The sequence below is a fragment of the Buteo buteo genome, chromosome 6 (genome assembly GCF_964188355.1).
Source record: "Buteo buteo chromosome 6, bButBut1.hap1.1, whole genome shotgun sequence".
In the NCBI taxonomy this organism is placed as follows: Eukaryota; Metazoa; Chordata; class Aves; order Accipitriformes; family Accipitridae; genus Buteo; species Buteo buteo.
Window position 1 is genome coordinate 17408156 of NC_134176.1, and position 116757 is coordinate 17524912.

The 116757-nt window shown below is 38.0% G+C and overlaps 3 protein-coding genes across 10 annotated transcripts in view; 2 read left to right on the forward strand and 1 right to left on the reverse strand.

Annotated features, from left to right (window-relative positions):
* The window catches only part of LOC142031968 (alpha-1-antiproteinase 2-like), a 9692-nt gene extending 5458 nt beyond the window's left edge, over positions 1-4234 (forward strand). For both annotated transcript variants that reach the window (XM_075029914.1, XM_075029915.1), the window contains 4 exons: positions 1-137; positions 1136-1406; positions 3222-3369; positions 4008-4234. The exon at positions 1-137 is cut by the window's left edge and continues 526 nt beyond it. In XM_075029914.1, the coding sequence (XP_074886015.1) occupies positions 1-137; positions 1136-1406; positions 3222-3369; positions 4008-4202 (751 nt within the window). In that variant the 3' untranslated portion in view covers positions 4203-4234. The remainder of the gene's footprint in view (positions 138-1135; positions 1407-3221; positions 3370-4007) is intronic.
* Positions 4235-8093: 3859 nt separating this feature from the next.
* PPP4R4 (protein phosphatase 4 regulatory subunit 4) lies at positions 8094-106578 on the reverse strand. Of its 6 annotated transcripts, none has more exons than XM_075029908.1 (27): positions 105991-106577; positions 105424-105497; positions 80398-80500; positions 71590-71737; positions 70848-70921; positions 68543-68649; positions 65907-66014; positions 61293-61414; positions 58587-58709; positions 56035-56204; positions 54851-54970; positions 52896-52973; positions 51326-51409; positions 49565-49747; positions 48704-48809; positions 47765-47912; positions 46503-46647; positions 45556-45597; positions 45390-45464; positions 42984-43059; positions 42492-42572; positions 42057-42150; positions 41535-41605; positions 40635-40773; positions 26122-26341; positions 24964-25011; positions 8094-8178 (listed from the first exon to the last, which is right to left on the reverse strand). In XM_075029908.1, exons 1-26 carry the CDS (start codon positions 106105-106107, stop codon positions 25006-25008), a joined length of 2814 nt encoding a protein of 937 aa, XP_074886009.1. In that variant the 5' UTR covers positions 106108-106577; the 3' UTR covers positions 8094-8178; positions 24964-25005. The 6 variants fall into 6 exon arrangements, 4 of the variants coding, with proteins under 4 accessions (XP_074886009.1, XP_074886010.1, XP_074886008.1 ...); XM_075029907.1 differs by lacking the exon at positions 8094-8178 and adding an exon at positions 13405-13870; XM_075029909.1 differs by lacking the exons at positions 8094-8178; positions 45390-45464 and adding an exon at positions 13402-13870 and having other exon boundaries at positions 105991-106578.
* On the forward strand, positions 21674-31848 carry SERPINA10 (serpin family A member 10). 2 transcript variants are annotated; one of them, XM_075029912.1, is made up of 5 exons: positions 21674-21948; positions 24911-25650; positions 27131-27404; positions 28126-28276; positions 31628-31848. In XM_075029912.1, the coding sequence occupies exons 2-5, from the start codon at positions 24942-24944 to the stop codon at positions 31817-31819; spliced, it is 1326 nt and encodes a 441-aa protein (XP_074886013.1). In that variant the 5' UTR covers positions 21674-21948; positions 24911-24941; the 3' UTR covers positions 31820-31848. The 2 variants fall into 2 exon arrangements, with proteins under 2 accessions (XP_074886013.1, XP_074886014.1); XM_075029913.1 differs by having other exon boundaries at positions 28129-28276.
* Positions 106579-116757: the final 10179 nt, after the last annotated feature.

Below are 116757 nucleotides of genomic sequence, written 5' to 3' on the forward strand. Positions count from 1 at the left end.
CTTTTACAATCCTACGGAGGCTGAGAAGCAGATCAATGATTATATAGAGAGGAAAACACATGGGAAAATTACTGATTTGGTCAAGGACATGGATCCACAGACTGTAATGCTTCTGGCTAGCTTTGTTTTCTTTAAAGGTAAGTCCTTTAGGATTCGCATTCACGTTATTCATTCTTATCAATGGATCTAATGTCAGCTACTACATTTGGAAGTTGCTCTGGAGGAAAATTCAAATGCTCTTTACTGGGCCAGAAGAGCCCCTAATGGCACACTGGAGGTGGTGGAGAGGTGGTAGGACCCCGCTCAGCATGGGGAGGCAGTCGGGCACCACACAGGCTTCGTTCTCTTCGTGGCAGCCGTGGGAGCTCTGCTCCAAGCCACAGCCTCTCATGCAGCCTGAGCTTGCTTTTGTGGGTTTAGCCATAAATCTGATTGCTCTGTGTTCTTCTAATTTTCAGTGAAGGCGCTGAGACGCATGCATGACCTAATCCTTTTAATGCCTGTCTTTAAAAGTATGCATGATTCAATGGCCTAATTTACTAAATTTTCCTTTTTTTTTTCCTATCAGGGTCCTTTATGTATCCACACTAACATATTTATATACGGAAGAAGCTAGTGATGAACAGGGGAGGACATTTTAAGGAACAAAGTGGAAACACAGTGCATTTCTGATGTGGGTTAGATGATGTGCTCTTAAGCCTGACATAACAGCACTCAGATATGAGATCCTACATTAATTTTATCTACAAATTGAGGCTTATGATTAAAGTCAATAGACATGAAATGCAGACAGTATAGGAGTACACAGATGATGTCAGGAAAGCCCTTAAATGACAACTTACAGAAAGGCCACGTATATGACCTGAACAGAAAAGTAGTGGCAGGCACAAAGAAAATGCCTAATTAGTTCATTACCGGCATCTGAAAAATTAAGGGAAATTGGAATCAGATGCACTCTATTGACCAGGTAAAAGATTCTTGCCTTACCGTGATACACATTTTAAAATGTTATGTTTGAAAATTCTGAATTTAACAAATGGAGGAATAGGTGAATATTATTACTAGTTATATAAAATTCAGTTTATGATGGGATGGGACATGGGATATTCAGTTGCATTCTCCTTCTCTGTATCAGGCAACTGGGAAAAGCCTTTTAAACCAGAGCATACCGAAGAAAGGGAGTTCTTTGTGGATGCTGAAACTACTGTGAAAGTCCCTATGATGCATCAGACGGGCAGATTTGACTTCTATTTTGATGAAGAGCTGTCATGCACTGTGGTACGGCTTCATTATAATGGGAGTGCTACTGCATTTCTGGTTCTGCCACCAAAAGGGAAAATGAAGCAGTTAGAGCAAACTCTGGTCAAGGAAACCGTCCGGAAATGGTCAGACCATCTGTTCCAGAGGTAATCTTCTGCCAGTCAGCTGCAGCAGCACTTGGATTTATAGTCTTTTTTCTTTTTTTGGGGAATGCAAACACTATGAACTTGCTGATTCTGGGAACTGAGTGGGTTATTTTTGGCTTATGCGCCCTAGCTGTAAAAATCTTGCAGCTGATTGGTATTTTACTGTTCTCTTGTTGATGCCTGAGTGACTTGCTGCTCCCCCCACGAGAGTGGAGACCATCCTGATGGGCTCCCAGGAGCCCTGAATGGCAAGCCTAGGCTGGCATTTCTAAAACAGTCCATTGACTGAGTGGGAAGGTGGCAATTCTAAGGCAAATCTCCTATACTGAGGTTTCAGCTAATGTGTTTTACCTCTCATATGTCACCGACACACCATGACTCAGACATATGTCTAAACCTTAAATAAACCATAACTTAAACAGTTTGTAGTAATGCATACATACGTAATATGTTCTACACAAATATCTTCCTTACAAGAACCAGTCCAGCACTCGGTGATTGTTAGAACAGGCTAGTGATTAATTGTGGGTGTCCTGATTTTCTGGCATTTTGGTTTTGAAACTATAAAAATCTAATGAGGTTCTGTTAGCTCCTACCATTGACACTAACATCAGCTAACACGTTTTACAACCTTGTTTGTCTGGGAGGGAAGAGATCTTAGCAGCCGTAGATGAGTAATACCAAGTTAATATGTGCCTAATTTACCAAGCTCTGCTCTGATTCAGAACTAATAAGGCTGTGCAGTTCACACCCATGATTCTTGGTGCATCATTATAGAAATGCCAGCACAGTTAATAAAAACATAATGAGTGGCAAATTGGATATGAGCTAATAATGTGATACCTCAAATACGAAAAATAAAAATGTATAATTCTCAGCTGCAAAATCAGGAAAAGCCTTGTCTAAATGACTTCTTGGTGCAAGTTCCTTCAGGATCAACATCGAAATAAGTTCTTCATGGGAGAGGCTATGAGAACCAAATGGCAATTTCAGTTCTACTATTATGTTGATGCCAGTGCTAATACACTTGGTCCCACCATCTTCTAGTGCACTGGGCAGTATCACATAAAGGCTACAGCAGTGGGGTTTGGATCCCATCTGTTTTGCTATTCAACCCAAGCTCTCCTTGGGGGAGACAGCAAAAGACTTGAGGTACCTAAAGGGTAATCACTGCAGTAGGTGACTTGGAGGCTCTGAGGATCCCTAGACAGTGCATGAAGAGAAATCCAACAGAAAGCATACTAAGCAGGAACTGCCTACAGATAGCTCACAAAGGTGAACTTGATCATGGCCAGCCCAGGGGAGGAAGACGGTTAAAGGATAGGTTGTCCAAAGGTGCAGGCAACAGGGCACAGACCTTCCCTAGAGCCATGCCAAATGCCACAGTTATGCCAAGAACACTGCTTTGCTTTAAAGTGCTGGGGTTTGCCACAATTATCCCCATGCAGACTCTGTCTGTGCCCCACTTCAGGTCTCCACCTGCTTGAGCAACGTGGGCTGTCACCTCTGCACCTCATCTTCTCTGGCTGTAAAGAGGGGCTGTCATTACCGTCCTCCTTTGCAGAGTGCTCTCATATTTGCTGAAGCAAAACACCAGATAGATATTGATGATGATGACGACGACCATGATGAAGAAGAATGACAGTGCCTGTATTACAATGAGAAGCACCAGCAATTGAATTAGTGCTCATTGTACACTCAGGGTCCAACCCCCTGGGGTTTGACACTCATGGGAATTACACAGCTTTCTCACCATCAGTTACCTCAGTGAAAAATCCTTCTCACCACCTTCTGTGTTCCTCTTCCACCTAACAGCCTGCTGAGCCTCTACTTCCCCAAATTTTCTATTTCTGGGAGCTATGAAATAATGAACACCCTTAGCAAGATGGGAATGGTGGATGTGTTCACTGACCAGGCAGATCTCTCTGGCATCACCGGCACCCCAGATCTGAAGGTTTCTAAAGTAAGTCCACGGCTATTGGCCCTCTCCTTTCTTTCACGAACATGCAGGAAAACCCCTCTGTAGTACCAACCAGAAACACCAGCTAAACATAGCTCCCAGCTTCCCAGCTTGCCTGCAGCTGGGCTCACTCTGGCCTCAGCCTGCAAGCTTATAACAGGAGTTTGGCCCTTGGTGACAATGGAAATCAGATTAGTTTGCTGCACATCTGTTTTTTCCAAGACTGGTATCAGCCAAGATTTCTTGGGCAGTATCTGGAGCATGAGAGGAACATCAACCCCCGGCTCCTCGAAGGGAGATGCTAATGCTCCTGGGCACACCACAGCCTATCCTCCCACCCTGGAGACTGAGTTTCAGAGGTGCAGACAAACTGTTACAAGTGGAGCCTCCATCCTTCATCCAATCTTTGGGACAGAGGAAAAATAGTATGGGACTTCTTTTTTTTTTTAGGACATTTCTGTAGCTCTGTCCTGGTCCTCATTTAAAGCAGCCATGACTACAACACCACAACTCACATCTCTGCTGGCTCTACTCACTTCTCAGTGGATCCTCCAAAGCAGGGCTGCTTTAAAATGGGTCTGATTCATCTCTCAGGTGGCTGTTGTCTGCCCAGAATGACTGTCTGTTTTCTTTCTTCGTAGGTTGTACATAAAGCTGCTCTGGATGTTGATGAGAGAGGTACTGAGGCGGCAGCAGCAACTGCTGCTGAAATAATGACAGTGTCTCTTCCTCCAACCATTGAATTCAACCATCCCTTCCTCATGCTGATTTTTGATAGAGATACAAACAGTACACTCTTCATAGGAAAAATAGTTAACCCGACTATCACTAGCTGAATTGACATATGAATTCTGCTTGCTATTACTGATTAAAGAAGATGTGAAACTGCATGACGTGATTTATTTCCATTTGTACCAGCTTAGTATATGGTTCTTTTTTAGCAAAAGTTTTCATTCCATGCCATTATCAAAAACTGTTGGTATTGACCATGACACTTGCTTAAGAGGAAGCAAAGAAAATGTTTTAAATTCAGCTAGCAAAGAATGCCTTTTTTTACTTGACTGAAAGCCAAGGAAAGACCTAAGATTTGCCAGCATTCAGAGAGACATTTGTATTACAATGGAAGACTCCTGCTTAATATGTAGTTGTCAGCCAGAATAGCAGATAAAATGATTAATGCTCTTGCAAACAAAGCAGAAGTAGTTGTAATTTACCATAAGTAAGTAAACAAGAGATGGGAAGAGTTGGATCAACAATGCAGGGTCACGGAAAACTGAAGCTTCTAATGGAGGTAGCACTGGGAATGTGAAAAGCTGTCTTCAACATAGAACCTTTTATCTACCAGAAACCTTTTACCATTTTCAGTATTAATCTAGCAGCAAATCTTCCTGAGTTTCTTGCAGCTCAAAACAGGGCAGGAGGATCAAATCTGCTCTTGAACCTGAAGACTTTCAACCACGTATTGCCAATTCGATGGACTTAGATAGCACATGCAAGTAGCTGAGTCCTCACACATACATCCATCAGTGGTCAGAAGGAGGATGTAGCTGGATGGGCAGGTGAGGTATTTGGATGGCAATTGCACAAGCATACTGTCAGCTGAGATTTGTGGAAAACTTATAATGAAGGTCTAGAAAATTGTAGCTATTTCAAGTGCTGTCCTTTTATGGCCAAAAAAAGTAGGTAGGGAGCACCCAATAAGCAGATCGCCTGACTTAGGGAGCGGTGGCAGGCACCCAGGTAGGACAGCTTGAGGACTGGCCAGTAACTGCTTTCAAGAGACCTGCCTTGGCAACAGGTACCAGAAAGAGCACAGTTGCCCCTTTCTTCTCTACAGTTGTGTGTTTTGAAAGGAGATGAAATGGTGTCACGGCATCAGGAATCATGTTGGGAGCAGTCAAACGGCTTGGGAAGCTAACACAGCCTCAGCAAGGTCTTTTGTGCCCTCTGTGAAATTAAAAGCAAATGTAATTTTGTCAGTCTGGTGCAAAGCACGGTCTCCCCTTTCACAGTCAAAAGGAAAGCCCCCTTTCTGCTCTGTGTTCCTGGTAAAAAGCTCCTGTTAGCCGTCATACATGGTGCTTGACAGCGTTTTTTGAGTAGACATTCTCTGTATAGACAAGTGTATGATCAACTTGCATTGATGGCAGGACTCCCAGTGAAAGAGATACATGTGCACTACATCATCTTCCTGGCTCCTTCCTGCACTCACCTCCATCTGTTTGTGTGGCTTTGTGGCCTGACATCCACACAGCAATAATTTATAAGGCACCCTATCTGACTGTGCAGGTTTCTTGTCTTCCTGAAATACGACTGCACAGTGCAGCATTCATAGGGTCAGTCTTAGCCATTATCACCCCTATTGTTAACTGCTGTTAAAGAACAGGCATTCAGCAAAGCAACAGTAAAACCTTCAGGGATGAGAAAGCTCAAGGAGAGATCCTTAGCTTTGCATTGAATTCCCTAGAGTCGCACCAATTTGCACCTGTTGAAAAACTGACATAATTGATTTTAGTAGAGTGATCCTCAGTTTACAGCAAGAAATGCAGAAGAAACAGAGGTCCCAGATGCACAGTTACCTGTGGCAGCTGCAAGACTAAATATTGCTCGCTCCCTTGTAAACCATTTTGGAGTGGATGGAGACATATACATAGAAATACAGCACAGTAGGAGGAAAGTTGTCCCCATGTGGTTCTGGGAGAGATTTGAAGATCAAGAGAATCCCTCACATCAGCTATATCAGCTTTTGCAGGCTGTTAATCCGTGTTTTGGGAAGGGGACTCCTTTCTTTCCTACCCTCGGTATCTTGGTGCTCTCACAGACACATGCTCCCTTCAGAAGCAGGATGCAGGAATTCTGTTTTCCTCCCATATTCCAGTAAAATGAGCCCACAGGGCTGCAGGAGGGAGGTGCAGGGGCAGGCATGCTCCACGCAGAACTGGCACTCCACAGCCTGGGCTTCTCCTCTCACTGCATCTCCTACATGATCTCTCTGCGTTTGTAAAATGCGTTGGAGAGGTTGCAGGGACGGTGAGTGACGTGGTACGTCCGTGCTGGCCATGGGAAGACAGAGCGGTGGTGATGAGGGGTGTCTGCTCTTCTCACAGGGGATTTCCTGCCAATGTCAAGATCGGCGGCCAGCAGCCGTCTGCCAGACTTGCTTCATCAGGCAACAGCTCCTGGTGTATTGACATCGTGCTGTGATTTTCCACTGCAGGATTTGCCAGAGACAGTGTTGAAGAAGACGCAGGCACCACAGTTAGCACAAAAGAGCAGCAGACAGCTTGCTCCCTGCCTACGTCCGTGCTGCGCTGCACCATTTGTTATGTGGCCCGTTCTCATCTCTCCCCCCCATCCACCAAGTCCCACTCTCCTAATCCTGCTCTCGTCGCCGCAGGCAACACCAAACAGATTTTCCCTATTATGCTCGCTCTTCGCGTTTCCTCTCCGCACCAGATCTTTTTCACAGCCTCCCACTCTTCCCTCCTGCAGACTAACATTTTATCCCTCCCACCCGCCGGTGCCGTTTGTTCATGCGGGAGGTGGACGCTGCCAGCTCAGCTGTAGCACCTGCCCCACCAGCGGGTCCTGCCCTCCTCCTTCCCAAGAAATGGAGGGCGGGAGGGCAACGGGACTCCCTGCCTCCTGCAGACCACCTCAAGGGCACTCGCAGCAGAGCGGAAGGCTGGGCAGAAAGGCAGGGCTTCGGGCCGCTGAGCTACTCCCATTCGGTGGAACGAGCAATGCGTGGATACAAACGAGCCAGAGGCACGTCTCCGGAACAATTAATGACCAGGTTCATTAGCCGTTGACGCAGCTAATGAGCGTGGGGATGGGACTCACAGCTGCGCTTGTGGTGATCCCAGGTTTGGGTGACCCGGTTGTCCCCTGGCCAGGTGGGAAGCCCCGTTTCATTGACTGCACCAGGGCCGTGCCATCAGCTGTAGCCCAACAGCCTTCAAGTGCTCCAGGTACCACGTCCCAAGACTGCAACAGCCTCCCCAGCTCACACACCGTTTCTGGAAGGAGACGTTTGGGGTATGTTTTGCTCTTTTCTCACCATCGTCCAAGGCTGTACCTGGAGGAAGGGAACAAAAACTCCCCTCGCATCCCACCCCACATCCTTCAGCCCCCCTATGAAAAGGAGTCAAGGGAGAAACTCCCCATTTACACTTCAGACAGATATAATCTGATAGCTCTTGTTCAGCATGAAGAAAGACATGGGTCAGCATAACATTTAGCCTTGCAAATACACCAGTTCTGTTGCTTTTAACACAGCTACCTGCTTTGTGTTAAATTAACAGCACAGGCCTCGGGTCTCTGCACTTGTCAGGCTTTGCTTGGACTTGTCCTGGCCTGCCTGGTGCTTTGTTTTAGCTTCTTTGTTCGTGACAGTAATTATCCAGCAATCAGGTGCTATTACATGATTTGTTTAAATTTTTCCTTAGCTTTATATGATTGTACGGGAGAACATTTGCATATTGTTACAAATGTAGCTATTTATGTGACTAGGAGATATTAAGAACAAGTAGTTATTCTGCATAGAGTGAAGTGTCTATGGCCCTAAAATGAAAAATGAGGGAGTACAGGCATGGCAGGACGATAGCAGGGGACTTGAGAGTACAGGCACAGGATGATACTGGAGGCCTCAGGGCTATAAACAGCTCAGCAGTGTTCAGTTACTGGTCATCAAAGGATTGCAGCCTTGGGAGCCGGGTAAATCCAGTTTGGGGGATAACCAGGAGAACAGAGATTGAGTACCCAGTGTATGTAAAACACAGCACAGGTAGTAAACTCCGGTGTAACGTGGACCTGTGAACCAATGAAGGAAGAGCAAGGGGTAGAGCATGCGAGCAAATGTATAAAAATGACCCCAAGCAGACCCCAAAGCACAGACGTTGCACCCACCACCCTCGTATTCCTCCTAGCAAGGATGCAGGATGCGGCCGTCCTGCAGTCCCCTTCCCTTAGGGCTGAAGCCATTGACCGAAGGAACCAGTGGGGCAGAGAAAAGGTGAGCATAACACCAGAGAATGGGGAAAGATCATAAAAGTTTGTGTGTATTTATTTTAACTATATATAATCTGAACTGGAAGTCTTAGTATTGTAAACAGACTAATAGTTCTTGGGTAAGACTGTTCAGATTTTAAATATACTACTGATAAATTCTCATCTTTGCATACAAGGCATGGGGTTTTTTTCACCGTAACAGGATTTTGAGTGTAAGAAATTGGTGGGAATTCAAGCCACCTACTCTGTTACTTGTGTGCCAAAAAAATTGGTAATATCAGCAAGTGAATCCCCTGCCAAAGGACAGAAGAGCCCTATTGCTTTCTTGCTTCCTATATGCAACATGAAAATACCCCATATAGTGCAAGGCAATCTCTGAAATGAGTGGATTTGGAGGAGGAGCATGACCAGAGCCCTGGCCTTTCGAGAAGAGACAGTGCTGCCAGAAAACATAGTGCTCCCCTGACTGAGACTCAAGGTGGGGGCTGTTGCAGACCACAGATGTGAACAAGCATGACTAATACCTCACCTGCTCTCTATCTTCATAATTACTGCAGGATGTCAGAGATGCCGAGCAAGACCCCAGGGCTGTGGAAATGGGAGCTTTCAACATGGAGGCACCAGCACCTGATACCCCACAACTGTCTACAGCTTCTCTTCCCTCTGCCAAGGGACACCTCAAGAGCTGACATACCACTTGCAATGAAGTGTCAGTGACACCAGACCTGTCCAACTCCTGTCTTCGGCAAAAGAGGAAGGCAGCGGGTGAGCAGCCCCAGGGTGCACGGAGGCTGCAGCACCAAAATCCCCCTTCCAGCAGTGAGTCAGAGGATGCCAGCACCCACGGGGAAGCAGAGAACGTGGTGCACACAGTGCCCCAGCCATGGGAGGATGATCCTGGAGGTTACTGAGAAGGGAGGGGCAGCAGAAGCCCATGAAATATGCAAGAGGCTCACATGTGGCCACATTGGGTCCAGCAAGGGAGTGGTAAAGCTGCCCTGGATGCCAGCTTTTGTGGTATTTGGAGCAGGAGTACATCATGGGTTTAGCCAAAAGGCAGTGTTTTAGCACAAGATCAGCTTCACAGAGTGATACAAGTGTCCCAGAGGTCCCTTCTCCCAGTGCCTAGGTGATGGCACATAAAGAACAGATGGTTTGGAAGGAAAACATCCCCCCCTTAAACACCCTTTTGCAGTCAGTCAGTGAGCTCTACCAGCTGCTGAGCGCTTAAAACCTTGTGGACCAACATGAGAAAAAAGGCAAAAGTTGATGCAGGAGGAGGAAGAGGGATTCAAGGCAAAGAGACAGCCCTGGGTGCCAGGCAGGTCCCCATCCTCCCCCAAGGACCTTTGCCTGGCCTGCCCTCCCATCCAGCCCCCTGCCACGTGGCGGACCACAGGACTTCCAGCTCTTCCCCACAGCTGGGCAGCAAGACCAGTGGAAGGCTGGCATAGGGCCGGCCACATCATGGAGGGACGAGATGTGGGCGGCCGCAGAGAGGAGACCCTGACAGCCCCCACTCCCTCTGGGTGCAAGGGGACACCCCCAGGCAGGAGGCTGTGACCCACAGCCCAGGGACCTTCTGGGTGACCACTCTGGGGGTAAGAGGCTCCCCTCCACTCTGTTGAGGTGGTCAGACGAGACCTGCCCCATGGACAGCATTTCAAAGTGCTTCCTTAGTCTGGAAACCAAGGAAGGCAATACAACAGGCATCAGTATGACTCCTTTTCCTTTGCCTCCTTATCTTATCTGATATACTGATACTCTGTTATTCAGTCACTAGATATTTAGCAACTTGACCAAAACCACCTTTTTCTTTTTTACCTGGATAGCCATAAGAAGTAAGATTTCATCATTATTTATTCTGTCTTATCTTCAGTAACTGAGCCAGTCAGCTACAGATTAGTTGAAGGCATCAGCGTGCCTCTACTCACTGACAAGGTGAAATCACAGCTAAAAATTCTAGTAGGTTGCTTTCTTCACCGTTACATGGAAAAACTATTTAAAAACAAATCTTCCCAGCTGTGAATGACTGTGGCTGTTCTTCTGTGACAGCTACACAGAAGTTACTGTGGCAAAATCCCTGTGTGCTCATTCACGTGTGTCAAAATCACCGCTCCCAGAGTGCCCAGCCTCTAACCAGAACTGATGTTGAAACATACAGTTTTGTTGGTGTTGGGGCACTGATGACAGCCAGCATTTTTAAGGACAGCTTGTTGCAGGCCAGATGGAAACGTGGTTGTGCGGGTTATTGGTTGTAGGAGACCAGTGTGAGAATCTGGTTGTGTTTGTGATCGCTCTCTGAGCATATGAATTTGAAGCACTCGTGTTACAGCTTGATCTAGTTCAATCCACTATTTTATAACCCTGGGTTTGCTATGGTTTTTTACACAGAGAAGCTATTTGCCTGCTAAACGATGCAGCTGATGGATTATCAGACTACCTAGTGTGTTGCAATAGCTGGCTTCAAAGTGAGGGAGATAACTGTTTAACTAACGTAACATGTTTGGCCACAGGTAAAAGTCTAGTGTGACTTAATATTTGTATAATATCCAACACTTTAACAAAAGCTTTAGCAATATATACTAGAGGGATTTATTTGTCATATATTCTCAAAATACATCCTGAGTTCCTCATACAGTAGTGGAGAAAGGATACACTTCTGGAGTGGCTTTGCAGTGGAAATGAGCTCAGCCTGTCACGCTGGGTGGTGAGGGCGATGCTGTCCCATGTAGCCCACCAGCACTGGTCAGGGAAGCCTGGCTGACTCAGCAGTCTTCCCAAACAGGCAGATCTTGGATGCATTTTTCTTTGTGAAGTTGGCTTCCTCCGGTCACAGAAGGAAACCTTGCTAATGATTCCCGATTTTAGTGAAATACAAATGCAAAGGTCAAGAAACAAAGGGTGTGTTTAATCTGGTGGCTGCAGAAAAGCCACCCTGGTTAGCACGGGAGGTTAGCTCGGTCTGCTTCTGACCATGGCCACCAGGACCGGTGGTGCTGGGGCCGAGCCTGGCTATGTACGAGGCCACTTGTGTTGGGAAACTGGGGGTATCCCTACGGTGAGGGCTGAGCTCAGGTGGAAGGAGCCACAGGGTTGCAGCTCCAAGCCTCACCGCCAAGCGGAGAGCCACTGATGGTGGTGCAAGAGCCCTGGTGTTATCCACCCCGTGCCCCTGCCTGTGCTGTCCTTCCCTGGCTAGCACGGACAGGGACGGCAGGGGAAAGGACAGACTTCCATGAAGCTGGAAGTCTGAAGTCAGGAGTGTGTGCTTGCTGCCACATTTGGAAGCGCAATCTCCCCTGCAGAAGAAATACCAACTTCCAAATGTCCCCTTTAACCTGATGCGAGCAAACCGCACACTTTTAGGATCTGACAAATGGGATCACCATATCATTGCAGAATCAAAAATAGACACTTCAAGACAGCCAGTACATTTTGTTTCAGCTTAGTTCTGCCTACCACACATCATACTGTAACCAATGCTGGTTACGTTTACCAACACACGCCATATCTCAATGGCTCGTTAAGCATTTCAAGAAGAGGCGAGTCTCACACACTATGCAGATGGGGAAGTGACCAAGACCGTACGACAAGGTAGCACAAAATCTGGACATTTTTGAGATTACTGGGAGACTGTGATGACAGCACTTCTAACAGAGGGTTCTCCCCAGCTCAAATGCATTACTGTTGAGATTACAGAAGGAATGGTGGGGCTTAAGACTCTGCTCCCTCCTGCCTGCTTCCCCCCACCGCTGAGCAGTGCTGGTGCTGCTTGATAAAGCCAGCAGGGCCCCCATGGGTGGGCTGTGCTCCACCAAGGCATGCTTTCTTCTCACCTTCCTTCCCTGGATTGGCTCTTGGGCTGACAGCAATTTGCAACCATTGCTGAGCAAACCCTGGCGAATGGGCAAAGGGACACAGCCCAGGTCCTGCCAGCTCTGCGCCTGTTTACTCAACGTCCTGGCATTTAGCTATGTTCAGTGTCATTGTATTCCTTTCCTACAGATACATTCACACACAAATGCACATGCACATACACTCATCTTTGTTGTATGTTTGGGGTCACAGAAGTGTCAGCCGCTGTTATAGTTAAACCAAATGACTATAGGATACTGTGGCTAAGACACTCTCAATGCACAGTGGAGATTCTATGAGAAGCTAGCTTATATCTCTGTTTTCCAGTCTCTCAGGGTATATTTAAGATAACCTTCATGTTTGCATTGCAGCGAGCATGCTGACTTTGCATACTTCTTCCACCCCCATGCCCTATTAGCTTGATTTTAAACTAGGAGATAAAACTCTGGGCAAAGACTCCATTGCATGGCTTATTTTTGATTTTCAGCAGAACTAAAAAAGAGAAAAGGCATTTACTTTTCATGAGTGCTTAGGGCCAAATTTCCAGCCTGGCTTCAACTTTTGCTTTTGCAACCTCATCTGTTAGAGCTTGTTTACTTGCAGCCTTTCAGTATCATGCTGCAAACTGGCCTCAACACCTGCATCTATCACATCTACTTGAACTACATGTGCTGTTACCAACATAAACTGCAGCATGTGCATAATTAATTACTAGATTGGTCCTTGCCTGCGCAAGGACAGTTAAACCCACAGCCTGCTCAGTGAAGTAATACTGTTATGCCATTATACAACTGCTTCATATGGAGACTGTTGATGCCACTTCGCCTGAGCAACACGAGCTGTACTGCTATAGGCACAGCCGTACCAGTATAATTGCTCCTACAGGGTGTCTCTCACTGGCTCAGCTCACAGTGAGAACTCAAACTCCATCACACCATGGCCAGTTTGGGCACGCCTAGGGTAAGAGCTGCTGTGTAAGTCAAGTAAGCATGGGAGTCCCACAGACACAGGGTGGGCAATGTATCTGCTCCTGTGGTGCTAGCTAGCAGTGGAAGCTGTGAGTTTTGCAAGTCTTCCCGTGTTGAATTTTGGTCAAGAAGGCAGAAACAGTTGCACTGATTTCCAAAATTGTATTTGATGAATAATTCCACCTTCACATGAAGATTGTATGCACACAAGAAAAAGGTTCTGCTATGATCTAAAGGATTAGGCTAAAGCAATATAGTTCTAGAGTGAAAACGTTCTATACAGAAACTTTTTTTCTGGCCTAAGACATCCTTTTAAATTTGTCACCTGGCAAAGAGTTTAAACTTAACCAAGAAGTCACTCTTATGCTGGAATGAAAGTCCACACAAAGATTTAAGTTAGTAACATTTTCCCATCACAGTTCCACTGCATTATTTCCTCATGTAGACAGCCCTACTTCTGTTAAATTTTACTGATACAATGGTAAAACATACCCACACTGAAAAGACTGTTAATTTTCCTCTTTTTAATACTGTAATGGTCTGTATCTTACAGTTTTCTTTCTTCAGATGAAAAACATCAGGTCTCTATTTTTCATGTTCTCTTTAGTGCTTCCAATGTGTCTGCTAGCAGATGTCCCTCTTCTGTAGCCCATTATGTTACACATTACCTGGGAAGAACAATTCGATCTGGTACACAATAGCAGGAGTCTGAGCATCTGAGCACATTGTCATATACAGTCCACATTACTCATATACAAGTCTAAGAAGGAATTGAGACCTGATGTCTGGAGCATGTTAGAAGCAAAGACATTTGCCTACACAGTACAACCTGTATGGAGTACAGGCAAGGTGGATTATCACTGAGTCTGACCTACCACAAGTATCAAGGTAGGTCCAATGACTATATTCTTACTATAGAAAGGGACTGCAGAAGATATTTGTGTCCAAGCTTAGATCTTCCAATGTGTATTATGGATATGATGTGCCTAAGCTATAAGATAACTAAGGTCAAGCTGAAGATACGAGTTTGGATGTCAAGTGTATGAACCACGATGCTAAAGCGCCCTCTTGATACAGAGTCCCCAGTTTCATGCTATTACTGCACTGGTGTTCACAAGAGCACTTGTTTTCCTGTTGGTCAGAGCGAGCAAAGTCTTGTTAAATATAGCCACTTGCTCAATAAAATGTAGTTGAAATACCATATTCACCCTACTTTTACCTTCTGCTAAATAGAAATGTTGGCTGACAAGAAGTCTGACCACAGGACTGGCTGTCCTTTAGAAGGACAATGACTGGAACTTGAAGACACCACTGATCACTGAAGAAGAATGGGTGGTGAATTGTAATTTAAACCTCCTGTCAATGCAAATGCTTCCATGCTTATTACAATGCCAAAAAGAAAAATGAATACCTCCATCAAAGGCAAATTATATGATGCAGAAATCTCACATTCATTCTATAATCAGCTGCTGACCAAGGTTACTATCATTCAGTATGGAGTGACTTCAGTGGGATCCAAAAATTGTTTCATTATGCAGGGAGCAAAATAGGTGCTTTCGATCAAAAATGACTAAGAAGCAACAACTGAAGATGCTAGATGAGGCCTTCTGGGAGGTAAGATGGATGTCTTCAGTGTGTTCAGGGACTTATTCTGATCTGGCCACAGACCCAGGAAGTATCTGAAGTAAGACTGCTCCCACGTTGGAGACACCACTCTCTTTAAAGGAATATATAATACAGTGTATTACAGGCTTTTAAATTCTTCAGTTTGGCACAAAATCCTCACTGTAGGAGACCGGGAATCGTTCCAAGAAAAGGCATATAGAGCAGTGCTGATACTGTGCTTATGGCTGTAGCACAGAAAAGCAAGACTAACCTACAGCTGAATCTTCACAGAGGCCCTGACGGTAAAGGTGCTTTAAGCTGGCCCACGGTCCAAGTCCTGTGGGAACACAACTTTCTACTCCACGTGAGTCAGAGTCCAAAGAGACTGCATTGCCAGTGCCAACCACATGGCAAAATGCTGTCACTAGCCAAGTAACAGACCTTGAATGGCCAGTTATGCTTCATGGATTGATGAATCTTGGGCCAGGTTTTGAGCGTCTCCAAGGATGGTTACTATTTCTGAGCACTGTTCAATAAAGTCTCAGTTTCCTGCTACCTTGATTGTCCTCCTTTTCTTCTCCCCTCCTTTCAGCTGTCCTATCACCCTCTCTCTAGGTGTGGATACTTATATAAAAACTGCTCAGCGTGAACATACCTCTAACAACTACGCTTTGCTATCCAGCAAGTGAGCATTAAGGTTTCATTTACCTCCAACACACTGATGGGCCTAACTTACCAGCATAAAAACAAATATCCAAAAGCAAACCTATGCACTTTTTTTTTTTTAATATATAAATAGTTATCTGGCCTATGGAGTCAGTGGAACCTGGTTTCCATAATTCCTCTGGTGTGGATTCTCTGATGTCTAGCAAAGACAAGCTTATCAGCTCCTCCCACAGTGCAGGCTGTAAAAGTGTCTCTGTCCTAGATCAGGTCATTCAACTTCCTGAAATTTGTACGAATTCGGTATGTTTCAGACCTTTATCAGTTTGTCAGATTGGATGCAAAAAGAGCATACTTTCAAAATACATAAAATAGAATGGAGAGAAGGCAAGAGACAGAGACAATATAACCTGGATTTCCTTAAGAAAACCAAGCTGAAAATTCACTGAGTTGCAGGTGCAAAGTTGGATGGCACTTCAGCCAGAAAATATCAGGAACTGTGAAGAGCAAACAAATGCTGCCGTGGTCTAAAGGAAACCTCTCAAAAGAACTATAAACTTTTCACCTGGTTCCTATCAGGAGTGAGATTCATGCATTTTCTCCGTTTCCCAAATAATTTTTCTAATATAAATGTTATTCTCACTAGCAATGTATGTGCATCCTTAAAAAGTTCCATTTCAAAGATGAGTAAGGTTGCTAAGTGACATTAGTGCTTAAATCAAGGAAATGAATAATTAACACCTCACATCTGGCACTGCCCACATATTAAATGCGATGTTCTTATGAAACATAAAGAAAACCATATCTGAGTTCCCACACATCTCATAGACAGGGGTTGCTGTCCATTTAACTATTTCACTAAATGTTTTTCCTTATGGGAAAGAAACAATGGAAATATTAGTTACAAATTTTCAACTAATAGTGGATTTTTAGTATAATATGTCTGTTTCTTAAAAATTAATATTATATATATAATTGAGTGATAGACACAAGTATCCAATGTCTCTAGCCTTACATTTGAGACTGACCATTATGGATGTCTCTTGTATGTAGCGGCATGTAATTTATTAGCCTTTTAACTCAAACTCACAACAAATATGCTGTTGCCATGTGACCGCTTCATATGGTATTTGAAGAAAATGTTCATGTCTTCTTAAAGATTTGTTTATCTGCCTTGGGTTCTCCACTTTAGTTTTATTATTTTCAGGTAAACTCAGATATCGTCTTCAAAAATCTCAAAAATCCCAAGACCAGCATGCAGAAATGAATAGAAGCATACAGATACTGACTTGTCTCATTGAAAACCAGGTAAAGTGCTGAAGCAGTTTAAATAAAGACAGCAAGTCCTGTATTAAAACTAACCCCTGTTTAAATACTTTGTGAAAGCACAGCTCGGTAGATACATACTTTCTCTAGGAAGAAGAATTGCTTTTGAATACCCACCACATGCAGCCTACAGGAAGCCCACACTCAACCCATGAGAACTAGTACCAGACCTGTAGCAGGTTACTGTATTGATATCCATGTTTAAAGTGAAAAAATGAATCAAACAAAAACCTCCAACCCCACAATGCAGAGCTCTTTGACAGCCACTCTGGGCAATGTGGGTAACACTAACTTGCACTCATTTGGTACTCAGTAAGCCTCAGCACATTTCACAAGTGCAGGAGGGCATGTTTTGGTTGTCTTTTACAGAGGCCAAAGTGCAGAGATTTCTTCATTACATCAGGTAATTGCTTCAGGCCAGACAGTCAAAGATAGTCTGGAACCCAACTTGATTATCACAGCAATAACGAGATGCATGTGCAGTGCATGGAAACATGGAATTTAGATAAGGAATAGTGGGAAAATACATCATATTCCAAGTTCAGGTGATCAGAAGTCATTGATGTCAATATTTTCTGCCACTTTGAAGATGCAGTAGTAAGTTTTTTTCCCCTTAGACATACCAATCTCTTAGACACTTTGCAATTCCTACCTTTGGAGTTGATTTTTTTCAGGAATTTAAAACAGAAATGCACTTGCATTTCACATCTACTAGAGAAAATTTGAGATGCCCTCCCAGGAGAACAGAAATATCTTCCTGTGCCAGTTTTTTAAGTTTGAGTCTCCTGCCTGCTTAAGTCCTGCCTCATGATGCAAACTTAGTAAGGCACAGAGAAGGGCACATGTCCAAATACACAAAATTATCCTTCTTCCCACCAGAGAAATAAAGGTTCGGATGACACCTGCTGGTTCCAGAGGGACTAGGCAACACCAACCACCACTGCTGCAGCTCTTGAATTCTTGTACGTAAAAGCACAGGCCAACTAAATTATTGAGAATGAAAATGTTCCTGCTGTGAGTCAGAGAATCATAGGAAACAAGGCTGGGAGACTTTAAAACGTCATTTACTCCATCCCTTGGAATAAAGCAGGATTCATGCTACTATCATCATGCCTCATGGATGATTGTTTTACCTGTTACTGACAATTGATAGTACTTCTCTGGACACACAGTGTTTCATCATTTTTGCATTCCCTATAAAAGCCTCCATAGTGAGATGTGCTATTAACAGATGATTATAATTTTATTTGTTTGTTCAAGGACAACTAGACAGCACTTGACTGTGAAGTCGAAAATATGAGATACTTCAGCCCTATGTTATGAAATACTACAGCTTTACAGCTTTGTCCATCTTGTACAGTAACCCCAGGTGAGATGCAGGAATACATACCTTCCAAAGAGGCTTTCACTACAGAAATCCTCCTGTATAAATAATTGCATAGGCCTAGTTCACTATGAAAAGGGTCGCGCTTATAAACAGTGTAGGTGTGGAGCCACCAGGGCATTTGCATCCCGCTCATTTCAATTATAATGTGCACTCTTTGAGTGAGAGAAGCAGCAGCCTTGATGAATCATCTCGCTGACAAACTAAGTATGTTCAAGAGACTCTGTAAAGAGCCTTTTTATAACTGTTAGAGCATGTTAGTTTATATGTTATGAGTAATTTCATAGTGAGACTTCAGAAAAAATACAGATCCTTGTGCATCTCTATCTCCTGCACTACTCCTGGTACACTGGTATTTTGTTTAGTCTAAGAAACGAGTAAGAGTTTAGACCATAGTCAGCCCAAATATTTTCCTAAATTAACACTTTTTACTTTGATTCTTCTCATCAGACTCCAGCCTGCACAGTATTTCTGACCGATCTTAGCTAGCTCCATCAAGACAGGGGTGTCTGCCCTTGAGAAACCAAATAGGCAGCCACTAGCTGGGGACAGAAACTCGCAGGGCCTTGAGTGAAACTTACCTATTTGGTTACTACCTTGTTTGAGCAAGGCAAGAAACTCAGTTCCACAAAATGTCTTACTGGGAACCTGGTACTGATACACTTAATTAAATCACCAGTTTCCTTCCTGGGACCTGATCTCTTGGTACTGCAATCATGCCCATCATATCTCATAGCCCACTCTGAAGGTGAGCTGTGGTCAAGTTACAAACATTGCTAAAATGGGGCACGGCGTGTGAAACAGAGGCACTACCTAAGAAGCACTATCGGTGTACCACGGAGCTTGTAATTGGAAGGAACCACAGTTAGCACAGGGAACCTATGTCCGAAACAAACCAAATATTAAGATGACTGGTTGCTCCAATCACAGAAGGCTTCCTAAACCAGAGGGGGAAAGTAAGTAAGAGGAAAAGCAGCCAGTGAAGCAGAGGTGTTGCCAGCCCCACAAAAAAGAACTGTAAAAGGATGAAAGGGGCTTATAAGAGAAATCCTCTGAATATTTGGAACAAGCAGCCAAGCCTGCCTCTGCAGTATCTACCCCCAGGTACTCAAGAGTCACAGGGCCTTTGACAAACAGATTGGTGAGAACTTGGACTACATAACCACTGCCAAGTTTTTCAGAGTTGTATATGCATCCAATAACACTTGCCTATTAGGGAACAGAAGGTCTTCAGCTCAACCGCTGACAGATCAGTTGCCTATTGCCCAGCCTCAGCACTGTGCTGGCACAAGCTCCCAGGAGAGACGCAACTGGGCAGCAATACACGTGTACTGCCCTTGCTTGTCCTGGTCTCAGGGGTGGTTTTGTCTTAAACTGCGGAAAAGTGCCATTTTGCCGGTGTGTCACACCGGCAATCCTCTTGCAGTAAATCACTCTGTGAATATGTATAGTTTGGCAGAGTGTTGCCCATATGCTGTGTGGTGTTTTACTGATCAGAAAACTCTGTTGAATCCAAGGGGCGACTGACAATATAAATAGTAGCTGGTGGGAGGAATACGTTACTCCCAATAGTGTGTGGAGGATACTCTCAGCAAGGTGTTACCCAGCAGGAAAAAGTAGCAAGGGCTTTTGAGTAACTAGAGAGGAAGACAATACCCTCAGATCTCTGTACAGAGCCAATACATCTCACAGCAGCCTCCCTTTTCTTCCAGATAAAATAGGATTGATGTGGGTTTTGTGGCCCAGAAAAGATTTAACTGAGAGATTCAAAGACTTCAAGATTTCTTCAAAACCTTCTTTCCACTACCATCTATAAACAAGACTTCAGCTTTTGAATATTAAATATCAATATCATTATCTTAACTCTGGCAGGGCTTCCAGTGGTGACCGTGCGTGTCAGGGTCCTGGTGCGACGGCTAGGAAGAGGCTTGGTTGCTATTGTCATTGCAAATAACATTGCCAATTTTGTTAAGCACAAAAGCTGGGTATGGTTTTGTGTGCATCAGGTTTTCCTTGTATTGTCTTCTTGGGCCACAACCACAGTACCACAGTCTCCAGAAGATGCACAGATTCAGAAGCACATGGCAGTAATCCAGCTTTGCTCGGCCACATCAGATGCAACATTTCTTCCACGTAATGAGAAGACATTTGAATTTCAAATCCAGCTGAATTAGCCACAAATAAATATAGACTAGGAAGCAGAAAAAAAATGTCCAGTCATCTGGACAGAGAATTGAATTTCTGGAGTCACTGAGGCATTCACAGTGGAGCTTTTTATGTTTAGGGAATAGACGTCATGATGTTAGGGCAGGGCCTTCACTCAGTAACCCCGTCCTATGTTCCTGTGTTCTTTAATACAATGCCTAAACTCAGGGCCTATTATAACCTGGATTGTTTCTAAAAAGAAGAACATTTTATAAGAATTTAAACCCAGGAAGAATTTAGGTACCCAGAGACTGCGACCCTTCACGACCCCTCTGTTGAATTTCTTAAGAGCATAAAACCCACAAATGCCCCCCATGGTGGGGCTACGTTCAGGTCTTAAGTACTTCCTAATCAAATCTTGCACTTTGTAAGCAAACACTGTTGTCACTTTTATAGAAGTAATACTCATCAGCAACAAACAAAAGCCTTTTTGCATTGAGTCCTGGATGCCCAAGTCCTTTACAGGCTTTCCAAAATTTCATCCTTTCCTCTGACAATGCTTCCACTTAAACTGCATGTAATAATTTTATTTTCAGTTCAGTTGAAAAATAGAGACTTGTCCCCTTATCTCAAATTGTAAGACCAAATTCTGTTTCTTCTACAATCCAAATCAGAATGAAATGTTGTGTTTCATTTGGCAGTATTTTAAAAAGTAATTTAGGAGCATGAGGGGAAGATAGGGAGTTCCATGTTTATATTTTATTTGGAATTAGGCCACTGATCAAAATAGCAAAGAGTTTACATCATACCCACACTACAGAAATTGATGAGTAAACTGTCTTAAAGAATGTGCCTTGCCCAACTAATAATATTCAAGACTCAAAACTGGCCTGTCAAATCTGTCCAAGCAAGACCAATTGGAAATTCAAAAAGTTTATTCTTACTTCCCATAGCTCTGTACAACTTTTGCAGGAATATCAGCTTCCCCCATTTTGTCTTTTATAGGAGAAACATCACTCGGTGCTTATCAGTTGGTTAATTTTGGCATACTGATATGTTATTGAATAGCTGGCATGCTCCTGAAACAGGGAGTGGAGCCCTGGTCTCTCCTCTAAAAGGAATGGCCAAATTTCAGGGCGAGGGAGCTGACAACACCCCTACAAATGTTCTGTACCTTCTCCCTCCCTCCCTTGTGTTCCCCTCTGCTTTAGTGAATAGTGACCTATTCTTCCACGAAAGGGGCTTTGTTAAGCAGGACTGGATACTGCTTCCACCACCAAGTAGCTCAGAGCCTGCCTATAAAATAATTCTCATGAGTGATTGGATGTGCGGGGCCAAATCCTGCAGGGATACTAAAGGGCTGGATGCAAAGAGTTTACTGTTCTCTTGTTTCTCATGAAAGATAAAATATATTTACTGGAATATAACCCTCCTTCATTATGCCATTTATAGGAAACAAAATACTCAGTGTTTATAAAGCAGTTAATTTGTAACAGACAAAACCAGATTATCACTCTTTGGAAGAGCAAATATTTGTTGAAAAACTTCTATATGGGACAGACATTTTCATCTCATTTTTAAACGTAGTTGATCGAGAAAAGTAACAGAGGAGCTACCTAATAGGTAAGAGAAGATTTATATGAAGCATTTAAATTGTAAAGGGAAGGATTATTATATTTTTTACATATATACATAATTTTATATATTTATCAGCTATTCTTTAGATGTGATGTTTTAAATGGTTCTAGATCTTAATCAGCATTCTAATATGTTTTCCTTTTGCTCTAATGCCTTCAGAAGAAAAATGCATTTTGAGCAAGAAACTTCTTTGATATCTGAGACTACTAGAAACATTTCTTAAAATGGAAAGAATGTTAACTTTGCTCTAACACTTACATGTTTATTAATGAACTGTCTATGCATAAAGTGAGTTCTCTAAAATTAGCAATAAGTTTCACTCAGGTCTAAAAATACAAGTCTATAATGTGCAAAAATATCACTTTATTGTTTCCAGAACTGTTTTTCCTAGTCCTAGAGGAGATGCTTTATTTCTGTTACTAAAGGTGAATGATAAAGCTGCTGTAATGTTAATTTTAAATTTTTGCAATCTCAAATTTGCAGTGAATGCTTAGTGCAACTGTGAGGTTCTTATTCCTGTGACGTTCACAATGCCCGGATCGGTAGCATTTGCGTATGCCTGAGGATGCAGGACTCTTTTCTTGAGTGTTGAATGGTCTGGGATGTGCTTGTAAACAAGGGCTTCTGCATTCACCCCATCTTTTCAGTCTGAAACCTATTTGTGTTAGGAAGGCAGAGCCCTCTGGAAGGCAGCTCACTGCCTTCCCCGTTCAGTCCCTTCACATCTCCTGGGGGGGGATCTGGTGGCCCGCCTGAGCCAAGTACTGTCCCAGACCTCTCAGAGAGAGACGCAACAGTGACATCTGCCAAACTCAACACTGTCAGAGGTTGCACAGGAATTGCACTATCCCCAGAAAAGATGGGGAAGAAGAGCTGGTGCTCTGCAACACCCAGTGACCAGTTGGGCCTAACGCTCTTTTAGAGGGACTGTTGTTGTTGCAGAAAGCCCTTCCTCTGTGACCGAACATGATCAAAAGCAAAATTTTCCAATCCCTGCCTCTTTGCTAGAGCTGATTCTGCAGTGTCCAAGGATACCTCTTTGAAGTAGGGATGACTCCCAGGGGAAAGGACCTCCTTCTTTGCTGCCAGGGCAAGCATAGCATTGTGGCAGGAACAGTACCTTGGTGTGGTGTTACTTTCCATAGAAATGGGTCACTACATAAGGAGCAGAAATGCCTTGCAGTTACTGTAATAGCTCTTAAGAGCATTGCTTGCAGTCCATCAGGGGAGAGCAAGTACTCCAACCCTGCAGAAGACACATGCACCATTGGGCCAGCAAGGCAGCAGCTGAAGTCAAGTCATCCCCTTCCCTATTCCAGTCCTGCAGAACCCAGACACTGGGAATCTCCTTGAAAATAAAGCAAGTGTAAATGGGAAAGAAAAATAAAGAAAAAATACTCACAACCACAGTACGCTGCATGTTTTACTCTGTTCCCGGGCTGCCATACACTCAAGAGGAGGCATAACATTCAGGGATTTCACTGCATCCCGATTAAGTCATTACAGCCCATCTGTGTTGCACCAAGTACAGAACGTGACCTATTATCTCAAAAGAAAATAGCACACCACCTGACTGCCAAAAGCACCCTGTGACTTGGCACCCAAATGTCTCAGTACTCACATCAACATACCTTTTCAGACTAACTCCCACAGCCTGAATCAAGCAACTGTGAAATTCAGCTGAACTCTGAATAAATGACAATCAAATAAAACCAGCTTTCCCATATGCCAAAATCACAAATTATACAATGACCGTAATTTGCTGTTACAGATCCTTAACTTAAAAGGAGTAGTTAATAGTTGCCATGTGTTTTCTAGGTTGTTGAATCACTTACTACTTTAATGATGGGCCATATAATTCATCTTTTCATCTCATTTATCCATTTGCATGCCACTGCTATACAAAAGGATTCTGTACAGGCTTGGTGGTTTTGAACATCCTGTTTAATTTACAATGGGAAAAAAAAATGAATCTCCAAAGAATATGGCCATTCAAAATTTTTCCATAAGGCGCAATTCAACACTGCTGTATGGGAGAGAAATTCATATATCGCTTTGAGGGAAAGATGAATGATAAGCATATTTGCATTTTATACCCAAAAAGTGCGTTTGCATGTGCGAATTTACACAAGTAATGCCCGATACTAAAGTTTGCCTGAGGCCTTCTGTAAGATGTGTCCAGTTCTCTCCAAACATTTTGTTGGACAGATGAGAGACCCTGTATTAACTTTGCTCAGAAGTCACAACTTGAGTAAAATACTGTATTTTTAAGCACAGAATAACCATTTCATCCTTGCGCTGTTTGACATCGAAACATGGTATTTTCAGGGAGGAGACAGCACTGACAAACCTGCTTCAGCATTTGCTGAAGTATAGTGAAGTATACAGTGAAGTATAAAAGAACAGGGAATCTTATGGCATTCGATCAGGAGAATGTGATCTGAATGGAGTAATAAACAACCTATAGGAGAAGGATGAAAAATGAAATGATGAAAGGCAAGCATGTCATTTCCACCACATGCTGCCTAGAATTCTTGTGCTTATAGATGACATCAATTTCACAGGAGTGAAAGCTGTGACACAGGTCCAACAAGCCGATTTTTCATCTTTGAGCTGCATATTGTACTTGAAACCTGGGTTTCATTTTGTAAAGGAATTACAAGTTAGCAAGGGAAAATCAGTGAAATACTTCTGACGTGAACCACCAATACCAGAAGATCATGGTATTTCTTCTGGATTCACTTAATGATGTTTGAAACTTCTCTCTTCCACTGATCTAAATTTGACCTTTCAGATAGGAACCAGATCTTAGGTTTAGAGTATATACACTGAAGACGCAGAGACCACTTTGCTACATCTCTGACCTCTTGCATTGTGAATAGAAGAACAAACTAAAAAGTCATTGTGTTGCCTTTTTTTTTTTTTCTTTCTCCATTTTCTTTACTAGAAAAAAAAAGAGCTCATTACTGGATGTCAACATGAAAACAGGAATTTACCTACTTCTCTTAAGTGAAATGTGTGTTGAAATCGTCAAGGCTGGCATCAAACCTAAAATTCCAAAGAAGGAAAAAGAGAGTAATTTCTTGGAAAGAAATGAAAATGTCAATATTTCTGAAGAGTGGCATTATCATAAAAATATCTCTAAGTCTACTGAAGACCAAGGTCTCGAAGAGTTCACACTTTACAACTTTACTGAAAAGACTGCAAATTTCGGATTTAACCTCTACAGAAAAATTGCAATGACACATGATAATAATGTAATCATTGCTCCCCTTTCTGTATCAGCTCTCATGACTGCATATATGCTGGCAGCCAAAGGGGAAACACACAGACAAATAGTAAAAGGTCTAGACCTCCATGCTTTGAAGGACAGAGTGGATCGCCATCATTTACCAGCTTTGTTTAAACAACTGAGAGATAACATCACAATGAATGAAGAACTTCTCCTTGTGCAAGGTACTCTTTCTTTTATCCAGAAGGACTTCAGAGTCAAGGAGTCTTTCCTCAATTTATCTAAGCAGTACTTTGATATGGAATTCCTGAGAGTGGACTTTCAAAACTTCACACAGGCAAAACGTGTCATAAATCAAAACATTAACAAAAGGACCAAAGGAAAAATTCCAGACCTTTTTGAAGAGCTTGACCGCCATAATAAACTGCTACTTGTGGACTACATTGTCTTTAAAGGTAACTGTTGTTTTTATTTTGCAAAATGATTATTTATTAGAAGAATCAGGACTCTAACTTCAGCTACATTAGCGGAAGTTTAAATGAATTCAGATGTCCTGTCTTCTCTATGTAGATTTACTTTCTTCTATTAGGTTTATTTAATAGGAAATTATTTTTCATGATAGGAACCACAATTCTTCTATGCTGTCTTCCACACAACAGTCTCAAAGAGAACAGAAAGCCTTGCATCAAACTATCTCAATCTGTCTCCGAATGATCCCTCTTTATGACTAAAGGGGATGTTTAATTTTCATTCACCAATTAAAACGAAAAAGCCTTAATCATTATAGTCTTCTGAATGCTGGATATTGGGCATAAAATCATTGACTGGTCTTACATAGTGCACAAAATCTTGAAAACAAAAATAATTTCTCTATTTCAGTCAAGAACCTTTTTCCCCAGAGGAACCAGAGTACCCCATTATATTACCTTATAGGGTGAGGGAAAGAAATAGCTGTGATGGGCAGAGACTGTTCTGTGGAGAGGTCCTCTATTGCCAAATATCTTATGCTCCTTTTCCTGTTGTTGGGGTCTTTCTGACCGCTGGCTTAGAAGATAGATAAAGTGACTCCAAAAGGAGGTCCTGGCAATGACAGGGAGCCATAGCCCACCCTTTACTCTGAAACAGCCATACAGAAGCCAGAGACACCTGGTTAGGTAAAAAGCAAAGACAAAGAGCTAGGGTGACAAAGGGGACAAGAGGAATGCTGTGCGGAGAACACTCAGTCACAGCCACTACTCCAGTCCAAAGCACTCAGCACATGCCATCCATGGAAACCCCACTAAAATAAATGCACACATGAGAACAAAGAAAATTACCCCTTGGCCATACAGACTCCCTACGGACTAAGCTTATTCTTTCGTACTTACAAAAGTGCAGTTTGTGCAATGCCAAGGTTACCTTCCCTGGCAGAAAATCAGAGAAAAGAGATAAATGGCTATGGCTATGTTTGAAAGCAACGGTAGAGATCAAAATCATTAGTATAGAAGAGGTCACATACCAGTGGCACCTTACAAGTCAGTGCACTGCTGAATCCCCATCCAAAAGATTGTATAATTAATTTAAAAACAGGACATAGAACAGCTGGTAGAGAATTTCTGAGAAGGCAACATGTTAATAAAAGATGGATGCTCATATGGCATTCAATAAAAAAAATGGGTATCAGCTCTGAACTTGACTGGGAACTAAATCAACCTTAGAAAAAGATTTCCCTTCTTTCCCTGCAAATGAAGGAGTTTTGTTTTGTGGATTGCTTCCTTTTCCTGCTGGAAAAAATATAAAGCACATACACTAAATATACTGCAGTTGTCATCCACTTATCCTAGATGCAACTGACATCCATTTCAACTAAGTACAGAAAATATCCTATACTTTTTTTACGTTAACTTCTGAACAAGTCTGAATGCACATAATTATTTAATTTCTTTCTTTCATCAGGCAAGTGGGTCTATCCATTTAATTCCGAATTCACAGAAATTGAGACTTTCCACATAAACAAATACAGAAGCGTACAGGTACCCATGATGTTCAAGTCAGATAAAGTTAATTCAACTTTTGATGAGAATTTAAGATGCACTGTGATAAAGCTACCCTACAAAGGGAAAGCCCACATGCTGATTGTCATCCCAGAAAAAGAGGGAGATTACATTTCAATTGAAGACCATTTGACTACAGAGCTTGTGGAATCCTGGCTTGGAAACATGAAATCCAGGTATTGCTTTGACACCCATTGGCCTTAATGTCTTTTATGTCTATTGCAGCAAAGCAACAAAGCACAACAAAGATTAGCTGGTCTTCCTAAGCCTTTTCACATGCTGGTGTCTCTGTGGCATTAGGTATCTACAGAGTAGAGGTCCTTTAATGGCCCACCCACAGTCCAAGTGGCATGTGAAAGCTTCTGCTCTGAGGTAACAAGTCTGTGGCTCATCTCAGAAACGTCTGTCTGAGGGCATAGTCAATCTAGTCTTTCCAAATTCTTCCTTAGCCCTTCTCTCTCCTTAAATAGAGCACTACCAGGCAAAGTGCACAATAAATCTAGACATGCAGTATATTGATTAAACCTTTCCTACCAGTGGAAATGCAAAGTAATGGATAAATTTGAATATGGAAATGTAAACCCAAATTATTCCTGTGAAATGTAATTCCTGAAGCGACAATTCTTTTCACTGGTCAATAAATTAGTGTGTCACCCTGGTATCAGAGCACTGTAAGTGCTAGTGGAAGTATTTTATACAGCGAAGGAAATTATTTCTAGCATCTTTGGCGGTCAACAGGTCTGAGATGATATTCTGCTAACCTAAATTCCAGCAGACTCTTTAGTTTTTGCCCCTTCTTTTTCTGTGTAAACCTTAATTTCTGAGTAGAGTGCATTTCAGCAGTCAAGTGGTCTACTATATAGTCTAAGTTTGCATTGAACTTTTTTTTTTTTCAAGCAGAAAAGTGGATATTTCATTTCCAAAGTTCAAACTAGAGCAAAAATACAAAATGAAGAAGTTGCTTCATGCTCTTGGAATTAAAAATCTCTTTACACGTAAAGCAGATCTTAGTCATCTCACAGATCAAGGATATGTAGCAGTTTCACAGGTAAGCCTTCTAAAATTATTTCCTATTTGGATTATAATAGCATATAAATGGCCCGGCCAAGAGACTATGTCATATACACTTACAGGGACACTAATAGGAAAGGACCTCATTTGCCATGTATATGCAATCTGCACAACTTAATCAGTATGGATCCCACTTCAAGTATGAGGTGTGTAGAAGTAAGGGGCGATTACATTTCATATGTGCTCAACACCTTCCAAAGCTAACCCACCACAGGAGGAAAGCTCTGCCTCAAGAATATGATTGGCAGGGAAGGAGCACAATGAAACAAAAACTGTGAACAAGAAAGACATTGTAAATGACAGTCAAATGGCAAAAGCCAGAGCAAGGAAGGAAACCCAAAGAGGGAACCCCTCATATGCAGTCCAGAGACAGCTATTTTTCTTAACAAATAAGGAACTTTAGAAAGCTCAAATAATAAAATCTCAAAAATGTAACAGTGAGAAAGAGAAGCTGAAGCAGTCCTGCCTCTCCTGCTGCATACCTTGGCAGAGAAAAAACAGAATCTCACAGCAAACCATCGGCACAACACAGTTGTATTCCAACCCATATGGATGTTCCACTTCATATGCTGTAACTTTGAAAGATCACTTAAACAGGCAAAAGCAAGGGTGGTGAATGGCCAAGAAGAGAGGAACACAGCCCCATGGAAAAAGAGGAGGAGAAGATAACTCAGTACCACTATTTAAGAGAGAGCAAAAATTAATTTCAGAAGACTGACAGAAAACAGAGGCAGAATGAGAAGCAGAAAACAATGGAAGAGAAAGGACTTGACAGTCACACCAATATCAGGAAGGAACAGGTCTATGTGACCAGAGATGTCCCATTAAGAAGAAACAGCTAGTCTATACAAAAGACAATTTGCTGATGATAGAAAATTAAGAGGTATGGTCAAAGAAAGAAGATAAAAGACATACTACAAAGAGAAACTGGTGACCTCAAGGACTGGACTGTGTGGAACAAGATGAAATGCAATTAATGATAAATGCAAATTCATACATTAAAGTAACAAAATTTCTGCAACAAGCTGGATTTATAAACAGTTGAGGAAAACAAGGCTCAAATGAGATCAATCTGACATAGGATTTAAAAACATAGCTTTATAAACCTATGTATAGAATTTATATAATGCAACTGCTTGTGACTGTACAGGGTTCTATAGCATTGATAAACTAGGACCATAACTCCAGGAGAGACTCCACAGAATCACAGAATGGTTGAGGTTGGAAGAGACCTCTGGAGGTCATCTGGTCCAACCCCCTCTGCTCAAGCAGGGTCACCTAGAGCTGGATGCTGAGGACCATGTCCAGACAGCTTTTGAGTATCCCCAAGGAGGAAGAATCCACAACTTCTCTGGGCAACCTGTGCCAGTGCTCAGTCACCCTCAAAGTGTTTTCTGATGTTCAGAGGGAACCTCCTGTGTTTCAGTTTGTGCCCACTGCCTCTGGTCCTGTCACTGGGCACCACTGAAAAGAGCCTGGCTCCATCTTCTTTGCACCCTCCCTTCTGGTATTTGTACCCTATCAGAAAGAATCCTTCTAAGCTACTGGTGCTGCTGTTACAAGTCTCCCTACACCAAATCCTTACAGAACAGAAGCCTTTGTGATTTGCCAAAACTGTTAATAGGTGGTATGATAAAAACTTCTATACAAGTTCCAAAAACTCTAAGCCTTGAACTACAGTTTTCCAAAATTGTCCTGGCTTAACAAAATAACCTTTCTGGGAAAACATAACATACTAAGAATAAATATTTAACACATAAAATTGCAGTGATTTTCAGTTTGGTATAAACTATTTCACTTTTGGGAAGTACAATGGCAACCTGCAGCACTTTTCTCCCTTCCTCTTGATCATATAACTATTCCATGCTGATTCTCAGCAGTTAACTCTGTTGTGTTATCATGCAAAAATCACCCTTGAATAATGGCTGCTAACTGATATTAGAAGCAATATGTGCATCAGCTATAAAGTGCCAGAGAAGCATCCTGTTCCTGTGAATCATGATAGCTAGCTTCATTATTTAAGAATATTTAGCAGAGAGATCAATACTGCTGAAGTCCTTCAACTGTCTTCACATAAATCATTCCTAGAATTAGGAGTCTGGGAATTCACTAGCTAACTAAGCAGTTCACCAATACAGACCCAAATACAGGGGAAGTACTGAGAGATAAGTGCAGGCTGAAAGAACAAAACCAGAAAAGAACCAGATCCTGCCAGGCTGCAATTTCAGTGGGAAGGGAAGGTCCTCAGCCCAACCCAGGACTGCACCTCATTGCTGTGCATATTTACTCTGTGCTACCAAACGTACAGATTAGAAATATACAAGAAAAAAGCCAAGACCGGTACATTTGCCTAAGCTCTCACAAAATCAGCTGTGAATGTCATATCCAGTCAGTGAGTGTTCGTGACTGATGAAAACACACCTCCCACTTTTGAGAAACTCTCCCTTGTACAGTCAGGTGTCAAAGAGGAGCACTACACAAATGCAATGGTTGCTTCATGCTACCAGCTGCAAGAACAAAATCTCCCAGTGAAACCTGTGGAAAAACACAGCACCACCTGAACTAGCATCCACACAGTAAGTATCATGGTGTTGTGGTTTAACACCAGCCAGCAACTAAGCACCACACAGCCGCCCACTCACTCCCCCCCCATCCAGTGGGATGGGGGAGAAAATTGGGAAAAGAAGTAAAACTCCTGGGTTAAGAATGGTTTAATAGAACAGAAAAGAAGAAACTAATAATGATAATGATAACACTAATAAAATGACAACAGTAGTAATAAAAGGATTGAAATGTACAAATGATGCGCAGGGCAATTGCTCACCACCCGCCGACCAACACCCAGCCAGTCCCCGAGCAGCGATTCCCTGTCCCCCCCTTCCCAGTTCCTAAACTAGATGGGACGTCACATGGTATGGAATACACCGTTGGCCAGTTTGGGTCAGGTGCCCTGGCTGGGCATGAGAAGCTGAAAAATCCTTGACTATAGTCTAAACACTACTGAGCAACAACTGAAAACATCAGTGTTATCAACATTCTTCACATACTGAACTCAAAACATAGCACTGTACCAGCTACTAGGAAGACAGTTAACTCTATCCCAGCTGAAACCAGGACACATGGTCACAGTGGCTGTACTAACTCTTCTGCTGCTGAAGCAGACAGCATACGGGTCTACAAGTCTAACACACAGAGCTAGATTGCACAGACCTACTCATTTTAACCCTTAATAGAAGCCTACTTCAACTGAATGCCTTGCACCTTGAAAAACATTCTTCACATGAAAATTTATTTCTGTCACATATTTTATTTCTACATTGCATTTCAGGTTGTCCAAAAGGCAGTAATTGAAGTGGATGAAGAAGGAACTGAGGCCACAGCAGCTACTGGGTCAGAAATAACTGCATTCACAGTGCCTCCTGTCATCAAAGTGGACCGACCGTTCCTTTTTATGATTTTTGAAGAAACTTTTAAAACATTACTCTTCATTGGCAGGGTGGTTGATCCAACAGAAATGTGAATAAAGGTATCAGTTTCTATTCTGGGGTATGTGAGAGTCTATTTCTATTTTATTAATTTACAATAGAATAAAAGGACAGGGAAATATGAAAGTATGAAAACCTGTTTTATCTCTCCAGCTAGCAGTAGGTCATTCTAGTAATACTTCATTAATGCCTAAGTAACAAGCTAAATTCACTAAAGCACAAAGTGACAAAAATGTGTCTTGTAAAACATAGTATGCAAATTTAAAAAAAAAAAACAACACAGAACTGAACTTTCAAAATTCAGCATTTTAGTGATAAGTCTGAGTGAAAACCAGAGATCCACATGCCAAAATATTAAGGAATTTAATTCCTAAACACTGCAGTTTGATATTCCTCAATGTTATCTTCTGTTGCAATGAGACTTAAGAGCCTACTGACCTCAATGTTAGCAGAATTTTGCCACTTGTAAAAACAGAAGCAGGATCAAGCCCTCAAAGAGAATTTACAGCCTTTGTCTAGAGATCTTTATTTTATTACTGTAGAAATGCACTGAGTCTATCATGAAGTCTGCATCACCTGGAGTGTGACCTCTTTCAAAGTATTTATTCAGATTATCAAATCACCTCCTCTTCTCAGCGTACATGATATGCCTGCTTTTAAAATATTCTATTAAAGACAAAATAATTCTGCAAAGTAACTCAGGTATTCTGAACCTGAAAAATCTGAATCTGTACTACTTCATAACATCAAGCTGGGCCTTTCTTAAAACCAGAATTTCTGCATGTATTATCATCTAGATATCAGGGTGAACTACGTAACAGGACTCTATGCCTGAAGTAAGAAAGACTTTGGCAGGAAAAAACCATACCTCCATAAAAGTGGAATAAATCTTTTCACAGAGTTGATCTAAAATCCAGAAGGTATTGCCAAAATGTTTCAGAAAAATATTTCCATGTTCTAAATACAATTCATTTTATTCAAGTAGTGCAGCGATTCCAACAGAACAGCAAGATCTTGAACATTTAGTAAATTTCAGTCAGCAGCAGTCCTATACATAAAGTATGAAACAATGCAAAAAAGCTACTTCTACCTATCTATAACTAACAGATCTAAGCATTACTCTACTTGCTCATACAGCCTTCATAAAATAGCTGCCCAAAAGGGGGCAGAAGAGTTTTCAAAATGATTTGGCATGGAAGCTTTAAAGGTATCTATCAGTAAATGCACACAGACAGATGCATCCACAAGAAAAGATACAAAAGGTACTTTACAGGGTACAGGCTGGTAAACATCTCTAAAAAAACACTTCAGTTACCATTAGATGTCTACCCACAGCAATGCAGACACTAGTGTAAGGCACTAACAAAAGGATTTAGCAGGCAGACTCTGGTATCTGACTAGACTACAAAGGTGCATCTAACCTAACTCCACATTGCAGTATGAATGTACCCAGAAAGAAAGAGAATCACTCCTTCCTGCCTCCGAATGATTACTAGGAGGAATGTCCCTATAGAGAATAACCCAATTATCATTGTACAGTTGACCTCCAGCTGTTATTCTGAATTGCAGGTAGAAACAATGCTACAAAGGGTTCAAAAGTATTGGTGCTGTCCAACAGAAGTAACCCAGGAGTAAGCACCCCCACAAAAGACTGCTGGGATGAAGGTCTGTAGTGTGAAGGACTGATGAAAGTATACACGAGACACCAGGAATACTGAACAAGGAAGATGTGCAGACCAAAAAATGTCTAAATAGAGCATTTAAAGATTACATAGCAGGAATTTAATACAGAGTAGAGTTATTGAGCGGAGCACGTGTTATCAGCATTAAATAAATTAATCAGTTAAAAAAGACAGACAAATGACAGCCAATAAGAAACAAATGACAGACTGTATACAGAACTCCTTACATGCTTATTAAGGGGAGAAATAGCTTGGATTCAAATTTCTGAACTTACTGGTTTTTCTGGATTGCTCTAGTAAAGTTATCTGAGGGTCAAACACAGTTTTGAGTTCTGTTCTGCAGCTGGGTACTGCTGATCTGAGTTTGGTCCCTGGCAGAAGTCAGACTGAGAACAGTGAGAAGTCTCCTGCGGCCCATGGGCGAGCAGCTGTAGCTGGCACGTAGAGTTAGGTGTCCCTGGGGAACTGGGAGTACCTGCTTTGACTAATGAGACAAAAGCAGAACCTGGGAGGAACCAGCATAGGTCATCTGTATATCTGCATCAATATTGCATGTTAAACATCATATTACTTGAAGAAGCTTTTAAAGAAATCTGTGATTTACAAGGTCTTACGCCAGGCTGCAGAACAAACTGAAAACCTGAGTGTTTCCACAGAATCCAAACAATGTCTGTGACTAAAGACAGAGAACACACCTGAATCCAGCTGCAGCGTAAGCAGCTTGGGAATTCAGACAGTAGAACACTGCTGAATCCAAGACACATTTTGTACTTCACACATGACAGCACACATCTAGCATTATAACTATTTAAAATAAATACCTTCTATAGGTAAATGCTTTGTTTATTTTAATTATAAAAGATGCCCTGAGAATTATTCTTTTTCAAGAACATGCATGTACAGCACTGTCCTAGGTTTTATTTTGAGTAAATCATCATTCATATTTTTACATTATAAAAAGTAACCACACACGCATATGCATTCACAGATCAGATCATCTTTATCATACACCAATAAATTTTAAAAACCACATATTTCTGATACCAACATACTTATGCTGCTTCCATTTTGAAATAGAGAAGCTGACAATAGCTTCATAGGCTCTCTCTCAAGTATTGGCATAAATAGAACTTTTTAAAATAAATTGCATGTTTTTCCACAGACAAATTTTGATAGAAACATTAGCATTAATACAAACAAATGCAGATGACATCACTGAAGCATGATAGTTTGCAATAGCAGCTGATTAAAAACTAGATTCATCATTATAAATTATTCAAGTGAAAATACAATCTGAAATACTAAAAATTAAAACAAGTATTTATACAACGAAACTTATGAAATAAAACTTTTTTTTTACAGCATCTGGAGACATCTGCTTTTAGATTGCTTTGAAACTTACACAGGATTTTTATGAACTTTACTTAGTACTTGTAAAAACATTACCTCCAAATTCACAGCACAATGCTACTGAAGTTTACGGTTTTTTATAGACTGATCAATGATTCTGGACTTTGGTCTTAAATTAGGTTTGAAGGTTCTTTATAATGTGGGATTACTTTTTCATATTCAGAACAATTCCTTCTATTTCTTGCATAAAACATGGGTGTTAAGAATTGCTAAAATTGTAAATAAGTCAATTAAGTAATGGATATGTGCATTCTAAACCCAAGAATTTGAACTACAAAGGCATAATTGAAGAAAACAAAATCCTCTCTTTCGCTGCAGCGGTTAAGAGCACATAGCTGAAGTTGTATTTAATAACATTTCACTACAATGTTAGAATTCTGCAACCATTATGTCACTTATTGGAACATATTTTACAGATTGGGATTTTATTTAAAAGATAAAAAGTTTTAACATTGCAAGATGCATTTTATTCACTCCAGGCATTAGAGAGTCCCATCTGCTGCTCCCACCTTATCACACCAGAATGTTGCTTCCACCAGTCTCTGATTCCCTTCTTTTTCTGTCAGAAGCTCTAAGAGTTTGATTTTCTGTTTTTTCTTCATACAAAAGAAGAAACACACATAATATGTTGTTGCTATATTATTAAATAACATAACATAATACATTGCTATTGCGTGCAACATTTTAATATAATTCTTAGCTGACATATTTTAGAACTTACTAGCGGCTCTACTGCACCCACTGAAAAAGCCAAATGGACACATTCTGAGGGCATTCTTCACAGGGAGGGTGTATTTCTCCATTAAGTTTTCTACAGAAGGTCACGTAAAGATCCCTCTAAGTGAGATGGTTAAGGTAGTACAAGCAGTCTACTCATGGCTACAAATAATGCCAGAGGTCTTCAGCTTAACCCATGATAAAATCTGGGGAAAGTGGAGATGGGGAAGGGGAGAAGCTAAGAGCTCTTTACAGTGTTATTTCTAGGTCTTCTGTTGATCATGTCACTTGGGCAATTTCTGCACTTTTAATAGCCTTAATTTTTTAATCTTTAATTATACTGTTCTTTAACTTCGCAGAGTTGTAGCTATGTCAGTTAACAACTGTTTGTAATGGTTGGAGATCTTTGGAAGAACAGGGCTTAACTTTTAGAACTCTGTGGAAATATCTGCATCAATATTTTACAATATCATTTACAAACAAAGCAAGATATTGTTCTGTTTTACCCTTTTAAAATTGCTGATGAAACCTTTCATGATCCTACACCAGTGTTACGATACCTACTAGCTTCCTCTTAGAAATAGCACCTAAATCACATGCCAGTCCCACTGGACCTCAGAACTCTCACCAGAGTAAACGGTAGAAGGAAAACGTGATTAAGTAACCAACTCAAAGTGTAGTAGATCAGTGGCAGAACCACTTCATCTTGTGCTCAACTTCCTAAGCAACTTTATGACTGGATGAAAGATGCTACTTTAAGATACTTATGTATGTAATTGTTACAACATGGTCACATACCAATGTGGATGTCTTAAAGGTCAGTTGTGGACATCTTAATAATGAATTGATATCAGTATTTTATAAGAAATTGATTTCTATGCAACAATAAATCTACTCCCACTTTTTACAGGATGGAAAACCTGTACCCCTCATTCTTGAAGTAGGTTTTAATTGAAAGTGAAATAAAATCAGGCACTATCTCTCTGTCTATAGGTAAGATGCAAAATTCTTAAATGCTGTCCATAAAGCGGGATATTTTTATTGATGAATCTATAAAATTCTGGAAAATAGTTTTAACCAATTGTGTATTGAAATCAGTCACATTACAGTAATGTAAACTCAAGCAAAACAGCAATTCTCATCCTAAAAGAAAATATCTTAATCTTATAAAAATGAAAATATTTAAAAGAAGATAATAAAACTACATAGCATAATAATACAAGATGGGACTACTTGATGGAACGCAGTGTTTATGAATCATGTCAATTTCTGCACTAGGATGATTCATGATCTAACTGGCAACTCTTCAACAGTAAGTCAGAAAAGCACATTTGCTCTGCAAATTGACTTAAGTAAGGTCTCTTGTGGGATGAAGTACTCAACCAGTGCTCTTTGTGATTCCTTCCTATTCCATAAGGTGCTTAAAGCAGGTATTAATCTCTTTTGTGATTCCATTGAGTTATATGGGTGCATCTTTAGCATAATTCTTGCAATTTCTATTGCCTGAGTATTACCTAAGTTCTAGCAAATGACACCAAAGCTAAAGGTAATTTTCTTGTCACCTGCTTGTGAGCACTGGATCAGGATTTACTAAGATATTTTTTTCTTGAACCTACATTATTTTCAAAAAGAAAGAATATTTTAATTGGCACACACATCTCTGAAATGGGACAAACAAAATGTTTGAACTCATGAGTATGGTAAATGAAGACCTCAGTTCTCCACCAAGGTAACTTTGGGTTTTTGAAAAATTCCTGTAACAACATGAATATATGAAATCAGAAATTCTTCATCCCTGCAAACTGCGCTATATTGTCAAAAGTGAACATGTCAATATTCAATAGAGCAGTTTTATGGAAAAGACTACACTTAAGCAATTAAATAATATTTTGTCCAAACATACATCACTTTGAACTAAGAATCATTAATTACATCTGTTGATATTTTAATAATTAAACAACATATTACTGTCCAATCTTTCATTCTTCAAACACACACATAATTACTTAGGAAAAGAAACATACTAGAAGTTACCTTATTCATGTTGCAGAGTCAATAAACTAAAAGTTAGGACTTGCCAGAATTAAGATTGTCAGTGCAATATTTAACCAGCACATCTGTAAATTTACATGATGATGTAGTCTAAATATATACTCAATTATTATTTTCTCACAAGTTTTCTGCCTTAGTGTGTCCACAGATGGTGACACTCATTCAGGAGTATCTATTCAGTTGCACCTCTCATTGTACAATTTTCAAATTCTTCTCTCAGTAAGAGATATTTCCATCAACTTCTTATATATTTGGATACCAATTTATTCTGTCATTCAACTTAGAAAATAATGTTTCCTTGAAACTAACTTTTTTTTGTATTTTAGTATGTGTATATTCAGCACCAGGATTGACTTTCTGAACAAAAGAAAGATAAAAGAGGTATACCTAAACATATCTGTGGCCAACAAGGTTATGCGGATGAACGCGTTTACCGTCAACCATTCCTGTACCTGTATCTCTTAATATCTCCTTATAGAGCTGCTCTATTTTCTTGTGAAAACAATTAAGTATTGGGCCAGATTACAAAAGAGAAATTGAATCTACAGTGCAGCAGACATTATACCAACGTAGAACATTAAAACTCTTATTCAGAACTAAAGGTAGGTCATCCTAAGCCTGCTCTTCTTTCTCCAATCTCTTCCCCTAATATATCCTCTTGGCTTCTGACACTATGCAGTTTAGGGACTTTCTGAATCACGGAGAGCATCCAGATCATTGTGTTTGATCAGATACCTACTTTCAAATAGTGTGTTGTTAAGGTATTCACTTGGGAATGGTACACTGAGACTTGAAGCTGAGTCTTTTACATTCCACTTTCCTGCCTGAAGACAAAAGGTACAAACTGCTCTGTGTGAGTCTTTTTCTGTCCCTTTGTATTCAAACAAAAGATATGAGTTTTATTTTAAGTGACAGATAGAAAAATGTTTGAAATTTGGGAAAGTTTTAAGTGATGTAAAAAATATGTCTAACTAATCTTTGCATCTAACTGCTTTGTGAATATTAATCCATTTATTTTTCCCAAATCCTTGTGAGCCAGATGAGTAATTGGAATTTCTACAATGGCTGCTAAAAAAAATTTACAACATTTGAACTAGGCTTCTGGTTTTAAAGAGAGGGAACAGAGGTACACAGTGATCAGGGCAAAAGCACATGGCTTTTGAGTACACCTAATTTCTGAAAGTATTTAGCAGTGTATGTTGTTTTATATACTCAATATGTCCCATTTACTTTATAGATAGCTGAAAATGTCAGCATGTCTACTAATCTAACCATTGAGTTTGAAATCATGCACTTTGAAATAAGTGACCACCTAAGGATCACCTATAAAAAGTCTGAAGTAAGTACTGTGGGTAATATTTAAGAAAAGGCACTAGACTCTGGCAAAGACAGGGACAGAGTGCAATTTGACTTGGCACCTTAAGGTACTTCTGCTGTGAGACCACTGACTGAACACAAAGAGTCCACCTTCATTCACTAAGTATCTTCCAACCTTTTCTACAAAGAAAATGCATTCTTAAAAACAATAAGTCACTACGCAAGCTTGATTTCATTCCAGAACAAATTTACCTCATACAGTGAAGGTGGTAAAATTCCACCAGAAGAAATCCCGTGTGATCACACAGCAAGAGACTATATCATAATATAATATATATGAGTGGCTGAATGCAAGCTGCTCAGAGAACTTCTTTTTATATTTGTTAAACTTTTGAGTGTTTTCTTTAGGAATGTTATTAACTTAACCTGTGAGTAAAGTTGGGGGGGGGTGTTTTGGTTTTTGGGTTTTTTTTTTAAAGGAACCTGAAAATACTGAAGTGGAAAAATATGAGTTTATATAGATACTTAATTCACCAGAAAGGACCACTCAAGAGATATCACTATCACTATTGTTTCCTCTTTATACCTGGCAAACCAGTGTAAGGTGTTTCGTCTTTCCTGTCTGGTGCAAGCTCCGTATCTCAGCTCCATTATCTTTGACTAGCAAGTCATAGCCTCACATTCTGGACTCTCCTTGCATTCTTGGTCTCTCATAATCTCTTCAGACTTCCAAGGCCCAGCTTGCAATTCCCCACACTTTTCAGCTTCTAGTTCTAGTTTCTATTACACTTAAGTCTACTTTCCCAAACAACCTCCCTTTCCTGCTATAGCTGGCTCCTTTCCTTTCTGCGTTCTGCCTTGGCTAAGAAAGCAAATCTCTGATAGCAAAGAAAAATCTGTTTGATTATCTAAAATTACAGCTAGTCCAACGATAGTAATTTAGAACTACAACTTACAGTGTAAGAGGAATCTGCAGGGAATTAGCTGCTAGAGTGTATAAGGATTTGACTAAGTACACATCACAGTGATTTTCTAAAACTATTACACTTTTATCACAGGAGCAAACAAATTCATCTTGGATTTTGTTCTTGCAAAATGTTGAATGGTTTAGGCTGATATTTAAAGAAAACCAGCCTGAGGGAGATACCTAGCATTGAGGTTTTTTTATCTAAATGGTTAAGGTAAGGCAAAGAAGGCAGCCTTAATAACAAGTAGCAGTTCCAGTTCATCATGACTGTCAGAATTCATCATGAAATTGTTACGTAATAATACATAAACATATATAAGCACATAAAAAGAAGGAAAAGGAAAAATTAAACCATCTAATAATACATACATTCTACTTCTCCAACCACAGGCAGCTAAATCACTGTGACTGTAGTTACTACATATGAAATGCACTAACCTTCACTTTGTCCCATTCCACCCTCCCCATAATGTACCAGCTGAATGCAAACGTGCAGGAGAAACAATGTGAAAGACTAATTAAAAGGGGATGCAATCTTAAAAACACTTATAATTGCAGACATCACATTTCTACTGTGCTATTTTAGTATTTAAAAATCTGGGTGCAGAAGTATCATAAATATAGGCTTAATTTGACATAGCTCTTTTGAGTTCCCTTTGAAAATGTTACCCAGAAGCTTGATTTAACCTCTTGTCAACCACTTACATGCTCATCTTTCGGGACTGACTCTCCTTATTTCCATTGTTCTTTTGGTCAGCTGAGTTAAATAAGTTGCGAGAAGAACAACTGGAAGGGAAGGCAACATTCCCACTATTACCAGTAGAATGAGTCCGGAATGAATCATCTGAAACAAAGAGCTGCAGTTTAGACAAAGAACTTTGAAAAAAAAGACACAGAGAGTAAACAGAATGAGCTGTTTTTCCTGTGGCAATAGTTGCATATTTCCTATGGCAATAATCCAAAAGTTTAACTTTCTGTAAGGGAATGGTTTCAATTTAACATTTCTTCAAATATTTTTATGAAAAAATGCTAAATAAAGATAATTAGAAGACACATTTTGGAAGAGAAGATTAATACATTTAATATATGAAAATAGTGGGATTTAACTGGCCAATCTTTAGCTGCTTAAAATTTAGCTATTTCATCTAAGCTAAGTGTCTAGTATGTATTGGTAGTGAATGGAAAAAGACAGGTTCCTCTAGGAAGCAGTTCATCTCATTCTAATCTTTAATCATCCAAACTCTTCCAACAGCAGTTTCTCTCCCTTACTTCAGTAGAATTTACACATATTATCCCTTTCCTCACATACAATGGGTGGAGGCACATTGCAAAACCAACCTTTTTATGACATCCAAAATGCCAATCAAGAAATGCCAAACTCATTTTACTTTTACTATTTTTAAATGTAACTTTAAATGAACATATAACAAAAAAAAAATCTGAAAAATACACTAACTAGACTAGCAGTTATGTTCTCAAACGTATTGGATCTCTATTATTCTGTGTTCTTTAGAAGAATTATATCTTACAGTAAGCCTGTTTAATGGGGCTCACATATTCAGCACACCCACAAAAAACTAACATAAAATATAACAACCTACTTACCACTAAAGGATAACATACAACTCTTTCCCATTCCTGATACTGAAGATGTATATCCTGTAGCAGAGCTTTTACTTAAAAAACAAACAAAACAAAACCAAATTGCTTATTACAGAAAAGTGTTCTTCTCAGTTGTGTCATCCTGCTGTTTAATAATATTGGAGGCTATTTCTGAGTTTATATGAAAAAATCAAATGAGAAAGTTATGCTGAAATTTCTTCAAGAAATGTACAAATTTAGGTTTAGCAGTTCATATTGAAAAATATTTTTAATATATGATAAAAGGTGACATACATTAACTTAAATGAATTAATAACAATTTGTAGGCCTCAGCATGCCTTAAACTGGTGTTTCTTCCCTCAGTTCAAAACTGCATACCTTAATCAAACAGAAAGCTGAAAATGTAAGCCACAATTCAGTGAGCACATCACTACTTTCAAAGATTCATGTGCATATAATTTCATAACAGTTGTCTATTAGGTAAACAGTTGCCTATGAAGTAAGCAATGAAGATAATAAAGATACTTAGGACACTTGTCTATGTTGCTGTATTTTGGATGTAGTGCTTGAGTACTGAAAGACTGGCTTCGAACCAACTTGGATTTTTTGTCTTCTTTGCCTAAAATTATAAGTAGCAAAAATTTTTAACATGGATATCATTGCATTTCCTCAATAATTACGAACACTTTTTAATATAATTTTCTGTCAACATATGCTAGCTGAAGGAACTGATTTAAATACTTCAATAACAATAAGTAAACCTTATGTCACCTATTTATATACTAAAGAATCAAATAAAACTAAAACCCATAGAAAACACATTCCGTTCTAGGAGCAGAATCTTTTCCTATGTGCAGTAGGTGAAACTTTGGCCCACAAATGCCAACAGCACTTTTGCTGGGTTTTAACCTTCTGATGTGAGATCAAAGCATTCTAGAAGAGTTTTTAAAGAGTTCTTACCTGCTGATGTACTAGAAGAGCTTCCAGGAACAGAGAGAGTGATACTTTTTCCCAACACTGATGATGTTTTACTGTCTCTACCTAAAAAAAAGTCCAGTATAAATACCTCTCTCTTAAAGCTTAACTTTAAATAAAGAAAGAGGACATAACATATCACAGTCCTGAGGTAAACAGTAATAATATCTAATCCAGTGCTACTAACACTTCAGAAATACCACAGACAAGTACTTACATTACATCCTGAAATGAAAAATACCGGAGAACTAAAACTGTCATGTATTTTATTAATAAAGCCAAAAGTCTTCCTTCTAATATAATGAGGCCAGTTTTAATAAATATCTTTAGAAATATACAGAAAAAAAAGTTTTATTCCCACTTTCTAAAACTCTGCCATTTACTGTATAAAGTGTCTCTCTTCTGGTCCTTTCTATTCTACCTTTGTAGAAGAGTAATGCATGCACAAACAACATGTAAACAAATAAACAAACTTACGCTTCTTTTCAAACATTTTATCATTAATATTTGTAGATCTTCCTTCATTTTGCTGCTTCTCTTTTTCTAATTGTTCCTAAAAAAATGAATAATTTTCTTAGGTATTACTCAGAAAAAAAAAAAATTGTGTTTCAACTATGGATTGCTTCCAAATCACCAAAATGAGTTAATTTCTACTCTCTCCTACTATTACTACAACCCCTAATGAATATCCAGAGAACCAATTAAGTAGTACAGAATGAAATCAGAGTACATATCCTATATAAAAATCACACCAAAAAATATTGACTTTAATTATGAAGGAATCTCAGAATTGATGTTTACATTTATAACTTCTTATTAAAATTATGCCTGGCTTTTTTTTTATTAAAAAGATACAGAAATTGGCAGCCTGCAATGTGAAACTTTTGTGCTATACAGATACTCTGATAATAAAACTGGCAATATTTTTAATTCAAATATAGAATTCAATGAAAATGTTCTTCTCAAATGGTAAGGTGTGTCACATATGCTCAAACTTTTTAAAGGTCTAAAATTAACATCTACCATTGATAAGTTTTTATGCAAAACAAAACCAAGTATTACAGTTCTTCAAGTCTAAGCAATTTATTTGCCTTTCTGTAATATTAGCTAGCCTTAGAATACCTTTTGAGAGCAGATCCATAGACAGAAGACAGTGTTAACACAGCTACATCAACAATTTCAAAAGCCAATACTTGCTTCAGGATTCTTGGTGAATAGATATCACTCCAGTTTGAAAAAGCTATACAATATTAGCTTATTTTCTGTACTATGTTCATAATAAGAAGTGCCAAGTGAATCATAACTGTTCTACTCTGTTTTTTCATTTCACTCTAATTACTACCCAAGTTAAAAAAAAAAAAGAGGTAATTAATTCAGGTCAAGGTTGCTGGAATATAGTTTCTACTAAGTCAATTACTAAAATTAAGGAAACTTATTAACATATGCAGTATTAAAATCCGTAGCAGTCAGAAACATTTAACTGGGGTCGATGACTCTTCATCTATTTGGGACTGCAACATGTCACAATTTATTGTGTACATCTCCACTTCTTCAAAAGCATGCCTCTCAAAGACAATTCTTAATGAGACTTTTGTGCTACAGAAGGTATGCCCATATCAATGGGATATATCATAAAAATACAGGTGGTCTTCTGATGTCTAGCTGTAGAAACAGGGTAAAAATTAATGTTATCATGCAACACACGATAACAGAGCACAATGGAGGCTATTTTACCACAGCCCCAAATGCTTTCACTATAAAATCATGAATTGTATCTACCTAAAAACTGCTAAAGCTAAGTTCAAGTCTTCGAATGCGTGCATGCAGATCCTGAGAACAAAGCTTGAACCTTCGGCTCAAGCTAATGGGAGGTAGCAGGAAGTACATGGGATGAGTATCATGAATTGAGAAAATCAGCTGCCCAAGAGAAGGCCTGCAGTACCTATCGACATCAAAGTGGGCCATGAGTGTAGGCTCTGTAGCAATCCAAGAAGAAAAAGTGACATTTTTTTTGGATAGTCTTGAATCTGTTCTGGTTCACTACAGAGGAGCTCAATTACTACAAGTCAGAGGAACCATGCTAATGAAATTCAGCCTCTTCTAAATCCTATCAGCTTCTGAGCTTCTTCCACCTCAGGCTGGAGAGGAGGCAGCAGAACGGAGGACTGCAGTAATCTAATCTAGGCTTTGTGAAGATGTGGTGGGCTACGTGGTGAAGCGCCTGCTGCAGCTTTTGCTTATAGCCATGAGTGAAGATAAACAGTTTTGTAAGTTAAAAAGCATTCTGCAGACTTCTTTTCCAAATCCTAAGTAACTCGTAGCTCCTTTTGCTCTATACAGCCTGCACTATGTCTCTCTCCTGCCAGGCTGCAGATGTCAATGGCTTTTCTTTCTTGCTTTTTTTCTGGCTAAACAGGAAAGCTTGTAACACACAGAGCCTCCTTCACGTTACTTGGAATAAAGAAGTTATGACATTTTCTTTGCCTATGGAAGCTGTATGCGAATTCTGAGATGTTTCATTGTTCAATTGATTACATTATAGAAGCCTGACAAATTGCTAAGCTCCCTCAAAAAGATTTCATAAAAATGTGCTGAAGGGCTTGGATTTTAGAACTATAGGGGCATCAAGCATGAGTATTCTTCAAGAAATACTATTTTGCCTTTCTAATTGATACAGCAAAATTCAGATAGTAAAGAAAAGGAAGTTTTATGTTACTATGAAGGACTTAACCCTATTGTAAAGTGTAAAATGAAGCCACACACAGATTATGAACCTACCAGGTCTCTCCTTAATATGCACTACCCCTACTTTAAAACTGTTGCCTCATTAATATTTAGCTACAAACTACTAAAAAAAGGACAGATTGTACTGATAAAATATACCATTTCCAAAAGAAGATGTTCTTGTCTCTCTTTTTCTTGATCCAATAAATCATTTTCGTAAAATCTTTTCTGAAACTTCAAAATAAAATCAATAAAAATAAGAAATCACTACATGAAAACGGGAATTAAAAGCACTTGATAAGTATTAAAGTTAGTAAGTACTTACAGCATCTACAGAGATCTCCATTCTGTCCAATTCTAACACTGTCTATAAAGAAAACCAAACATTATTTATCATTACTCAACAGCATGCCACACTTCTAACTAAAAAACTGTCCAGATAAGAAGCTTAGAATAGTGGTATTCAACACATGCCTTTTCTTCCTAAACATTTGAAGCCTATGCTGGTATTTTTGTGCTACAAATGCAGTCAAAAACTGTCAGAGAGTATTCTCAGAGCCCTGCTGAGACTCATAACGAAGGACTTATAGACTATCTATATGGAACTCAAAATACACCCAAGGGAAGCACAGAAGCATGAATGGCTGGAGCACAGACCTAGAAACCAGGACTGAAAAAACAACTCTGGAATCTGTGAATAAGCCAGGATGCTCCACACAGGTGTTCTCCCAATCTCTCCTGCTGACTGGCCCTATAAGGAAGCCACATACTTTAGCTATTTCACTTGATGGCTTCTTTGAGACTAAGCATGGGCATCCCTTAAAGATATAGCTTTTGTGAATATTCACATTACAAAGACATTTGTAACATGTCAAAATCCTGCAAATCCTTTATCTGTATATGGTAAAATATATAGATTAACAAGATATCTCTACCTCAAAGACTTGACCATTTTTACTAGGGTCAATGTTTAATCTTATCTTCAGTCATCTGCTATTTTTTCACAAATGGTCATCAAGCCAAAATCCTGAATCCCAGTCACTAGGAAATAACTGCAATCTAAGTAACCAAGGAAACACCAACTCTCTTAAATTTGACAGAATGCACTATACTACATCTTCTCTTAATTGTTCAAGATTACATAATAGACAAGAGAATTCTTTAGTCTTGTGTTCTTACATTAAGAGAATCAACAGAAAGCATAACTTTGATCATCTTAACTTTTAATGATAACCCCAAGACAAAACGCTGCTGGAAAAGAAAAATTCTTACTCTTTTTACAATAGTCAGGACATCTTTGTCTTTCTCTTGACACAGGAGTTTCCTTATACATAATTCCAACTGCTGAAGTAAATGTTTATCCGTGGGAATCTTCAGAGTAGATTTAACTTTTGGCAACAAATAGCATAGCTTCATTCTACAAAAAAAAGAAGTAAATATTAACCTTTTGATACAGATGTTTAATAAACATTATTAATTTTTGTATTGCATGCTAGCATTTGACATAAAATAAGTTATTAGGTCTTATTTTTCAGAAATGATTGTTGCTTATGTGTTGTTTCCAGATATACTGTAACATTTTCAAAAACTGCTCCATAGATCAGAACTACAGTGTTTAACCTAGTAAGATAAGAAAAGGTCTAGGTTTTCAAAATTATCTACACATCTAGCTATCAGGTACATAAATACCCTGGAACAGGGTATTCTTTTGTAAACATGTTAAGGAGGAATTGAGAAAAGAACAATGACAAAATTAATTTTAATGTCAGTTAAGGGATTGTAAGTTATTTCAAGTTTCCATTAAATTTTAATATTGTATCAATAGAGCTTTTAATTAAAATGTTTGTTAAAAGCAATAAGCTACTTCAGATTATATATAAATTTAGTTTATTATTTTAATATAATCCTCTTAACTTAAGGAATGAGACTTGAATGTTAACCTATATGCACCAAATGGCTCAGGTTTTAGGTTTGGGATCCTGCTGAATTGACTACAAAAATAATGGAAAAAACACTATAAAAATTAGTAACATACCAAATCCCCTTACATTTTTCTGTTCTTTTTCAATTTACTTTAACAGTGAAGTAGAAAACTTTTACATAAGCTGAAACCTACGCTAACTGGTTAAGCTCAGACCACTGAAAGAATTGTTTTTGTGTTTTACTTTACATATAGTGAAGTTGAAATGGATGGAAATTAATGGAGACTGTGAAGTTACGTTTCTCTACACCTATGAAACAGCATGTTACTTTCTTCTCAACTACTGCTGGCTCCTCTGCCTCAGTGTTCCTTTCACTCCCAAAACTGGACACTTAGGATCAGTCTCCCAAAAACCCAGACTGACCTGCTTCTCTGGTTTTCTAACATCATTCCCATAGTCCCCTACACCTTTAATAGTGGTCACCCTGAAGGCTCTGTACCTTTTTACTCAAGTCCCATTATTTAAACAAGACATAAAACCTGTAACAATATTTCTTAATATATTTTTTAAAGCTTTTTTCCTATACAGTGCTACATACTCTTTGTACAGTACCTCACATTTGCCACTGGATCATGTGTAAGTTCAAGCACAGGTAGAAAGAAGTATTTACAGAAGAATGATTTTGAAAACAGTTCCATAATGAATTCACAAGTATCTAAAAAACGAAGTCTGTTCCAATAACTTTTTCCTTGGCCCAGTTCTGAAAAATAACAATCCACAGGATTAAGTTTTCAATGTCAGATAGAAAACATTTCAAAGGTTAACCTTTGACTCAAAGATAATCACACTCATCACAAGGCACACTTTCTCAGCCTACCTTCTTCCTTTCAGTGAAAACCTAACCTGAATTCAACGACCATTTCTGTCAGTGAGCATTTTTTTCAGAACTACAACCTGTCCCTTTAACCATTTGAAAAAGCAAAAATAGGAAGTGAACTAGCTACTATGTCGAACAAAGAAAGCCCTACATGCCTTTCAAACCATGTCACTGATGTATCAAAATTTCTGTGTAAACATTAAGTATTGCTAATGGGAACTATTCAGACTTCTAACCTATCTTTAAAACACATAGCACAGACCTGGAAGTCAACTTAGGTGACTAACTCATTCATAAATTAATTTCTGAGATCTATTCAGCACTTCTTATGCTGAAGCCTCTAGAGAATTTTACTTCTGTAGAGGAACTCCGCTTTGTATATTGCAGCACCTACAGCTAAGCAATTTTGGATTCAAGAAGAAGGGTTGGAGGGGTCTTGGCATATTATCAATTTCCCATATTGCCTCTTTCCCAATTCCTTTGCATAAGCTTCAGCTATATTCCTCGCATACGCACAATATGTTTTGCCTGGTGATAATATGAGCAACTGAATGTCTTCTAAGTGTAATCCCTCCAATGATGGCAGGAAGTTACACTGAATAAATATAACCATAAATAGATCTTCAGTCAAAACTAACTTGCATCTCTAAGTGATCAAGGAAAAATTATCTTACGTTCAATCAGTTTCTGAATAACCTCATGCCTCTGTTCTTGTTTGCGATTATAACGCAAATAAACGCAGAGAGTTCGAGCAGCTGCTTTTTGGACTGGCAGGACATTCTTGAAAGAAATAAAGGGGAACACCATTAAACATAGCTGAAGGAGTATGACTAAAAATGTATACAACTTCTACAAGTAGAAAAAATAGCTAAACTTTAACCTAATTTTATAAATTTTTAAATAATTGGCATAATGTACGGGAGAATAAGGAAGTTCAGCCAATACATAAGACACCTACTTCTTTATTGCTTCTATCTAACTTGTTTATTCAACTATTTCATAAACACCTTAAAGTAGTCCGTGTCTGGAAGGCACCTTCTATATTGCATGTGTTAGAAAATAAAATTTACAACATCTTCTCTTACCACAGACAGTTTTACTCTTGAATTAATTCCATAAAATTTCAGACTAGTAGCTCTAAATGGTAATTTATTTTCAGAATAAAGTGTTCTTTCATAAAGAATGGAGCACAATGCAAAGTAATGTATGGAATCAGGAAAAAGAAGGCATATCTCAGAAGAAAAAGTTTTGATTTACCTAGAAACAAACTGATAATGAGCACAAGGAAAGGAAAGAATTCTTGGGTGGGAGGAAAAACATGATAATCTGTCAATCCAGATTTTGCTCCTCAAATAGGGGGATGTTCTCAGAGCAATTTCTCAGTCTTACATAAAGAACCACAGCCTGATATACTATATGCAATGAGAAATCACACATTAAGATTAATATAAAGTACTACGCATTGCAAGTATCTGGTGGTCATTGTTCTAAATAGCATAAACAAATAAAAAACAACGGGAAAGAGGCAGGCTCACATTTGTCAAAATGATTGTCAACATTCTGTGAAGAAAACGGTAATAAATCTGATCACTTGGTATGATATGAGGGAGACATGCATATTTTTGTAGTAACTTCTCATGAGTCCTCCATTTTAAAGAAGTTGCTGCTCTCTGTTCTGCTGTTGTTAATGCAGGAATCAAGTCAGGAATAGACAATAACTAGAAATAAAAATATAAACATCAAAATAATTTTACATCTTCTAGTGTATCATGTTACTATGCTTAAAAAGCACATCACAACAATGTAAGAAGGGAAGAGATTTTAAGGGGTCAATTAATTCCTCTCCTCAGACAGGATCAGCTACACTGTGACCATTTCCAGTAGATATTAGTCTAGCTTTTTCTTAAAAAAATTTAATAATCGAGATTAAATCTCCCCTAAGCAGTAAATGCCACTTAACTAATCAAAGAGCTATTCCAGTACCTAACTAAATACACTTCCATTTCCAACCCCCCATCCTGACAAAGAAAAACTAATCACTGTTCTCTTCGTAATACCCTTTTACAGATATGAAGACCATTACTTTAAACTGAAAGAGGGTAGATTTATATTAGATGTCAGGAGGAAGTTCTTCCCTGTGAGGGTGGTGAGGCACTGGAACAAGTTGCCCAGAGAAGCTGTGGATGCCCCATCCCTGGAAGTGTTCAAGGCCAGGCTGGATGGGGCTTTGAGCAACCTGGTCTAGTGAAAGGTGTCCCTGCCAATGGCAGGGGGGTTGGAACTAGATGGTCTTGAAGGTCCCTTCTGACCCAAACCATTCTTATGATTCTATGATTATGACAACCCTCCTCAGTCTTGTCTTTCTCAAACCAAATAAATCCCATTTTCTTTCTAGCCTCTTAAACTTTGCAGTTATTCTTCTCAGCTCCCTAATTAATTTTAGTGGGAATTATACTTCTTTTCTCAGTAGGAGGGAAAGACTATAGTAGCCAAGCTAAATTCTCTTTAGCACTAAGCAAAATGAAACAGACTGCCACACCTGACATTGCACTTTTTATACCTTATATACATTTACGCTGTAAACATCTGCAAATTCACATTTTAAATTACACTCTCAACTTTTGTCCATACAATAAAATAAATTTATTCAGTTCTTATATTTTTGGAATATCTCAATTTCTCTATATATTTAGGAAATATGCTCAAAACAGCATCTTGAAGCAGGAGATGATCTTTTATGTTCCATTTTACAGGTGAGGAGTCACTGAATAAACTATCATCCAGAGCCACATACAATTAAATTAGCAAAGTTGGGAGCTGAGTACAGATCTCCTAAATCCTATTTCAGTGCCTTGACTTGAGAAAATAGGCTTCCTTCTAGCAGAAGCTGTGTCTGAAAATGGCAACCATAGGCAGCTGCCACATCAATATCACAAAAAAAAAAAAAAATTAAAAAAAAATTAAGTATTAGCTATCACTTCTTTAGCATGAAACCAAGATTTGTTTTAACTTAATGAGTGTATTTCAAATTTTGATCTATTTCAGCAAACCTGTAATTAATTAGAAAAAGAACATGGATAAACTGTTCATTTTTTATATTAAGTCTGATCTTTCAAAACCTTTTTTTTTTATTTTAAAGTTTATAAAGTCAACAAACAATCAAAAAAGCATAGAAACTTTGTATCTCTCCAAAGCGGAAACTAATCACAAAAGCCTTTTCATACAATGTATGTCTGAACAACTTTGCCACTACCTTCATTTAGAAAGCAAATTTAAAAAAACATGAGAATACCCACCTTGCTTTCTGATCCACTGTTTTCTCCTCCATTAGTCATCAGTTCAAGGATTTCAGGAAGGTGACCAACCAGGGCATCTAACACCTATTTAAAGAAAGGCTGCATGAATGAGGTCTGTAAATTAACTTTCTGACATCTCTTATGTTACTGTTCTGTCACATCCATATAAAAACAAACAAACAAACAAAAAACCAAAAAGAAGAGATGCAACATATTTGCATTTATTTGCATTGATGAGGAGGACTGGGATTTTAAATTGATGTTTTAATGCAGTAAGTAATATAAGTATTCTATGTTTCAGTTTAGGAAAACAAACTTACAGTTTTGATTTATGTGAATACCACAGTCAATGCTTTCTAAACTACTCAGAGCATACAATATTTTAAAATGAACATTCATTCTTAGAAAGATCTGTATTTTATAGACAGTTAAAAGCCTCAACAAACATAAAAAGATGGTTTTTTTATATTTGTCAGCTGAATCCCAAAAACAATTTTTCCTGCTTTAAGAAAAACTGCAGTTGATAATTAAAAATAGAATATATAGCCCGTGTTAATAGAGTAACCCTACTTCAAATGTTGTAATACTTGAAACTAGATTAGAAAAGTACATAATTAAATATTTTTGGCACCAAATCTGACTGAGGTTGTATATAAGAGAAAGCACAAAATATTTTTTATTACTTAGATAACTGTATAGAGATCAAACCACAGAAGTTTTCAAAATCACCAGCTGCTTCTGAGTCTCAGCTTTCAGGTGTTCAACCCAAGAAATCTTTTAAGATGGGTCAGAATTTCATAAACTATATGTAGATGTTCTATGAACACTTCTAATTTCCTTGAAAATGTCTAACAAAGGGCACCAAAACAAAAAGGAGCACCTGAAAGCTAAACTCATTTTTCCATGCCATATCCAAAGATCCTACACAGAAAACAAAAAAAGATCAACTATCGGAATAACTGGTATCAGAGGAAATAGTGATTTTGTCTCAAACATAAGTATTTGTCTTTTTTTTCAAATCCAGAAGAGTCTCACTGTATTGTCTGTAATATAACTGATTTATGTTTTACACAGGTTGAAACTGAAGTACACTAAACTAAGCTGCCTCATAAACACTCACAGATTCTGTACCGGATCTTGGACTGAAACTCTTTCTATAAATCTTGATCTTTGAACAATACACAACTTCTTCATCTCCTCTTCAATTGAGGAAATGAAAATAAAATGAAGCAAAAACCTTGAACGCTATCAATGATTATTTTAATATAGTACCAAAACTAAATCTTTTCACAGAATTTGTAAGGTAATAAATAATATAGCAATTAAAACAATTTAGAATGAATATTTTAAAAACTAATAAATTCAGTGTGGGTTTACTAAATTCAAACACCTTCCTATTTTCCTCCTTTTTATTCACAGAAGGCTGGCATCTTTATGAAGTGTCTGTTAAACAGAAGTAAAAGCTGTTGATCATTTCAGCTACTCTACTGTTTTACTGCAGAGTTATTAAACATCAAGATAATCTGCTCAATGTAACAAGCAAAAGAAAGTTCCAGTAAAAGTACATTACCTCCAGTGACTCATCTTGTAATAGTGTAACCAGTTCTTTATGTATTGTATACACACCAGAATTTAAAAGCTTAGCAACCTAAAAAATGACAGTAAGATAGCAAGGTGAAACATTCTTTAGTTCCATGGCACTACAACAGCTATACTCCATGTGCTTACTTTACAGCAAGCATGAAGAAGGGATGCAGAATTGTTTAATATCAGCCTTCTAAAGTTGTGTACTTTCCAATTGATCACATTACAAATATGCTCATATAAAGAACATAAGTCAAGAAACAGGCCTATTATCTAACCATGAAACATGCTTTTAGTATTAACTCTGTTTCACATTTACCAAAAATTTTTAAGACTGCACTGCAAGGCTAGGAAAATTCCTTCTGGAATATTAAAATGTTGTACTTCATGCTCCTTAGGAGAGTTAACAGTCAGTCTGCTATGTAATTTACAAAAGATAAAATATTTAAATTGCCTTAGCCTGTGCTGGATCTTAAGTTTCCCTAACCTTTCCATCTGAAGTTTTCACTCCTTAAGTCTTTAGGTTTTTTGACTGTGATTCATAAGTCACATACAAATTTCTAAAAAACACCAGCATTCCATCTCCACACTGTTAAAAAGGTTTTATAGCAAATATGGGAAAACTTGAGGAATGAGATTTTTGCCATATGGAATATTTAGATGATGCTTTTTAATGGTTTTCTTTATATAAGCCAAGTGAAAATAAGAGCTTACTTCCAATCAAGATGAAGCTTTAAGGAAATTGCTACAGGGAGTTTATTTTACAAAATTAAAAAAAAAAAAAAAAAAATCCACCTAGCAGTGAATGCCATAAATTACTCATTTTTAGTTGTCACATGGTTGCCTAGTTATGGTGTTAAAATTAAATCAACCAGCACTAAATGTACATTCAGACCAAGGTATAATTTTACAGGTTTTTTAAAATGAGCTAAAATACTTTGCTTATATTCAGGCAGTACCTTAAAAGTGTTATACATCTAACACAAAATGTGATGTAGAATTAGATGCTAATTTCACAATTTCAACAATTACCTTGGATTATCATTCAGTAAGACAAGGCATCAATAGGTAACGAGAACTGGAAATCCACCCACCTTTCTTATAATGGTGGAAATAAAGCCATTTATGCCCCTACTAGTGATTTAAATGCTTCCAGCAAGCTGCTAACTTACCAATTTCCCCAGCAACAAAATGGGATAAAAGGCTAGCTCAAGGACTGAAACACAAGGATTCTCAGTAAAACACTATGAAAACCTTGAAGATCTCCCTATATGGGTTCCTACAATCAGGAGAGAGTATATTTTCACTTCTGGAATTCACTCCATATAGCTAATAATAGCTATGCAGTTCTACGTTTTTTAACTTTTATGAAAATAATACAGTGGAACTTATGTAAACTGAATGGAATAATAAGAATACATATGCTTTTACATCTGCATGAATTTCCAAGTAGTTTCATGTTAAATTGAGCATTTAACTTAGATTTGATCCATTTAAATATTCTCCACAGAACACCAGCATACACCAGCAAACTGTACAGTTCTAAAGTAGGTTTTCAGGACCATTAAGTGGCAAGTTCCTTTCTCACATTTGTCTTATTGTTTTCTAACACCATTGAAAAACTTCAGATATTGCAATTACTACAATTGTTTATGTTTGTGGTACTAGACCATAAGTTTCTTCTAGCTTTTGCTCCTTAAAAGCTTACCTAGCAGCAGGCTCTTGTAGCCAAATGTCCCACAACTTAAATAGACTAATGTGTGTATATGGGCTATATACAGAGGTGAGAAGGGACTGAACACCGTTGACAAACTAAATAATTTCAACAAGTTTTCTCAAGTCTTTTTATTTTGGTTCAACAGTCACAAATATAAGATTAAAGAAGAAAACAACATAAAATAAAAACATGTAAGTACTAACAAAGAACCATTGCAGACTTACTTCATAGAAGCTTATGGCCATAGTATATCTGACAGGAACTTCAGGGTCATGACAAAGGCAGAAGAATATAGAATACAGTTCTAAATGGAAGTTCTTTGGATCCACAAAAACAATCATGGCCTGTGGAAAGATAAAGTCTTTTATTAACTGTATAGTTAAAGGACTACACTATCAGAGCTTATTAGATGGAAACACTGAAGTACAACCAGCAAGACACTTGGGAGATAACAGGTTGTGATTTTAAAGAGAAAGTGCGGCATTCTTGATGGCCATGTCGAAACACAGGCACTAGACAAATTCTGGAGTTGAGAACTAAACTGGATTTATGTATCTTCTAGACATGCTGCAGGCTATTCTTCTGAAGACATAGATTAAAACCACAAGATATAAAACCTTAGTTTTAGAAATATGGTTAATGTTTCTGTACACTAGCGGAAGCTGCAACTGGAGACTTCAAAACCAAAGAACATTTTAGCAAGCAGCAAAGAAAGAATCTGAATTTCAACATAATTGTGTGTGTACATACTTTGTTGTTGCTCAAATAAACCAAGAGATGTCTACCTACATACAGGGTGCTTGTGTTTAAAAGGTAGAATAAAAACAACTGTCTACTGGCTCTTGGTGCAAATATATTTTCTTTAAATATAAATGCAGAATGTCAAAATACAAAGTAGATTTACAGAAACCTAAGTGGTAAGTTTAAAGACCTCACATAAACTTGAAAAGACTTTCTGTATTCAGGCAGGAACATGACTAACACATGAATCTAACCATTCGGATTCAATCTTCAACTCCCTAAAATGCCATGACACAGCGAATGCGAAAACCTAGCTTGGAGTGATTTGAAACTGGGGACTCTGTTTCACAGCCATTTTCTCAAAGCCTTTGTGCTAAGGGTTTGGAGAAAATGTGCAGGAAAGAATGAGACCAGTAACCCCTTAGAACAGCATTCACTCAGCCAAAACTTGCCAATAATTTTCTGAGGCTCTGCAAAGAGGAATCCTTCCTGGTAACTCTTTTGGACGACCTCTACTTTAAGCCACTAACTTGAACTTCCCAGGAGAGAGCTAGAATCTAGCTAACAATGTACAATTTGAGAATAACTTCTCTATCACTCATGCAGTCCTATTTAATGAACTATATGCACGACACAAATTAGTTAACCTTAAATTAATGTTACTTACTGGAAAATTGTAAGCACAGTTCTTCCTCACTGAAATATACTTCTTTTCCTGTTCCAAAGTTTGAAGTTGTAGTTGATTATCATTGTGTCCGTTTTCCTGCTGTAAACCCAGTGTGGAAAGCTTCTTATAAAATTCCAAAAAACGTAAGTGCTGTTCAGGAGTAAAAATGCCTAAAAAAAGAGTTTACTTTCCTCATTACATATGCTATTAATAACGTCCCAAAACAAATCTCATTTACAAAAGTGTCAAATATGTCGATTTTTATCCCTCTTCCCCACCACCTTCTGTCTAGCAGAGTGTCATCAGTACACGATACAGAAAAAGTGATTACAGAAACATGACAGCTAACTATAACAGAGTGAGTCTTAATTTCTGTTTATATAACTCTTGAAATACTCAGGACTTTAACTGCAGGATTGTGAATATATTTGTTTGTTCCACTAATACTGGTTTCTTCTTGATTAAATTTTTAGATCTTTATGGAACTCAGTCACATGAAGAATGCATGGTTGCAGAAAGGTGAAAAATTAGGCCATGTTGCTACAGATAATAAAGAGGTATAAGAATAAAATTAGAAAACTCAGAACAAACTGGAATGCAACTAGCAAGATGACTTCAAAAACTACAAGTCATTTTATAAGTGCATTAGTAGTAAGAGAACAATCAAGGACAGGCTCAGTTTTCTACTCAAGAGAGAGGAAAGCTATCAGTGATTGGTACCAAGGTTGAAATGCTTAATGCTTTTATTTTCTTTCTCAAATTCCACTAGTATCAACAGGCTCAGTACAATTAATAACTGTGACAAAGATTCAAATTTTAAGTAGAGAAGGAACAGGCCAGTGAATACTTAAATAGAAGAGGTTTTCAAACCATGCAGGGTCAGATGTGCTTCACTCCAGTATTCAGAAGTATTTAAAGTACTAGCTGCTGAAATCTTAAATAAGTGAGATATCAGAATGGAAAAGGGCTAAGTTGTACTGATATTTAATAGTTAGAGGGGTGAAGGACAAGCCATATAATTACAGATCAGTCAGATTACTTTCATGTTTTTGAAAAAATTTGAACAACAACAAAAAAAATCTACTTGTAAATACCAAAAAGAAAACAAGAAAACAAGTAGCAGCTAACATGGCAAAAGCAAAACTTGTCAAACTGATTCCATTTCCTTCTAGTACTGAATAACAGGACCTGTGAACAGAAAAGAGGCAGTAAAGGTGATGTTTTTCATAAGCAAAATAAGGGATCAGGAAAGAGAGATTAAAAACTATGAAGGTGCTGCAAAACTGCTTGGAAAAAGAGTTAAGAGAAAGTTACCCATGGTTCACTGACAAGATAGGCAACTGTATAAAGAAAGGTCTATCCTAGTTCTGGTACTATTCAGTATTTTCACTGGTTTTTTGGATGTTGGATTAGAGACTTCCTTATTCAATATTCTGATAACATCAACCTAGGAGGGAGAGTGCTTATTCTTCAGAAAACAGTTTAAAATTATCTTCAGAAACTGGACATATAGTCTTAAAACTTTAGACTATTATTTCATTAGGACAGAGGTAAGGTAGCTACTATGCTTAGCTATATCTGTATCACCTGCACAAGGCCAGGAAAAAGAAAGACTAACCAGCTGTCAGACTTAAAAAAAAAAAAAAAAAAAAAAAAAAAGGCTTCATAGGCTGCACTTGAACAAATAATGTCAAACTTTCACAAACCGTTGAAAAAAAAAACCCCCCGCAGTTTTTCATACTGAAAAATGTAAACAGCAATATAGCTTGCAAGACAGATGAAGTAACCCCTTCACTTTGTTCAGCTCTCCTAAGGTGCAACACTTCAAGAAAAATATGCACCTGCCAGACAGAGTTCAGAGACGAAGAGATCAGCAATTCAGAAGATGACTGGGAAGACTTGATAAGAACAGGATGGACCGTCCTAGCTCTACGTTTCTGTAAGTAACAGCTTGAAACTGTGGAACAGCCCTTTTGAGTTCTTTGTAGTGAAGCAATGGTCACTTTAATAGTCTCTAACATGATCATAGAGGATCATTTTAAAGATCTGTAAGAAAGATCAAAGGGTTTAAGAGCCTAGGGGGAAATTCTCTATAATGTAAACCCATGATTCTGTGCTGTCCCTCTCCAGGTAAGCTCTGTGTAGAAGGTCTATGGTGGGCAGAATGATCAAGGAAAGATTTGCTGTGCTCAAGTGAAAACCACAAAAACTACAGGAGTCATCCAACTCACAAGCTCCAGAACATCCAAGAAGGAATCAAAATAAATCAGTCAAACCAATAAACACCATGTTTCCATCTCTGACCATGTCTGAACAAAAAACTCTGTCCCTGTCTAAACATAAAAACCCCAATAAACAGATGGACACCCAAAAAGGAAATTCACAAAATCCAATATTTATGTAATAGATGATTTCGGACTTTTACTTCTATATTTCCTTTCCTAACTACCATTTCATTTGATACATTCAAATCTGGATATTTTCCTAGGGCTTCAAATTCTCCAATCTTCCCTCACTTTTAAGATTTTTTTTAAAAGAACATTAAATCATACCATATAATCCATTACACAGTTTCCCTAAATGGAAAGATAAAGAAACTAGGATAGATTCATCTGCTTTGAAGGATTTTTCACAGAATGATTTCACTAAGGGGAGCACGGTTTGACTCCTATCATCTGAAAAACAAAAGAAATTTTAAAAGTTAGCCATTTGTCAACATTTTAAAAAGAGCACAGAGAGTGGACTTCCATAATAAGTTATGAAAAATCTCATGTAACATGCTCAGGAGTATTTTTGGCAGGTACTCACTGGAGGTAGAAAACAAGCGGTATAGAAAATGACAAACATACTACCATAATACAGGTCCTAATTTGAATACCTTACCTGGTTTGGTTTTTTTTAGGGACAAGGCATCCCCCAGTAGAGGATGAGACAGAGAATAAATGAACAGTCACTAACTTCTCCATTCACCAAGAATACAGGGAGAGAAAGAATATTGCAGTACTCCTACAATAAGATTTCCTACAGTAGTAGGAATACAGGGAGATCAGGACCGAACATGACCATGACAGTAAAAAGAAAAAATCTGGATATGCTGTAAGTGAATTTTTTCAACCTACTGAGAAGAAGAGGTTGAAAATCTTTTGGTAAACAATAAATTCACAGAGAAACAAAATAATTAAGGGCAAAGGAAAGAAATGAAATAATTTAGAAATTAAAGTCAAATCCAAGCACTCTGCCTCCTTATAAAGTAAAGGAGTAAATGTTCAAAGAAATTTGTGTGTTTTGACTTGTTTTAAATAAAACCATTGTATTTTAAAATGTTCAAGTTTTAAAGGGATTAGGATTTTTTTATGGTAGATCAACACCAAAATTCAGCAAATAATTATGGCTGAAAAAAATATTTAGGTTGACATGAAGAAATATTCTGATATTGTGCGAAAGGAACCCTAGGATATAATTTTGGGTCATCTACTTTCAAAATATTCATTTTCTAGTTCAGCCATGAAACAAAAAACTACACAAACCAAATTTCTAGAAACATACCCCTTACAAACCTGTAAATAATCCCTGATTGCTTTCTCTAAGCAATAGCTAAAAGCAGTATTTACAGCAATTGGGGGGTGGGGGAGGAGGAGTGAAGACTGAGAGGCGCAAAGAAAAACACAAACTTGATAGCATCAATGCAAAGGCTCAATAGTTTGAAACTTAACTTACTATCATACTTACTGATATAAGCACTAACTGCTAAAAAGTCCATTTATGGTATTCTACCCAAAACTATCTTATTTATTTATGTACTCCTCCATATGGCTTATATGCAATCATGTATTTTAGTAATTCATCACCAAGTTCCTGAACAGTAAATATTTGCTCCTCACTTATGTATCAGGAAAGAGTAGTAGAGTCAGTAAGATGGGAGTGGGAGTAGGAAATGTGGTGCAAAATACAGAGTTGCTAATGAAGATAAACAACTGAAGAGCTTGGAAAAAGACAGTACAAAGAGCAAAGTGGCAAATAATGAGCAGCGATCAACAATATAAAATATTTTTTTCATATACACTATAGCCATGATCTATCACATACCTTGCTGCTTTGTACTTTTCCAGTTGTAAAAAAAAAAACCAAAAACCAAAAAAATCCCAGCAGAGAGCACAATTGAAACAGAGCCAGAAAAGCTGGCTGTTACTGTCTTCTCCATCCCCCTGAAAAAATTGAGATGGAGCAGTTGACTGGAGGACAAGGCACAGCAGTTACCCAGAATGTTGCCCTATACTGGAGCAGTCACAGCAGCTCTCGTTCAAGTTTGCTCCAATTAGTGTTGAACTGAACTTGTGATGAGAACCTGAGAGCCATGCGTGTAGGTAACCCACCACCACTATGTCAAAAGAACCACATACAACAGAGAATTTCTCCTTCCTCACATGAAGACACAGACACTCACCCATACACCTGGAGAGGCATGAAATATGCATGTTGATCAAAGGAAAGATATAGACCGCTAAGAATACAAGAATCTGCATTTTCTGTTTTAAATACAGAAAAGCTTTATAAAATACACGCACTTTCTCATTGCAAAGAAGAAAGCTTTCAGGGCCATAGAGCCACAAGTTTAAACAGATTTAAATAGTAATTGCTGATGCTTAGTACGTCTAAAACCCATCAATTGTGCATGTTGCAGTTTATGGGACATGAAGAAATATTTTCTGTTCCAAAATTTACAAATATGTTTGACATATAACACTGGATGTTAAAACCTGCCAGGTTTACTGATACCCACACAAATATTGTATCATTGCCCCAGTCTGGGTTCTTCAGTTCAGAAGGCAGGCTGCAGTCTGGAGTTAGGACTAGCTTTACTTCAGTTAAGAGGCAAAAACTAGTTAACAGCAAAAAAAGCATAAGCAATGGCACCTATTGAGCTAACATTTTGTATTCTGTGTATTAATAGCGTTAAGTAAATACTAACAACCCAATATTCCTGTTATTTATACAGTAATTTTACTCATTCCATTTAGCCAGATTACATTAGAAACTTCGAATAAGAAAACTGATTTTGTGGACAACTGGTTCACCTTCCCTAAAACTTACTATGTATAAAGCACTGCAAGACATGAAATACATAAAGGGTAAAACAATAAACACATAAAATCAGAAATGTCTGAAGAATGCAGACAAAACAAAAAGCATTTAAAAACATTTATAAGATACATTAAAGCATTAAGAACTGGGCCAGTAAGCCTAAATTAAATTCTTACCTGCATCAAACATATCGAGCAGATTCACTAACGTCTCAAAAGCTGCAAGGCGTACACTGCTGCCCTCATCTCTTGCCAGTTCTACTAACTCTGGAAGCACCACAGTTTTTGTTAGTTCTGTCCTGCAAAGCGAGGCAAGCAGTCAAGAGAAAACTTAGAATGAAACAATATTGCCACAGCAAAACAGAATGCTTCCTTGAAATACTAATTTAGATTTTTTTGGGGGTAGTGAAGAAGGAGAAACTGACAAAGTTGTAAGGAAATGAAAATTAAATTAAAACCTCCAGTCTATCTCAGGACTTTTTTCTTTGTCAGCCAAAGAACCATGCACATTTAAAATGTGGAACTTCATCACTAAAAAAGCATTCAAATTAGCTCAAAATAAATCAGAGAAAATGCAGTCTGGAAAAACTCAAAGGAGCCCAGCTACTTCACTGTGTCAGTAAGAAAACTGTTCTGATCAATACGCAGAAAATGCTCAATGCGATGGTCCAAAGCCAAAAATTATTAAATATCAGTCATGTTGGATTGAAGTGTCTGGAAATCTTATGCTTCAAAGATGAGACTTCTTTACAAAGGGTAAGCAACTACTGCTCAGAGAAAACACGGCTTCACAACTAGTCCAAACACTAGCTTTTAGGCTTGTTTTAAACTAGTAAGGAAAGGGTTCTGCTTGTCTCTTTTTGCCTTGGTAATTACTAGCACTGTCTGTATGTGTGACAGTCCTGACAACTTGAATCTATACATTGGCAGCAGATTGCTGTATTAGAGACATACTTAGAAATCAGAGTTTAATCAGAGAGATGACTAAGGAGGGATGAAATACTCTTAACACAGAAACATTTGCGCAGTAAGGTGACTGGCATAAGACAAAACGAGATTCACTTCCTGGAGCAAAAGTATAGCTTCTGTAGAAGGTACCAACCAGCATAATTTCACATGTCCCAGTGTATAACTGATTCTTGATTGCTTTAAGAGATTAGAAAGATCTTTCCTGCAGCCCTACTATCAACAAGAACTGGGAAGACATACCCAGTATTTCCACAATATTTCTTCTGTCACGCTCATTTTTTTTATTTATAGTAGTCAAGGTTTCTAGTATTTTAATTTATCTGCATTTGAGTGAAGAAGCCCACTTTGTCCTGTTCTCATGTACAGCCTCTTGGTCTGCTTGTCAATTAGTGAAAGCTGTTGTAAGCACCATATCTCAAGAACAGGACCCCAGCAATTTATAATAGCCAGGGATCTGGCCCTCAACAATTATACTGCCCAAAACATAAAGCTGCAGGGAAACACTCTGATAAAATTACACTACATGAGCATTAACCAAGACGACAAAATCAAAACTATGTTCGACACTGTGAGCGCCTGTGTATGAAGAGTTTAGACTCTGTCATTTCAATCACAGGTTTTAATACAGAACTGATCACAACCTCCAGGATGCCAGATTTTAACTGAAATAAAAATGCCCAAAATACCCCTTCCAATCAGACTAAACAAGTAACAGCTGTCCCTTTTTTTAAATCAATATGAAAAATAATCCTTTCAAAGGTTTATAATCAGCATCAGTGATTTGCACCTTACAGAGTTTATTATTGTTACCAGCAAATCAAGATGTAGCTTAACAGTATTCTTCCAAGGAGATGATTAATCATTCATATAAAATTATGAGAAAATCACTAAATAGTAAAAATAAGCATTGGGACTGTTGTCACATTATGCCTTCAACATTTACCTAAAAATGAGCTTATTTCTGTTTATTTAATTTCCTTCATTTTCCTACTACCTATTCATCCTCAACATGAAACACTGCAATAGTTTACATACTGAAAATACTGACAGTTCACCGTTTCTTAAGAGATTAAAGCATCTAAATCATTGGGAAGGGACTAGGCAAACACCTCAGAGAGACAACAGTGTATATGGATACATTAATGCTAAAAATAAAAGTTGAGGAGGAATTAAATAAAGAAAAATATACAGAATGGACCACTAACTGATAACTATGTATTTAGCCCTATTAAATCACAATTCTAAGGCTGGGTAAATTGCCAGTAATACCGTCATTTGCCACTGCGTAATATCTAGGTTGTTTTAAGACTTTCAGCTCCCAGGTATAATAAATGCAACCAAGTTCATTTTAAAGACACTAAATAGAATGAAGAAAATTTTATTTCCTTTCCAAAATGGTCACTTGTTAGTATAAGATATTGCTACCTTGTTACAAATGAAAACAACTTTTTCGCTTCTTATTTCACACTGCTTAGTATATGTTGAACTTAAAAAGCATTTGGAGGAGGAGTGAGGAAAACAACACAAATGCACACATTTTGTTCTTATTTTAACACCTGGCTGTACATATACCTATCTTAAATGTAAAATAAAACTGCTGAAAGCAAATTCACACAGATTAACACAAACTGTGAGTGTTTCCAAGTGGCTACCAACAACAACATTTTCTGCTTCTCACTGAGCCACAAGGCAAGGAAATCTGTGCAGCTGTACATTTTTAAAACAAAAAAAAAAATGTTTCAGTAATATCTGAAAGGAATATTCTCTAGCTATATGCATATCCTAGATAAGTTATTTTACTCAGAATAACACACTATTTAAAAAAAATAAAAATTTTGCTGTATTATGTGTCACAAATAATTTTCAAAGCCAAATTCATATGATTACTTCTCAGCTCTTGACTATAGCAGAGGTTAACTGAGAAGGTTAGAGGAATCCATGGAAATGCAGATGGTATCTCAAATAAGACACAAAAAAAATCTCATGGGATTGAGCAATAACAAATAAGAAAAGAGGAAGGAGAGCGACTGAGATAAAAACATATGGCCTAGGAATGGTCAGGGGAGAGAAGGGTAGGACTACATCCTAAATCAAGACCCAGAAATTGGGGGCGGGCAGGGGTGGGGGAGAAATGCTTTGCAAATATATTTCTGTGGCTTTCAATGTTGGTGGCATCAAAAATTTTCAAACTAATATGACAGTTAGAACCATCCCTCCCTTCAAAACTCAGTAGTTATGGAAAAAAAAAACCCTGGTCACTCCCTGAAGATAAACAGAACCCTCTCTTTCACTCATCTTTAATCTCCCACTAAACAGAATTCGATTTTTAAGATACATAAAAATACATGAGATACATGCATACAATAAAAATAAATGCATGCTCAAAAAATCCAGTAATTTAGTTTAGTAAAATGAGTGTTAAATTTCCAGTTTTACAAATATCAACAATATCAACAAAAACTACATTTCTTTTCTGTAATCACAAATTCTTTTAAATTCAAAGCCATTCAATATGGAAAATGTTAAAATGATTTACTGTGCTAGCTTACATTTTGTTATAAAAGAAAATAAGTACAAAACCAAATGAGTAACTTCACTGAGATGAAGTTGATGAAGATGAATATTGTGTTTTCACATTATTCATATCCTCTCAACTTTTGCAGGACAAGGACCTTGCAGAAGAGATGCCTGAAGCACATATATAAAATTATTTTGTATGCAATAAAGACAAGTTTATCTAGGAATCTAGAAATTACTATCCTGCGTGACCTTACCAAAACAAAGTTATATTAAGTACATGGCAGTAATGCTTGGTTCTTGCTGTGAATATTCATTCCCTATATCCAAGTAAGCTAAAACACTGCCTGAACATAGACTTTTCCAGTATTCCATGGCTGAGAGGTAAATAGCATTGCTTCAGGAATTTCTGGTGTTTTGTTTTTGTTTGTGGTTGTTTTTTTTTAAATAACTCAGAATCTAAACCACAATATAATTCTCCATTAAAAAAAATAAATCGTTCCACAGCCACAGGAAGGCATCTTTTCCACAAACACCAATACTAACAAACTGAAGTGCTTATTTACCATATCTTTCAAATTACATTTCAGTTTCAGCCTCATCCTTGAATTTACTCATAAATTCACAATTTTAAAAAGCCAGAGGGACTCTTAAGATCTGTAACACAGGGCAGGGAACCTTACTTGATAATTTCTTCACGTCTGTTAGAGAAGCTACTGCTTTTTTGTCTTCCTGACACAATAACAGGTAGACAGACCTGGAATTTTAAAATATTTGTTCACTCAGAGACTAATCCTGTGTGGGTAGTTAACATGTTCTATTTATTAAAATAAAAGTTCCAGACTTTTTCTATTCCTATATGTGCAACACTGAAGCTTAGAGTAAAAGTTGATACTTAACTGAAATTTGCTTACGAAACACATTTAGCATCCTTTCGCAAAAAAACTGCACAGTAATTATTAGAAACTGCTAATACTTGCATAATCCTCTTCCATTTTTAAATAAGCCCAATGACATCAATGGATAATTGAGATGATTTCAAGAAGCTATAGATGAACTCCTTATTTACAAAACCCTGTTGTTTGTGTGGTTCAGCAATTTTACTATCAGAGAGAAACAAAACTCTGAAAATGGAAAACAGCCAACTGCCATCAGTCGATTCCTAAGAACACATCTGTACACTCCAAATTCATTATTGAGTATGAATGAATTAAGTTAGAAATCTTAAAAGCAGTTTTTAGGCTACCATTAAATAATTTAGAGACAGATCTTGCATTTAGAAGCAGTTAGGCAAATTGTACTCACCCTATTCCTTTAGCTATATGTTCCAGTTGCCGACACATGCAAGTTCTAACTTCATATTCCACATCCTGGCACAGTGATTTTACCAAGGGAAGAATCTCTCTTTTAATGCTAAAAATGTGAATATTTTTTATTAATATACAGAACAAGAATATATAAAATCCACTCTGTAGTACTCAAATTTTATACATATATTACTTCTAATGGCAATTTTTTTAAAACTAATTTATCACACGTGGTAAATGATTGTTCTGAGAATTTGCAATTATAAAAGAATACTGTATGTCAGACACAAATATGTGCTATAAAGAAATAGAAAAGGGATTATTTATAGTCATTATAATTTGTTCATATTTCATCTTCTTTTTTTTTTTTATAACTACAAAAATAGTAGGTAGGCTTAGAGATGCTGTCCTCATTTAATAACCATCTTCAGTATAATTTTTGAACAGCCACTGTAACAATACAAAGAATTATATAAATGTAAGTGCAAATCCCAATTAAATGTCTCTAATACCTAATCTTCGGTATGCATGTATTGCCAAAGAGATATTTGGGAAGAAAGTAGAAAAATAATATAAGATTAAAAGCTTCAGTACTGCAATGCCTTTATGCAAGTAGACCCAAGTATTCATGTTAAATCAATGGCAGATACAAAATAACTATTTTGAATTCTGTTTAAGTAAAAACACATACTACAACTTGGCAGAATCAGCCATTGTGTTTCCTTTCACTGCCCAAGATGCTGTCATGAGTACTCATAAAATATCTCTATCCAAATCCTTATGTTGTTGCAAAACTCAAGAGAAATAACATGAAGACATAGACAAGAAAATTTTCAAGCCAGCTTGCACAGCCTCCACTCATTCCAGTGAAAATTAATTTACTTCTTACAGAAAAATGTGGCCTCACGTTTCAAAAAATTGTACAAAGTCTTGGGAGTTTGGCATTTTAGAATACTCTGAAGTGGGGACTACTTCCAAAAACGACTTATTTTTAAGTAGCTGTTGGAAGAGAGAGTAAAAAAAGTAATGTTCTATTCCAAGGTCCTGACTTTTTCAGTACTCTATAAAATAACCTGGGAGTCATGTGAAATATAAAAGAAAATTTTTTAATTATAGTATAAATTTTACAAGAAAAAATGGTGCCATTCCAAAGAAGAATGTGAAGATATGCTTATATATTGCCCACTCGAGGCCAGATACATCCCCTGAGCCTACACCAAGACCACTCCTGCAAGGGGAATGAGAGTGTGTCATGAATCTTACTCAGCCTGCCACATTCTGAACCTGTGGATCCAAGTCTGTTTTCAGCCCTCTGAACTGCACTCAGAGCCCTCTACTAGAGGATCAGTATGTCCCAGAAAATTCTCAGCCATCTTCTTAACATCTACCTTCTGCACAGAAACGGCGCTACTATCTGTTCACTGAAATGAGGGGGTTTCCTACTTCTGAACAGCAAGGAATCATATTAAAGAAACCCAACAAAAGAAGGTATGATTATTTAACTTATCATGGCTAACTCTATTATAATTTCTCATAAGATTCCAAGTATTCTGGATAGTCACTTTATTTTCATGAGAATGTAACATCAAATAAATAAAAGCAATTGTGATTCTGCCAAATCTACAAATTTTGAAGATAAAGATTTGAAGGCTTTGGTAACATTCTCAAAAAATATTACTTTATCATGCTCATTAACTTTTGCATGTCCAAGAAGTGTAGTCTACATAACAAATGAAGGTGTAGATAGCTTCCTTTTGGTTGCTTCTAGTTCTTTTTTAATGAAGAAAAAAATCATAATTTAAAGAAATTTATTCCTAAATGTGTTGTCATGGTCCTGTTGTTCATCTTTACCTCTGAATTCTTGCATTTTGGGGCAGATAAAAATCATTACTAGAGTGGAATTCCTTAGCTAGACGTGGTTTGTGTGCATTTAGTAGCCCTCTGTGGATTTCTTTTGCAATGCAAAATCACATGTGGCCAATTCTCTGGCTAGGAAACACATCTGGTGAAATGGTCATACTACTGTAAGACTGGGTAAACTGTCCAAGGAATGTACCATACCAACAGCTTTGGGCAGATAATTTATTCAGGTTTACTTTCATCATTGCTTCCCTTTTCTGCACTGCTGTCCAAACCCACAGACACTGAATCTAAGAGCTGGACAGTATCAGGCAACAACAGTGGCTCCTGATACATCTCCATATAACTAGGGATAGAAAAAAATATATCTACATATTAAATTTGGTTAGACAAATAAAAAGTTAGGAACTGGATTCTTCTCTTTATGTCAAGAAACTCTAAGATGATGAAGTTGTGTTTTGTCTCTGTAAATTGCAGAGAAATCCACTGTTTGGCTTTTTTCCTAGTAGGAAAAACAATACGGAAGAATGGCATGAAAATGGTACCCATTTCAACCTGTGGAAGAACATACAAACTGAAGTTATAAACTGATGAACATCAGCAAGTCTGAATATGCTAGTTATATAATGAACATTTTTTATTAATTAATATCCAGATAAAGGGATCTGTAAAAAGAAAGCATTTAATTTTTGCAATAAAGTCTAATTTTCTTGTAGTAATTTTTGCCCACTAGCAAAGAAACACTGGTATATACTGTGGAATGAAAATACTTACATATGAGCTTCAAATTTGTTAGCTAATTTTCCCATGATTTTACAAGTAACTAAGCGGGACTGAAGTGTTTGAGAAAGCTGTGCTTTGGAAACAAGTGGATTCAGGATCTGTATGAAAGAGAAGAGAAGAAATATGAACAGAAGAAATGTAAGCAGTAAATAATGCATTTCTCTTCTTAAAAAAAAAAAATCTAGAAAAACATATCCCAAATGTCATCTACCCCTTTCACGAAATTAATCATTACTAACAATAATGATGCCTATGTACATTAATAGTCTATTGGAAACCTGTATTTAAAATTCAGTTCTAATTATAGCATATTAAACCCATATCTTGGCCCAAATAGCATTTTATGATTCACATCACAGCCACGGTTTTACATTTGTCTACTTGTGTCTTTATTTTGAGACTAAGTTGTATATGAATATTTATAACTATTAGCTGGTAATTTTCACAAAAGTTGGTAAATACGTTTCTGCACAAGAAAAAGAAAATATGCAGAGAAAGGAAAAAGAATTCTCTCTGAGGTTCTCTCTCATAAGTTTTCCCAGGAAACACCTCTTCTGATGTAAAGTATTGAGGCAACGATCCCTCTCAATTATGCATACTTTGGGAATCTGTAGGGAAGAGGTTTCATTTCCATACAGACACAGAAAACCTGCATCTTTATTGGAGCTCTGATGTCATTTGTTGGATCACCTCTATGGTGCCAGAAACAAACTAAGAAAGGCCTGCAGAACATCATATTTAGATATCTTATTTTTTGCCCAGGAACAATCACAGAAATTCAGGTGCCAGGCTAAGATGAACATTACAGACAGGTATCTCCTGTAGTCTGCCACAGTTCCTCACTCAATCTCTTTTGCAGAGCTCCACAAAAGGATAATAGACAGGGCAGGGAAGTCCAACAATATTCTAAAAGCATTTTTCTCCTACTCTTACCAGCTGAAATATTGAGGTGAGGGCATCTTACCGCTGTAAGGACAAATAGGTCACCCAGACTAGAATTAGTACATAAGGTATGCTTCTAACTATAACACTGCATAAAGAAACATTTCATTAGTTATCTACAGAACTGTGTATTACTTGTTTGGTCTTTGAACTATGACAGCAAACACACCATGTCTTGTAACACTAACTCAAAGTACTGATACAGACACAGTCTCCCCAGTGAAGTGGCTGTTGCCAGAGACGGGATACTGGGTTAGGCTGACCTTTGGTCTGAGACACACACCTTTCCTTATGTCCTTGGAATCTGAGATTGTCCTATGACTTTTACTTACAAAAAAAATTAATAGCTAGAATATTCCAAGTTTTCTGATACAAAGATCCTTCAAGTAACACGAAAGGCCCCTTTTCAGATTCAGGTTTCTGTATAGCTGCTGAATCAACACTGCTTTATCAGTTGTGATCTTCCCAAAGAAAATTTTTGTGGAAACTTACAGATGTGTTCCTAGAGACAAATCAGGGGAGAAACTCCATCTTGTTTAGATAGCACCTTTAAAATTCCATTACAATTAGATTTTGGAGGTGACTAGAATAATTTCCCAGGGTTGGGGGTTTTTTTCCCCAACATAACTTTTCACACATTAGAAGTTTATTTTTTAAACTGTATTGGATTTCAATTACCCACTAATTTTAATGAGTATTTTTATACTACGCAAACAATCATATATTTAAATCTTCATATTGTTTTAAATTATAAACACACTAAAATATGCCTGTTGCAAAGCTTTTAAACTTAACAATGAAATACAAATACTTAAAACTGAATAAATTAGCTGAGTAAAGGTGAGTGACATTATGACTTAATGACAGATTTCCTTCCTCTTTCTTGAGCTACACAGTGAAAAATTAAGAGTGTTTGCAAGCCATTAGGTTTTTGGTACATCAAGAACAACCGAAATACACAATGAAATGCATCTCTAGCAGTCCCATTTAGCAGAAATCAGAATTTTAGTCCAGTAGCAAACAAAATGTAGTTTCTTCATGAAGACACAGAATGAGACACTATGCTGTAAACCAAAACAGGATACATGAAAACATGTTACTTAGAATACTAACTGCAGTGGAAGTGTTACAGTGAGTAGTCTTTATTTGCTGAAGAACACTAAAATTTTTTAAGGTGACCTTCCTGTCTCACCTTTTAGCACATTCCTCTCTTACAGTATGTTCCACAAGCATTACTGTTTTCACAGGCATAGAACTGCCACAAATCTTACTTAAGTAAATCAGACTTGCAGGGAAATACAATCTTAAAAATATTATGAATTTGTTGTTAGTATAAGTGGGAGAATATTATTACCTCATGTCTGATAGTCTCTTTTGGTAAAGCTTCTATTACAGCAAGAAGAGTTTCTAGCCATGCATTGCTGACACCTGTTAGAAAGAAATGGCTTATATCTTACATTGTACGTATATCGAGTATAACAAAACACACATCAGTTTTACAAAATTAGTTCTCACTTTTTACAAGCACCTCTTCAAGGAGCTATGTATCTAAAAGCCACTAAATTAACATTCAAGACTTCAAACTAAGAAGTAGGATAGGTGAGAAGCAAATTCTGTCCCCATTTCTTTTACCTTTTCAATTCCTGTAGAAAAATAATAAAGATGCCGGTTTTTTTGAGAAGATAATTTCCCTCATTTAGAAGCATATTCTTTTCTTATGCCCACTGAAACTTTCTAGTTTTACAAGAGGCCATTTTTTTATTTCTTTGTATCCTAAAAATAGTGTCAAAGAAGTTAAGAAAAACTACTCATCGCAGAAGAAACGTCAACCATCCTCCCTCCATTTTCTCAGCTACTAAATTCTGGTACTTCAGTAGAAGCTTGTACTCAGTAACAACTTTGGGATTTAGTCCTTCAGACAAAGTGGTTTTGCCTGCTACATGCATGCTACAGCATGCAAAAATCTTTTCATTCATGCAAGTCTAGATACAAAGCCACAGTGATTGCACTCGCTGCTTTACACAGTACTGTACAGTCACTAAGGAAACAAAACATACAGAAGTAATCAGTCATCAGTATAGTTGCACAGCCCTGACCTGCATCTCTGTGTTCCAGGTTCTGGAGAATGATGTGTAGGAAGGAGTGGGAGTACGTATGAATGGACACTGACTCCTCTTGCAGAACAGTCAAAAATGAAACAGCAGCTGTTAACTGCATTTCCACTCCTGCAACATGCAGCACCTCCTGTATAATTACAAATTATATCAATTCAGAGCATGAGGCTGAAATGTACTGAAAGAACACTCAAATTTTTACATTCACTTTTAAGAGTGAATGTGCAACAAACTGGGTAAACTACAAAATTGGCTATAAAATTATTTTCACTTAACAGCAATTACTTGGAGATATTCAAATCTCTTATATTATAGCATGAACCTTTTAAGAAAAAGTTAATTATAACATTTTTTGTGACTTTCAGTTTCATCAATGCATATGTGTGGATTTTTCTCCTTTACAAAATGAGAGGTAAAAACAGACCAGCCAATAATTGCACTTCTGCGGTTCATGCACATGAATTAAAAAGAAGTATTTCATTCATCCAGTGAGAGATACTAAAATAACAGAAGGCAATTTAAATTTCACCCCTTGCCAACTGACACAGTGCACAAATGAAAATGCATATACATATACAGTCTTAAGAACAAAGCAAGATGTATTTATCTAGGTAACTCGGCGTTTACTAGTCCCTAGCTTTAAGATATAAGAATATAAATAATGAGGCTGTCTTTAAAAGCATCAATTCAAAAGTTAAACAAAGATAATACAGGAATTAAATATACTCATTTTTTTTAATGAAACAAAAAGGCAATTTAAATTTCACATTTATGCACATGCCAAAGAGCTTGCAGGATGCAATCTATGACATAGCATTCATTCGATGTACATAGCTATCAGCTAGGTGAACCTTCCATTTGTTTACCTCACTAAGGGTATCTCTCTATCTCATGAGAAAATAAAGTGCATTATTGTCTTACTAAAGCATTAAACTCATTTTACAAGCGATTCCAAACTCAGTAAGAGTTTAAAGCCTATTTAACACTTCATATATGTGGTTTGTTTCTTTTTTTAAAGTGCTTGAGATGAACAGTGTTTTCTCAGATCTTATACCAAAAATCAACAATAAGCTGATATTTTAATTTTTTAAAAATATCAGCCTAGACCAGATTAAGAAAATATCTATTAAGCACCTAAATATTATATAGCAGAGGAATTTTGCTAGGAAAATACAGTTTGCAGAGGACATCTGAGAAATTATTTAGTAGTCTTCCCTTACTTCAAAGTAGAACAACAAGAAGTTTTCATTACACAAATGTCAACCAGCTTGTGTGTGCAAATGCATAAATTTTACTTTATCTGATTTCAAAGAGAACCATTACTTATCTCGCAACAGCTGTCTCAGTTTACAGCCGTGTATATTTGTAAAAGCATTCTCTGTGCCCTTGCTCCCGCAAATGAAAAAAACAAACAGCACTGCGCAGTATACCAAAGTGTGATAAAATATTTGCATTCAATAGCCATGGAAATGTCCCTTTTGTTATCTCCACAGCCTGCCTCTGTCCTTGTTCCTCCATTGTTATTACAACAGCCACAGCCAAGAATAAGGACACCTACCAATTTTGTACCTCAAATGTTTCTGGGATCAGAATACCTGTGGATACTGTTCTGGGATTCTGGCTTACACTTGTTCAAAAAATCATCCCTAAAATAATCAAAAGAACTATCTACACCCTGTAGATGTTAAGTCACCACTGTAGACCAGAAAATAATGGAGCCGAATTCAATTTTATGTATGTATTCACTTTGTACGCAATGCAAACAGGGTTACTTACCATCAAATAAAGCTCCCAAATAGTCTCTTCCACAGATCCACACAACTCTGGATAATCATGTGTGAGAACACATTCTCTGGATGTGCCTCCTCATGGACCTCGGGAGACATTGAAATGTAAATTTCTAGATTGCTTACACACCTGCTGGCATTGATGTTTGCACTCAGAACTGTACAGTTCCACATATGAAAATGTATGCGTCTCCTCATTCCAATTTCACTAAACTCAAGTTGAGTGACTTAAATTTACTTAATATAAACTTATTTATTTAGAAAGTAATGTATTTTTTTATACATGGATCCTCCACAGATTCTTACTCTGGAGGAAGAAAGCTTTTCCTGTCTATCTTGTTCAGACAAGCATATTTAATGGAATTTAAGGGTATTAGCATGCTCTTGAACTATCCTCATGTCTACAAGTTAAACTCAGGCATCAAAACTTTCAAAATTTAGAAAGCCTGGCTTATTCTATTAATTGGAAAACAGAAAATTCTCCTCTAGTTTAATGCACTTTATGTCCTGCAGCAACAGAATTCTCTTGAAAGAATGCTGCAAGCAGAAACATTGTCAATTGTTTTAGTAACTGCATTGATATAACAGAAATCTTCATTTAGGACGAGAAAGACACAGAAATAATGGAGACTACAGAAGCTCAGATACAATGGATAGACCTTAAAATCAATGTTAGGTATAAGACAGGGTGAAAATCAACCCACCTCTTCTTAAACTATAAAGTCAACTAGGGAAAAAGAAGAGCTTTCAAGGGGAGACTGATATATTAGGAAAATAAGTAACTGCGAAAATGAGTTTGGAACTAATCAGACAGCACCGAGTAAGGCTTGATGTATACACTTCAACAAGAGTAGCCACAGTTTTCTGCAAGCACAGCATTTGGAAAAATGTCAGCTAGACACCTGCAATCTTCCTCCACTGCTTACGGTGGCAGTGCCGAAGGATGGAAGACAAGGAAAATACTACTAACATCATTTAAAAGGAACCATTTGGTGCACAAGAAATGCTGAGAAGAATGTCTAAGCTTTCACTAAATCTGCATTTCAATGAATTCCAAGGTTCACGAGGAGGTCCATGCAGAAATCCGGAGAGTGGGGATCTCTATGCAACAGAACCCATACAAGGATGACACTTCATTTTAACTGTAGAATTTTAAAAAATATTTCATAATGTCATTCCTATGTTAACATCTAAATGATATACAATGTATTTGTTTTATTAGCATAACCAAAATACCAACACCCAATTTAATCATTACTTAGATCTGGCATATTTATTGACATATTGTATGTTTGATTTTGCTCACTTCAGACCTAAAACATGTATGTTAAATATATAAATGGTCTTTGATACAATTTTAATTTAATTAGGTTTTAAGGAATGATAAGTAATTTGCATATAACAATTTCTATATTTATTTATAAAAGTAACCAGTTTTATCAATTTCTCACAAGTGAAATAAAAATTTGTAATGTATCCAGCCAGAACATTCCTTGCATTTATTTCTTCCTCTATCTCTTTTATCCTCAGCTCTAATAAAAACAGTATTTATTTTTGCTTTGGATTTCTGCAAGTATGCTAAATAAGTACACTGGTTTACCTACCCAGTTATGTGGTGACAATACTTTCAGATAAATAGCACCATGAAAGTACTACGCAACTCATTTTTCATGTGCAAATTTGAATTCACAAATTATTTTTCCAAATCTACAGAAGTGAAACTAAGTGCAGTAATTTAAGTCAGTTTATTTCCCTGCAATGCCAGACTACATTTGCAAGACTCTAACCTCAGTGGAGTTCAATTATGCCTTTATAGACTACAACAGTTTCCATTTAATGGTCAGGACTATTCCTCCAGTAAAAACAAGGATAAGAAAAAAAGAACAGGTCAAGTGGTTAATGATGCCTGTCGTGGTTTAACCCCAACCAGCAACTAAGCAACACGCAGCCGCTCACTCACTCCCCCCCACCCAGTGGGATGGGGGAGAGAAGTGGGAAAAAGAAGTAAAACTCATGTGGTGAGATAAAAACGGTTTAATAGAACAGAAGAGAACTAATAATGATAATGATAACACTAATAAAATGACAACAGTAATAATAAAAGGATTGGAATATACAAGTGATGCACAATGCAATTGCTCGCCACCCGCTGACTGATGCCCAGTTAGTCCCCAAGCAGTGATCCTGCCAGCCCTACTCCCCCCAGTTTATATACTAGATGCGACATCACACGGTATGGAATACCCCTTTGGCCAGTTTGGGTCAGCTGTCCTGGCTGTGTCCCCTCCCAACTCCTTGTGCCCCTCCAGCCTTCTCGCTGGCTGGGCATCAGAAGCTGAAAAATCCTTCACTTAGTCTAAACACTACTTAGCAATAGCTGAAAACATCAGTGTGTTATCAACATTCTTCGCCTACTGAACTCAAACCATAGCACCGAACCAGCTACTAGGAAGACAGTTAACTCTATCCCAGCCGACACCAGGACAATGCCAAATACGGTTCTGCAGTGAACATGGGTACAATGGAACTGTTCTTCTATTACAGATCAAATAAATACTAGATAACAGAGCACCATTGAAGAACCTGCTTTATAAGAGTATAGACACAGAAAGAAATTTAATTCATATACATTCCAGAAAGTTTCAATTTATAAAGCTTAAACGAGAAAGAAACTCTTAGATTTAGACTGACCTCATTAAAATTTCACTCTTCTACCTCTGCCTTGAGCCCATTAACGTAAGTTTCATTTAATTTATCATCTAGGAAGGCATTCAGTTTGGATTTAAATGACACTGCAAGATGAAAAACACACTACGTTTCTTGGTTATTTGCTCAAAGATTGATCAGATTTATTATTAGAACTGTCTACTTAATTTCTAGTATTTCTGCCTTCAGTTCCTAGCTCTTCTTTCTTCATACACTGTTTTCAGTTGAATGTCCTTTATTATTATGCAGGAAGATACTTCTACAAAGTAATTAAGTACTGCCTGATCTATACACACTGAGCTCCAACTCCCACTACACAAATATTTTCCAGGCCCTTGGCCCCGATCATGCTCATGATCATCCTTTTAATTTTTTTCTCCATCTCTATATAAAAAGCCTAAGCCTAGAATCAAAAACTCTATTCCCATATTAGACCTTTTATTAAAGACAGAGAGGCAAAGACTACCATTTCTCCACATCCTGACAAATAAGGGTGAATAAACCACAGTGTTTCTTATTACTCCTTCATTTCAGGAAGAACACTGCTCTCAAAGCAGAAACACAAGAGACAAAAATGGATTCAACCTGTTAAACAGAAAATAATTAAAAAAAAAATAAAGCAAAACTTTTCTTGAAGCCAGTTGGTTGCTTTAGAAAAGAATAGATTACAGATGTCAGAATAACATGTGGTAGTAACTGCAGAAACTTGGTGAAAATTTAAGGGTTTTCAATTAGTTTGCAACTTCAGATCACTCTTTTTCTCAAAACATTTTTTTATACAAATATATATATTTAAACAAAATGCCTATTGACCTGCATCTTATAGCACAAAACATGATAACTAGAAGTACTTCAATGTTTTCTAAACAATCGGTTAATCTATACTAGTCCTCAGTTCGGAGGACAGCTATTTCTTGGCCGTTTGTGGAATTTAAATAATCAGACAAAAGCTGGAACAGCTCTTCAGAAATAGGATCTCCTGGGATCACAGAAGTTTCAGAAGATAATATTAAGTTGAAAGGTGATGTCTGATGTTCACAGAATCACAGAATGGTTGAGGTTGGAATGGTCCTCTGGAGGTCATTTTGTCCAATACCCCTGCTCAAGCAGGGCCACCTACAGCCAGAACATGTCCAGCCAGCTTTTGAATACCTCCAAGGAGCAAGACAACAACCTCTACGGGCAACCTGTGCCAGTGCTCAGTCACCCTTACAGTGAAAAAGTGTTTCCTGATGTTCAGAGGGAACCTCCGGTGTTTCAGTCTGTGCCCAGTGCCTCTGGTCCTGTCACTGGGTACCACTGAAAAGTGCCTGGCTCCGTCCTCTTTCCATCTTCCCTTCAGGTATCTATATACGTTGATAAGATCCTCTCTAAGCCTTCTCTCCTGCAGATTGAACACTCAGCCCTCTCAGCCTTTCCTCTTCATGGCCCTTCATTGTACTCTCTTCAGTATGTCCATGTCTTATACTGGGGAGCCCAGAAGTGGACACAGCGCTCCAGGTCTAGTAGAGTAGAAGGTGGAGTAGAGGGGAAGGATCACCTTCCTCGAACTGCTGGCAATGTTTTGTCTAATGCAGCCCAGGATGCTTTGCGGCAGGGCCACAGTGCTGGCTCATGTTCAACTTGGTGTCCACCAGGACCTCCACGTCCTTTTCTGCAAAACTGCTTTTCAGCTGGGTGGCCCCCAGCTTATATCGGTGCATGAAATATTACTGAGTACATCTACTGCATGGAACCTGAGACTCCTCTGCAGTAGGACTTGCATTTAAATATCCTACAGAAGAATATTTGCTAAGTAATCATGTTGAGGACTACATACATATTGGTTCCTCATCTTTCAGTCAATCAATTCATAACAAATGAGCAGAATATAACTCATCACATTAGTTTTTCACAAATACTGAATTGTCCCTTGAGCAGCCTCTTTCTTAAGATTAGGAGACAGAGGGAGGATTCAGTTTAAGACCAATTCCACAGGCAGTAAGAAATACACCAAGTAATTTTTCATAACATGATATTTTTTATGGAATTCTTTTATTAATGTAATGTTGAGGTAGCTGCCTTAAAAGTTAAAAAAAAGAAGCTGAGAGATATATACCCACACAGCTTTTCAATAAAAGAAGCAATTCATTTCTTCAAAATTTTACTAAAGAAAACAATTAAATATAAATGAGAATTTACCAGAACAAACAAGTATCATTTTTGCATGGACCCACTTTGCTATTTAGTAGTCATCTCCTCAGTAGATAGAAAATTGTAAAACATAAGCATGTGACTCAGCCATCACACCTTTGTTACTAACATAATTGTATACTTTCTTATACCTAGCAATGAGAATCTAATACAGATACAGCAAGAAAATTCACAGCAGCTACTACAGAAGACTTTTTTCTTCTCACCCCTAAAGTGCTTGAGATAGAGAGGACAATGTAGCCACAGAGATTCTTAACATAACTCAAACTTTCAATTCAATGTATTTTAGATCATCAAACTCATATTTAGCTTGAGTCAGTAACTAGTTAAACTCTGTCTTTCTGAAGCAAGTGATCTAAATACTCTTCTTAAGCATTAGTTGTTTACAACAAGAAAATAACATTCCTGTTGGCAAATTGTGTTAAAAAGGGAAAGAATTTTAAATTATATGGAGAAAAAAACCCTTAAATTCTACAAAGTGTCCTGCTAAAATCATAACTGAATCACACTACTGAAAATATCAAACATATCTCTAAAAATGTATGGGGAAACTGAGTCCGCCCATAAAATTATGAACACAACTCAATGCTTTGAAAATAAAATTTCTACAAGAAACCCTTGTGATTTTTACCTCTCTCACCATAGAGAGCACATACATTCAAACAGCTACTACAGCCAAACAGCTACTAACAAACACAATGTTTCTTTAGCTGACAATTTGTATAAATCAGAACCAGGTTTATATCAAAGTGATCAATTGCCTGAGACCAGGCCAGAGATGGTTCTAAATCAAAACTTCGATTTAATCAGATAAAAACTGTTAATGGTATCAGTAGAAGACTGACAATACACTGATCCGATGAAAAAAGCCCTCAGAAATTTGCTGTTACCAAAATAACCTTTCAGATATTTTGATAGCCAAAACCAACGTATTTTTCCACTCAGGTGGTAGCCTTTAAAATCACTGAAAACCACTCAAACAGGCAGGCTAACATAATCAGTCCTAAGTTCTGTTGTAGCCTTAAATAGAGTTATTAGAGTTTTTTGGAGTTATTTAGCTTTAGAGTTATTAGGCTTTGCACTTGCATTTGTGATGCAGTTGTTCTTATTTGGCTGAAGCTGCTCCTTAAACCACACCTTAAATTAACTTTTTCATTTCTTCTAGGCAAGCGGTCATAGGGGCAGAGTGGAAATATAGAGATATTTATCTTCCTTAAAATCATACAATCATAGAATGGTTTGGGTTGGAAGGGACCTTTAAAGGTCATCTAGTCCAACCCCCCTGCAATGAGCAGGGACATCTTCAACTAGATCAGGTTGCTCAGAGCCCCGTCCAACCTGACCTTGAATGCCTCCAGGGATGAGGCATCTACAGCCTCTCTGGGCAACCTGTGCCAGTGTCTCACACCCTCATCGTAAAAAATTTCTTCCTTATATCTAGTCTAAATCCACCGTCTTTAGTTTAAACCCATTACCCCTTGTCTTACCGCTACAGGCCCTACTAAAAAGCCTGTCCCCATCTTTCTTATAAGCACCCTTTAAGTATTGAAAGGCCACAATAAGGTCTCCCTGAAGCCTTCTCTTCTCGAGGTTAAACAACACAAATATCCTTTATACAAACATACCTGTATATAAAATTACTGTATAACATTATATGGCCAGCATGCATCTACCACAGTTAGCAGTGGCTTACTAAAAATATGGAGGGCAGCATGTGAAACTTTGGACAGCTAAAAGCAAAGTATACTTTTCTGGATAGCAGCATGAAAATCTTAATGTTTGGATGAAAGAGACTGAGAACATTAAAATGAACCATTATGATTGGCTGGTCCTCAAAAAGACTTCTCAAAAAGTTGTCAAAGCACTGGTAAATCTTTAGAATACATAAATAGTATTAATTCTGCTTTCTTCTCCTGTTGTAACATTTTTCGAAAAATATAATACCTGCAATACTTCATAAATTCAGTGAATTAATGTGGAAGATCTACTGGACATACCTCTTCTAGAGAGTGAGTTTGCAATAAAACTGTGATTTTTTTGCCTTTGTTAAAATACTTATACTGTCAGAAAAATGTACATTCAAACCTCATTACACACAACTTACTCTGATTTTTGGTAAAACCCGACGAAGTGTTTCTGCAGGATTCTGTCGCATCAGGGCTGGAAGATTTGCCACGACACTCGTTCCTTGGATATCCTGGCCAGAACTTACAAAAATATATACATACAATGCATTACTCTCTACAATGGTTATAAGCTCACAGCTTTCATTTTAAAAAAAACAAAAAAACCCAAACCCACACTACCCAGGTCATTCATTTAATAAGTCAAGAGAGGCATTACTTTTTTTATATAATATGTAGCAGAAAACAACATTAAAAAATATCAACCATAAAAGCTGTTATGCATCATTTCTAATATGGAATGTTCTCATTTTTAGTATAGCTTTGGAAAAAAAATATAAAATTTTTGAAACATCTTTTCACACTGGATGATCAAGGCAGTGGTTTTGTGGAAGCTTTTAAATTATAACAATACAAGTGATAAAACATAGGAAAGGGACATAGAAGATATAAATGAAAACTACGCTCAATGTACAAAATTTTAACAGAAGTCTACCATTTTTTCTTTTTGTAGGGAAAAGTCAGACTATAATCAGATGTATATACAAACATGATTAAAGAAGAATGCAAAAACTTGGTTAGATTACAGATCTTGTACCTTTCTGCTCATCCTGTCTCTCTCAATGGTATCCCACAATTGAAAAAGGGAAAAAAAAAAAAAGCGGGATGGGCAGGAAATGGTAGGCAGCAATGAAGAAAAGGCATGAGATGAAACAAAAACTACCCAAGTGGATAAACTTCTAGAACAGAATCAGAAACAGAAAGGGTCTGGATGCCAAAATTAAGAATAAAACTAAATATCAACACATCCTTTTTCCTGTTTAAATGCATAAAATTCATTTTGCTAAACAAATTCAGATCTGTTCCAACAGCTAGGCAGCTCATTTTTAAATAAGCACGTAAAGTCCTACTGCACACATGGAAGCATTCTTCTTAGTGTGACATTACAATTAAATGTACAATATAATTATACACATAATTTTAAAAGAAATTCATAGTAAAACTACTTTTAAATACTTCCATATACCACTCCCCATCCCGTCATCATTCCAAGTTTTCTTAGTGAGACATATGAGCTCAGGAAGGGGACTAGGTACATAAATTGCTCACAGGACAGTAGATTTGCACAACCACCTTCCAGTTTTGTTCTGCCTCTGAAGTATATTGGGGAATTCACAGTTAAGATGCAAAGCCTTTCTGCACCATTTAGAGCTGAAAATATCTTTACACATTCCATTAACGATCTACATCATCCTCAACATTCGTGTCTTTCAGAAAATCAAATTAAACCATAGGTAGAGTCAACCAGGCCAATTTAGATCTATTTTGTTAAATGCATGCAATGTGCTTTTAAAAATGAGGATACGTTTGTATAATAAGCAAGAGGCAAAAGTAAAAGCTTTGTTTAAAATCAACAGAGACTAAAATATCCCAACAGAAATACTGTAATTACTGTAATATCCTACTGCAAAGATTTTTTTTTTCTTTGCACTCAATAATCTCCCACTGAAAATATTCAATAAACAATTAGGTATCACCAACATTAACTTAATCGTGTTTAGCAAACTGCAATTTCAGTGTATTTTTGAAAGAAAGTATTCTTCACTATCCTCACAAAGATGATTTTCCATGTTAGAAGGCAGTACATTCTGGAAGATTAAGTACAGGCTGTAAGACAGGAATTCAGGAATTCAAATCCTCTCTGCAAGGTGAAGAGTCACACGCACCCCAGTTCACTTCTGTCTTAGGTTTCCATTCTGCAGACAGGTGTAATTAGCTAACTCACCAACTACAAACTATCACTCTGTATAAGGGTCTTACACATCAGAAAAACTCTGCCCCAGCAAAACCTTCCCCTTCCAGAAAGAGTAAGTCTTGCTATGGCAGATATTTCTCATTTTTTTTGTACAGAATAACACAAAGTACCTGTAAGTTGAAAGTATGTGTCTACAGCATATATGATGGAATTAACCTAATCTTAGATTGTGTGAATCTACCTCTAAGATAGTTTTCCTTTAAAATCAATGGAGATAAATAGGACTCAATAAGAGCAATTTATCTCAGCCTAAATAGATGAGATGGACATTGCCCCTGAAGTGCCTGTTTCCCTCTACCGCCTGTGAAGGCAGATGGCTCCTGCCCCCAGAAACACATTACAAGCCTTAGTCCTACAGGCATTCATGTTTATGCTTAACTTTCCCATTGCAAGTCAACCCATTGATTTCTCACATAGTAATGTATTAGAATTATAGAATCATAGAATATCTCAAGTTGGAAGGGACCCATAAAGATCGTCGAGTCCAACTCCCTACTCCTTGCAGGACTACCTAAAACTAAACCGTATGACTAAGAGTGTCATCCAGATGCTCCTTGAACACTGACAGGCTTGGTGCCGGGACCACTTCCCTGGGGAGCCTGTTCCAGTGACCGACCACCCTCTCAGTGAAGAATCTTCTCCTAATGTCTAATCTGAACTTGAATTAACATCCTTAGAAATGCTTGTGTGATTATAGCACCTAATATAACTAATTTGGGGCAAAATAAAACATTCCTACTTCCCTCAGTTCCAGAGCAATCAAGAAGGATCCATCACAAATTCAGTCATGGCAGTAACTGTTCTAAACAGGTGCTACACACCATGAATGCCAAGAACCAGTATTTTTGTCTTTTTTTTTAATGGTCATGGTTTAACCCCAGCCAGCAACTAAGCACCACGCAGCCGCTTACTCACGTCCCCCCACCCAGTGGGATGGGGGAGAGAATCGGAAGGAAAAAGTAAAACTCACAGGTTGAGATAAGAACAGTTTAATAGAACAGAAAGAAATAAAACAATAATGATAACAATAACAATAATAAATGACAATAAAAAAATGACAATAATAATAAAAGGATTGGAATATACAAAACAAGTGATGCACAATGCAATTGCTCACCACTCGCTGACCAATGCTCAGTTAGTTCCCAAGCAGCAACCCCGCCAGGCCAACTCCCCCCAGTTTATATACTAGCTGTGACATCTATTGGTATGGAATACCCCTTTGGCTAGTTTGGGTCAGCTGTCCCGGCTGTGTCCCCTCTCAACTTCTTGTGCACCTCCAGCTTTCTTGCTGGCTGGGCATCAGAAGCTGAAAAATCCTTGACTTAGTCTAAACACTACTTAGCAACAACTGAAAACATCAGTGTGTTATCAACATTCTTCTCATACTGAATCCAAGACATAACACTATACCAGCTACTAGAAAGAAAATTAACTCTATCCCAGCTGAAACCAGGACAACCACATACACCTTAAATATCAGAAAGATAAGAACCCAAATAGAAGAGTATCATAAATTCTACAATGAGTAACAAGTGAGCAGAAAGCTGTGAACACTGTACTGAGGTTATCACACATTGCTGTCATCAGGGCTGCAACATTCTGACCTGCTGAGCAAAATCTGGGAATCATTCTCAGAGTGGAGACTTTACCTTTACTGTGTTTATACATTTACAACAATAAAGAGCAAACAGAAATACAGCTGGGGAGGGAGCTCAACACAGAAGTAAAAAAAAAAACACTGAAATTCACAATATCAGAGTGTAATCACAAAAATATTACTTAAAAAATAACTCAACAGGCTAAAAAAAAGACAAATTTAAGATACATAATTTCAAGGTCAAGAGGAAGAGGCTTGACAGAGGACAAAAACAATCACCATTTCCTGTATTTTTTGAATATGGGTTATCTTTTTCTCTTGGTATATACCTTACTTCAGGAATACAGAAAATTACTAAACCAATAATATTTTTTTTAAATACAGTGTGTATTCAAACTGAGAAAATGTATCAGTATTTTTCTAGTTTTTTAATACTCTGTTAAGACTACTACTGATGTAAAATTAAGCTGATGTGATTTTCTTAAAAAGTATTAGGAGGCAATTTTCTGGCTAGTTACCACATACACCTCTCTGTAAACACAAGAATGCTGACAAGTTTTAACAGGGAAAAGCTACACCAAAGCCCTTTTTAATGCCATTCAAAACCAGCAAGAATGGACAAGAGTACAGATTTTCAGACTGATTTTAATACTAGCATCCCTGCAATCTTATTTGGTAAACATGCATGAGCTCTCTCAATAAAAACATCTCCCAGTAACATCTAAACTCAGTGAAAGGACAGTATTCTCTCAGCTACTGAAAATTGACTTAGATCAGTTATTAATCCTTAATTTATTGACAGCTTGCAATATTTTTGCATTATTCAAAACCATTTTATTATCTAATTTGAAGCCATGAATATTAAAACCTTTCATGTTTATGCCAGATTTCTCCAAGTATGACATACTAATTCCAACAAAGTTTTAAAGCAGAACTGAGAAATCTAGAGCTCCCAAAGTGGAAAAGGGTCACAGGATGGATAAGGCCCACAACTTCTTACAATACAACTTGCAAGGAAAAGATGCGTACCTTTGTATTATCCAGCAATAATGGAAAAGGTCAAGGTAACTTGGAGAAGCTATTTAATCGAAAATTTTATTCATTTTGTGTCAGGATGGAAGAAATCGTAACTGCTAAAAAATGCAACCAAAATGCAACCTTTATCCATCAGAAATTTAAAGAAAAGGGGAGTGTTTCCCTTTAAACCAGAAATGCTTAGTATCTGGCTTGCTGCCAATTAAGAATGTGAAGCAGGAGGCATTTCAACACCTACACAGCCTGTAATTTTCCAACTGTGGAAGATTTTTCTTCTATTTCTACCAAAGGCACTGCACCATAGATTTTCTTTAAATCTTAAAAACTTCAGGATTATAGTGAATTATTGCTAAATGCTCAGATTTAGACATTTTTGTACTAATAAATATATTAAAATAAATGCCGAATCTTCTCTTCAGAGTCACAGTAAGCCTAATGCAATCAAGGTGCTATTCCTTTATTAATAGTGCTAACTATAGAAGATCTCAACAGAGCCCTATACTTAGAAGCAATTTAGCTCAACCTCTTTTGTGCTAGCAAAATCCACATAGATAATATAATTTAAATATAAAACTTCAGGACTCATCTTTTGAGTTCATGCTACAGGAGATCCCAATGACTTTATAATGCTGGGAGTCCTCAACCAGGAGGGAAGCTCTCATGCCTGAACACTTCTGTCCTAACACTTACTGCCTCTGCAACCCCAGCTGCTTGCTGCCAGCCAGCAGTACCAGAGCTGGTACCTCTCAAGCGCAAGTGTAGCACTAAGCCTCTCCCTCTAGCCCCTGCATTTGGTTTTCCTTGTTTTTATTACCCTCATTAAATGAAGTCTACGTTATATTTGGGACTGCCTTGAGACTGGAGCAAATCCTCCCAGAAACCATTTACAAACATACAAAGGACAAAAAAGTGACTGGGAGTAGTCAGCCTGGATTTGTGAAAGGGAAATCATGCCTGACCAACCAGCTTGACAGCCTCCTACAACGAGATGACTGGCTTGGATGGTGGAAGTTGTTTAAACTTATTTTAGCAAAGCTTTTGACATCATCTCCCATAATATCCTCATAGATAAACTGATGAAGTACAAGCTCGATAAATAGAAAGTGATGTGGACTGAAAACTGGCTGAACTATCAAGCTTAAAGGGTTGTGATCAGTGGCGAAGCAGCCAGCTGGAAACCAGCCATGAGTGGTTTACCTCAGGAGTCTACGCTGGGGGCAATACTGTTTAACATTTTCATTAATGACCTGGATGATGGGACAGAGCGCAACCTCAGCTAGTATGCAGATGACACAAAACCAAGAGGAGGGGTTGACAGACCAGATGGTTGCGCTGCCTCAACAAGCTAGAGAAACAAACCAACAGGGATCTTACAAAGTTCAACTGCGGGAAATGCAAGTCCTGCAGCTGTGGAGGAATAACCCTGTGCACCAGTACAGGCTGGGGGCCAGCCCACTGCAAAGCAGCTTGGCAGGAAAAGGACCTGGAGGTCCCAGTGGACACCAAGCTGACCAGGAGCCAGCAATGTGTCCTTGTGGCAAAGGCAGCTGACAGCATCCTGGGCTGCACTAGGAAAAGCATCACCAGCAGCTCAAGGGAGGCAATTATTCTCTATTTGGCACAAGAAACTCCTATACAGACAGCAGCGAGTCCATCAAAGGGTCACTAAAATTATTAAGGGATTAGAGCATCTAATATTTGAGCAGACGCTTAGACAACAGGGATTTTTAGTCTTGAGAAGAGAAGGCTTGGGGACCTTATTCAGTATGTATAAAATACAATGTGAGGCAGTAGGGAAGACAGAGGCAGATTCTTCCCAGTGGTGCCCAGTGACAGGACAAGAGGCAATGGGGATAAATTCAATACACAGGCAATTCCACTTAAACCTTAAAAAAAGTTCTCCTATTCCAGAGTGCTCAAATATTGGAATGGGTTGCCCAGACAGGTGGTAGAGCCTCCATCCTTAGGATGCAAAATCCTGAGTTCAGGACAAGACCCTGAATATACTGCTCTAATTGACACTGGTTTGAGCAGGGAAGTGGACTAGATGATTTCCAGAGGTCCCTTCCCACCACAACTATACTATGATCCTATGATTTTATGCAGGGTAGGGGTTTCCAGGTTTGCAAACTTTCAGCAAACTCAGGGCAGACAATACGACTTCTTCTATTTAAAATAACCAACTACTTAAAATCGAGGCTTAAAAATTCGAGTTTAATTTTTTAAAACATTTTTTTAAAACAGATTCTGCAAAATAAGAACAAAAAAGTTTAAAAAGTCCCTGGGTACTCGATTAGGAACACTTGTATCAGGAAAGGGAATGAAGGACTACAGCTCCTTCTACAGCATGAAGAAAGAAGATTAGTCACTGAATGTTCCCCAAGAGAATATTACCACAAAGGAGTTTGAAAAAGAGAAGATAGATTTACTTATCACTCTCTCTCCTTCATTTGCACTAGCCTGCAAAGCATGATGACAGGAGCAGAATACAGCATTGTAAAGAAGACTGAGGTACAATGTTTACCCAAGCTCTAACTAAAGCACTGTGTTTATGAACTGACTTTACCACTGTGGCTAACTGTATCAGTTCAGCAAAAATTATTTGCTAATAGCCACTGCTGAATCAACCACTGAAGTCCATGCTTTGTGTAACTTTATTTTACAAACCTAGAAGTTTTGATGGATGGCTGCAGGGGATTACAGTGTTAACACCCCATAAGTGACATTATTTTCAGTGCAAGATTCCAAAATGTTCTGTGTTGGTCTAAATCTTCATTTGTTGAACACAGAAGTAAAAATTTACCAACCCAATGAGTGAGGGATTAGAATAACATGATAAAAAAATGAGTAAAGTATTCAATAACTAATTAGGTATTAGGAAAAAGAAATTCACAGAGAACATTGTCAAACATTGAAAAAGGGTGCCTGCAAGTTGGGGGATCCTTGGAGACATTCAAAACTTATCTGGACGATGTCTTGAGCAACCTGATCTAACACCAATTACACTACACTTGGAAGTTGGCCCTGCTTTGAAAAGGGCATTGGACCAAATGACCTCCAGAGGTCCCCAACCACCTAAACTATTCTGTGACTGCAATTTGTAAATCCTAAACTTAATTTCCTATTTGTATAAAAACTCAGTATCTGACCGGATTTAGCCTATTCAGAGTGATTCAATACCAATTGTCCTTCCAGGATTTCTGTTCTCCTGCACAATATACTGGTTGCCAAGACAAACTAGAAATCCAGATAAGTATTTCTGTCAATAACATAAAAGGGGGCTTGGCGCATACAACTTCCCTAGAGAATCTTCTCCACTTTTATTGTGAAGATTTTTATATAGCAATCTTTCCTATGCGGATGGGTAGACACTGACTTAAAATTTATTAAACTGCTTTCTACGTACTACTCTTGCTAAGTAAAGACTAACACTTTCACAAGTGTTATTTTTTAATTTTGTCTTTGATTGTAGAATTTCAGGGGTTTGGTAACAAAAAGGGGAAAAAATCTAGAGTGTAGAAAAATGTCTTGAAATCACAAATATTGCTGAGAGATTTTAACACTAATTTTCACTTAATTTCAAGGTGAATACTCCTTTGATAAAATACAATCTGGTATTTTCTGTAAAAGTACAGTCCTTTCTTAACACTGGTGTAAAGCAGTTATTTTCATTTTATTAATGTTATGTATGCTTACATTTTAAGTATACATCTGTAAACATAAATTATGTAACAGGAGTGTCTGAACATCTATTTGACATATGTTGTAATAAATATATTATAAACACACCCAGTCCCATGGAAGGATCTGTCATTTCATTAAAATAACTTCCTTTAAGAGCCTCAGCTGAACAAAGACTGAGAAGCATGAGCTGCACAAATATTAGCACAGCCTTGAAACTATATATTAAAAGGGAGATTTTATAGACCATAAGTGCTGTACAAAATTGTACATTATCCTCTACTATATTGCAAATGACAAATAAAAGTATCTGGAATCAAAGTGATGTTTTATCTGATAATTTGCCCTAGGATTTGAAACTGCAAAGATACACAGGATATTTGGGATATATTTTTAAAACCAGATATCTAATGTATCAAACTGCTTACATTTCTGGCATTGTACAGTAACTGCTAAAAGAAGAGGCTTCCGTCTCAAAAAAGGCTAGTACAAGAATTTAAAAAACATTACTCATTTAGACACACACATATACAAAATTACAGATCTATGCATCATATTAACTATTTTATATATTATAATCAATCTTATGTATTAAAATACAATATTGGGTCTCCTAAGCTGTATTATGCACTTTCTTCACTGTCAGAACACCTTTTGAAGACCACAGTTAGCTAGGCACCATATGTAACAACCTCAAAACTAATTTAAATTGTCCTAGATGCCAATGGCCTTTTTCTGTATGTATTAACACACTATAACACTTATGTATGTAAGCCTTCATATATACAAATTTCGTGATAATATCTGAGATTCTAGAATAGGGATGTAAACCAGACTGCACTAAGTCCAAGAGTGTGATGGGGCCAAAGAAGCATTAACCAGCTTTGTCCTTTAACCCTTCCCTCCCTCCGTTACCCGTCTAGCCAGAGCAAATATAGAGAAGAAACTTTATTTTCAGGCTTCTAAAATTTTGCTGAAAATAAGATAGAATAAAATGAATCTGAAAAAGTAACACCTGGTTAACATCAAGAAGTCAGAAGTCCCGATAATATCACAGTATGAACATCTCCTTGCAACTGACACTGTAACCCTTTTCTATTAAAATCTCATTTGCAAAACTACTTTCTCATCCTGATCTTCTACTTCAGGTATGTTTGATCATAGTCATTTTACAGCACATCTGAACAGAATCTACATGATCTATATATTAAAAAAAGAAGAAATTAATCTGATCTTAGTACATATCTGAGCACGCACCACTACACATGAAACTCCTAGTGCAATTAAAGTAAGAACAGAAAACCCAGATTCAGCTGCACAGTAGTTTTGTATTCATAGTAACTTTGTTTACCAGGATCAGTTTGGTCAACTGAAGTTTCTTATTTCTGTTTGCTTGCTGAACAACTGTCAAAGAGAGAATGGATTTATAATTTATACAAATACTCCCTTCTGTGCCTGAGCCAAAACAAATGTACTATAATGACACAATAACTTCATTCTTCCTAATATCATCAGTTTCTGTGAGTTTAAACACTAATTGCTATGAGGAAACATTAAGCTTTTCTCACTTGAATTTAAAGAAAAGTTTCAAGAATATAAAAAGTGCCTCAAAGGAACACATTTTTCCTTTCAAATATCACCCTAGTATCAACATTACTATCTCCTAGAAGATAAGTGTTTCCTCTTCCTTAGGTGACTTATAACACATATTGCATTTTGTATGGTCTCTGGGTAGAATTAATCTTGGTGGGTTTTATTTTGAGTCTAAATTTGAAAAGTAAAACCAGTCTTTTCACTCCAAGATCAAGATAATGCCATTTCCAATTCCTAGGTGATATAACAAAAACAAGCTAGTAGCTGATATTATTTTTCCCTCCACCCAGTCCTCATTCACTGACTCAATTTATAATTTTCATTTTCAACAAGATTTGTCATTTCACAGCATGCATTATGTGATATAAGAAGTCTTCTGAAAAAGTACAAGGCCTGTAATTTTTCTACACAGAAAGTGAGAAAAAGAAAAATCACAGATGCTAACCAAATTCTAGAAGGGTAAATTACTTCTGCTGACCTAAATTTATCTTATAGTCTAATTTAGACACAGGATCTCTTTTCATTCTCCAGTCTTATTTGTTGCATCAGTATATTTCATCCACAGAGTTAGCCATTTGTGGCATCAAAGAGATGAACACTTCAAATGATCTAAGAACTACTAAAATCTACTTAGAGTCTTCTTCAACTCATGGGTCTTATAAGTGTGGGGTATTATACACAATAGATCCAAAACTCCCACTTCATTACTTACCTGTGTTTCTTTCTATCATGCATTCTCATCCTTCCTGACCATAACATATTCCATCTTGTATCAATTCATGGGGGTTTTTTGTTTTTGTTTTTTTCACAGCAACACCAACTAATACTTGTGGAAGTTGATGAGAGTCTTCTCAGAAACATTTAAAGGTTCTTGATCCAGAAGGTAGTATCTGTACACTTCAACACTTCAACCTCTCCTTTAAGAAGATGGACTTGCAGGTCTAAAAAAATTGCCTATTTTTTCAAGATACATTGACTAGTCTAATGGAAGATATCGCTTACCTTCACATAATCCTGTGTTATGAGACTCTTCAATCATTTATTCAAAACTTAACTATGCTATACCAATTCCATTAGGAAGTCCACTGCATACCATTAGGAAAAGCACATCAAAGGTTAGGAATACAACTGTTACTGGTCGGTCTGTCTCTATCTGCACTGCTTCATAAAAAAGCCTTTTCTGTATAAGCAAGAGTTTGTTTTATATTGAAGACCATGGCAAAAGCCTGAAATAACAATAACCTTCTAAAGATTTAAAAGTACAAGTAGGACTTCTGAGCCATCTTCCAAAAAATTCACACTTTTTAGAATAGGCTTATAAGATCCAGAACAACAAAATCTAAGTTGCTGCATCAACCACTATAACATAGACAAATGGTATATAAAACATACTTTGTACATGAGTTGACCACCCATTTTCAAAATCACACAGACTGGATCAAAAGAAAATGCAAATGTAAAAGACCAGGAGAGATGTTGTAAAGAACACTGAGTACAGAATGAATGAAAGTACAGTGTATGAGTATAATGAATGAAAAGCCACAAGGAAGAGAAAAATAAAAAAGAGTAAAGAGATTGAATCCAAGGGTTTGAAGCCATTGCTCACAGCATTTTCCCTCATATGCAAGAGAAATATATCTACAGAGATATTGTAAGTAGATGGATACGTGTTGAGCCTACAAGAAAGCCAGAGACAGACTTTTTATAAGGGCACATAGTGATAGGACAAGGGGTAATGGCTTTAAACTGAAAGAGGGTAGATTTATATTAGATGTCAGGAGGAAGTTCTTCCCTGTGAGGGTGGTGAGGCACTGGAACAAGTTGCCCAGAGAAGCTGTGGATGCCCCATCCCTGGAAGTGTTCAAGGCCAGGCTGGATGGGGCTTTGAGCAACCTGGCCTAGTGGAAGGTGTCCCTGCCCATGGCAGGGGGGTTGGAACTAGATGATCTTTAAGGTCCCTTCCAACCCAAACCATTCTATGATTCTATGATATATAATAACATAAGCTGAGCTCTTGTTTCAATTTGAAAAATATGGGAGTAAAATTGAGCACTGAAAAATACATCTGAAATTTTAGAAACTCTTTTGAGGCTTTAGCTGTAGAAGCAGTTCTTTTTTCCCAACCAAGGAAATCTGACTGTGACCTCAGAAGGACTTCAAACAGTTAACACTAAATTTCTACCAAATTATTGTTGTCATACTCAAAGGGCCTGGTGACTCAAAAGAAAAAAATAATTAGAAAACAAACACAAAACTGTGAACTTACTCCTCATATAAGCTAGCTTTTAGACAGCTCAGAGTGGAAAGCCTTGCTTGTTCACCTTCTGTTCATTATTCAAATATTTTCAAGTAGTATCGGACATCTACTTCAGACTGAAGCAGTTACATGCATCAGCAATACAATGTCAAACAGCTAACTTCAGTGTTGCATTCTCACCCATCAGAAGCAACCATAGATCAAAGGCAGCTTTCTGAGGTAAACATGCAAATAACTAAAAATTACTTCAATTCCAAGCTGTTGCTGATTCACATTCTGTCAAACAAAAAGTGCTTTACTTGATTCATGTTCACTTTGGAAAGTAGGATGAAATTCAGCTACTTAATTAAAATGAAGAAAGAGTCAGAGCTATGTCTCAGAAATATATGAGATCTGTTCCATTGATGACATACAGCTTGGAGTGGACAGATAATCAAACTGGATAATACAATTAACATAACAAACAAATGGAAGTGATGACACAAGTCTTGCAAATTTCCAGTTCTCTGGCAGAATAATTTCAAACAGTAGATAAAAATGAGTATTATATATACAGATAATTCATCTGTATTTACATTCCTGTTAAAATCATGATGAGCACACCATCAGAATCCTCCTGCCTACCCAACTAGGTTTAGGTAATTATAATCCCAATAACGTTCCCTACCTTCAAAATCACTACAATGATCTTAAACAGCCTTTTGTTAAGACTATTTTTTCCTCACATACTCATATTTTGAATTATTTCTAACGGTACAATTATCCCAAAAAGAGTTTGACATTCTGCAATGGAAAGAATAAATAAAGCATTTACCAGTAATTCCACCCACATTTACTAAAATTAGTTCAGAATCATCTCTGGAAGAAGAGAGTACCTCTTTCCTTCGAATGCGTGTCAAATATGCTCAACTGCATAGATCCTTCACAGCATACCAGCGTTAACCACCAGAATATCTGGCTTATCTATTTACTATGTTAGTATCAAGCAAAAGTAACATGGAAAAAGAAAAATTACAGTAAAAGGCAACTATTGATACAATACCATTTGCACACGGCTTCCCCACCCCAGTTTGTTACTGGAAGTGAACAAAATTAACTGACCACTAAGAAGTGTGAGACACTAAATTTTTAGTCAAAACTCATTGTACAATATTAACACAATATGCATGAATAATACTTTTATTAGGTATCCGATATGGCATCCATGCAAATGGATATCTACAGGTAGAATTTACCTTAAAATCAGCATACAGTGCTTAGAATATCAATGTTATTTCAGTGCATCAAGAACTCCAGACTTTTTTTTACAAGTATCACAGGGCCAACATAGTCTTTACAGATGTCACATAAACCATCTCCACTGGTATTCAGTGTGTAGTCTCCTGAAGATAACGAGCTTAAGGTAAACCCTCAGTCATAGGGATGATGGCAAAGAAAGGGAAAATAAGATGTATGCACTTACAAGGGAAGGAATAGCATTTGGGAAAAAAATAAAAACAGACTTCTGCATGTTAAGACTCAAAAAGGCAGAGCAACAGAATAAAAAAATACCTAGTTCTTGCATCCTTCACCAAAAAGCAGGTAAAGTGAGTCATGAACACCTCAAATGACCTAACAAGTACTAAAATCTACTTAGATTCTTCTTCAGTTCACGGGTCTTATAGATGTGGGTATTATACACAATAGATCCAAAAGCTGCCACTTTGCAATTATTCATTTAAAAAAAAAAATCATCCTCTTCATAAGGAAGTAAGATGAGGCACTGGAAAAGAAAGTACTCAAAGCCTTCAGAATTGGCAATAAATAAGATACAAAGATCTGAATATTAATTTTATTGATCTATCTACTCTCTAACACATCACTTTCAAACAGGTGGGACAGTTTAGGTGATCAAAGCATAAGTGTATTTATCTGCCCTTAAAGAGTTGATTTTTCCATACCATATGCACCTAATCATTTATTACAAACTCATGGTGCAAATATTTTCTTTGTGTGTAATACAACAGGCATGCAATGTTCAAAAGAAGTTACAAGTAACTGCCAAAATGCACCTACAGTTGGCCTTACATGGTGATAAGAATAAGAGGAAATAGACATACTCTTGGGCTAAAACCTGTACTAAAGAAGCAGGTTAATTTTAAGTAGTCATCATTCTTTTCTCCATTGATTTAGTGGTTAGCACTTGATGCAGTTGTAAAAAGCAAAAATAAAAATAAATCTTGCCCTGAAGACTATACCCTAAATAACTTCTAGCTCCCAAAGTGGCAGAGAAATAGGTATACTAATCCTGAGCTTTTAAATGAAATTACATAAAGGAGATTAACTGTTTATAACAGAAGAATTTTGGTGCAAGCAGCAATGAAGCAGTGACTCATGTTTTGCTATTTAATATGGACATAAATCCTCCTCCTCAAAAAGCTCAGTTACAATTTCAGCAGTGAAAATGGCATCTTTTCTGTTTCTCCCTTTAAAGCCAGCATTTTTATCTCCAGGCCTGCACAACAATGTAAGTACTATTACCATGTAAATATGTATATTAAAGCAGATGCCCTTCACATTTCTCTTTTACATACATTTATTCTGTCTGAGACAATACAATCAATTCATATTTGCAACAAAAACATAGTTAGCATTTTTAAAGCATTTTCTTACTGTCCCTAGTCTAGCCTTCTCAATATACTCTTGGTAACAGAAGTTACCAAGCAATTTCACTGGGAGGGGTGAGGGAAGAAAAAAAGAAAGGAGGAAAAAAAAAAAAAACAACAAAAAAGAAAGTCTATACTACTTTGGAAAGTCAGACCACAAGCTGGTCAGCTGCGCTTCTCAGGCGGCACAGGCAAGCAGTAAATCATCACATTTTGCAGACATAACCCCTTGCAAGCAAAATGTATTGGTATTACTGAGTGCAACAACACTTCTCCTACTGTGCAGCTCTGTTTATATCAGTCATCAATGCTTCCACCCAGCTTGAATCCAACTTTCTTGTTCTTCTCCAACTGGTAAAGACAAATGTGTTGGAGTTACACAGGCAGCTTTGAACAACTTCTATTTATCTTAACATAAACTGATGGCTCCAGTGTTTAGTGTTGTTCTTTGTTGTTCAACAATAGTCATCGGGGGGGGGAAAAGCTAACTGATACCTACCCTAATTAATTCACTGGTTTTACTTCAAGAAATGTGGACTCAAAGCTTTTACTAGGGGAATAACTGACAATTTGTACACAAAGCTATTCTCATAAGCAAAAAAAAACCAGTCACATAATTGACAATTTGTACATAAAGCTATTCTCATTAGCAAAAAAACAGAGGCTACAAGACTTTCTGCTTATACCCTTCCTCATGCTCCTGGACTTCCACAGAAAACTGTGGCAACTTTTGCAATTTAATTCGAAGTTACAGTGCATTGTCATTTAAAAAAAAAAAAAAAATGAATTATATCATTCCAATTTAAGATACACTGGGGAAAGAAAAAAAAATTCTTACTTTTTTTTCACAATCAAGTGGAAGATTTAAGTTTAAAAACCTATGAGGAAAATGCTCTAGGAAAAAAATGTCTGTACTGATCTACTTGCAAAGTCAGAATTCTCTTAAACTGGATGATTATTGAAAAATAGATAAGGACAAGAATGAATAAATTACTCCCCCCCCCCCCCCATTAGAAAGAATGTAAGACTATGCTCTTTGGGGCCTCAGTCTTTCTTCATCATTATACATTATTTTGACTTAGTGATGCTGGTCACCTTTATTTAGATAATCTTACAGAAAACATAAATGTAAAAAAAATGTTGGAATACCTACAAATACCTTCCTGGCTACTCTAAGTAGATAAAGTCAATAAAACAAGACCCCTAGTTATTATACTCAGCTTGGATTCATACACACTTACAATGATGCAATTCCATTCATGTCAGTTTATCTATCCCTGCTTACACACAGTCTGAATCTGACTTTCTTATGCTATAGTAAATTTAGGAACAGTGGAACAACAGGAAAGTAGGAATTAGAGAAACACTGGGACTAAAATCACACTGTAGCATGTTTCTGTAAACAAAGAGTGTGTAATTTTGGAATTGTACAACGACTAAGAAGTATTGTCTATCCGTAGAGTCTGCTAGGAAAGGTATAGGTATCTAAAATCCATTAATATGTAAGGGGTAGATGGGCAAGATGTTAACTATTGTTGGAAACAAGTTCAAGAAAGCATAGCAATTCCCCTCAGTCCTGCTGTGAATTGATAGGACCGACAAGGAGTGACTCAGCTAATCTGCACCTGAGAGTTGCACACATTCTCAGAACCCACAGCCACACAACATGGAATAAAGAAAACTGATCCTGAAACAACCACTACCAAGATACAGAGGAATATATGCAGAGCCTGATATTTTTATTCCTTAACATTAACCCCTCGTAGAGTAATGCTTAGCAAAAAGAAACATGCAGAAACATTTATCTGAATGCAAAAGAAGCTAAAAGGAAGAATTCAAATAAGAATAACTGCATCATCAGGAGTCCATTCAAATAATAAAAAGGATATGAAATATCTGTTACATTTTCCTGCTTGTATAAAAGTATCAGCCAGAGGCAATAAAGCATGCCTCAGACAAATGTATCTAAGAGATCTAGCAGAAGTTTCCAAGTGGTGCTTTGTCTCTTTTCTCATTCTGTTTCATTATGACTCATAAAGCAGAAATACATTTTTCTTCTGTAGACAGGGGCATTCATCTGATAGGCTATAGGGAATTAACATTCAATGGGAAAGACTCCATCTTGTCAAAAAGTGTCTCCATGAGACCAGCAAGGTTATTCGTGGAGAGAGGAGTGATTTCAAGAACTGCAGTGAATGTGATAGCCATGTAAAACTAGTTTTAACAGACTGAGGCGTAAGAGTTAGAGAACCCTTATTTTCAAAGCCTGCCAAGAATACTGTTATTGTTCAGACTGGAAAGACCCATACACAACCTGATCTAGGAAGGTAGTTATACATCGGGGGGCAAGGAGGGAGGAGGGGGGAATCAAGATGTAAGAATGCCAGTGACGTTAATTCTCAAAGCGTGACTTTCGAGAACAACTCAGTTACATCACTATCATGTTCAAATGAAAAGATTCTTGCTACTTTTGCATCACTAGCCTATCTTTAAAAATGTTTCCCTGAGGGCATAACTCTGTCCGTGGCTAGAGATGCCACTCGTGGCATCATTTTTGGAATCTGAAGGGACCTTCTTTTTCAGGCACAGAGTCCTATAACTGTGTATAATTTAAACAGTTGGTTCTTTAGCAGGTTTTGCCAGACTATGTCTGTAGAAACCCCCGCTATTGAAATCACTTCCAATTTCCTTTTCAGTTTGTCTTCAAGACCTAAAGAGAACTTTTCTTACACAAAAATCTGCCCCTGAAAGATTAAATAAGATAGCCCTACCAAAGTAGGAGAACTTCTCAATTAATAATGGAGACCTCCTTGAACTATTTAGTCTCAAGAACTGTCTACATTCCCATTCTGTTTTCCCAGTGTAAAAATTTCTGTTTAAGTGATGAAACAACCCTGGTTTCCTTCCTGCGACATAAAGCTTTGGGCTCTAAGGCTTGACAAAGATCCAGTGTAACATTACCACAGTATTGGCATTTAGACTACCAGCTGGTTGAACAAAGACAAAAACATTAATATTACTAAAGTTAACTCTAAAAATAGCTAAATAAAACACTTCTGCAAGTATACCCTAGAGAACAGGATTAATTTTAAATCTCAATGAAGCTATTTCTTGACTCATTCCAAATTATTCCTGTCGTAGCATATCAGTTGAGGCACAGACACAGGCCCAAGCCTGCAGTCCTAGTTCCTGAAGTCCTAGTTCCTGAAGTCCTTAAATTATAATCAGAATTTCACCTCAGTAAAACAACTTACCTTCACACAAAGTTTACCAAGTGCAGCAATGTGAACCAATACATAATGGAGTGTTATCTGCCTTGCTTTGTGGAGATTCTAAAAGAGCTCTGAATGTAAAAAATATATGGGGTATCAGCAATAAGAATCACGGTTCTGAAAAGCTTCAAAGTACTCAGATTTTTGGGACAGGTAATGGTGCATGCTACTATCCTGATACTCACAAAACTGAAATGTCTGCTACTGCTTTTAGGGGAAGAGTAGCTGGGCCAGTACTAACTGCTGCTGCTTCTCTCTGTCAGCGACAAATGAAGTAGAGCAGAGTGTAGGGCCATGGAAGCATCACACCATGACATATGAAGGGCTCCCTATGCCTACAATAAAGTAGTCCTCAAAACACCAGAAGGAGTTTGCAAAAAAATCCGCTAGGTACTTGTTTCAGTCACTAGCATATAACAGTCATTATATTACAGGGCACCCATCATGTGAAAGTGTTCTCAGACTTGCCATAAATGGACAGCTTGACCTACTCTTTGAAGAGTTTGTACCTTTGATACATTCTAACACAAAACATTGTATTTTCCCATCTACATTCTCATGCAGTTTCCACGGGATGCATCTCCAGGTCCTGACATAAACTAGTACAATACTATTATCTCTTGCCAAATCAGGCAAAGGATACAAACGTAAGTTAGTACTATTGAACAATCATGAGGATAAAAGCTCCTTAGAAGTACAAAATTTTGTTAAAAACACTTGGAGCTTTCTAAGGAAGGTGATATAAAGGAGAGCTGTTATACTTACACATTAATTATGTGCCATCTTAAAATGAACCGTGCAGCTCTTAAAGTTATTTATTAAATGCCAGTGCTCATCTAAAAAAAAAAACAAACTCAATCTCCTGCTGGGCAACATGCTATTCCTGTATGGGATCTGTCATGGAGAAAGAAACATTGTAAATATTTAGTTGGATATTCCTATGTAGATCTTTTCTAGGGGAGCATGATAAGGTTTTCCCAGGGCAACAGAACAATTTTTACAAGTTAAGAAAACCGGCAGTTCTTTCAATTGTGTTTACCATTAGAAAAGGCATCCATACAGCTGCCTAGTTTCTCCTTATTGTCATGCACAAAGATGCTCTGAAACTTAAATTGCCATCTCCAGAGGAGAATCTGACAATGCATAAGAAGAGCTACCACTGATCTCACACATCACAGTTCTCATGTAGACTTCTAGAAGTCCATTTAATGTCAAAAGCCTCATTAAATACAGTACAGCTGATACTTTATACTCTCTAATCATTTCAACCAGTACTTGACTTCACAGGTTCAAAGTGTAGATTCAAGATTAGTGTAACCTGAACTAAACCTGTTCTGCTCTTGATAGGAGAGTGATATACCAGCTGTTACTTCTCTGTTCATGCTCCTGCTTACAGTAGCGTGAGCATTCATGCAGTTGCACATTTTGTTGGAAGCAAGTACGTGAAAAATTTGTTAGAATTGGTATCAGTTCCGTTATCCGACCAAGACTGCATGGCTGCAATAGCATCAGTGCTGGCACAAAAATTTTATCATTAACATGCAGTCACGTAAGGAAAGGAGAGAAGAGCTACTCTTTCTGATATAGGAAGAGCTTCATTCAACTTAACTTGACTGTGAAACTATACACCAGGAAACCTTAGCTACATGAAAACCATAAGCCAGCCAAATGTAGCGCTAAGTCTCAAAGCTATTTCACCCACTCCCAAGCACTGTTCCCATGCTGCTACTCAATTCTTTTGTGTTGGCACAGGGGTTTTTTCAGGTGCACAAAGTCCTGGATCACAAGGTTGATCTGTTTTAAAATTAACCATTATTTTCATGGTTTGTCTCAGAAAAATTCCCCAATGTGCTGTGCAGGCACAAGGGCAAACGTAGTGCAAATGCTAGCATGGGGAGAGGACTGGCACTGCCGTCATCTTCCTGAACTGACTGTGGTCTGAGTAAGAAAACTGAAATGAAGATTTTTCTTGCTCCTCCTCCTCTTTTTTTTTTTTCTTTTTTGAGGTTTCTCAGAGCACTGTATTACCTCTGGTCTGTATATTTACAGCTGGTTCCTCAGCTGTAGTTTTAACTGAGCAAATATGATCAACAGAAGTATTTGCACAAATGTAAATTTTAATAAAAACTATGTGACTTAGCATCATTTCAGAAGACTACAGGTACACCTTTCACTTTAAGGTGAAACAATCAATTTCATATACATTAATTTATTTGCATAACAGAGTCAAGGTCAAGCAACTAATTCATCCATCCAGCTAAGTCAATCAGGAACGAAACTTTTATAAATTTAAGTTGTAGTTTACAAAATAAAAGGAGAAAAAAAAAAAAAAGACTGAAGAAATACTTTTTACATTAGTATTTACAGCTAGCCAGTGTAGTTGGAAGAATTACCTTCCAATGTGCTTAGCATGACAGCTGGATCTTTCAGTATACTATGTATGTATCAGGACCATAATTTCAGAAGCTGTGTAACTGGAATAGAGAAGACAGTTCTTATGATTATGTAACACAAAAAATTGACAAAATGTTTATATTAGAAAATCAGCTCCTAAAGTTACATTTAAATGAAAGCTTTCCTTTAAATTCAAGGGTGAGCTGCCTGCACCTACAAAGAAAAGAAAATCTCCAAAACTAGCATGATGAAGACTAAAAACTAGAAGCCAAATAAAAAAATCTTTTAAATATATACTGTATAAAAAGTTGTTTAGAATTTGAGAATACTCTAGCTAATCAAAGATGGCCACAATAAAGTACGCCTTTTTGGTTTCGGGTTTTTTTTTTTTAGAGACATGCTAAGTTTATCGGCATTGAATTCTTTCCAATCTAGATAAAGTTTCTATTGTGTCTTCAAAAAGTGTGCTAAATGTTATGGAGGGGGATTGTGTTGTTTTCTAAAATGAGAGATAGGATCACTCCAAAACCAAAGTACGGTATGTTCCCAAAAGGGTGAATAATCCAATCCTCCACCTTGATAACTCATTATTATCCTGTTATTTTGAGTATGACACAAATGTCAAGGCCTGGAAGCTTTAACACTAAGCAGGACAAATAAACAAAAAGTAGTTGAATACAAAATAATACAGTACACCCAACAATGTAAAATCCCATGGGAAATCTATCAGAAGAGTCCTCAGAAAACAAACCATGCTACAGCGTGCATGCCAGTAAGCATCCTTGTATCCAAACCAGATTCACATCGGGCAAAGAATAAGTATTTTGCTACTGGCTGCATGCCATAAAAGGGTAAGCTACAGCAAGACAAATAAAAATAAGTAATAACCTCAATTGAACATCAGCAAACATGGAAACTAAGACTACAGGCAAAAGTCCATAGCAGGAATAAAAATTACTGTCCCTAAGCTGCTTATTGCCACTGTCCTGCTAGAGGTCACAACGCCCTGAAGCGGAATGCAAACGATTCAGTCACTTTGGTGCAAAGCCTGGCAGGTTGTCTTAATCTGCTGATGGTTTTATGATAAGCCATCAATCTTGACACCAACATGGTTGAGATGCACATAGCTATTTGGCTCTCCTTGTTCTTCTGTTGGGCCAGCAACACCCAAAATACAGTCAGAATACAACCCTTCAGTGATTCCAGTTAGACCCTCCAGAAACCCCCAAGCACTCAGGCTGAAGTTCTAAACCACAGATAACTAGACACTCGGATGCCTCTCCCTCTTTAGGCACCTAAACCCATTTGATTTCCATGGCAAGTTCATAAACATCCCTGACAATATTGTCTAAGGAAGCCCAGTCCCTCAACCAGAATCAAGGTTAATTGAGATTACAAAAAATGACAGTCTAATTTGCTACAACATTCTTATTAAATTAGAACTTCCTCAGTCTAATTGCAGAGTGTTACCTAATTAAAACTGAGTACTCTGGGCAACAGTGATCTAAAGCTGAAGTTCAACCATGCTTATGTCATATTAAAGTGACACTGGCCACCAGAAAATCTACCAAGTTCTTTCTTTTTGCTTGCACAACTGTTTCTGTATCCACACGATGAGCCAAGTCAAGAAGCTGATTTAGCCGAAAACTAATCTGACTAAAAATGATCAGCTTTAGCTAGATCATCTTGTCAATCTACATCATTATATAGTTATCTGAAGAACAGTTCAGGCAGAAAAGGGGAGACTGAAAGCAAAGTCATCCCCTAAAAATAATAATTAAATATATATATAAACACTTGTTAGGATTATCAAAATTACAATTAGCACTTCAGAATGCAAAACCAAACTATGATAGGTAACAATAGAAACCAATTAAAATTAAGCCACATTCCTGTGAAAATGAGGTTTCAAACAGGATTAACATGTCAATGTACTCACCATGTGCTAAGAGCATTTGTGGACATATATTTATGACATACTTACGAGAAGACAATGAACAGAAATTTACAAAATCTATGACAATACATCATGGCTAAATATAGACAGACAAGACATTGCAGAAATACAAAGTAATCATTAGATGGATATGAATACATGCTAGATGAGCAAAACAAATAACTTTACAATATCAAGAAGTACAAGAGCATGCCAGAAACTCCATAGTATTACTGGCAAATGAGAAGTAATACAAGAGATGAAAAAAGGAGAATGAACTGATGAAACTGATGAGAGTTGGGAAATTAATACCTCCTCATATACACAGTATAGCAAGAAGCAGTCACAGGAGGGGGAAAAAAAACCACAACCAAAGCAAACAAAATACATTATTCAGGCACCAAAAACCTCAGACAGTAAAAGGCTGTACTACTCTCTCCAACTGGGATGTCAATGGACCTGCTTTCAGACTACAATAGTAAAACACTTCAGAAGCATAAATCTAGAAAAAGCAAGAATCTGCTAAACATACAACAACTCTGCATATAAGCAGACCAGAGTATCCAAGTTCAAGGGTGGGGAGGAGAAGTTGGGGCAGGTTTTGGAGGGAAAGGAGAATGCAAAAAGAAAGCGGTTGGGCTTTTTTGTTCTGAATGAAAGCCATTAAAATGCAAGGACTCTTTTTGGACTTTCACAGAAAATAATTACTAAATATTAGCTTTGCTGTATCATACAAAGGTTTCACTCGGTATTAGTCAGCTCCATTGTACTACACAAGCAACACTAAAGATATCCTCCTTACTAAACTAAAAATCTCCAACTTGAAGATTAGGGTTACATACATAAGTGACAATATAAAAGACAATGTGACACAACACTAAGTATTTTGATAATATTTGTAGATATTAAAGGTAAGAAATATGCTCTCTATTATTCTTCTTGCATATTTTTTAATGTATATGGAGATAGCATCATCCTCTTCAAATGGAGCACAACACAGACATCATTAACGATTCATTTCAATCTCACCAAAGCAATTTTTATAGTGAGGTTTTCAGAAAAGGCAGTGTCTTTTTGGATAACATCAAGGAGAGTCCCACATAAGGGACAACCTGACGGACAGCAAATAATGCATCTTTGTGAGAAACTGAGGCATGAGAAAACCAGACTGACATTATTGTCAAACGGGAACAGGCAGGGGTGTTGTATCGCAGTAGATTTAAAAATGCTAGACAAGCCAAAAATTCATACCTTTGTACATTATATAAAGGATACTACCTGTGTTACAGGCAGCTTTTCAACTTTGTTTGCTTATACTCCACTCAGTACAGGGAAGGCAATATACTATTCAATAGCAAAAGCTTCCAGTGGATTATTGTATTAACATACCTGGACAATCACAGCAAGTGATTGCCTTACAAAAAGCTTATCAGAGATGAAGCTACCTTTCAGCATGAGGACAATGCAGAGGCAAAAATGAAAACTTTATCACAAGGAAAACAATAGTATGTCCCCAGAACAGCAGTCAAGTAGAGAGAAAGCAGATGAAGATGTCAGGAGAAGTTCAAGGCCAGGTTGAAAAGCAATTAGTAAGATGAAATATATGAAGTGGAACCTTTTACCCTTTAACGAGGCAATGATCCAGTAAAGACATACTGCTGGAAGCATGATCTTTAATTGGGAAAAGAGCAAAGAAATTTGCTGCCACACAGGGAAAGAAAAAAAAAAAAAAGAAGTCAACTGTACTGATTGCTGTGAGGTAAAAACCAAAACTGATATGCATCCTTTGGAATGATATGCACCACATGCAAACTGTTTCTTGTGAATTTCCCTAGAGTCAACAGACTGCTTTTGATCACAGGCACTATTAGCAAAGCAAGTTTTAAGATCCACTATTTAACAAAGTTTGACATTAAAAGAAACATAAACAAAATTCAGTATCAAAAGTAGTACCAGTGGACAAAAATGCTTACCCAAAAATAAGGCCATGCACCCCAAAAAGAGAAAATTAAAGCACTCAGAATATGTACTCTAAACATTGAGGACAGGCATAGACTAGAAGAGCACTTAAATTAGCAGAATAAGCAAACTGAGAGGGAGCTGCAGCTGGTTCTCCAATTACTAGGTATTGTTTAAAAATGCATATTGAAATCAAAATCCTTCAGAACATTTATACTCTCAAAGATGACTTACACAACATTTGAAAGATCTGTATTTTGAACTATCAAAATTTAAGTTATTCAAGTAGCTGCAAGTACTTTAAAGAACAAGAAAGTAAAATGAAAAAACAGATCACAGGGAAGTATTAATATAGTATCTTCTACAGTATTTCCTAAGGACTATAAAACTAATCTCTCAACTTTTCTCTTCTGAAAACCCAGACATGCACAGTATGCTCAAACAGCTCTGTTATCAGTCTGTGGTAACTGCTCATGCCTTGGAGCGAATATGAGGTTACTGAATGATTGGTGTTATTAATGTTAACACTTGGGGAATCTTGCAAAATCAACTGCAGGGAAAAAGAAGATTTAAGTACAACCCAGTGTTGGTGAGGGCCATATTAGGAACTCAGAAAAGAAATGTTTATACATGTATGCAGGCATCCCATTAAAAAATTACAGTACCTATTTTTATCTTGCCTATATGTTTAATGTAGCAGAAAGTAAAAAAACTACTCCTGAAAGACAGAAAATAAAAGGAGTGAAGAGTGAAGCACTAAAAAAGCTGTATGTAAGCATGATGGTCAGCAATGTTTCACAGTAATATTTTAGGAAATACCTGAGTAGATAAACAGCCCTTTCAATATCACTGAGTTCTTCATCAACTGTCAATCTTTCTATTTCTTCTGGTGTCTGTCAAGCGTGAAATAGAGATTATGAGTTTACAATGCCTTACTATTTCATCATTTTAATCTTCTTAAAACAACCCCTTCCTCCCCACATATCCAGGGATAGTTCCACGAGTAATTTGAATTTAATCCTTGAAATCTCTAGCCAACATTTCAAATTCAATCAAATAAATCTTTCACCAGGAAAAGATGAGTGTAACAGAAGTACAGTTCCATGTCAGACACTATCACTATTCATCACTTAAAAGTATAAACGAGTCACATACAAATTAAAGACCTAAGTTAGCCTGGTTTTTTCCAGCTTAATATCCTTATCCTGAAAATATCAAGTCCCCGCTATACAGAATTCGAGACTGTTTATTCCAAAATGACTGAAAACAATTTTTAGCATCCTGGTGCTGTAAAAAATGAACTGCCTATTCAGTTAGCTGTGCATAAATAAAACAGATACGGTTTCAAACGGATGTTCGAGCATGGCTCTATTTTCCAGCATATACCTTCAGGCTCCTGCGCACTGGCCTCTCTATAATAGTTAGTTCCTGCAGGTCTTCTATGTATCCAAATAAGTTGCTCTGACTAAAATCCATTCTGGAGAAGAAGATTATTGGATGCATGTAACAACTCAAGCCTTTGGCAACCGATGCTCTCCCCGCGTCTCACATCGCACTGAAGGAGGCAGGACCGGCGCCGCCAACACCCCCTCCCGGCGCGCCAGCCGCGCCTGCCGCCTGCCTCCTGCCGCCGGGAGGCCGCCGCCGCCAGCAGCCTCGCCTCAGCGCACACACTGCGGCAGCGGCCGCCCGCCGCCGCTCGCCCCCGCCGGGCCTCCTGCCGGGAAACTTTCTCCGCCCGGCCCGGGCGGGCGGGGAGCGGGGCCGGCGCCGGCAGAGCCCGGTGCAAGCCGCGGGTTCCTCGGCGGGGGGCAGTTCCGAGCCAAGTTTCCCCTCTTCGCGGGCCGCCCCCGTCCGCGGGGGGGGGGGGGGGGGCAGGGGGAGGGATAACGGCGGAACCTCTCCGCGCAGCGCCCGGGCTGCGGAGCCTGCTCCTCACCGGCGGGGCAGGGCGCGGAGCGGAGCGGCCCCCCCGCCGCCGTGCCCGGGAGCCGCCTCTGCCCTCCCACCCCGGGAGGAGGGACGGTCGCTGCGGTGCAGTGACGCTCCCCGCCCCCGTCCCGCTCCCGCGGCGCAGCCCCTCAGGCGCCCTCCCCGGCAGCGCGGGGGCGAGCGCCAAGGCACCCGGGCCGGGCCGGGGCAGCCCCGCAGGGCGCCGGACCCCGCGGCGCGGCCGCCGCAGCACCGCCGGGCCGGTCGCCGGGGCAACGCGGCGCTACAGCGGCCTCCGCGGGGCAAAACAGCTCCCGAGCGCGGCGACAGCCGAACGCGCGGCGCGCGCCGCCCCCTCCGCGGCCGTTGCCCGCCCGGCGCCTCCCACAGCCCGGCCTGCCCCGGCGGGACGGTCCGGACTGCTGCGGCCGCCGGCGGGGCTCCTCTTCCACAGCCGCGGCTTCCATGGGCTTTCCCTCCCACAGCTACTGCCTCCCTGAAGCTCCTCGTCCGCTGCTGCGGCCTCCCCCGCGGGGTCCTCGCCCGCCGCTGCCGTCCCCTCAGCTCGGGTAGCGTCCCTTTCCCGCTGCGCCAGGACTCCTCACCGGTGTCCTGCCCTGCTGTGACGGCTATCTCACGGCGGAATTACACGGAAGAAACCTCTAAACACGCTGATTTTAATGAGAAGTGCGATTCGTACCCCAATGAATTTTATATTAATCAAAAAAAAAACCAACAAAGAAAAAGCCTTTGACGTCCTTGGCAGTGAATTAGTTGTGCACCTGCACCAAAGGCATCGCTTCCACTCTTCATAACATGTTATTCTTCACCTTTCCTGTCCTCTTCCTTGACTCAGGTTACACACCGCTCATACTTAGAGCAGGGTGGACTTCAATACAGATATTCTTCCTGCTATGCCTTGGATGCTGTAGGATTTCCCCTTCTGCCTCACAGATACAGAGTACATGGGGGGTGCAAGGCAGAGTATTTATTTATTTCAGAACAAAGGTATGCCGTTTTAGCCCTGACTGATGGACAAATAAGCAGGGAAAAGGCTACCTTTTAAAAAATGTAGTAAGACAGCTTCTTTTGGGGTGGGTTAGTAATGCAAAATGCATGCAGGACAAGAATCGGCACACGCGGTTACGCTTAGCATTTGCTGAGCTAAGTAATTCTCCAGGCCTCAAGACAGTGGCCTTTGCAATGATTATATGGAACGCAACTAAACAATCACACCAGAAGTTAAAAAAAACCTGTAAATATTTTACATCAGCTTATTTGAGTGGGTGCAACATTTTGCTATTACTGTGACATGCCTGCATGACCCAGTAAGTTTTGGTGGTAGAGTATAAAAATAATTCTCAAAATTGTAAGGATTAGATAATACTATGTAGTATATTGCCCAGAACTTGACTGACACTTATTTTATGATTGGTAAGTACCTCAGCTTTTATTTAGCAAAAACAACCTGTAGTCCTCTGTGTGTTAACTTCTCTGTGTACTAGTTAGACCAAATCCTTTGCTCAGTAGAACAGTAAAAAAATTAAAGCATCTCCATTAATTTCAAATGTACAACAGAATTACTAGCAGAAAAATCTAATCCAAAGTACATATAAATAATTAAACTGTTATGTAATAGAAACCCAAAACCATTTGGAGTTTTCAAGTCATGATGACAAATTAAAACGAGAAATGCTATTTTGAACATCTCCTTTGCATTATCCTTTTAACAAGGGAACATCATCAGACAGCAAATATAATAGTTATAACTGAACCCAAGTCCTCTCAGAATAGTTAACTAGCTCCACAAGGGTGGTGGTGGGGGAAGTTTGTTCTCTTCTCAAATTCAGAACCCTGACATGCAGGCTTCTGCCAATGATAAGTATGAGGAAAACATACAGAAATCACAATCTCAATTAGTTATAAAAAATCCTTTTGCAAGTTCTTTCACAGCGAATTTCTGGTTATTTCACCTTGCAAATAGTTCTCATGAATCTTAAAGCTCTTATTAGACCAAAGACATTTTCTTTTGTGTGCCTTGAATTAGGAACTCATTGCAGTTTTCAAATCAGGTATTTCATAACTCAGTTTTAAAGACTGAAGAATGTGGAGTTTAGATATACAATTAGGCTGATTTATCATATTATGTTTTACATAAATTTCGTAAGCCACTAAAGAAGAGGGGTTTTTATGAACATGTAAACAGCTCCCTTAATGCCTTTAAAAATCTGTCCTTATAACTCAGTCCAGAAAACACTGTGCAGACATGACTCCCATTAATTTTAAAATCAGTAGATATGTGAAAGAGATCTACAAATATCCTGGAAATGTGAAAAGCAGAAAAAAAATAAGATTTTTTTTTTCTTTCTTTAAATTGAATACTGGACCAGAATAAAGATCACAGAAGGAATTACCTTGCCCAGATTCAATATAAACATATCTCCTTTTGACCCACACATTTGCCAGATAGAAAAAAAAAGAAACAAAAGCTTGCATATTTTGTTCCAAAACCACATATATAAAAATTCATTCCCTCTGATAGTAAATCCGCAGGCATATTCACCCCAAGTGGTCTGTCATTCTTATCTGTGATGAAAGCCATGCATGACTTCCCTTCCACTGCTGCTCTTTTCAGCTCCTCCCTTTTCCACAACTCTCCCAAACAAAGCTCTACTTTCAGCTTCATTCTAATCTTGTCATAGCTATTCTAATAAAATGAAGAGCTATTTCATACTGCTTTAGTGAAATACCGAGTGAACTGGAACCTCCATTTTAACACAGGAGCTCTGTAAGCTTGCGAAGCCAAAACAGGGCTGATTTTAAATAATCCTTCATTGATGGAGACAACTGCAGAGCACCTCGAAAAATGGCACTCATATCTAGTGGAAGAAGAGAAATAGTGTTTATCCATGCCTTCTAAAGCAATAAACTCTAAATGCAATGCAGACGAAGATCAAAAAAAGACAAAAATAGATGGGAAGACTTTGTACCTGAAGGATTCTTCAGGTATGCTGACTCGACTTAAGACTCTTGGGTGAAGGGATTTGTCATGTTGCATAGCTGCACAGTTCTCCTTTGCTACCCAGCAGTTAGGTGTCTGCCTTCTGGAAATTGCTCTGAAAAGTTTGCAATTCTTATTTTACCTGTTACACATTCCCAAAGAATTAACCTGTACAACAAATTATTCACAGAGAAGTTGAAAATTTAGGAAGTCTCAGCATTTATTTCAATGCCTGCATCAGCTGGAATATGAAGGAACTGGTTTGGGAGACATAGGAGGACATGCCAAGAAATGCTTTCAGGCAAAATGTGTGCACTCCAGATAAAAAGACAGAATTTCTTGAGCAATGGCCAAATCAGAAAAGGAGGAAAAATTCAGCAGGATATTTTTGGATGGGGGGGGGGAATGGACAATACATTTTGGGTCAACTTGAAAGTAATGATTTCTTTCCAGGGTGAGATTTTTGGCTTTTTTTTTTTTTTTTTTTTTTTAAATTTAGACTACTGAAGAGTTTCCATAAAGGCCAAAATTAAATTAAACATTTCATTCTTCATTTCCCCTTTTTTCTGTTAATTTAATGGTCCACAAAAAATAAATAGCCTTTCATAATGTACACTATGTAGATTATGCACTGTGTAATCACAGTTCTGCTCAGGACTCGGCACCTAAACTGTGCAGAAGTTCAGTTCAGTCTGTTCACCACCACTGAGAGAGACAGCCAGAGCTGTATCAATTGTCACTCACCATTTCCAAATGAGCAACCTCTGACTGGAATGGTTTGCCTTTTTTTTTTTTTTTCCTTACAGTTCACCAAACCCTTAAAAAAATGCAGCTTCAATGTGCCATATAATGCCTTAGCCTTACAAACCAGGATTTTTGATTGCATTCATACTCCAAGTAAGAATGTCTACACAAACAGTGGTTCTTCAGAAAAACTCCATGTCAAGGCAGCCCTGTAAGACTATTAATCTAAAAGAAACATGCACAGAAATCTAGGTCTACTTCAGAACAATGCTTGGAACATGGCATACACAAACCTCAGTAGGAAAAAATATTATTTAGCATATTTTCCAGTTTGTTGCTAAGAAACTGTTGCTTCATTTTCCTATCGTCATTTGCAGAAAATTTCTGATTGTTCTTTTGCCACTTCAGTCACCTCGTTGTAACAGGTATATAATTAAAAGGGGTAAAAAGGAAAAAACAGTGGAACATACTCACGCTTTCATCATCTGTAAACTGCTCTGCCATATTGCCTCCTGTAACTTAGTACCCTCCAATAAGCTCTAAAAAACCAAAAAGATTATTTTACAAGAGCACAGAAAAGATCCTTAAATTTGTTTTTTATGTAATATATAAAATTTGTAAGATTGCAATCACTGCATTCTTCATGTCTTTCTGTAAGAACTAGTAATGTTCTCCTCCTACAGTGCCTAATCTGCTACCATCTCTCCAAAAGTAGTTAATAGCGCATGCCCAAAGGCAAAATAACAACAAAGCAAATAGAAAATGCCATTTTTTGTCATATTTTCCAACTATTTGTAGGATTTTTGACCTGAGAGTAGGATCTAATAACAAACTACTTTACGAAGTTTAAGTGAATTCTTTTCTGTTTTAAAAAAAGAACACATTTTTTTGCCCAGGTTTACTGGGTTTTTTTCAAATATCCACGCAAGGCAGAATTTATTTACATTTTAGAAATAGCAACAATAATGGCAAAAATCTCAGTGCCATCAGTAGTTCATTAGGGAGGTCTCTACCATATTCTACCAGTGATTTTCTCAACCCTTTACAATGAGCAGGGAAGGGAAAACATCTCTGGAACCAGTAACAGATTAAATGGTACCAGGCATGGTACAGGGGCTGGAGCTCAGTCTTTCACACCGTGAGATTGCCAGCAGGGTGGGTCCCTGCACACTGCCACATGGTTCCCTGGGTCAGGCCAGGCGTTAGTGCCCACCCAGACACCTCCCCGTAGGCAGTGAGGATGCAAGCGCCCAGACTTGGAGGTTAAGAGAGTCTACCAGTATGGACACTGGCAAACCACACCGGTCTGCCTCAGAGCCAAAGACCGGCACAGTTATGTTCGTAACATAGAGATAGCTGATGAGTCCAGTTCCTTGCTATGACAACCATGAACGCTATCTGTCATACGCATGTCAAACTTTGTATTAAAACTAACAACTTTTTGCCTTCAAGTATTCTTCACTCATTGGTTGCCATAGAAACTTCAGAATTCCTACCTAAAATTACTGTTGGCCAGTTTACCGAGTTTCTTCTTGTGCCAGTGTTGTCCTTTAAATTATTCTTCCTTTCCTGGTATTTAAAGACTGCAGCCACATCTGCTCTAATCCTGGGTTAAACAAGCTAAGCTCAGCATTTAGTCTTCACTCCTAAAACAGGCTCTTTGTTCCCATGATCACCCTAAGAGTTCTTTCTGCATCTGCTGCAGTTTGACTTCATCTCTCTTGAATTAAGGTGATCAGAATATAGTATTGCAAATAAAAATTTCAGGGAAGCAATGCCTCCTGTGAAGAATCAATGTCTGTACAGGAATTAGTTTACCAAATATACTACATTGGCAGCTCACAGTTATCTTGTGATCAATTAATACATGAGGTCATTCTCATCCACAGTGATCTAAAACTAATTAACTCCTGTCTTAATAGTATAAATTCTCAGTATTAGCCTTAGCTGAATGGTACTGCACTTTGTATGGGTAAATTCATCCAATTATTCTGGTCCTCGAGGTCCTTTCAATGTGCCTGACACCATAATTCCCCTCTGTATTAATAACTGTGTCATCAGCAAATTTAATACTGTAACACAGTTATTAATGAAGTAAGATTAGTCCACAAGACTTTAAGAAACTCCTTGAGTAAACTCCATATACCTGATAGGTTAATCTATTGATATACACACCAATGTGCTCCCCCAAATAAAACAGGCATTTCTCTTCCTCTTTAGCCAGCTCCTTTCACCTCAAAGTTCTCTCTTATTCCCTGGTATTAATCATTTCTCAAATAAAAAATATTTTGAGGATGTCCAGGTAGATTCAATGACTTTTATTTTTCTGCCCAGAAAACCAGTTACCCTATCAAGTGACATGGCCTCATTTCCCATTTCCCCTTGGTTAACCAATACAGCCTTTTATTTCATTCCCTGTTATCTTCATAACTTCCTTTATCATTCTTCCCTTCCAAATACATTCTGAGGTATCCATTGCATCTGACTGCATTTGCAACCATTGCAAACGTTTCCCTCATCTTAAATGAAGGTGTCTTTGCTGTTCTTCAGTCACACAGAAAAATCTTCACCTTGATATATCTGTACTTGCAAGTCTTTGCTGTTCTAACTAGAATTAAATGTGCCAGTATTCTTAAATCTCATGCTGGGAAATTATCTTGTTCTCCTGGCTTTGTGAACACATTAGCTGGAGAAGCAGCACTATGTCTTTGACAAAGCATACTACATACCAAAAATGCTTCATAGAGATAAGTAAGCAACTCATCTGCAAACTTAGAAGAACAAAGAGAGAAAAAGAAAAAAAAAAGGCAGCACGGGCAAAGGGGTATATGTTTTCAATTGAGGTTTAACAATATAGAACTAATAAATTGGAGAAACATAGGAAAAATGTTCTAGAATGCTGCAGAAGACAGAAAGAAGAATCCAACCTAAAACTCTCCTCTAGTTAACAACCCATCTCCTAGAGTTATTATTTTTATGGTGTTATGTCTTAAAATCTTGTCAGTCCTAGAATAATATTCCAGAACTTCTGAATATAAGAACAAAGGCCTTGAGCCCAAGAGAACCAAGATTTTACCTTCCCACTTCAGGACCAAGACGACAGGCCTCATCTGGCATGCCAGAAAGACAGAAGAGAAAATTCTACAGCCTGCAAAACACAGGAGGCATCAAGTATCCCACAGTCCAGTGGCTGCATGTTCTTCATGTACAAAATGTACCATAAGTATTAATATAAATCACAGTATGGTGACGTTCTTTTATTAGCAGTAATGGCTATTAAAATCAGTAGTTAAGCAGATACTGATCTTCCTGCAAGAGACAAAGAAAAAAACAAGAGAGAAACTAAAGAATTTGATTACTAAGTGAAAACCTACGTCAGTTGCTCACATGCAGAGTCAACTGTTCTTTGCGCTGAATTCAGCTACATGAATCCCAAAGTTAAAGGTGTGCATCACAAAGATATCTGGCTTGACCTACCTTAGAAGAAGTCTTTTATATTTTACAAAACATCAAAATATTAATTGACAAAACATATAATATCTAATATTGCACAGTAGGAATGAAACCATAATCTCAGCTACTGATCTGCAGGACTCTAAGTTCACAGCTGGGAAGGGCAGAAGGATCTGTTGTCAGCTAAAGTTGTGTAATAAAGACATCAAACCCCTCAATTTCTCTTGGGTGCTCAAACATACTGGCATAAATAATTTGGAAACTATTGATAAAACAATCAAATATGTGTGTACTCACATGAGCTATGCAAGCATACAAATGGCATGACTCCTTAACTATTACTAATACATGTTATTATCTTCAATTCGCAATTTGCTGGTATTTAAATAACTGTCGATCTGAAGAAGTCGGGGCAGGGAGCAGACTTCTGCTTTGTTTTTTTGTTGGCATTTTAACCAAGAGCTTACTTTGCACTGTCAATAATGGAATTGTACTTACCAAGAGTGCAACAGCTGACTCTCTGGTAGGACACAAATGCACACTTCTTGTTGACAAAGCCTTGTCACAACATACCAAAGCTGTGTCACTTTCAGGTTACAAACGCTCAGGAAGATTAATGTTACTCTAAAACTAAGCAAATGTTTAGTTCCCTTGGTTATTGCTTTTCAAAGCAACTCAGAAAATTAATGCCTCTTGTACAACCAGTTCACACCATGGCAGTAAGAAGAGTTGCCACCTCTATGTAGGCAAGACCTTTCTGAACCTCCACACTCATTACAAATAGGCTTGTGCCTTCTTTTAAATTGAGATTTAGGGCTTGTAATTCAGTCTCTTAATATAGAGCTCAATACTGATCAAGAAAAGTCAGCTGCATCCACAAATGGATTTTTGAGGAAAAAAACAGAATAGTCCCATGCCCTGTAAAAATATGTCCGTAAGTACATTAAAAAGCATAATTCAACATAATTTGGCAAGTCATTTCCATGTTAAATCTTTCTTTCAGGACAGAGCTGCAAACTCTGAAACCATGTAAGGCCAGATTAATGGCTAAGAACTCTCCTGTCCACATTTTTTTTTTTTTTACTCTTTATTTGGGACCAGCATTAAGTCAGCCACACCAGAATCAGTTTCTTTTGCTTCTGCAAATTTGCTTTTGCCAGTATTCAGTAAAATAAAAAGAAAGTGGGAAAATTGTAAAATAGCAAAATTGTCACTTATAAATTTGAATCTACACAACCTGGAAAGAAAGATACTTTTAATGAAGGAATGCATAAAGACTGCGAAGACCCCTCATTAAACTTGACCGTGAAGATGCAGTCACAGCTCCTATCAGTGAGCTAGCACTGTCAGTCTTCGCTATCTCCAGTTCAGTACTACATAAATATGGTTTACTGGTCAAAGTGTCAAAGCTACCTTATCAAATCCTGCTCCCTGAACTCACTTTGGGACTCTTACTGATTTCAACTCATTTCTTACAGAACATGAGGACAAAGCATCAAATGCTCTTTAGCCTTGCTCACATGAGGACATGAATTGGAAGCAACTCCTCATGTTGTGCATTGGCAGATCATTAACAATGATTATCTGGAACTGAAACTGCTCTTGAAAACATTTAATATGCTCATTTTTGCCCTTGGCCTTAACACATTAAAAAGAAAAAAAACAACCAACCAAACAAAAAAACCCAGAAAGAAAACATCCCTCCATTTTCCCATCTTCTTACAGAACCCAGAAGAACCTGCAGATACCACAGAGAAGAAATAATTGTAATTGTTGCTGTAATTGCACCTTAATCTACTTTCCTCGTCTCTATCACCTAGAAATCTCCTGGTTTTAACTCCCTTCCCCATGTCTCACAGCAAAAAAAGCTGTTCAAAGCATCTGCCAATCTTTTAGCAGAAATAAAAATCTTCCATTATCATAGTATATAATTTATGACGTTCTCTTCCTACACCAAGATCAAGCTACAAAGAGTACTTGATCACACAGGAGGAAAAATATCATGCTGTGACCTCAGTGGTGTGCTTGCTTCTATAGCTATGTGGACCTTTTCTCCAAATTGCATTACTTTACCCACAATGCTCTTCTAAACAGGGAATAATAAAGAACACGTTAACAGATAAGCAAGCATGAATAACAAGTTTTTTATTGAATGAGCAATGCTGATGACATTCAATCTTAGATGCTAATTTTAGAGTTGAAATTTAAGCAGCCCTTTATGCCTTCTTTCTTGAATGAGATGTATTACGCACACAGTAATGCACAAATGATCTCTGGAGATGTTGATTACATTCTGAAAGAAAACTTTCAGTTGCAGGAAGGTAAACAAATTTTCTTATTCCTTCTTTGTCAGGGCTGCAGCAGTATGTCTTAGGTATGCTTCAGTATTATTTATGCAAACAGCACCATAGCTACTAATGTACTTGTGAAAGATAAAGGCAGTGCCCGACAAGAAAAAAAGGTTATGTCCTCTTCCATGCTGGTGAAGCAGGTGTCATGGCCCGCACTGGCAGTCCAAGGGGACTGCAAACCACAGCTATCCAGCCGTTTGCTTTGTTTAAAACGTAGGTTGCAGTAACAAGTGATGTTGACAGGAATGCTGGCAAGCAGATGTTACTCACCAGCATCCTAAAAACTGGAAAGAAGAGGGAGTATCCTCATTCCTGCACGTTAGTTGCTTACACGTTATATGCTTACATGCTTGTCTCCTTAAGCTCATGGTACAGCCAAAGGTAGAGGGAGTCCAGAGCACCCTTAGGGGCCACGTTAGAGCACCTCAATTAAGGTCTTGCCGAGAACCTTCACCCCTGACCAGCACGCGTGCTTTACCCCTGGGAGAAACAGCGGGCACCGGCGGCTACACCGCACCTCTCAGCACGGCCCAGCCACCAACGCTCCCCCGCGCCAGCCCTCTCGGTGAGGGACAACCTCGGCGGCGGCGTCCCCCGCCCCGGAGGAGCCCACCCTCCCCTCACAGCCCAGGCGCACCTGACGGGCGGCGCGGAAACGCGGCCGTTACCGCA

Bases quoted from the DNA above. Each gene is read 5' to 3' on its own strand.
- SERPINA10 (XM_075029912.1), top strand. From the start codon at position 24,942: ATGAAAACAGGAATTTACCTACTTCTCTTAAGTGAAATGTGTGTTGAA. The intron at 25,651-27,130 runs GTAACTGTTGTT...TTCTTTCATCAG, and splicing joins GGACTACATTGTCTTTAAAG to GCAAGTGGGTCTATCCATTT. The intron at 28,277-31,627 runs GTAAGCCTTCTA...ATTGCATTTCAG, and splicing joins GATATGTAGCAGTTTCACAG to GTTGTCCAAAAGGCAGTAAT.
- PPP4R4 (XM_075029908.1), bottom strand. From the start codon at position 106,107: ATGCATCCAATAATCTTCTTCTCCAGAATGGATTTTAGTCAGAGCAAC. The intron at 54,971-56,034 runs GTAAGTAACATT...ATCTTTCCACAG, and splicing joins ACTGTGCTTACAATTTTCCA to GCCATGATTGTTTTTGTGGA. The intron at 52,974-54,850 runs GTAAGTCTGCAA...GTCATTTTTTAG, and splicing joins TGGCCATAAGCTTCTATGAA to GTTGCTAAGCTTTTAAATTC.